The sequence below is a fragment of the Pongo pygmaeus genome, chromosome X (assembly GCF_028885625.2).
Source record: "Pongo pygmaeus isolate AG05252 chromosome X, NHGRI_mPonPyg2-v2.0_pri, whole genome shotgun sequence".
Classification (NCBI taxonomy): Eukaryota; Metazoa; Chordata; class Mammalia; order Primates; family Hominidae; genus Pongo; species Pongo pygmaeus.
Window position 1 is genome coordinate 140,028,188 of NC_072396.2, and position 144,179 is coordinate 140,172,366.

General features: G+C 40.3%; 2 protein-coding genes and 1 pseudogene across 14 annotated transcripts; 2 read left to right on the forward strand and 1 right to left on the reverse strand.

Moving 5' to 3' along the window:
• Positions 1-10,622: 10,622 nt before the first annotated feature.
• Positions 10,623-72,592, forward strand: INTS6L (integrator complex subunit 6 like). 13 transcript variants are annotated; one of them, XM_054471807.2, is made up of 18 exons: positions 10,623-11,094; positions 11,232-11,309; positions 35,542-35,691; positions 36,499-36,588; positions 36,821-37,004; positions 37,261-37,389; positions 39,761-39,924; positions 42,131-42,283; positions 46,302-46,434; positions 59,394-59,488; positions 60,499-60,609; positions 62,869-63,087; positions 63,993-64,116; positions 65,135-65,277; positions 67,267-67,501; positions 69,875-70,249; positions 71,139-71,232; positions 71,617-72,592. In XM_054471807.2, exons 1-18 carry the CDS (start codon positions 10,984-10,986, stop codon positions 71,723-71,725), a joined length of 2,697 nt encoding a protein of 898 aa, XP_054327782.1. In that variant the 5' UTR covers positions 10,623-10,983; the 3' UTR covers positions 71,726-72,592. The 13 variants fall into 13 exon arrangements, 11 of the variants coding, with proteins under 11 accessions (XP_054327782.1, XP_054327785.1, XP_054327790.1 ...); XM_054471810.2 differs by having other exon boundaries at positions 67,267-67,369; XM_054471815.2 differs by lacking the exon at positions 60,499-60,609 and having other exon boundaries at positions 71,617-71,653; positions 72,331-72,592.
• Positions 72,593-73,740: 1,148 nt separating this feature from the next.
• Positions 73,741-75,260, reverse strand: LOC129024212 (protein C-ets-2-like; annotated as a pseudogene).
• A 17,240-nt stretch (positions 75,261-92,500) lies between these two features.
• LOC129024214 (sarcoma antigen 1-like) lies at positions 92,501-109,218 on the forward strand. The gene is given in 22 exon segments (XM_054471072.1): positions 92,501-92,587; positions 97,940-98,072; positions 100,436-100,521; positions 100,804-100,967; positions 101,218-101,360; positions 101,656-101,790; positions 102,039-102,179; positions 102,426-102,503; positions 102,506-102,565; positions 102,814-102,954; positions 103,202-103,252; positions 103,255-103,341; positions 103,587-103,725; positions 103,984-104,126; positions 104,762-104,902; positions 106,238-106,378; positions 106,632-106,772; positions 107,013-107,077; positions 107,460-107,535; positions 107,783-108,157; positions 108,528-108,621; positions 109,005-109,218. Coding segments are annotated over 22 exon segments (2,835 nt in total).
• Positions 109,219-144,179: the final 34,961 nt, after the last annotated feature.

The following is a 144,179-nucleotide window of genomic DNA, read 5'->3' on the forward strand; positions in this document are numbered from 1 at the left end:
CTGGAAATCATCTGATGGCTCTTTCACTCACATTATCTCACAACTGATGTCAGGCTGGTGACAGGTGTCAGCTAGGGGCCTAGCTGGGACTGTCAGCCAGAACATCAACATGGAGCCTCTTCATGTGGTCTGGCTTCCTCACAACATAGTGGCTGCATTCCAAAGGAGAGCATCCTGACAGAGAGAGAGAGAGAGAGAGAGAGATCCAGGAGAAGCCATATTTCCTGTTAGAAGCTTGCCTCGCACATCACGCAGCATTGCCACCACTGTACACCACGGACCAGTGTGGTTGTAAGCACCCTTCCCCACATTTAAGAGTGGGAAACACAGATCCCACCTCCCAGTGGGAAGAGTGTTAGTCACATTACTTTGTAAGGGCATGTGGGGTGGGATAAATGTATAGGTATGGCCATCTTTTAAAAATGAATCTGTTACACTGCATCATACTTTAAGTTGAATTCGACTATTCATGGCTTAATGAATTATCACCTTGAGAAAGATAGGCATTTGGCTAAGGAACCCAGCAGCCCACAATGCCTTAACCTAAATAAATAACTCACTAAAGGTGGGGAAGCTACATTGTTAAGGGGGGACCATGATTTGAGGAAGGGTGATTTAATCTTTAAAAGGCTCAATATAAACATTAAAAAGACTCAAAAAGTCTTTAATATGGCATACACAGTCCTCTATGATCTGGCTTTTTGCTGAATTCTGGGGTTTCATCTTCCAACTATTCCTTAACTCACACCTTAAGTACAAGGTATGCCAAATGTCTAGAAGTTCTTTGAACATACTATTTGAGGTCAGGTTCTCTAGAAGCAGGGATTCAGGTCCTTGTAATTTACTACAGGAGAGTTTTAGGAAGAAGTGTGTGAGGGAAGCAGGATAGGGCAGGGGAGGAACCTAAGCAAGAATGTGGACTCACTTAGAGAGAGGGTTCGGCTGCTTCCCCAAATCTGGGAATCATGAATGACACCACAAAGATGATCCCATCTTATATAAAATGGCAGTATTTGCATATCATCTACACTCATCCTCCCATATACTTTAAATGGTCCCATCTTTGTTAGGCAGTCATTGGCTGCAGGTTGCGGGAGACGGCGGAGGGGACGTGACTTGGTGCCAAAGAGGCTCCCATTCTTGAGGAGAACTTTCCAGAGAAGGGAAGGGGGCAGCCGACATTCACAGCAGCTGTGGGATGGGTGCACTGGCCAATAAAAGAGCACCTGAGCAGACCACTAGTTGGGGCTACCACACACATTAATCTGTTTCAAGGCCTCAGACCCTGGCTCCTACTAGTCCCTTTATTTTGGGAGACAACTGCTTCTCTTTTTTTTTTTTTTTTTTTTCATTTTTTTGAGACCAAGTCTCACTCTGTCACCCAGGCTGGAGGGCAGTGACATGATCTCAGCTCACTGCAGCCTCTGCCTCCCAGGTTCAAGTGATTCTCCTGCCTCCACACCCTGCTAATTTTTGTATTTTTCGTATAGACAAGGTTTCACCATGTTGCCTAGGCTGGTCTCGAACTCCTGACCTCAAGTGATCCACTCACCTCGGCCTCTCAAAGTGCTGGGATTAGAGGTGTGAGCCACCACACCCGGCCTCAACTGCCTCTCTTTTCCATCACAAATTCTTCCTTTCAGGTCAAGTTCAGATACTACCTCCTCCAGGAGGCTTTCCCTGATGACTGGCTAAGTCCTACCGTTCTGTGCTCACATAGAACCTTGTGCATTTCCCACATTGTATTGAAAATATTTGTTTCTATTCTGGCCTTCCCCAGTGGAATAGAAGCTCATCAAGGCAGAAGCCATGTCCTGTTTATCTTTTCACCCCAGGCATTTAGCAAAGTGTCAAGTAGAGCAGGCCTAAATAAATATCTGATGAACTGAACACTAAGTAAGTGATTTCCGTGGCCCTACAAGGCCAGCCAGCTCTGCTATCAATAGTTCTTCGTTCTTCATTTGGTAGAATGGAAACAGGCAAAATTGGGAAAATTAAGTTATTTATGACAAATAAGCTACGCATGGCGGTTCTCACCACACCTAAGTAAAAATATGATTCTACTATTGTTACATTTTAAAGGACGTGTTTACAAAAAAGGGAACAACAGACAGTGGGGCCTACTTGAAGGTGGAGGGTGGGAGGAGGGAGAGGAGCAGAAAAAATAATCATTAGATCCTAGGCCTAGTCCAACAAATTCCCGTGACATGAGTTTGCCTATATAACAAACCTTCACATGTACTCCCAAACCTAAAATAAAAGTTAAAATAGAATAAAATAAAATAAAATAAAGGACATGTTCAAACATAGTTTAAATGTTGTCATTTAGAAAACATAGCTTTAAGGAGAAGAGGGAAGAATGATGAAACCTATGCTTTAGCAAGAATCAAAATGTTTCTTTTTTGTCAGTGGAAATGTCTTGGTATAGAAGCTGTTTAAGGATTTTTCACAATGCTAATCCTCCCCAGAAGTTAAAAGGGAAACTAAAGGCATGTTAGTACTATGGACTAAATGAGATGCAAAGAACCCAGCCAGGAGAAGAGCAGTGAGGGGATGAATTTAAGTGATATAGAAGGTAGAAATTCAACAGTACTTGATGGTCTGTGGATGTGGAGGAGGAAAGAGACAGAAGCATCTAGTTTTCTGGAGGCAAGAGAGGCTGAAGCTGGCTGTGGCAAGGTCCTCCCTACCACCATGCTTAGAATTCACTCTCTGTGCACTGTGTACATCCCTGGTGTTCCACACACAGAATAATGACCCTCTTGCCTGTGAGTTCCACAGGAGGCATGGGCAGTGGCTTCAGGGTGGTGAGGTATGAGGAGAACACCACAGAAAATGTGAAGGGGAAAGACCAAGATTCCAGGGCCTCAGCCCAGAGGCTCCAACACCCTGACTTGTGAGAGGAAGTTACCCAAGTGGCAAGACTCGCTGGGAAGCTTTGTGCGGGCTGCCCTGGGCCAACTTTCATCACCAGCTATTTTTATTTTTAGCCTACACCACCTCTTAGAGTAACCAAGTCTATAAATGTCCATAAAACTTGCTGTGCTTGGGCCCTGGGCAGAAGGGAGCCACTAAGGATTGTGCTAGGCATTTGGCTGCCCTTGATCAACAGATGTCTGGATCTCACCTCAGCTCTCTGGGCACCCCAACATTGCCATCACCCCTCACCCCTCATCAGTTCTTCTCTCATCAGGTTTCAGAAAGGGGATTTCCTGAGCATGGGTAGAACAAGTGTCCGTAGGCATATCACAGCAAATTCAGGTCCCATACAGTCCTACAAGATGGGTTATCCAAGGCCAGTCTTTTGCGGGCTGAGGGAGCCCAGTCTTCATGCCTGGATGACTCGCTCGCACCATCCTCTCTCTGGCCCCTCTGCATCCTGCTCTCCTGCAGGGCAATGCCCGGGTTTCCTGTGCTTCTCTGCCAGTGAGCTGGTTCCATGCTGGGCTTCTTCTAATGTGTTTCTGGGCTCTTAGACACCCAGCACATACCCTCTCGTTCTGGTATTGTTCCTGCAGAGTGGAGAAAAAGAGCTTGGGCTCGGGGGTCAGGCAGCTGACCAGCGGAGGAACCTCAGTTTCCTCACCTTCACCTGGGAAAAATAGTAGGCCCTACCTCACAAGGTTGATGCCTTGAGATGAGATGCGCAAAGTGCCAAGGCCTTTGCCTTGTACATAGTGCTTAAAAAAAGAAGCACTCACAACCGTAGTGTATTCCCCCAAAATCTGTCTGGGAAGCTTCTCCCTTCTTCAAGGCTTATTTTTATACTTTACTCAGCCAGCTTGCTTCCTAGTAATTTTTACATGGGTGGCCCACAGACAAGTCAAACTCACCTTGCCCCCCTGCACAAAGATTAACTTTTTACCTGACTTTATTTCTTCCATGGTAGTTATCACCATCTGACATACTAGATATTCACTTGTTTATTTATTATAAATGCGCCAAGACAGGGAATCTTGGTCTATGTATCTAGATCTTGGAACAATGCCTGGCACTGCTTAAAAAATATTTGTTGACTAGCCTCCACCTGCCCCAAAATGCATCTCTTCTTTTGTCTTCTGTCTCAGTGAGCAGCCCCACAATTTCCCTATCGCCCAAGCCGGAATGCTGGTCACCCTTAACTCCTCCCTTTCCCTACACCCCATGTTCAGTCAATGGCTAGGACCTGACTACCCTACCTTCTAAATGTACCTGGCACCCATACACTTCTCTCCACCCTCTTGTCACCACTACAATTCAGCCCACCTAAATTACAGAAATAGACTCCTCACTTGTCTTCTGGATTCCATTTTTGTCCTCATCTAACCCATTCTCTGTGCTGAAGATAGAATGATATCACCGAAACCTGATCTGTTGAGAATCATTCAATGGTTCCTCGTTGTCTCCACAATAAAATTCAACTCCTTACAGGGCCAACTAGGCCCTGCATGATCTGGCTCCGGCTCACCTCTTCAAACTCATTTCTATCCATTTCTCCCCTCTTCCTATTCCCCTACTCCAGCTCTTCTGCATTACAGTCATACAGAACTTTCCTTTTTTTCCAAGGGGTCTCTGTCAGTCTCTCTCACCATCTCATCCACATCCCCATTTCCTGCCTGGGACAGTCTTCCTCTTTCCCTGTGTTATTCCTCACCCCCTACCAGCTTCCTTCACCAGGCTAATTCCTAAGCAAAGTCAGATTCTATAAGAAACTTCTCTGTATGCCCCCCTGACATATCCACCCCCTCTAGAATATACTTTCCTTCTTGGTGCTTCCATAACACCCTGTATTTCCTCTCTTATAGCACTCAATATAATATCACATCTATTCTTTTGACTATTTTCCCCACTAGAATGTAAGCTCTACAAGGGCCAGAACTATATCTATTCTTGCTTTTATTTAACACAAATAGAGCTTACTCTGTGCTTAGCTCTAAACTTACTCTGTGCTTAGCTTACTCTCTCTAAGCTCTTCATGGGCTGGGCATGGTGGCTTACACCTGTAATCCCAACATTTGGGAGGCTGAAGCAGGAGGAATGGTTGAGCCCAGGAGTTTGAGACCAGCCTGGGCAACATAGCAAGACCATGTCTCTACAAAAAATAAATAAAAGAATAAGTATTCATTCATTTAATCACTATTACAATCCAAAGAAATATTATTATTATCATTATTATTACCATTATACAGATGATGAAGCTGAGGCAGAAAGAGGTTAAGTAAACTTGTCCCAGGTCACATAGCTGGTAAATGGCAGAGCTGGAATTTGAACCCCCAAATCCAAGCTCTTAACCACTACAATATGCTGTTTCCCTTTTTCCCACATGCATACTCATTGCCCGTCATATAGAAGGTCCACCCAAGAAGTATTTGAATAAAAGAAAGAAAGAATGACTAAATGAACAAAGATTGTGGAAATAACACAGTCCTTATGGAGACAGTGAGAGGAATGGAGGTAGCCATGGAGTGAGATAAAGATTAAGAGTCAGTGAAAGTGGAAACAAATGGTCCAAGGTATAGGAAGACCCCAGGTGAAATTGCAGGAGATGAAAAACAAGGTAGTTGGGAGTAGGAGCTCAGGAAGGCATGTAACAAGCTCTGCAATCAACAAAGGACATACAGAACACACCATTGGACTTGGCCAGCCAGAAGTAGGCCATTGGGGACCTCTGGGCAGTTTCCATGGAGTGCAGGGAAAGAAACCAGATTGCATGGGCTTGAGGAGACAGACGGTGGTGGAGAAACCAGACAGGGAGATTTTACTCCCCTCTAAACCATGAAAGGTGGGCTTTGGGAGGGGGTAGTAACCAGGTTAAGTAAGGTCTTTTTGTCAAGATGTAGTAATTAGGGCCGGGCCTGGTGGCTTATGTCTATAATCCCAGCACTTTGGGAGGCTGAGTTGGGATGATTGGTTGCATCCAGGAGTTCAAGACCAGCCTGGGCAACGTAGTGAGACCCCATCTCTATAAAAAAATTAAACATTAGCCAGGCATGGTGGCAAGCACCTGTAGTCCCAACTACTCAGGAGGCTGAGGTGGGAGGATCACTTGAGCCAGGGAGGTTGAGGCTCTAGTGAGTTGTGATCACACCACTGTACTCCAGCCTGGGTGACAGAGTGTGACCCTGTCTCAAAAATAAAAATAAAAATATAGTGATTAGGGACTGCTTAAAGACAAGAGGTGACAAAACTTGGGAGAGTGAAAAATCAAACTGACTCTCACCAAAACAAAGCATCAGCTGTATGGTGGTGGACCACACCACAACATAAAACGTAAACAAGGGGCAAAGTCTGTGAACATTTATGTGAAGAGAATGAAGGCCAGGAGAGCAGTATATGAAGAGCAAGGACTTGAAGAGGAAAGAGGAAACTCTTTTCAAGAGCTCACAAGTTCAAAAAAAGTGAGAAAATTGAAAAGAAGACAGGATGGTTAATGCAGGCCATAGAGCCTGAAATTTGGGAGCAGTTGGAAAGAGGATTTGACTGAAGGAGACAAACAGTGAACAGTGGCCCCAGAAAGAGCCATTTCATAAGGAAGCATGAGTAGAACAAAAGGGAAGTTGCCAGGGTTCTGGGTAAGCAGTAAGGACTGTCAGTTCAATGCTTTGGCCTGAAGGGGCCTCCTGGAGCCCAAATCCAAATGGCCCTGGATCCACAGGGACAAGGGAGCTGGGTCTACCACCCTGCTCCCATGAAAGATGGCAGGCAGGGGGCAACACGGGAGGGCTGGGTAACCCTACGAAAGGAGCTACAGGATAATACCCCAAGCACCTGGAAAGACGATGAAAGAATGAAAACCACAGCACATTTAACAATTTCTTTCAATAACCATTTATGGAGCAAGTACTTTGCACCAGGCATTGGTTATAGGCTCTAGCTGCTCTCAAGGAGTTTACATTCTAGTACAAGAAACAAACCCACAGCAAAAATAACCTATAACACGAAGAGGCTGATGTTCTGTAGCAGAGAAAGATGTTGAAAGGGCTTTGTATGGTTTAGTGTTGATGCATGCCAAAGAAACACAGTGGAGAAGTCTACACAATTTCTAGCATAATACAGAGCTTACTTTCTTCCAGGAAGTGTTGAAGAGAAGGTTCTTGGTGACAGCTTGGGGTTTGGTTTAATCTGAATAAGTCCATAAATCTGTTACATGGTGGTGGTTTTTTTTTTTTTTTTTTTTTTTGGTATATTGCCATTTTTGCAGTTTATACTGAGACACAAATATTTTTCAATTCTATGTTTACATCATTTCCATTCTATTTGCATTTATGCCAGAAAAAATCAATAACATGTCTTGTTAGAAAAAAATATATATTAAAAGGCATTCACCTGCATGGGGAGAATATCTTGTCCCTAGAAGGTCACTCTGTGGGACCGTGCATATCCTTGACCACAGGAGCATTGTGTGACTGAGACTATTTGTGTTTCACTAATGCTGGTAAGTCGTTTTTGAAAATGGTCTCAGTAATATTCAAGTTGGAAGAACTTTTTACAATTCTTTTAATGTAATTTTTAACATAGCCCCTTTTCTGATTATAAAAGTAAGGCACACTCATTGAAAAGTTGGGAGGAAAGTATAAAGGAGATTTTTTAATGTGATCTTAAAATACCATTTGTAAACTGGGGTATATCATGGCTCAGCAGTCCTTATTCTCCTCTCTCATGCACGCATACACATATAGATATTCACAAAATAAAATATAAACTCCTCATAGGAAATCTTGTAATTCTTCAACCAAAGGCTAGTCTAAGCAACAAGTCAACCTAATGCATTTATTTGGTGGGCTGAAAGTTTGTACGGTATTACTCAAAATTGACTTTAACAGGCTGGGCATGGTGGCTCACACCTGTAAACCCAGCAATTTGGGAGACCAAGGCGGGTGGATCACTTGAAGTCAGGAGTTTGAGACCAGCCTGGCCAACATGGTGAAACTCCATCTCTACTCAAAATACAAAAATTAGCTGAGCATGGTAGCACATGCCTCTAGTACCAGCTACTCAGGAGGCTGAGGCAGGAGAATAACTTTAAGCTGGGAGGCAGAGGTTGCAGTGAGCTGAGATCACGCCACTGTACTGCAGTCTGGGCGACAGGGCAAGACTCCATCTCACAAAAACTGTGAACTAGGCAAAGTTTGTTTCCAGGAAATAATCACATCCCCATCTTAATAATCCCATCCCTATCTAATATTAGGCAGAATTCTTAGCTGGCCCCATGATCTCCAATCCTTGGTGTTACATCCTGTATAATATTCTTTCCTTGAGTGTGGGTGGGACCTGTGACTTGCTTCTAGTCGAGATTATCTACATTACATAAGGCTCCATCTTGGAGTAAGAGATTTCTCTGCTGTCCCTGAAGTAGCAGCTATGTTGTGAACAGCCAATGGAGAAAGCCATATGGCAGAGACCTGCAACAGAAGGTGGACCTGAAGGTGGCCTCTGGTCACCAGCAACAGCCCCAAGGAAATGAATTCTGCCAGAAATCTGAATGAGCCTGGAAGCCAATTCTTTCCCAGCTGAACCTCCAGATGAAAACAGCCTGGCTGACGCGCTGACTGCAGACTTATGAGACTAAGTAGAGAACCCAGGTAAACTTAGACCTCTGACTCAAGGAAACTGTGAGATAGTAAATGCTTGTGTTGTTTTAAGCCACTAAGTTTGTGATAATTTGTTAAACAGCAGTAGAAAACTAACACACTGCCCCCAACAGTCCAATATTTTTTGTACCCTAGCCCATGTAGGCATTGCCCTTCTACACTGACATTTGTATCAGAATGGAAATGGGGGCTTCTAGTATCTTTTTCATCCTTATTTCTTCATTAATTCCCTACTTTCCACCAGAATGGCCTGAAATGCACCATACATAGTACTATCTTTGGCTGAATTTTTGTTCATACCATTCCTTCCAACCCAGATTCCCTCTCTTCCCTCTTTGTGCCTTGTTCATGAAATCCTATGAATTTCTAGACCACTGGACCATTGTTTCCATAGCACTTTTTAATTTGCATCCTTGTTTGTCCCTGATTCATATACTGCCATATGACTTCTTTTAAAATCATATTTCTCTGAGAATGTTATTGAATGTGCATATATAATATATGAAACATATACACAGAACATATATATATAGTGTACATAAAATATATAAAATACTTCTTTTTTGAGATGTTATCTCATTCTGTTGCCCAGGCTGGAGTGCAGTGGTGTGATCTCAGTTCACTGCAACCTCCGTCTCCTGGGTTTAAGTGATTCTCCTGCCTCAGCCTCCCAAGTAGCTGGGACTACAGGCGCCTGCTACCATGCCCGGCTAATTTTTGTATTTTTAGTAGAGACGGGGGTTTCACCATGTTGGCCAGGCTGGTCTCAAACTCCTGCCCTCAAATGATCCACCCACCTCGGCCTCCCAAAGTGCTGGAACTACAGGCATGAGCCACCGCGCCCGGCCAAAATATATAAAATATTATGTATGTATATGTCATCATCTCTCCTGAATGAAATTGCAAACTCATCGAAGCCCTGGATTCCACATTGTCAATAGTAATTGCCAGGAATACACAAGTCCAAATTTTAAAATTGTGTCATATGAAGTAGTCAATCAAGCGTGGTTGGCCACTTACTGAGTCTCTTCACAGAGCCAGACCTGAGAGTATCCGTCATTGTTACCCTAACCTCAAGGAGCTGCATTTTCCTCTACTGAAAATTGAATACAATGTCGTCTGCCATAATTAATTCAAAAATTAAACAAGGCTACCGTGGGTGCCTGGCTCTTCATAGGCACTCAAATGTGAGTTGAGAGCCTGCCCCTGTGGTCCCAGCTACTTGGGAGGCTGAGATGGGAGGATCGCTTAAGCCCAGGAGCTGGACGCTGCAGGCAGCTATGATGGGGCCACTGCACTCCAGCCTGGGCGATCAAGCGAGATCGTCTTTATTTATTTATAAAAATAAATAAATAAATATTTGAGTTGAATCACAATCTAGGTTTGCAAACCTCCATGTGTAAAGGCTGCGCAGAGGGAACAGTGGTGGAATTATCACAGGCAGGCCAATGTTTCAAAGAGCTTAGTGAAACTGAAGAAGCTTGTACATACAAAAGGCCAGTTTAGGTAACTGTAACTGTGTTTAAGCTTTAGTTTCCTTTCTAAGTAGATATATGTGGAATGCAAGGCCAGCAACCAACTCACAAATACAGATCAAGACCGGGGAGGGATCTAAAGGAATGTGAGTATGTCCTGCCAGGAAAGAAGTTTGCTGCTTCTGAAATATTTTCGTCTTCGCCACTGGCAGGATTGATCGATTGCAGTTAGCAAAGAATTTTCTGTGCAAACTGTCCAAGCATCTGCTTCTGTACTTCTGTACAACTGTTGCTCAAATTCACTCTTCTTTTCGAATCACCATCTTTGAAGAGCGACAGAAAAATCCATCTAAACCACCCGAACTAATCATTCGAACTGCTTCCAAGTCCTTTAAAGGAGAATCCTAGCGAGGGTCCGTAACACTTCCCCTTACCCTCTGCCTGGGTTCAAACTTCAACTCCCAGGGTTCGCCCAAGTCCCTCCCCCAGTCCTGTCATCTAATGAATATGCAAATACCACATAATTGGCAGCCAATGGCATGGGTTCTGGTCACATGGTGCCGATGGTAGGTGAGCAGACAGAAGTTGTCAGTGAACAGAGACGGCGCTCAGTCTGGGGCGAGCGCTGTAGTGAGCGCGGACGGATGCTTAGGCAGTAGTCCTGGCAGCGGCAGTAGTGGTGGCAGCAGAAGAGAGGAAGGGGGAGGGCCCCGAGGGCTACACACGCTCACACTTTCAAGTTCCCTTGGAGGGAGAGGAGGTGGGGCTGCAGAAAGAGGAGGCCAGGAGCGGTCCCATCCGTCCCGTCCCGTCTCCCCCTCTTCCTCTTGCTCCTTGCCCCCCGGCTCTGCGAGAGTTGAGGGTTCAGGTGGCCGTACGCGGCAGTGAGGGCAAGAGGGCCAGGAGAGTGGGGAGCGGAGGCAGGAGTGCGGGGGAAGATGCCCATCCTGCTGTTCCTCATAGACACGTCCGCCTCTATGAACCAGCGCACTGACCTGGGCACCTCCTATTTGGACATTGCCAAAGGCGCTGTGGAGTTATTCTTGAAGGTAAAGGGAGGGGAGGGGAGAGATGGGGAGAGCTCCCGAGGGGTTTCAGGGTGTGGATTGAGGTGCTTCTGTAACGTTTGTATCGCCCTCCCCCCTCCTTTCCTACGCGACCCCCTCCGTCATCCCTTGCCCCGCAGCTGCGCGCCCGGGACCCGGCCAGCCGCGGAGACAGGTACATGCTGGTCACCTACGACGAACCCCCGTACTGCATCAAGGTAAAGGGGCTACGGGTGGGGGGACAGGCGGGAAGCGGGAGCAAGTCGGCGGGGGGCTGCTTATCCCCCTGCCCCCGCCCGAGGCGGTCCTGCGTCGCCCGGCGGGGCGGGCGGCGGGGGGGCGCAGAGGGCGGGCGGAGTGGTGCCGTCGGCGGCTTCGGAGTAGCTGTCGCGCCTGGGGTCGGGGAGAGGGGACCGGGGAGGAGCAGCCCCGGGGAGAAACCGCAGGAGGGCCGAGCTCGTGGCGCGACAACCGCAGCCGCCTCGGAACATGGCGGACATTTTGCTTTTGTATGAGCCTGGGAGAGGGAGACTGAGGGCGCTGCTGAGATGGAAAGGAGGGAGGGGAGGGAGGAGCGGGGAAGGAGGGCCCGAAACCCGGAGGGAGGCTGCTAGGCGGGCCCGCCCCTTCGAGGCGCACCGCGCGAGGGTGCGGCCGCGGCCGCGGGGCCGGGCGGAGCCTGCGACTCCGCCCCGAGGTCTTGCCGGCCGGGCGCGCGGGCTTTCCCGGAGCCTGGGCTCCTCCTCTGGCCCCTCCTTCCTCCCCCGGTCTTCCTCCCCCTCCTTGGGCTCTTCGCTGCATCTCCTCCTTCTCCCCCTCTTCCTCCCGGTCCCCTCCCCTTCCTGCTGAAAGCGTGGCAGAGCCAGCCGCCGGCCTTCAAAGACCAGACAACCGCCTTTGCACTCGTTGGCCTCTCACCACCCCCGCCCAATCGGAAATCTGTCCGCGACGCCAGTCTCCCCACCCCCAGACCCGGAGAAAGTCTTTGCGTTTCTGCTCCGGAATTGGCCAGGTTCAGCCCCGCTCTCAGTTACCTTAGCTACTGTTACTGTTTCATTGGAAATTCCAGCGAAGCAACGACACGGAGGGGGACGTGCCGAGTGCGAACCCACAGGGGCAGAGCTTTTTAGGGATCCGCTCTACCTATTTACATCATAAATTAGGTTTGTGCTAGCCACGTAGGAATGAATCCGGGGACAAGAAAGAAAGGAAGGGGAGGACTCAAATGTGAGCATTTGTAATAGTCAAGTTCGATGATTTCATTCTGACCTACAGGAGAAAAGTAGGGAGGACGGTCTCTGTGGTGTAATTTATGTTCCTATGGTGAGGAGATAAAGAACTGCTGCTTTGCCTGCAGTGGCCAGATAAAATGGAATTTAAACTGTTTTAAATCAACCTGCATGAGAGTCCTGCTTGCATATTGAAATTTTAAAAATACTACCACAGTCCTTGATGTCTTCTGTTAGGCTTTTTCTTTTTTCCTCAGAATAATCGTAATAGTGCTAGGGAGACGCAGTCTGGATGTGTTGTGATCTGTTTCTGTAGAGTGAGGTGTTTTAATGAATGGAACCTACCAAGCTGAATACTTGGCCAAAGAGTGTTCCTTCAAGCATAAGGAAACCAAAGAGAAACTAATTTTGTAACTCATAGCTTCGGTTAACAGTTTAATTAGTAGGTTCCCCTTAAAACTGTTCTTTTTTCGATACTTTGTTTTCAGTTTGTGATTCTATCCATTTAGAAAAGTGGAACAAGTAGACATCTTTCAAAATGCCGTAAGCTTTTTAAAAATGTCAGTTTTCCCAAAAGGATGTGATCATTTTTTTCCACATAGAAAAGGAGATGTTTATACATCCTAAGTCTGAATGTCTACACTCTTCGACTGCTAATATAGATAAGAACCGACCATTTGTAGTGTGGCCATTTGAAGACAAGCTCCTTAATTCGAAGTAGTAAAAAAGATAAACCACAAAGCAGTGTGCCTTCTTTTCCTTAAAGGAACAACTTATTGGCCAGGTGCGGTGGCTCAGGCCTGTAATCCTAGCACTTTGGGAGGTCGAGATGGGCGGATTGCCTGAGCTCAGGAGTTTGAGACCAGCCTGGGCAACATGGTGAAACCCCGTCTTTACTAAAATACAGAAAAAAAAAACAAACAAAAAAACGGCCGGATGTGGTGGCGGGCGCCTGTAATCCCAGCTACGCGGGAGGCTGAGGCGTGAGAATTGCTTGAACCCAGGAGTCGGAGGTTGCAGTGAGCCAAGACCATGCCACTGCACTCCAGCCTGGGCAAGAAAGTGAAACTCTGTCGTCAAAAAAAAAAAAAAAAGGAACAACTTATTTATCATTTTTCCATATGCCAAGAAGGATTGTTTAAAGCTAGTTTTCCATCTGTAAAACTTATCAAAACAGTATTTACAGAAACTTGGGAAAGGAAATAAACCTCATTCTTAACAACCATCATTACATCTTTTAACCTAGCATTGTGATTACAGTGCACATATTACTTTGTATTCTGCTTTTTCCACCGATTTTTATCCCATGAATTATTCCAGGTCGCCACATAGCCTTCATACTTAAAATTTTTAATGGCTGTGTAATTTATCCATGCTATTTTAAAGGCTCCAGATAGTTCTATAGAACGGACAGGAGAAATTGGATTTTGTTTTTAGTGGAAATTTCATCAGATAGCTCTTTTTACCCTGCCATCTTATATACTACATTTTTTTCTAAAGCAAAAAGCACATTTCCAAGTTGATTTTGATTTTTTTTCCTTATGTAGGTCAGATATATGGGAAGATACTTTTTGTAATATGTTTAATTATTAATTGTTGGTTATCTTCTTCTTAGCCTATCTTTCCAAAGTTTTTCATTTTACTCTTAGGTAATAACTACATGTTCTAGAAAAAGGTTAATGATCTTAATGATGTTCTTGTCATTTTGCTCTCTGTACCTGAATTAATAATATGCCATATTTTGGTAGCATTTTCTTTTTCTGAGTCTCTTTTCAATCACTGTCCTGCCAGCCTGCCTCCAACCCTCCTCAGCATGTGGTAACTATTTGTTCTTTTGCTTTTAGGATCTAACCAGCTTGGAAGGTCTGAAATTTTAGAACATCTGGTGATTTTTTTTTTTCTTAAAATTTAGTCTAGTCTTTCACTTGCTAATAGCTGGGAGCCATAAATGTCTGTTTTCTGTCACACTGATTATCAAATAGGTCTTTCTTTGATTGTCAGCGGGCACCTTAGTTCCTACTTAAAAACTTCACTCTCATTAGGAGTCTGAGGTCTTTTCAGCAAAGTGATGTTGGCTAGGATTTTATTGGTAGCTTATACTTTTGCAGAATATGAATGTATTTTTTTTTTATTTCTCTAAGGTTTGAGCACCATTGTTTCTCTTTTTTCACAGTAACTGCTTATTTCTTAGGTCTTGGTTGTATCCAAGTCTAAACACTGTAAAATGAACTTTATTTTCTACTTGAAGGTTTGTTTCTATTGGTGTTATAAGAGACATGAGTTGTGCATTTGGTTGGAAGATTTTTTTCTTAATAGGCATGCAACTCTTCCCAGTATATCCACTTACAAGATCTGACAATAAATCTTGTGAAAAGTTACTGTGACTGAAAATTTTCACTAACGTATACTGTTGAATATGTGAATATAGTATTTCACCAAAGACTTTGGAACGTTTTACTGCATACTCTTTACTATATAGCTGTGTGCTCTTTTAAAATTAGTCATACCTGTTACTTGCAGTCCCGGTTTGCATGGATAGAATTAAGTTTGACTTAAGTACCATATCAAAAGCGTACGAAATGTAAGCATCATGTGCTACATCTGTTATGTTGCTTTCTAGACAAGTTTTATGCATAGTGTTACAAGTGTTGACCCCACCTTTATACCGTGGTATCTTCAGTGTCCACAGCTAGCATGAAACCCTGTTTAACATTTAAAAATGTCTAATGTATCCTTATAAAACTAGTATGTGGTTTTTAAAAGTGTTATGTTTTGGGATTTTTTGGTATAATTGTTGTTTTTAGTCTTGGCTGAGGTTCTGCTGTCTTGTATGTTTTGTTTTGCTATGAATCATAATTTCCTTTTATTCAGTGAATAGAAGAGGTAGGCTTGTCACTACTATTACTTTGAAAGAAAGTAAGCCATTAGAGTAGGGTATATATTAACAAAGGTATTCAAAATAGTTTTGTGTTGGAAGCTACTTAAAATTATTTCTTTTTTGTTGAAGGAAATTATTTTTTTAAACATAAAATGGAGTTACTTTTCTAGAAATAGTTGAAACACATGTATAAAATACTGGCCAGAAGATTTTTATAAATAGGAAATGATAATGTTTCAAAGAAATATCCTAAGTCTGTAATTTGAAGACATACATTTGAAAAAGTAAAATTTTCCCTGAGTGTTGCCTTTTCCCATCCTGTAGCTAGCTTTGCTTACTGGTGTCTGCATGCCTTTGACAACATGTATCAGAAAATAGCAAAATTTTGGCTTACAGATTTAGGAAGTAATTTAAGCTTTTAAAATGATATGTGTTACAGGCATTTTTCAGAATTTTAACTAAGACATAACTTTTTCATATGCCCATGAATATATTTTATAGATCTTATTTGCAAAAGGAGTGACTTTTAAGGGAGCCTTTCATTGTGGTTAAGAAGCTATGGAAGAGCTTATCAGTGAAATAGTAGCAACATGGCCTGTGAGAGCAATCTTAGACAATGAAAGATGCTTTTAAAACTCAAAATGCCACACAGGCAGTGCATTGACTTTTACAACGAATTGCCTCTCCTATGATCTTGCTTTCTTATCCACCTTCCTTTACTGGCCATTTGTGGCATGCAGCAATAATTATTTTGAAATAAGAAAAGGGGAGAGTCAACAGCAGAAGACTAGACCTCTGGGCAATACAATCTTCAGACTAGGGACCAGCTGTAAGATGACTAGGGAAGATGCCTGACAAAATTGTGGAGGTCTGTCTGTTCTGTATCCCCAACCTCTCTCGTATCCATTCATTCTTATTTGCTCCTCGTTTCAACCTTCATCATTTCTCACTTGCAAGCAGCCACTCAATTGTTCTCCCTACTTCCAGTCTTGCTCTCCACTGATTCCTTCCCCTCATTGCCCTCAGATTGATCATTCTTTAAATAAAATAAAGTCATTCCCCTATGAAAAAAAAAATCCTTCAGTGGCACTCCATTACATTTCCCAATAAAAGTAAATTTCTTGGCCTGGCCTCCATGGCCGTTCATGATCTGGCCCTATCTTACCATGTCTCTGCCCTCTCTTCTCTTTTCATGGACCTCAGGCTTCACCCACAATGAAAAATTAGGTCCTCCTCTCCAAACACACTATGCCAGTTGCTTCTGTGCCATTGTAAATGTTATTCCCTCTGCCTGGGACACATTGGTTGGCCTGACATACCTCAGTTCTTTATTCTTTGTTTTCAAAAGTCATTTTGTCCATCTGCCTTTTCCCTACTCCAAGCAGTATAACAACTTCCTCTGTGATCCTTTAACATGTTGTCCACACCTTAACTATATAGCATTTAGTATGTTATAGGGGGACTATTAGTGTTCATGTTGACTTCCCTAATGTGAGCTCTTGAAGGGCAAATATTTGAACTTCTAGGTATTTGTATCCCTAGTACCTAAGGGGGTGTTTAGATTTTAATATGTACTCAACAAATGGAAAAAAGGTTTCAAGCAATATGTAAGTGTCAAAGCTACTCACTTCCCTCATGTCAAAGCTTACCTCATTCCCGGTACTCTTCCCCGTAGAGTAATCACTATTAACAATTTGATATATTTAGTGTTTATTACAGCTAGCATTTTCATATAGGTTCAAGTTTATAATATGGTAGAATCTTATTGTATTTTTTACAAGATAAGTGTATATATTTCTCTTTTTTCTTTTTTATTGAAGTATAATTCATATATAGAAAATACATGAATCCTAATGACTTGATGCATTTTTATATTTATACATTCATGTAACCACCATCCCAGGCCAAGATATATAACGTTTCCATCAACCAGAAAAATGCCTCTTGCATCTTTCTGCAATCCATCTCTCCCCTGCATGTAATTACCGTTCTGACTTTTATCACCATTGTAGTGACATGATCAAAATGGTGTTTCCAAAAGACAAGTGTAACAGTGGATTGACACTACAGCAGTCTAGGCATTCATTTACCATATACTTCTTGAGCATCTCCTCCGCACCAGGCTCTGTTATAGGGGCCTAAGGTGAAACCAGAAAGATCTGACCTAAGGAGGGACCAGAATAGTAAAAGACATGGTCCTAGTCATTAAAGGTCCTGAGGATAGTCACTGGAAAAAGCTGACTAGAGAAGGTGGCTTAGGATATGGGAAATGTCAAGAGCAGTGGACTCTTAACCAGAGAACTGGAGGTGAGGGAGGAGGATGCACAGGACTCTGAGAATCTGGTGTGTCTCAAGACTATAACTAGTTAAGACTGGACCACAGAAAGGCTTTGAAACTTGTAAGCTAGATTTTGTACATTTCTTCTGGGATGCAGAGCTCTTAGGTAGAATTGAAGAGAAATAGGACAAAGCTTGTTGTCTATATGCTTGTTTGGTTATAATTACCTTTTAAGTGAGCTAAAGGGAGGGGAGAATAAAAGGCTAGGGAGACCCATAAGTTGTAGTTGAAATTGCCTAGTTTTGTTGCTTGCTGCTTGAGAGCTTTTGGCCTTATGGTTGGGATTGGGGTGGGGGTAGGGAGATGGTGAAGGGCAGGGCACAGGTAAGGAAAGGGCAGATATTTTTTCTTTTCAGTTTGCCTTTGCTTTGGGAAGATAATTATAATGTAGAACACAGGGTTCTCAGTTTCACAGACTGAAAAAATATGGCAGTGGTTCCACATCTCAGGAAGAAATGTGTTTTCTAGAGAAGGGTAGGATTGAAGAATCCTCCTTATGGGAGTGAGAAGGGCAGTGAAGAAAGGAAACTACATGTTTCATTTAAGTCCTTAAATGAAAAACTCTTTGTAAACATGGCCTCCTCCCGGTTGACTTTTACCAAAAGAGTGTAAATGAGAGATCCAGGCAGTCCCTTTGTAACTGTGTATTGGGAGCTTGGAACACATTATCTCCTGGATACAATGTTGGAAGTGGTGATTATGTTCCCAGACCTTCCTCCCAGGAACCTTTTTAACCCTTCATGTCACTTAGCCATAGACCTATTGTGTTTATCATTGTTTCTAATGGGAAATGGGTTTAAGTTTCCAACTTGATTTGTTAAAAACATATTCTTTCTCCCTTCTTCCTCACAACTGGGTGTGGACTATGGTTCCATTAGGGGTGGGGACACTGTAAAGGCTCCAGCAGAGAGGGTGAGGGGCTGAGGTGGCAGTGGAGGTAGGCGTGGCTCTTCACATATGCCAGTTACTCCTATTCATAGATTGGCTACATTTACACGGTTCAGCATAGCATCCACTTAGCCACATATGGTTATTGAGCACTTGAAAGGTGGCTAGTCTGTCAGTGGGTGCTGCAACAGACAGTGTAAAATATAATATTTTGGTTGTGCTCATACTTATAAATGTCCACAGTGTCCAACATGATGCATTCTGTGTAGTTAATTATCATTAAATGTTTATAAAGGAAAAAAATATATAATATTTTGGATATATTAAGTAAATTATTAATCTAACTTGTTTCTTTTTACTTTTTCAATGTGGTGAGTTGAAAATTTGAAATTCCATATGTGGCATGCACTATATTTCTATTAGACAGCAGTGTTTGTCTATATTCTTTCTTAAGATATTTTATGATGTTCATATCCTAGGAATTGTTTCTGAAGGAGGATCATTTCTCTGGAAGTTCCGTTTAAAATGAACACCCCCCCCCCACCCACCGCAATAAAAGACTCATTTGTGCATGAAAGGTTATCATACAGTTCTGAGTTGATGGCTTGATAACCCTTGCCTGTGGGGCAAAATATGAAAGCATCCCATTCTTATTTGTATTGAAAGCCAGTTTGGTTGCTTAGTCTTTTGGATGCAGTTGGTGATCCAACTGGTTAGGTAAGAAGTCTTTTCCTGGGCTAAGTATAATGGAATATGTATGTGAATGAATGTAACTGCAGTAATTCAGAATTCCATTTATAATATGTGCTCACCAGTAGTGCTAAATGTTTCATACTTTCAGTGTTATTAGAAATATGTAACATGTCCCTTGTTAGATTTACATAGCTACTTTGCCCAAGAATTCTCAGGAGCAGCATTCTTTAGGAAGTGTAGGATAAAGAAGAAATACTCTAGTTTGGCATAGTATAAAACTTAACAAAGGGGAATTTGTATCACTGCTGTTTTTGAAAGCTTTCTTGATGTTCCCCAGCGGAGTCCTTGTCTTATGTCATGGCAAGTCATCAGTGGCGTTAAAAGGAGGGAGAGGCCACATGACTGGAGGGCTCCTAGGATTCTTACTTCTGACAGTCATTAACTTTCTCAAAACTTAATCCTCCTAGTGGAGGTTACAGGAGTGATTAATTGTTATTTTTTGGTAACTATAATGGCTCCCATTTAAGGAATAAGCACCAATGTCTAATTCTGAGGCTGGGTGGATTTATAGACATGCTGATGAATAGCATCTATAAGAGGTAGGACCACTTTATAGCCCTAATTTTGGATCCTCCTAAATCCCATCTTATAGTCGAAGGTGTTATCTAGCTTGTATAACATATCCCTGTATTTCAGATATGATTTGACTTATATTTGCTTCCTTGTAATAATGAACAATCACAAAATAGCCTTCAAATAATAGCAGCTGACATTTATTGAGTAATGCTTAGGTACAGGGCAATGTGCCAATGAATGTAAAATGTTTATTTAGTTTCTTTTCCTAGTCAGCCTGTGTACTGGTATTACTAGGTACTATTATACTCTTTTTATAGATGAGGGAACCAGGGCCCAGAGAGGTTAAGTAACACAGCCAGTAGTAACCCAGGTCTGTCTCTATTCTAGTCTATTCAGTGATTAACCACTTCACTTCTCCTATCAATTGTGACAGAACATTCCTTTTGATAACTTCTCACTGGTATTTTCTCATGATGCATGTCCTAGAGCCATCATTTTTTAAACATAATTATCATGCTGTTATTTATAGCTGCTTTTAATGTAATAGTGCTTGGTATTGTAGCAAGCACTCAATGAATGAAAATTATTACTGCTAGTGTTATTATTTCTAATATTTCTCTGACTATCGCTGGGTGAATATTGTGGTGCATATGTTTGTAAAACAATTTTGCCTTTGATGTCCCACAGTTATGCCCCTACTGGTGACAGATATAGAGTTGTTGAGACTCTCAGTTGATGGAGTATGAGATAGTTGAGGACTGGAGGATGTGAACTGGTGGCCTAGGCTGAGGAGGCCCTATAGGAATAGTGGTAGGTTTGTAAAAGCAACCAGGGTAGTCCTTGGCTATCTATTAATAATAGCCACTAAAAACTGATATGCCTTCTTCACTTTACCAATCTCCTGATAAATGCTTTTCTTATGAGGAAAAGAAAGATATTCAGTGTACTCCACAGTAGCCATTTGTTTTTTGTAATCCACACCCTCTGGAGGAGGTAGACATGGTTTTTAAAAAGGTCTGGATTACCATCATGCCCTTGCAGAGTTTTGTGTATCAGCCTGAGCCTTATCTGCTGATGTGGTCCTCATTTCAACCACTTCTCCCATTTTCCTCAAGCCACACACCTGTCATAGCCAGATCATTGATTTTTTTCCCCCCTGTCTAGTTAGATGGCCTGGGGTAGAAGAGTGGATTTTATATAAGAAGTAGAGATGTCAGTCAGTGGGGTCTTAACCAGAGAAACATTGCATGAAGACTTTTGGGTGATGTGCCACATGTTTATAGAAAAAGTAGAATTCTATATCTTAAACCATTTTCCCCTGGTTATACTACTCATTAATGCCAGTTGCTCTTTTATTATCTATATCCTGCCCTGTAGCTCAAATAGTTCAGTGAACTTAGTACCAGGAGCCAAACACAGGATTTGAATGCAATTGAACAAAAGTCTTGAAACATTTTTGTTTGTGCAACTGAAAAATAGTACTGTTAAGAAAACTAAATATGATTTATTAAGGTCTTAAGATTTACTGTCAAGCTACTTGGGCAAAGTTACTAATATTCATCCTCTTTGTCCTTGACTACATTTGAAACTAACTACTTCTCCCTTCCAAAAACTTATCACTTCCTATATTCTGTTTCTCCACTCCTCTCTCTGATAATCCTTTCTCTATCTTCCAAAGTCTTTCCCTTGGGGAGTGTATCCTGCTTCATTCGTGGTTCCAAATATCCGACACACACTGATGCTTCACCATCTTCAGCTTCTCACTCAGGCATCTCAACTGACTGCAGGACATCTCCACACAGTTCCACTGACTGTCTGTCCTGCTGTCAGCTCACAGTCAGACCTCTTCTGTCATTATTCAGCTTTGTTTTTTCTTTTTGCCTTCCATCTTCTCTGGCCTATCTGCCATCCCTTTGAAATTTCTCTTACATGTGTTCCTTTGACTCAATTTCTGTAGTCATCACTTTAATCTAGGTCCTCATGTTTTTATGCTTTGACCACTGTACCAGCCTTCTAACTGGACTCCCAAGTGCCTCCAAAATTCCTATCTCCACTTACATCAATTGCTAACTTTCGAAAAAAGTTGGTTTTATCATATCACCCTCCCCACCAGCCTGCCATTTTGAGCTCTCTAGTATCTGTTCCACGTGTGGGTAAAAACTTATTTCCCATCATTTCCCACAGAAGCCCTGCACTGTCTCTTCTACCCTCTGATGTATCTCCCCATTCCTGATGCCAGCCCTTAGAACATCAGTTAACCAAAGGAAGAAGAGATACAGAGCCAGGAGAGCTGAAGGCCTGGGGGAGGAGAGGAAGTAAACTGAAAGCATTCCATTAAGGGTGTGACTTGAGGGTGAGGACATGACAGAACATGCTTTAAAATACTATTATAATGATGAGAAGTTGCAGAAGGAAGGAGGGTGGGAGCTGGAGTATGACCTTTAGTGTTTGATTAGTCTGAACTCTAGACCAAAATGGTTTGATTTAAATTGGCCTGAAGTTGCCTGGAGGCACTGCTGTTTAATCAGAAGGGCCAGTCCCTCTTTGAATTTTTGTCTCTGCCAAAGACAGCCTACATAACTAGACAGTGGACAATAGGATTCCAGGGAGAATATCTAGCCTTTAATGTAGCCATGGCATTGGAAAGTGGAGACCCCTCCTGTTTTATTTCTTGAAGGAGGATGTTGATGATATGCAGAGCAAAGCTCTCCACTTTTCTTAATAGCTTACGTAGGTGCGTAAACATTGTAAACTCCCTTTCATAGTGATGCCTTTGAGTTGTGTGTTAGATTTAGGCTATAGCTAGGTACTTTTATAAAATCAGATTTTAAAAAGTGGACATAGTACATCCAGTCTAGTAGATCATACCATCTACTGTCATGTAATATGGCAAACTGTATCATTGTCACTTCAGTAGCTCTGTCAAGAGTGCTGGACTGGAAGGCAAGAGATTCATGTTCTTAACCTGAGTCTGTTACTAATTACACACATGACCCCAGGCAAGTCACTTAACCTTTTATGATGTCAGTTTCCTCATCTGTTAAATGAAGGGATTAGACTAGATTATTTCCAGGGCTGCTTCCAAAAACGTACAGGGTTGTATAACTGAAAGGCAGGAAGTGGAATAACTGAGGCTTGGAATTCAGGGTGACTTAAAAATTACTTTAGGCCGGACATGGTGGCTCACACCTGTAATCCCAGCACTTTGGGAGGCTGAGGCAGGAGGACCACTTGAGCCCAGGAGTTTGAGACAGCCTAGGAAACATGGCAAGACCTTGTCTCTACAAAAAATAATTAAAAAAAAAATTAGCCTGGCATAGTGGCACATGCCTGCAGTCCCAGCTTCTCAGGAGGCTGAGGTGGGAAGATCACTTGAGCCCAGGATTACAAGACTGAAGTTAGCTATTTCACACCACTGCACTCCGGCCTGTGCCACAAAGTGAGATCCTGTCTCAAAAAAAAAAAAAAAAAACTTTTAAATTTTAGAAAACAGTCCTGGATGTGTTTAATGCGCTATATCACACACTTAGTGGTTACATTGGTAAATGCCACTCCATCTTATTGATGTCAGTTCTGTTTGCTGTAAACAATTTAATAATGTTCATGACAGAGTCCTATCAATACTTTGGAAGAGTGAGAGTGAGGGTTTGGTGAACAGACAGACTAACTTTGTATTTTGTTGGGATTTTTAACAATGAATGCATGTTACTTTTACCACGTAAAAAGTAGCTCATAACAATTTTTTTTGAAATTATTTGTTTTCATTAACTTTTAAGTTCTAGGGTACATGTGCAAAATGTGCAGGTTTATTAATATGTGCCATGGTGGTTTGCTGCATAGATCATCCCATTACCTAGGTGTTAAGCCCAGCATCCATTAGCTATTCTTCCTGATGCTCTCCCTTCCCCCACCCCCATTCACAGGCCCCACCCAGTGTTGTGTGGTTCCCCCCATGTGCCCATGTGTTCTCATGGAAGAATTTTTCCTAAAAGAATTAGTCCTGGGGAAAGAGGTGCTGTGTAATCTTCAGAACGTAATAAATGGCCATTCTGCTATCTCATATGTTCAACACTTTCTGCAATGTTTAGGTGGCTTAGTCTCACTCCTGTCCGTGTATGTTTTTTCCAAGGCCAAAAATTTTTATTATTTTGTGTATTTGTCCATAAATGAGCCAAAATGTAACCAACTGAATGTGTGATATGCACAATAGCAGTTTTTTTTTTCCTGATAATAGGTATTAGTTGATAGCTGTAGCTGAAATAGTCTGAGACTGGGAAAGGAAACTTTTCACATTTAAATATGACCAAGTTTAGTGAGTTCTAAGATGTTTCTGCTTCAGTAACAGTGCAAATGACTTTTGGAGGGAGGAGAAAATCTTTTAAAATTATTGGTTTCTACGTGTTACTGTCCACTGGTGACGGTCAGATTTCTTTTGATATTATCATGTTTTCCAGTAAACTTTGAGAAGTGTGCTGCTTCACGATTTTATCCTAATTCCCTGGGGTAATAATTGAAAACTTCATAAACATATTTTTTAAATTTTCTAGATCCTTATGATTGTTTATATGCTTAAAAAACTTCATACTAGATATTAATTTAAAGAGGTCAGTAAAACAAAATGGTGAACTATGTGTCAGTGGAATCAAACTGTGAATCATTTCTTTGCCCAGTTTTGTTAAAATATGTGATCACGTGAGTCTTTAACTGTCTGCTGAAGATCAGTGCAGCAGGCCACAGACTGTTAAATACATTTCTGCAATATATCGGGGGAGGTCAATTTCTTAATATCTTTGTTAAAAAGTAGAAGACGCAAGTAAGGCAGATTTCATATATTTAGTCTTGGTTGGTAGTATCTCCTGAAGCATGTGGAGGAAAATTGATCGAAACACAGAATGATAGCATTCAGAGTTCTCAGGGAGAGAACCGATTTAATCAAATAAAATGGGCTTTGCACATTTTGGCAAGTTCAAGGCACTAAGAAAAGCCCTTGGGGAAGTAACTTTTATAAAACTGAATCCAAGAGAACTGGTTATTCTTTTTTTTTTTTTTTTTTTTTTTAAAAAAAAAAAAAAGATAGGGTCTTGCTCTGACACCCAGGCTGGGGTGTAGTGGCGTTATCATAGTTCACTGCAGCCTTGAACTCCTGGGTTCAAGTGATTACCACTTGGGGCTACAAACACATGCCACTATGGTTGGCTAATTTGTATGTTAATTTTTTGTAGAGAGAGGAGTCTCGCTATGTTGCCCAGGCTGATCTTGAACTCCTGGGCTCCAGTGATCCTCTCTCCTCAGCCTCCCAAAGTGTTGGGAATACAGGTGTGAGCCACTGCACCCAGCCTAGATATTCTTTAAAAAGTAATTTTAAAGCTACACTATACATTTAAAACACAGAACACTAAAATACCTCCTTGGAGTACTGAAGTATATTAGTACCTTGAGTCAAGTGAGAAAAGCACAAAAAAAGTGAAATCCGGCCAAATTGCTGGAGTATCAGAGAAAAAGTTGTGTCAGGGTCAGAAAATATAAGCAAGAAGGAAGTTTTTAGGGGACGTACAAGAAGGAAGACAGTTCCATTCTTGTAATGATATAATGTATTCTTAGTGTGTACTTTATAATTGTAACAACCTCCTTTATAGGTGTGCTAGCTGTAAAAATCATTTTACAAAGATATTTTAACAGTTTAAGGTGGTTCAGCTGTCACAGTGTTCTGTTACCTAAGAGAGCAAGTAAACCTTGTCTTTGTTATCAGAATTGGAGTCCATTTTAATTGTGAGAAGAAAATTCCTGAAGTTGAGAAGTTTTAACTTGCCCAAATATTCAGGGCAAAGACCAAGAGAAAAGTCATTTGTCTCCTCGGGAGACAGAGATGATTGGAAAAGCAGGGCTTCTATTTTTCATGTCATTCCATCTCACTGGTGAGTTTACCAATGCAGGAACAGTTTGTGATGACAAAGATGACAGAATGCTAAGTTGAAGAAGAAAGTAAGTTGGTTGAAAAATACTGTTGGAATTGATTTATGCAAATTTTCTGGGTTGTTTCAGAGCAAGTTTTCCCCAAACTTATGGAGAGCAGATGGAAAAAGGAAAATAGTTTATCTTTCAACAAGAGAAATGATGGCCCTGCTAAATTTAGACTCTTTGGCTTTAACTTGTGACATCTGGGAAAATACTCAAATCTGTTAATCATTTAGTTTGTATAACCACCTAGAAGAGCCCATGTCCAGGATAGACCTCTAACATGGGCTTACAAATGGCAGATATTACCAGGCTGATTTAATTTCCTTTAATAAAAGATAAAAAGTCTTGTCAAGGAGAGGAAAGCAACATGCATTGGCTTTCTGGATGTCAACAAGGTTTTTCATTCATTCATTGTGAAGGGCTTGCTAACAAGCTAGGAAGATTTGGACCGGACTGCACTGTTCCTCGGGGGAATGTCCAGATAGGCTGCGGGATGTGTGTGCCTAAAACAGGTCAGTGCAGTGGCTCAGCACCAAGTCAGGGGGACACAACAAGTGGAGCCTCCCAGCAAGAAGTTCTGCCACTGCTGTGTGAAGGAGCCTGGCTTGTGAAAATTCATAATGTACAAGGATTCTTTTTACTGTTTGGAAAGATTCACTGCCAGCCCCTTTAAATAGCTACCACCCTAGAGAATATTAATCATTCAACTATTTTTTTTATTTATAAATAGTCAATTCACATACAGTTTGTAAGTGTTACTTTTCATGTGGAAAGTTAGGTATAGCTGCCCTAAATATCTTTATCGGTTACCTTGGCTGGGGAAATTAACAGCATGTTTATTAAACTTGTACATTATACTGTGTTATAACATTATACCATTTTCCAAATATTAGTAAGGTCACTAACATTTTGGAAAAGGATTACAAGTGACCTTTAGAGATAGAACAGGAGTTTTCAGAAAGGCCTCTAACACCACTCCCACATCCCCTTCGAGGACAGTTGATCTGCTTTTATCTCTTTTACTTGTTCTTAGTTCCTGGCAAGATTTCAATGGAGGAAAATGCTTCTCTATTTAAAAAAAATAAAAATCAATGAAAATTAATGAATCGGAGAAATGGCCTGGCTAAAATGGGATGAAGTTCAGGAAGGACAAGTATTAGGATACTGAGGGATACTGAAGTTTAGGTGAGCCACTAAATAACACTCCTTCATTTCCCTCCTGCACTTGAAATCTATTGAGAAATAAGACACAGAAGCCAGCCAGAGTTCCAAATTACAGCTTTATTCCTCATCAAAGCTGGAGGAAAGGATATAGCCTACATATGTGTTCTGAAAAGCTTCCAAGTAGTTCACATATTGACAGACCTACCCTACGGGTCTGTTGTAGGGGTGGAACCTACCCCTTAAGCACCACATGTCAGAGAACATACCAGAATATTCAAAAGAGCTTCAGCAACAGGCCCGCAGAGAGCATGCCAGTTTCCTGTTTGCAAACCAACCAGTCAGATGAGAAGGTGGAAATGTGGGTGCAGAGGGTAATAGAAAATATTGCTTTTAGGCTTTGCCCTTCTGAGGAGAAAAGTGCAAATTCTCTCCTTCCTGTGGTGATGTAAGTGGAGAATAAATAGCTAGTGGCTAGTCAGATCAAGCTGGGACAAGAACCCAGGTCACTGATAGAAAGGCCCGTGTTTTTCTGTTGGTATGAAAAGACATTTTTAGTTGACTATGGAAACTTAAACCTGACCTGAATTAACATATTGAATTAACATTTATTGAGACAGGAGGTGTTCTCTTTCTGTAAGATTTACATGAAGGATTGTTACAGGGTGTAGAATTATAAGATACATAAGTCTGATTTATATTAAAGGAAGGTATAGAATTATAGGATATAAAAACTGCAGGGGACCTTAAAGTTGGTTTTTCAGCCCTTTCATTCCTTGGGTGAGGAAACAGCCACAGTGGGATTAAGTGACTTACTCTGAACCACTTGCCAAGCGAGTTAGTGACAGCTAGGAATAGACTAGGCCCTTCTAATTCTTAATTCACTGTTCCCCGCACCTAATTGTTCTGTATTTAGATGTCAGGGAAAGTAGGCTTAAATTAAAATGAAATTTGAAAATTTTATTAAACTTATAAACTAATCTAACAAGACATATCTGTGAAGTGAATATAGGCTTACCATGAAGATAGTGCAGGTTCAATTCCCAGACCACCACAATGAAGTGAGTCACAAGAATTTTTTGCTTTCCCAATTCATAGAAAAATTATGTTTACACTATACTGTAGTCTATTAAGTGTGCAATAGCATTATGTCTAAAAAACAATGTATACACCTTAATTTAAAATACTTTGTTGCTAAAAAAATGTTAATGATCAACTGAGCCTTCAGCCAGTCATAATCTTTTTGCTGATGGAGAGTCTTGCCTTGATGTGGATGGCTGCTGAGTGATCAGGGTAGTTGTTGCTGAGGGATGGGGTGGCTGTGGCAATTTCTAAAAATAAGACAACTATGAACTTTACCGCATTGGTGAAAGCTTCCTTTCAGGAAAGTTTTTTCTGAAGCATGCAGTGCTTTTTGATAACATTTTACCCACAGTAGAACTTCTATTTTCTTTTATTGGAGTCCATCCTCAAACTCTGCCACTGCTGTATAAACTCAGTTTATATAATATTGTAAATCCTTTGTTGTCATTTCAACAGTGTACACAACATCTTCACCATGAGTAGATTCCACCTCAGGAAACCACTTTATTTGCTTATTCATAAGAAACAACTCATTCATTAAAGTTTTATTTTGAGATTGAAGCAATTCAGTCACATCCTTAGCTTCACTTCTAAATCTAGTTCTCATGCTCTTTCTACCACTTATGCAGTTACTTCCTCCACTGGAGTTTTGAACCCCTTAAAGTCATCCATGAAGGTTGGAATCACCTTCTTCCAAACTCCTGCTAATGTTGATATTTTGACCTCCTCCCATGAATCACGAATGTTCTTAATGTCATCTAGAATGTTGAATCATTCCCAGAAGGTTTTCAACTTTTCCCAGACGCATCACAGGAATCACTATCTATGGCAGCTATAGCCCTACAAAATGTACTTCTTAATAGGCTTACAAAATGTATTTTTTAAATAATAAGACTTGAAAGTCAAAATGACTCCTTCACCCATGGAAGAGTGATAGAACAGAATGGTTGTTGTGTTAGCAGAATGGATGTTGTGTTAGCAGGCATGACAACAACATTGACCTCCTTGTACATCTACATCAGGGCTCTTGGGTGGCCAGGTGCATTGTCGATGATCAATAGTATTTTGAAAGGAATCTTTTTTTCTGAGCATTAGGTCTCAAAAGCGGGCTTAAAATATTCAGTAAACCATGCTGTAAACAGATGTGCTGTCATCCAGGTTTTGTTGTTCCATTGCTAAAGCACAGGCAGAGTAGATGTAGCATAATTCTTAAGGGCCTTTGGATTTTCAGGATGGCAAATGAATGTTGGCTTCAGCTTAAAGTCGCCAGCTGCATTAGCCTCTAACAAAAAGTCAGCCTGTCCTTTGAGGCTTTGAAGTCAGGCATTGACTTCTCCTTTCAAGTTATGAAAGTCCTAGATTGCATCTTCTTCCTATAGAGGTCCACTTCATCTACATTGAAAATCTGTTGTTTAGTGTAGCCAATCTCATCCGTGATCTTAGCTAGATCTTCTGGATAACTTGCTACAGCTTCTATATCAGCACCTGCTGCTTCACCTTGCACTTTTGTGACATGGAAGTGGCTACTTCTTCTAGCTTCAAAGTTTTCTTCTGAAACTTCCTCACCTCTCTCAGCCTTCATAGAGTTGAAGATTCATTCCATCAACTCTAGGAAGAGTTAGGGCCTTGCTCTGGATTAGGCTTTGGTTTAAGGGAATGTTGTAGCTGATTTGATCTTCTATCCAGACCACTAAATCTTTCTCCATCTCAGCAATGTGGCTGTTTTTCTTCTTACTCTTGTGTTTCCTGGAGTAGCATTTTAAATTTTCTTCAAGAGCTTCCTTTGTATTCACAACGTGGCTAACTGGTGCAAGAGGCCTACCTATCTCAGCTTTCGACATGCCTTCCTCACTAAGTTTAATGATTTATAGCTTTTGATTTAAAGCGAGAGAAGTGCAACTGTTCCTTTCATTTGAACACTTAAGAGTCCATTGTAGGGTCACTAATTGGCCTGATTTCAGTATTGTTGTGTCTGAAGGAATAGGGAGGCCTGAGGAGAGGGAGAGAGATAGGGAACAGCTGGTCGATGGAGCAGTTAGGACACATACAGCATTTATCGATTAAGTTCACTGCCATCTTATATGGGTATGGTTCATGGTGCCCCAAAATAATTACAATAGTAACATCAAAGCTCACTGATCATAAATCACCATAAAAGATATAATAATAATGAAAAAGTTAGAAATATTGCAAAAATTACCAAAATGTAACAGAGAAACACAAAGTGAGCACATGCTGTTGGAAAAATGGCACTGATAATACAGGGCTGCCACAAACATTCAATTTGTAAAAAATGCAGTATCTGTGTGGTGCAATAAAGCAAAGCACCATAAAATGAGGAATGCCAATATACATAATGCGTGGAAGAGTGGTTTAAATTGGTAGGCTCTGAAGTTAGGCTATCTGGATTCAAATCTTGGCTGTGCCATTTCCTAGTTGTTTGGCCTGGACAAGTTGCTTCGCTTTCCCAAGCCTCAGTATCCTCATGTATAAAGTGGAGATAATAACAGCACCTACCCAGAGGGTGGTTGTGAGGTTCATGTAAGAAGGATGTATATTACATGCTGTGCTTGGTATAAATGAGTTCCTAACATATAAGCACTGATAAATATTAGCTATCATTAGTCATCATCATGATTATTTTACCTTGGAGAGACTTAAAATTTGACCTGTGAAGATAATAAGCCCTTAGCTTAGGATTCTACCCATCCCAAGTTACTGCTTTGTCCTAAACCTCCATTCTTTAGGCCTCTTGTAATCATCTTTTACTGTCTATCCTTTGGCCTCATGCTCTGTCACCAAGTCTGTCCTATTTGTTTCACATGTTTCTCATTTAACTCTTTCATCTGCATTTCCATCCTAATTCAGGTCTTGATTCCCCCGTGTGGCTTACTATTCAAGCCTCCTAGCTGCTCCTCCTCCTCCTCCTCCTCCTCTTCCTCCTCCTCCTCTTCCTCCTCTTCCTCCCCCTCCTCCTCCCCCCCCCCTTTTTTTCTGAGACAGGGCCTGGTTCTGTCACCCAGGCTGGAGTGCAGTGGCATGATCATGGCACACTGCAGCCTCCACCTCCTGGGCTCAAGTGATCTTCCCGCCTCAGCCTTCTGAGTAGCTGGGACCACAGGTGCACATCACCATACCTGGCTATTTTTGTGTGTGTGTATTTCTGGTAGAGACAGGGTCTTGCCATGTCGCCCAGGCTGGTCTCGAACTCCTGAGCTGAAACAATGTGCCGGCCTTGGCCTCCCAAAGTGTTGGGATTACAGGTGTGAGCCATCGCGCCTGGCCTCAAACCTCCTAGCTTCTTCTGACTACAGCTTCACTTTCCTCCAGGCTGTCCTGTATGTCACTATCAGACTGATTTTCCTGTTTACCCCCGCTTTGGATTCTGTAGTGTGTCTACTGTCTGCTGCTTTAAGGCCAGGCTCTCATACCTGACCTTCAGGTCTTTTAGGAACATCAGTGTCCAATACAAATATAATGTCAGTCATACACATAATTTAAAAATTTCTACTAGCCACATTAAAAAGTAAAAACAGGTAAAATTAATTTTACTAAGATATTTTATGTAACCAAAAATATCCAAGGCATTATTATTTCAGCATGTAATCAATACAAAAATAATGAGATTTTGGCATTTTTTGTTCTGCATCCTCAAAATGCCAAATGCATTCTATACTTACGTCACATCTCAATCCAAACTAGCCACACATCAAGTGTTAAATAACCACATGTAGCTAAAAGCCACTGTATCAGATAGTGCAGCTGTAGAATGTGACTTGCTATGTCACATTCTATGTGAAACATAACTATGTTTCACTTCTCCCTTGTTTGTTAAAATAGGGATGTTAATGCCATGCCTATTTTATAGGGTTGTCCTAAGCCAATGTGAAGTGTGAAAGTGCTTTGTAAGCAGTAAAGTTCTGTAAGAATGTATGGAAGTTATTATCAGGAGTGAAGGTTTTTACTAACATAAGAATACAATATCTTTGGAGTAAAGTAATTTAAAAGAAAATACCATATTAAGGAGGCAAATTAGCTGTCCTGAATTCATTTGTGAAAAAAAATTAACTCTAAGCAATGAATGGAGAGTGTACATGTATACTCACTATCTCTTTATAATTATCTTTTTGGAAGAAATTTATCACATTAATAAGATTCTCTAAATACTTCAATAAATCTGTGGGCCTTTTTTCCTTCAGCATGTTGAGCAATGGACATAGGGACATTTGGTTCTTCTCTTGATATAGGGAGCTGGACCCCTACCAAAGAGTTCATTGCTCTTGGTAGTAAATGTAGCCTACATACTTTGTAGTACTGAGGTAGGAGTGGCATTAAAAATTTCCCATATCATCCAATTCATTGCAAAGAATAGGAATTAACCTAAAAACAATGTCAGAGATTTAGATACAGAAACTATTAATATTTGGGCCAGGCACAGTGGCTCACACCTGTAATCACAGCACTTTAGGAGGCCAAGGCAGGCGGATCACCTGAGCTCAGGAGTTCAAGACTACCCTGGGCAACATGGTGAAACCCTGAATATACTAAAATATAAAAACTTAGCCAGGCGTGGTGGCACACGCTTGTAGTCCCAGCTACTCGGGAGGCTGAGGCACAAGAATCGCTTGAACCTGGGAGGTGGAGGTTGCAGTGAGCCGAGATCGTGCCACTGCACCCCAGCTTGGGCTACAGAGTGAGACTCCATCTCAAAAAAAAAGGAAAGAAAAAGAAAAAGAGAGAGAGAGAAGGAGAGAAGGGAGGGAGGGGAAGGAAGGAAGGAAGGAAGGAAGGAAGGAAGGAAGGAAGGAAACTATTAATATTTGTAAAATGCTTTCATTCCATATTCTGTATTCTGACAGATTGGTGAATAACACCACTAACAATCAGGGCACATTATTTTAAATAAAGATGAGTCATAAAGTGGTACCCAAATCTTATCTTAGCCCTTTACCAAACAAAATAGTCCACTAATTTTTTAAAATTATACCTTGAACTACTACATGGCCCTTCAGGTGTTCAAATTTAATATATAACCTTTGTTACCAGTGTGGAAATAAGATTGCTAAACGAAGTAACTCCAAAAACAAGAATCAATTTTATACAATGGCTTCAGGGTAAAGGACCCCTGCCCACCATTTACAAGTTTGCCAAAGCCAGAAACTTCAACATAATGCATGACCCTTTCTGTCTCACCTGTCCCTCTAATTAGCTACTAAATCCCTAGGACTCCTCTGAAGTACTTCCTTAATCTGCAGCCTCCTCTCCATCCCCACTGCCCTAACTCAGCCTTTCATCACTTTTCTCATAAGCTCTTTCAGCAGTCTCCAAACCAGTTTCCCTGCCTCAAGCTTCAGCCTCCCCTCCACCCCACAATTTATTCTCCAACTACCAGCAGAGATCTTAGTAAAATAAAGATCTGATCATACCACTCCCCGGATTTAAAACCTTGAGTTCTTCCCAGGACCAGCAGATAAAATCCAAACTGCTGAGCATGGTGTACAAAGCACTTTATAGTCAGAGCCCAAATTATCTTAATCAGCCTTGCCTCCTGCCATGTGCCCAGAGCAATGATAATCAGATTACTGGTGGTTCTCAAGTAAGTTCTATCCTTTTATCTGTTCTCTTCCCTTGCACAGTCCCCTCCACCCCTCACATCAGTGAGTCTCATGATCTTCACTTCATCCCATCAGGCTTTCTCGAATGTCCCATTTTCAGTGAGAAGCCTTCCCTCACTCTCTGGTCACTTGTTCTTTCAGTCTCCATAAGTGCATCTCTTATTCCTTTGTGGCAGGAATCCCTCAAGAGCTAATTCCTCTCTTAGCATTCTGCCAAGTATAGCATAGTTTGTCAGTAAAAAATTTGTTTAATAAATACAAGAAAGAATTGATCCTCTCCTCCACCCAAATGTACACCTTTCTCTTCTACCCCAAAGAAGAAATCTAATTTCCTAATTCAGTGTGATTTATAATCAACTACTGATAGTTCCAGGTATTTTAAAAGATACTTTAAATCATAATGCTTCCTTTTCACTAAAGTTCAGTTTATCTAGTTCAATAAGATTTTCCTTGGGCCATAAAGAGTTATTCTCATTCCCTATATTTCCAATACTAAAAGTCATATATACAATTTGGCTAAAGGAGCACCTGGAAAGTTTTAACCTTTAAATGCTTCGACCTATAGGATATGTTAGGAACATTAAAATAAAAGACATCAAACTAAGCACATCTTTCATTTCACAAGAATCGCCAGCTATTGGACCTGGAGTGAATCTTAACCAAGATCACCTTCACCTTGTAGGGTTATGCAGGTTGTGTTCTGTTTAACCCTAGGGGGCGCCACTCTCACAGATTATGATGTGAATGACTCTGCAAGGTGGTATCATTCTCAGCCTTATACAGTGTCCCTGCTTATTAGATCATTCTCCTTTTCAGCTTAGGTCCTAAGAAGCCAACTGGTTTGCTCAAGGTCACACAAGTATTTCATAACAGGGTTCATAGCCAATAACCTGCCCCCTTTCTTACTTCTCAGTCATTCTACTAATCCAAATTGCTCTGGAAGACCATGAAACCAGAAAAGAGTGTTTGATGTAGTTGCATGGATAATGGACTATATGCCTTCAGCTAAATGTGCAATTCAAATGGTTTGGTTTATCTCGGTATCATTTGCTCTTGTTTTCCACCTCCAGCTGTACTGGCCTGGTTGGCATAACTTCAGCATTTAGCATATCACACTGCTGCTCTCAGGCTCACCGAGACTCAAGTGGCTGTTCCACTCTGTTGCCACGCTGTGCTGTCTTCTCTCTTTCTTGCTGGCCCATTCCTCTGTGACTTCCTGTTAGCTGCCACCTTCTTCTTTTAGCTTCTCTTCTCAGCATTTTTTGCTGCTTTGTTTTTATACCCATCTCAGACCAGTCAGCACGACCCTTTTCTTCCTTCTATTCTGCAAACCAATCAATCACAGCATGTTGGCTGTTGACCTTGGATCTTTGGTTGTTTGCTGCTGTTCATAGCTGCTGGGCGTGGCTAGGGGATGCTGCTTCTTTGCCAAAACTTTTTGTTTCTTTTTCTTTCTCCCCTTATTCTAGATCTTGGGCTTTCTGAATGCTTGAAGATGCCAGAAGGGTTATATCCAAATAAGTGTGGCTCTATTCCTATTATTCCCTCTTTACTCTTGCTTAAAAGTGAAAATATTGCTTCGGTGGAAGAATCTTGGTTAGAAGAATTAATGTAGCTCAGACAGTCAATATAGCTAATTGTCTCTACCAAGGACAATGTATTTAAAAAATAACTACTCCTTCCTCTGCCCCTTACTCCATGCTCACCATCAATGTCACGCTAGGGTAACAGGTGTGTTGGCAGGTTTGGTTGAGCCTGAACAGAAAACTGGTCCTCTTGAGCCACAGCGCTTCAGCCATAATGGACGAAGTATTTTTTGCTTCAGTTCTTTGCGCTTGATCATTAGAGCTAGCAGGTCTTTCCAAAACTGCTTGCTTTAGTTCTACCTGATCAGTGAAGATATAGAATAGAATTAGGTTAAAGAGTGATTAATTTCTTAGAGTTTTGATACTTGCTGTTTAGTGGTTGTTTGTACTTTATATATTGTTCATTGTATAATCAAGAAATTCTTTGTAAATGTTTGGTTTGCAGGCTGGTTGGAAGGAAAATCATGCAACATTCATGAGCGAACTAAAAAATCTTCAGGCTTCTGGACTGACTACTCTTGGTCAGGCTCTAAGATCCTCATTTGATTTGTTAAATCTCAATAGATTAATATCTGGAATAGACAATTATGGACAGGTAAAAATAATTTGAGTGAGTACGGCTAATTTATTTTGGTGGCTTGGGGTAAGAATTTAAAATTGGGCATGGTTACTAAGTTTTCTGCTACTTTTCATAACCTCCAAATATGAGATTCTTATTACCTTTTAAATATATACTTTTTAAAAATCCCTCTTCTTTTGGTTCTTGTATATGGCTTGATAATAGAATAGCTAAAATTGTCTACCATGAGATAATCAGATGTTTGAGGATGATGTGAATAAACGGCTGAGAAATATCGGAACAAGACAATTGGAAAGAAACTTTCAGTGTCCTTAGCTCCTCTGCCCCTCCCAATCTGATGAAAAAGCTCTAGGATAAGAAGGCAGAGTAGTATTTGCTGTTGCTCTCATTGTCCTTTCCTCCTCTAAAGTCTGTGCTCACAGTAACCAGAGTCACTCTCCAGGTTGCAGCACGCAAGTCACTAGTGTCCTATCTGTGCCAGGATTTTGACTTAAGTGAATGGATTCATGAGGGTGGATGATAATGCCAGTAATCTTGTAATATTATTTTGTGATTACTTGGAAAGCAGAGTGAGAGAGGTATTTGAATGTTAATGGTTTGGGGAGTTCCTGAATTATAAGAATTCCTCAGTTTATACTGAATGTTACCTCTTCAGGGGTTGTTATTTTTATTCCCACCCATTTCGTTCCCTGATCATTTCTTCCTTATTTATCCAGACAAATTTTATCATATTCTTGAGAGATCATTGGCAAGGCAAATATAAAAGTTTAAATATACTTTTATTACTTTACATGGCTCTAATGCTTTTTAAATGTATTTTAGGGGAGAAATCCATTTTTTTTAGAACCATCTATTTTAATTACCATCACAGATGGAAACAAGTTAACAAGTACTGCTGGTGTTCAAGAAGAGGTGAGATTTTTTTTTTTTTTTAATTTTGTGTAAATGGCAGGGAACATGCAGCTATTTCTGTGGGAGGCGTTTCCAGTTAAGAGTAAGTTTGGTCAAATCATCCATCTTGGTAATCTTTGAAAGACTGCTTAATTTTATTGAGTTACATGAAAGAAAAAGTCAACCCTTTAATTCTTTCTTCATTTTTATATGGTTTGTTATGATGAACCTTTTCACATTTTTGCCTTATCAGCTCCATCTTCCTTTGAATTCCCCTCTGCCTGGAAGTGAACTAACCAAAGAACCTTTTCGTTGGGATCAAAGGTTATTTGCCCTGGTGTTGCGTTTGCCTGGAGTGGCTTCTACCGAACCAGAGCAACTAGGGAGCGTACCAACTGATGAATCTGCCATCACACAGATGTGTGAAGTCACAGGAGGTATTGGCAATATTTAATGTTTCTGAAGGAAAAATTCAGAGCATAGAGTATATTTTTCATTAAATGCCATATCCAGTCTTTACTTGTTTTCCTTCAAAGCCTTTTAACTCTGTTGCTTAAGGTCATCATTGGTATATTTGCTGCCAATGTCATTATGATTATTTCAAGTTATATTTTAGGATTTTAAAATGCTTATATTATGAAATTATATTTTATTTGATCAAACTTGTGCTATTTATTTTTCCTTCTGGGATAGGTCGCTCCTACTGTGTGAGAACACAAAGAATGTTGAATCAATGTTTAGAATCTCTAGTTCAAAAAGTTCAGAGTGGTGTAGTTATTAATTTTGAAAAAACAGGACCAGATCCACTTCCTATTGGAGAAGGTATAGTAGATAACTTTTTTAACCCTAAAGTGTTATATAGGAGAATGAGAAGACATTAAATAAATTATTATAGACACAGTCTTCACTATCCACGTGCATTTGAGTGGTTACAAACATCCATCCAAACAACTACCATACATTCACTGCCTATGTATATGTATCAGGTGGCCAAATTCTAACAACTTTAATTTCATGTTGAATGTTCCTAAGAACGTGTTTCCTTTTCCTGGTGCATTTTATATTCCCTGGTCCCAGTCTTTGGATGGCACTGACTCATTCACCTCTCTATTCACAAAATGTCTGGAGATTCACTATGGTATGCACTTAAATAATAATCTGGTTTTGGTTTTGTGAGTGCCAAATATGCTAAGCCATCTTTATGAAATATGTGTTAGTTTCTGCACCTCAGCAAGAAATTATGAATATTTATCCAGGAACTGCTCATCTTCTCTAAGATCCTACACTAGTATTTTCCCGGTCACTTCTTCACTCTGAAGTTAAGAGTTGAACAACCTTTTCTCCAAATGAGATTTCACAGAAAGTTTGACATCCAAAAATTGATGAAAGTAGGGTGACTTTTGCATAGGGGAAGTTAAATTGTAGTGAATCTCTAGATGGTTTGTGAATGGATGTTTGTAATCACTTGAATGCAAATGAATTTCAAAGGGATCAGGGAACTAAACAAGCACCATGGTAATGCATTGCAAGACTTCCATAGTAATACACTGCAAGAACAGAGCTCCTAGAAAGTCTATGTGTATATGTATGTAAGTGTATATATATATATACACACACACACACACACTCCATTATTATTACCACAGTGCTTGTCTAGCCTGATTTATATGCTTTAATTGCCTTGACCAAGAACAAAGGGGTCAAATGCATAAGGGCAGAAAGCTACACATTTCTGTCTGAAGCAGTGGATCATGTGGCTCCTGATCTTTTGTTGTTGTTATTGTTATTGTTGTTGTTTTGCTCTTTAGTTCCCCATCCTTTTGAGAAGCTGTTGGAAAAAATATAGACCCCTTTCCCTATAAATACAGACATAAGTGACACATTCACAATTTTGTATATAATCTCAGGGGTTTTTTGGACCTCCAAGTTCAGAACATCTGCCATAAAAGACTGAGGCCCCACAGACTATTTTAAATTAGCTGTGTAGGAAGGGCATGTTATACTGCTAGCAATCCAAAATTTCATGCTCACTATCTTAGCATAAACTGGGAACTTACATATTGAAATCCTAGTGGGATTTGGTGTCATGTAAATGGCTCAGATTTTTTTTCTAGCTCCAGTTCTCCTTTGTCCAGAGTTCTTAACCTTTCAGGTTCTGATGAAGGTTAAGAACCCTTTCCTCAGAAAAATACACATTGTCAGAATCGTGAGCTCAACTTCGGGGGGGTCCTCCAAAGCCATTACACTTTTTTTTCCCCTAGTGCACAGTGGACACATTAAATCTCCTAGTCTAAAGAAATTACTTGTTTAAAGTAATGCTTAAATAAGTTATTCGAATGACTGATAATTTAGGAAAAATGAGACTCAAATCATTAAAGCATATCTTTTACAAATATTATCATTGAAAGTTTATATAACTCTGCCTTGCCCTGATTTGGGGCGGGGGGAGAAGGAGGAAGGAAATGAAAGATGCTAGTTTAAATCATCAAAATGCATTCAGGATACATTATTCAGCATTATACAACACCCGTTGTCCATGGAATTTTGATGGTGGATGGAGAAACCATAGTGAATTAGTCCACGATAAACTTGATGTGTTTGCTTTGTGCTCCCCTCAACTATATACACATTGTCGGCATTTCTTCTATCTTTAAGTGAATTTGGCTAGTTTTTATTTTGCCTTTGTGGTCATTGGGTCTAATTGTTTGGCAAAGAGCACTTTTTTCTTGTATTTGGAAATAGAAAGAATATATAAATGGAATTTATGATCTATTTTTGTCAGACTCCAGAAATGTAAAAACTATAACAGGGAGTGAACAATTTCATTTGCCTAATTTAGTAATTGAATTCTTGAAAAATAACTAGTGTTTTGATGTTTTTAATTTATGTGTACGAGTCTCAGAAAATTTAAAACTAGTTTTACCATAGTTTTCTGCATAACTGCATATTCTCTTACTAGGTTAAGAATGGTGGGGTGGGTGTTGGGTTAGAAGAGATAGATTAGATGAAAAGAGTTGCTAGAGAGAACATTTAGAAATCCTAGTAGAGTCACTTTTTTTTCTTCTTCCATTTTTCATGAATGATTGTTCTTGTTTTATTTTGGACTTTGCTTTCAGCTGGAAAATTTGTACAAGAAGATCAGCAGCTGTAAAAAGAAACTCACGCCTTAGTTTGTCTTTTGTTTAACTTTTAGATGGACTTATGGATTCATCTAGGCCAAGCAATTCATTTGCTGCTCAGCCATGGCATAGTTGTCATAAACTCATTTATGTACGACCTAACTCTAAAACTGGTGTTCCTGTTGGACATTGGCCAATTCCAGAATCTTTTTGGCCAGATCAGAATTTACCTTCATTAGTAAGTGTCATAAAACAAAAAGGTAAACGTCATTCTGGATTTTCAATTTTCTGATTACAGTGAACCTTTTAAAATAGCTTTGAGGCCTTTATGCCATGCCACAGGCAAGTAAGTCTTCCCTCCTTTGCCTTCTATCTCTTACTGGAAGTCTAGCTTTGTGCCTAAAAGCAAAGGAGGACTTCCTTTATTTTCTGATACTTGTCATTCTTTAGTTGCCTTTGCCACTTGAGCTGCCCTTTTTGGATGTTAAAACATTGCTGTTTTTGATGCTGTTATAATCTGTTACTTGGTTTTAATTTCAGAGCAGCTGACTTGATTTACGTGGCAAACACAACGTCTAAAATGCACTGGCCTTGGTTTTCATACACAGCCTCAGGAAATTTGAACATAGCTTACACCTTGGATAGGTTCTGGGAACATATTAAAATCATATTCAAAATTTTACTTCTTCCTACTTTTCATCTTTTTGTAATCAATGGACTTTTGTAGCAATATACCTTTCAATGATGGTTAATTAAGCAATATTTAAAAAATAATCTCTAAGCAAGGACTTGTCTTTTTGGTCACTGCATTAGGTAGGAGAGGCTTTGCTATTTACAGTTGCTCCCAGTGCCAGATCAATTGGCTTTTTTTTTTTTTTTTTTTTTTTTTGTTTGGAGGGAGGGCAGTGTCTAGTAATAAGGGAGACGGTATGAAACCCACTCTCTCTTTTGTCTTCTTTCCCCTTCCCCAAATTGTAACAGGGCCTGAGTAATCTCCCTTGTGTGGGCTCAGGAGGGGACACAAACAAATCACTACTTCTTCTATTTAACATCTTCCTAGTTCAGTTCATCTATATTCTGTCTCAGTTTTAGAAATTTCTGACAGTGAATTGCATTTTCTCCTGGATTACTGCTTTTAGGCTTCTGCCCTTTTTTCAGAAGTGGCCAAGAAAGACCTGAATGTAAGACTAAAGAGCCCTTTTGGCCCCTGCTGTGGGTGAGGATAAACATCCCACTCCTCTCCTCAGGGCTTCAAGGTGTTACACCTGTGAAACCTCAGCCCTTCCAAACTCGAGTACAGGCTTTATGGCAAATTTACTTCATTTTTGCTAGCAACAAGTCTTCATTCATGTCTTTATGACATTTTTACCTGTTCAAATCTAAGGAGTCAGAAACCTTTCACAAGGTTAATTAAAACTAAGTTGGGAAAAAACAAAATAGAATAAGACATTCCAAGTAATTCACACATAGCTCATGTTACCATTCCTCCATCTTTAAAAGTTCATTTAAGAGCTATTTTTCTCAACTCCCAAACATCTTATAATTGTAAACTATAAAGGCAAATGAATATGTTTTCATTTTTTATAAAGGAAGCAGTGATATTTTATCATATTCATATTAGCCTTACAGGTTTCTCAACAAGAATAGGCTGACCCACTTCTTACTTTGTCTCTGGGACTTGTCCTGTGTCCCTCTCTCTCCATATTGCCCTTGCTGTTTGCCTTTCTCTCTCTGGTGCTCTCCAATCACACAAGCTAAACCTGTTACTTAAATGGCTTCTCCATTAATCTGCTCCAGTACCCCAGGTCCACAGGCCTTCGAAGCCCAGCGCAAAGCATCCCCAGCTCCAGCTATTCAAGGCAAACACGTTGGTGTTAGCAATGCTGTAAAAATCCATCTGGGCCCTGGCATTGTGACTGGCTTATTATCAGTCTCTATCTTGCCCTTTCCATACCTCTACTATTTTTCATCTTGCTTGTTCATAGCTTTAGCCCTCTCATTACCTTATTAGAAAGTTGCATGGATTTCTTCATTCCCAGCGTATCTGGACTATCTGTAACCTCATGGTACAAAGGAATGAAGGGCAGGCAGTTCTTGGAGGTCATAAAATAGATCTGAAATTCAACATTCATCCTACAAATCATAAAAACTTCTTAAACATATTCAAAACAGTTTTTTTTCAATTCACTGAAATTTTAGTTATGAGTGTTGTAATTTACCTTTCCTCTTCCTAATGTCAAGTAGATAGTAAAGAATCTGAGCCCTCTCTCCCATGGAAGCCATTGGTGGTTCCTAGAGATCTAGTAATCTTCTTTCTCAAAATGCTAGTCTGTATCTCAGTGATAATGTAACAAAATATAAAAGGACTTGCAGAATTGTCAGAAATATAAGCTTGCTTTGAGACCTAACCATTTTTTCTGCTTTTTTTAAAAAATTTTTTTTAGCCTCCACGAACATCTCATCCTGTTGTGAGGTTCTCCTGTGTAGATTGTGAGCCAATGGTAATAGACAAACTTCCTTTTGACAAATATGAACTTGAACCTTCACCCTTAACTCAGTATGTCTTGGAACGAAAGTCTCCCCATACCTGCTGGCAGGTACTTATCCTTACCTATTAGCTAAACGTTTGTAACCACTCTAGGATCTGGGAATTGTTTTAAGAAGCTTCAAAGGTTATTCTCAAAATAATTGGACTGACTGTGCTAATGATGTTTCTCATGAATGCTGTCAAATAAGCAACAGGGCCAGGCAAATAATTTCAGACTAATATGAATCATTAGTCTACTGTACATTGCCATTTAAAGCAATAGAGTCTGATGAAACCTATATATTTGAGGATTTGGGGGACCCCTTGAAGTCTACCCATGTACCCCAGCTTAAGAATCACTAATCTAAAGGTTGTACTTCACTTCAGGTATGGCGTCTGCAGCTGAAACAAGGTGTTTAGCCCTTACTTTGAACTTGACAGATTGGAAGTACAGGATAGTTTTGGCAGAGAACCATAAGCCCTGAAACTAATTTCTGTATTAGTGTAATATAATAAAACTCTTCGTCCTGTAGTACAAATAACACTAATGTGTGTAATGTGGATTTTGCAACTTGGATGAGACAAATGCATAGAGATATCTATCATACACTGGCTCTTCCAAGTGTTACACTTAAGCCAGAAGGATTTGCTAATTGGTTAATAGAGTCACCTATGGAATTTAATTTGTAAAAATTCAGAGATGGCAGTCACAGCCTTTTTATGTGGATACAACAAAAATGTCCTACCCTGTAAAGATGTATGTTCTATTTCTAAACTGTAGAGATGTGTGTTCTACTTCTATTAATATATAGGACTCTATAGCAATCAGTAACTGTTAGGCTCTATTTATGCAAGGAACACTTTCAGACTGCCATCTGTTTTATCTTAAAATGTGAGATTATTGCTACAAGTTTGTCTGTAAGCTACTTAAATTCTCCCAAGATGCTACAACTAGTTAGAAAAAAAGGAGCAGGCTTAAAGCAAGAATGTAAAAGCACAAGAAACAGAATAATCTCACAAACATAATACTGAGCAAAGAAGTCAGACAGAAAAGATTACATATTGTGTGATTCTATGTTATATACTTTCAGAGAGAGGTAAAACTAACTTACTGTTAGAAGTCAGGATAGTGGTTTCTCTTTGGGGGATGCAAGGTAGTGGACAGAAGAGGACACAAGGAGATGTCTGGTTTTGTTCTGTTTCTTTCTTTCATTCTTTTCTTTTTGTTTTGTTTTGTTTTAAGACAGCGTCCAGCCTGTTGCCCAGGGTGGAGTGCGGTAACAAAATCTCAGCTCACTGTAGCCTCCACCTCCATGGCTCAAGCAAAGTGATCCTCCCACCTCAGCCCCCCACAGAGGAGCTAGGACTACAGGCACACACCACAATTCCTGGCTAATTTTTTAATTTTTTTTTTTTTTTTTTTTTTAGAGAGACGGAGTCTCACTGTGTTGCCCAGGCTGGTCTCAAACTCCTGGGCTCAAGCAATCCTCCCACCTCGGCTTCCCAGAGTGCTGGGATGATGGCATCAACCATTGTGCCTGGCCATATTCTGTTTTTTGACTCGTGTGCTGTTTACACATGTACATTCACTTTATGAGCATTCATTGAGCTCTATACTTATAGTTTACCCCAAAAGTGCTAGAAATGTAGAGATATGGATAATAGATTGCTAATTTAAAATAAAGATATGACCTTTGAATTTATGGGTTGAAAAACATTTTTATAATGAAAGCAAATAAAATTACAAATTATAGCTTTTCCCTAAAATAACCTCTCTTTTCTATATAGCACATTTCTTGGAAACCTTCTTCAGAGAAACTTAAGAAATGCTGTCCTTGCTCCTGCACAACCCCTTAAATATGTCATATGCCTCTTTCCTGTACTTTATGTTACTTTGTTTTAGAGTATTCTTAATGTGATGAATTAGTGGTAGTGAAAAAGAATAAAATGAACCAGTAGCCAGGAAATTTGGCAAAACCACAATGGAGACCAGAGCCTAACCCTAGCTCTGTCACCAACTATGTGGCCTTGCACGAGGGACTTACTTTGTGTGAACTAGCTCTAAAGATCCTTTGGAACCCTAAAAATCTATGAATCTGTGGCTGATAAGGAATTTGGAAAAACTCAAGGGGCCAAGGAAGGTGGGAAAGAGAACGAGAGAAAGAAACAAAATACAGTGCTTTTCCTTTCATGGGAATCATAGATCTGACCCTTGACTGCCTTGTGCATGTGACTTTTTAATCTTTCTTTGATGAATTTTTCTTCTCTTCTAATATACATGCTTAGGAAATAAAATCCAGCATGGTTTATTGCAGTTATCTGTTTGTATTATCATTTAAATTATGACACAAAAGGTAGTAGACTCATGTTTTAGTACAACTCATGTTCTGTGGGGTCATAAATTACATAAATTACATTACATAATTATACCAACTTATTCTTAGTGATAACTTAGTATTATAAGAAGGTAGTGAATTGGTAGGTGATATTGGTGGTACTGAGAACTAGCAAGGTAAATGGATTCTGTTAAATGTCAAGGTTTGACTTTGTTGTAAATGATTCTGCCAAAGGACTTTGGAAAAGTAAAGGTCCAGGTCTCTAAAAGTATATATTGGGGGTTTGGACCAAAGACTCTGAACATGGAACAGAGAAAACATGGCAGCTGGGGGACCCCAGCACAACATATCAACTGTAAGGGGGCTGATGATACAGGAATCACATCAGGAAATCAGTAAGGAGTAAGAAAATAGTCATATGGAATTAAGATCAATGTTTTAATCTTCACTGAATGTTTACTCTACCAGCATAACCTTTTTTTTTTTTTTTTTTGAGACGGAGTCCTGCTCTGTTGCCCAGGCTGGAGTCCAGTGGCACAATCTTAGCTCACTGCAACCTCCACCTCCTGGGTTCAAGTGATTCTCCTGCCCAGCCTCTCGAGTAGCTGGGATTACAGGCGCACCACCATGCCCGGCTAATTTTTGTATTTTTTAGTAGAGATGGGGTTTCACCATGTTGGCCAGGCTGGTCTGGAACTCCTGACCTCAGGTGATCCGCCTGCCTCGGCCTTCCGAAGTGCTAGGATTACAGGCGTGAGCCACTGCACTCAGCCACTACCAGCGTAATTTATAAGAGAAATGCCTTCCAGGTTGACCCAAAGTATCTCCTTGCTGCCTCAAAATAATTAGCACCAGTGCCTGGCTTATTATAATAGGTTACTCAGTAAATACTTATTGAAAAAAAAATGGATAAATGGGTAGGGGAAGGAGGCAGCAAAGACGCATAGAGCAAAGACTTAATAATAGTACAATGAAGACGGTTTACATAATCTTTTAAGTAGGCTTTGTTTTTGTAATTTCATGCTTCAGGCATGGGACTATGTTCTATTTTCTTCACAGTCTGCACTCTGATTACCACTTGTTCTTTTGAGAAGTTAATGTGTTTTAGTGGCTGGTTTCCTCTTAGCAGTATTTCAGCTTTATTTTTCATTTTGCTAAGTAAGTAAATATTTGGGTACTGTTGATGTGGCCTGTGGTCTCTGAATGGTTGTTGCATAGTATAGTTTCATTTCTTAATATAATTTATAGGAGAATTGCGATCTGAACATTCATATTTAGTACGATTTTTTTTGAGACAGGGTCTCGCTCTGTCACCCAGGGTGGAGCGCAGTGGCACAGTCATGACTCACTGCAGCCTCAAGCTCCCGGGCTCAAGCCATCCTCCTGCTCAGCCTCCCAAGGATCTGGGACCATAGGCACGTGCCACCACACTTGGCTAATTTTTTAAATTTGTTGTAGAGATGAGATCTCCCTTTGTCTCCCAGGCTGGTCTCAAATTCCTGGCCTCAAGCAATCCTTCCACCTCAGTCTCCCAAAGTGTCAGGATTATAAGTGTGAGCCACCTGTAATCCTAGTACATGAGCCTGGCCTAGTATAATATATTTTGACATAACCATAGGCTAAAAACACTATTGCTATTTTAAAATTACAATCAAATTGTGCCATAGATGCTGCTATGGAATGTTACTGGGGGTTTGGTTTGACATAAAATCCTTATTGTCATCACTGTGCATTACTTCATGTTCTTCTCAGGTATTTGTTACTAGCAGTGGAAAGTACAATGAACTTGGATATCCATTTGGTTATTTAAAAGCCAGTACAACTTTAACTTGTGTAAACCTCTTTGTGATGCCTTACAACTACCCAGTTTTACTTCCTCTTTTAGGTAAGTAAAACATGTGCCACTGAATCATCTTTAAAATACAACAGAAATGAAAAATTGATAATAGACTAAGCATTTTAAATGTAGATCACAGTAAAAAACTGATTTGAAAGGATAGAATTTGCATACTGTTTTCTGTTTTGTTTGTTTTCTTTTTGTTGTTTTCACATCAAACAGAAGAGAAGCTTGACCTTCAGTGTGTGATTCTTATGCTGTTCTTCAGGTTGAAACTTCCAATGCACGCCCCACCCCCAATTCCCAGTTTGAAGTGCACTTGGCTTTTTTGTATAGTTTGGGCCAAAAAATACCAGAACAGACCTACCATGGGGTGGGAGTAATGGCTTGTGCTTGTTTCCCCTCAGAAGATAAATGCTCTTGAGGCATCTGTTTTAGGCAGAGTAGTGAGTCAAGAAAATAGGTACCAGAGTAAATTCTGCAATGACTGTGGTTGTAGAAGCTGTGATTTCCATAGCAGGGTTCTAAAAGGAACAACTCAAGAAGCTGTTACTCAGATACTAATGAAAATGTGTGTGGAGATATTTTCCCCTTATTTGAAGAGCCACATCTGTTTAGAGTAATGTGGTACTTACTGTACAGTATCCTTCTAGTTGTAAAGTTGTAAATGTTTTTATTTCGTGGCGTTTCTTAATTTTTGCAAAAAGGGTCGAATCTTTACTAAGTTTTCATATGATCATTAAAACTATAAGACTTTTAGTGCTATAAATACAACATACATTGAATATACTGAAATTGCAATACTTTTAAATGTTGATTTAAGAAGTTTAAGAATGAGTCATCGTAAATGTATTAGCATGATTATTTTATATAACCTATCTACTTTATTTCTTAGCCCAACCTAAGAGGGATGTTCTCTTTCTAAGAGCTGATTATCATTAACATAACATATAGGTTATATCTTTCAGATTAATAAGACAGCCAGTAAAAAGGTGTCTGTATTTTGCAGATTTATTTATCCCTTTTCTTAAATATGTCTTTATGACTTCAGTTTCCACAACTATAAAGTGAAGAGATTAGACTATGTAATCTTCACTAACACTGTTAATGGTATTATTTTTCTATTTTTAAGTGCACTTTTTTTGATCTACTTTATTGAGTTATGCTTGACATACAAAAAGCTGTACATATTTAATGTATACAACTTGATGAGTCTGGAGATAAGTATATACCCATTAAACCATCACCTCAATCTATGCCATAAACCTATCAGTCACCTCCAAAAGTTTCCTCCTGCCCTGATAAGATCTACCCTCTCACTGATCTTTTAAGTACACAATACAGTATTGTTAACTATAGGTACTATGCTAGAAAACATTATGCTGAGTGAAATAAGCCAGACACAGAAGAACAGATACTACATGATACCACTTACACACTTTTTATTTTGAGATAATTGCAGATTCACATGTAGTTGTAAGAAATAATATAGAAAGAGATGACCTCAAAAGCACAGGCTACAAAGGCAAAACTAGACACATGGGACTATATCAAACTTAAAAGCTTGTGCATCAAGGGAGGCGATCAACAGAGTGAAAAGGCAACCTATGGAATAGGAGAAAATATTTGCAAATCATATATCTCATAAGGGCTTAATTTCCAAAAAATATAAGGAAGTCTTACATTTCAATAGCAAAACAAAAACAAAACCCTAAATAGCCTCCTTTAAAAATGGGCAAAGGACTTGAATAGATATTTCTCCAAGGAAGAGGTACAAATGGTTAACAACCATATCGAGAGATGCTCAACGTCACTAATCATTACAGAAATGCAAACCAAAACTACAGTAAGGCATTACATTACACCCCTCAGGATGGTCACTATCACAAAAACAGAAAATGAGAAGTGTTGGTAAAGATGTGGAGAAATCGGAATTCTTGTGCACTCTTGGGAATGTAAAATGGTGCAACCAGTATGGAAAACAGATAGAAGTACCTCAAAAAATTAAAAATAGAATTAACCATATGATCCAGCAATCCCATTTCTGAGTATATATCCAAAAGAATCGAATCCAGAATCTTGAAGATATATTTGCACACCCATGTTCACTGCAGCATTATTCACAATAGCCAAAAAAAAAAAAAAAAAAAAATCCATTGATGGATAAATGAATAAAGAGAATGTGGTAGATATACATGCAATGGAATATTATTTAGCCTTAAGAAGGAAATTTTGTGACATGCTACAATATGGATGAACCTAGTGGACTTAATGCTAAGTGAAATAAGCCAAATGACAAATATTGTATGATTCCACTTACATGAGGTATTAAAAGTAGTCAAACTCATAGAAACAGGGGCTGGGTGAGGGGAAAATGGGGACTTGTTCTTCAGTGGGTAATAGAGTTTCAGTTTTGTAAGGTGAAAAGCCTCTAGATATCGGTGGCACAGCAATATGCATACAGTTAACACTATTGGACTGTACAGTTAAAAATGGTTAAGATGGTAAGTATTACATGTTTTTAAACACAATTTCTTTCTTTTGTTTTTTTGAGACAGAGTCTCTCTCTGTCACCCAAGCCAGAGTGTAATGGCATGATCTTGGCTCATTGCAACCTCCACCTCCCAGGTTCAAGTGACTCTCCCGCCTCAGCCTCCCAAGTAGCTTGGATGACAGGCACGCACCACACACAGCTACTTTTTGTATTTTTAGTAGAGATGAGGTTTCACCATGTTTTCCAGGCTGGTCTCGAACTCCTGACCTCAAGTGATTGGCCCACCTCGGCCTCCCAAAGTGCTGGGATTGCAGGCATGAGCCACTGAGCCCAGCCTAAACACAATTTTTAATAACATTTTTAAAAAAGAAATAACACAGAAAGATCCTATGTACTCTTTATTCAGTTTTCCCAAATGGAAGTCTTGCAAAACTACAGTACAGTATCACAATTGTGATATTAACATTGATGCAGTGAAGATACAGAACATTTTCATCACCACAAAGATCCCTTATGAGGCCCTATTACAGCCACATCTACCTGCCTTCTGTACCCATTCCCTCCTTAACCACTGCCAACCACTAATCTGTTCTACATGTCTACAATTTTGTTATATCAAGAATGTTATATAAATGGAACCATTCAGTATGTAACCTTTTGGGATTGGCTTTTTTCACTCAGTGTAATTCTCTAGAGATTCCTTCAGGTTGTTGCAAGTATCAATAGTTTGTTCCTCTTCACTGCTGAGTTTACAAACTATGACATTAATATACCACAGTTTCTCCACCTATTCATCTGTTGAAGGACATCTGTGTTGTTTATGCTTTTTGGCTATTGTGAATAAAGCTACTGTAAACATTTGCATACAGGTTGTGAACACAAGTCTTCACTTCTATGAGATAAATGCCCAGGAGTGCAATTGCTGGATCCTATGGTAGTTGCATGTTTAGTTATTTAAGAAATAGCCTAAATGTTTTCCAGAGTAGCTATACTATTTTACATTCCCACCATTAGTGTATGAGTGAATCAGTTTCTTTGCATCTTCATCAGCCTTTAGTGTTGTCAGTATTTTTAAAATTTTAGCCATTTTGATAGGTGTATGGTGATATAGCACTGTGGTTTTAATTTATATTTCCCTAATGGCTAACAATATTGATCATCTTTCTATGTGCTGATGTGCTAATGTGCCATTGTATATGTTCTTTGGTGAACTGACTTTTCCCTATATTTTAATTAGATTGTTTGCTTTTGTTACTGTTGAGTTTCAAAAGTTCTTTATATATCATAGATGCTAGCCCTCTGACAGATAGGTGACTTGCAAATACTTATTTAGATCTTTTTTGATCTTTCATTGGTGTTACACAGTTTTCCACATACAAATATGGTGCATATTTTGTTATATTTACACCTACTTCATTTTTTGAGTGATTGCAAATGGTATTGTATTTTTGATGTTGGTATCTACATGTTCACTGCTAGTATACACAAATACAGTTGATTTTTATGTTAATATTGTATCCTGCAACTTTACTGAGCTCACTTATTAGTTGTAGGAGAGTTTTGTAGATTCCCTGGAATTCTGTCTAATGTAGACAATTATGTCATCTGCAAATAGAGACAGTTTTACCTTTTCTATTCTTATCTTTGTGCTTTTTCTTCTCTTTTCTTGCCTCACTGTACTGTAGAGAACTTCCAGCACTGTGTTGAATGGCAGTGGTAAGATGTATGTTCCATCAGTGCTTAACAACTATGCACTATTCATTCTTACATTAAGCATAATGCTTTTGTAGATTTTCTTTATCAAGTTGAAGAGTTCTGGCTGGGTGCGGTGGCTCACGCCTGTAATCTCAGCACTTTGGGAAGACAAGGCAGGTGGATCACCTAAGGTCAGGAGTTCGAGACCAGCCTGACCAACATGGAAAAACCCCATCTCTACTAAAAAATACAAAAATTAGCTGGGTGTGGTGGCACGGGAGAATCGCTCGAACCCGGGAGGTGGAGGTTGCAATGAGCAGAGATTGTGTCACTGCACTCCAGCCTGGGAGACAGTGCAAAACTCCATCTCAAAAATAAAAAGTTGAAGAATTCCCCTTCTATTTGTATTTTTCTGAGTTTTAAAAAATCATAAATAGGTGTTAAAGCTTCTCAAATGCTCTTTCTTTCTTTTCTTTTTTTTTTTTTTTGAGATGGAATCTTGCTGTGTTGCCCAGGCTGGAGTGCAGTGGCACAATCTCAGCTCACTGCAACCTCCGCCTCCTGGGTTCAAGCGATTCTCATGCCTCAGCCTCCCAAGTAGCTGGATTACAGGCATGTACCACCATGCCTGGCTAATTTTTATATTTTTAGTTAGAGACGGGGTTTCACCATGTTGGGCAAGCTGATCTTGAACTCCTGACCTCAGGTGATCCATTCGCCTTGGCCTTCCAAAGTGCTGGTATTATAGGCACGAGCCACTGGGCCAGGCCTCAAATGTTCTTTCTGCATCATTTGACATGACCATATGATTTTTCTTCTTTAGTCTGTAAGTATGGTGGATTACACTGACTCATTTTCAAATATTGAACCAGCTTTCTATCGCTGAAATAAATCTCACTTGGTCATGGCATATAATTCTTTTCATATATATTACTGAGTTCTATGTGCTGATATTTTCTTGAGTAATTTTGTATCTATATTCATGAAAGATATTGGCCTGTAGTTTTCTTTTTTGTTGTTGTCTTTGGTTTTAGTATCAAGGTAATACAAGCTCTTCATAAAATGAATTGGGAAGTGCTTCTTCTATTCTGTTTTCTGGAAAAGATTGTGTATAATTGGTATTAATTATTCTGTAAACATTTGATAGAATTCCTGAGTGAAACTATCTGGTTCTAAACATTCCTGTTGGGAGTTTTCAAATTATTAATTCAATTTCTTTCATGGTTATAGGGTTATTCAAATTATGTATTTCATTGAGTGAAATGTGGTTATGTGTCCTTTTGAGGAATCAGTCCATTTGTCCATTTTATCTAAGTTGTGAAATGTATGTGTGTAGAGTCATTCTTAGCAATCCCTTATTGTCCTTTTGATGTGTACATAGTCTTTAGTGATATCACCTATATTATTCCTGGTATTGATAATACGGGTCTTATGTCTTCTTTGTTTTTGTCAGCCTTGCTAGATGTTTGTCACTTTTATTAATCTCATCAAAGAACCAGCTGTTTCATTAATCTTATCAATTTTTTTCTTTTTTAAATTTCATTGATTTCTTTATTTCCTTTCTTCTTACTTTAAGTTTGTTTTGCTTTTCTTTTTTGATTCTTGGTATGGGATCTTAGATTATTGGTTTGATACTTTTCCTCTTTTCTATTGTAAGTAGTACTTAGTGCCTTAAATTTCTCTCAGCACTAATTTAGCTGCTTTCCACAAATTTTACATGTTGTCCTTCATTTTCATTCACTTTACTTTGTCTTTTGATTTATCCTGAGACTTATTTGACCCATAGATTATTTAGAAGTGTATTGTTTGATTTCCAAGTATTTTGAAATTTACCTATTATCTTTTTGTTACTAGTTTCTAGATTGAATTCCATCGTGGTCAGAGGACACATCTGTATTCGATATCTACTCTTATAAATATGTTGCCATTTGCTTTATGGCAAAGCATATTTTCTATCTTAATATATATTCCAGCAGTGCTTAAGAATAATGTATGGTGTCATGTTGTTTGGTAGGATATTCTACAAGTGTTAAATTGTTCCTGTTGGTTGATGGTGTTCTGCTATATCCTTGTTGATTTTCTGTCTATTTGCTCTATCAGTTTTTGAGAGAGGGTTGTTGAAGTCTCCAACTATAATTGTGGATTTGTCTGTTTCTTTTTCAGTTCCATCAATTTTTGCTTCAACTATTTTGCAGCTTTTACTTGGTTCATACACATTTAGAATCATGGTGTATTCTTCCTTGATTGATCATTATGTAATGTATCTTTGCTAATTTTCTTTGCTTTTAAGTCTGCTTTATCTGATACTAATGTATCCACTTCTGTTTTTCTTTGATGTTTGCATGATATATCTTTTCCCATCATTTTACTTTGAACTTGCCTATAACTGTTTTGTTTAAGTGAGTTTCTTATGGACAGCACATTTTTGGGTCATGTTTTTTAATCCACTCTGCCAATCTTTGTTTTCTAATTGATGTATTTAGATATCTGCATTTAATGTGATTATTGTTATGTTAGGGCTTAAGTATGCTGTCTTATAGTATTGTTTTCTCTTTGTTCTATTTTTCTTTTCTCTGTTTTCGTTTTACTGGCATCTTTTGGGTTATTTAAACGTTTTTTAGAATTCTATTTTCTTTTACTATAGTACTTTCAAGTATATCTGTTTGGATAGCTTTTTTAGTGATTGCTCCAGGTGTTATATACACACAAATTACCACAGTCTACTCGTTCTCATTATTTTACTAATTTGAGTGGAATATAGAAACTTTATCTCTCATTATATTCCCTCACCCTCCTCCATTTATAATAAAATTATCTGAACTATTTTATGTACAATTAGAAATACATGAGGCAGTGTTATAACTGTCGCTTCAACTATCAAACATAATTTAGAAAACTCAGGATGAAAGTCCATTGTTTTAAACCATATTTTGGCATATCCTGTTCTTTCTTCCTGATAATTCAAGGTTTGTTCTTTTATGTTTAATTTCTGTTTAAAGAACATCCTTTAGCTGTTTTTTAAGGGTAGGTCTGCTAGTGACAAATTCTCTTAGTTTCTTTTCATCTGAGACTATCTTGATTTCCCCTTCATTCCTGAAATATATATATATATACATATATATACATATATATATGTATATATCCATATGTGTATATATATATGTATAGCTAGGTATAGAATTCTCGGTTAACAGTATTTTTATTTCAGCACTAGAAAAATGCTGTGTAACTGCCTTCTGTTCTTTTGGTTTCTAATGAGAAATCTACTTTAATTCTAATTGTTCTTCCTCTGTAAATGAGGTATTATTTTTCTTTGCTTTCAAGATTTATTTCTGCCTGTAGTTTTCAGAAGTTTGATTATGATGTGTCTTGGCATGCATTTCTCTGAGATTATTCTGTTTGAGGTTCACTCAGCTTCTTGAATCTGTAGGTTTATTTCTCCTTCCAAATTTGGCCGGTTTTCAGCCATTATTACCTTGAGTACTTTTTCAGCCCCACTTTCTTTCTCTTCTCCTTCCAGGATTCTGTTGACATGAATGTTAGATCTTTTCTTATAGTCTCTTAGATTCCTTAGGCTCCGTTCATTTTTTTTATTCTATTTTCTCTGTTATTCAGATTGGGTAATTTACATTGTTCTATTTTCCAGTTCATTGATTATTTCCTCTGTTCCCTGCATTCTGTTGTTGAGCCTATCTACTGAGCTTTTTATTTTGGTTATTGTATTTTTTTAATTCTAAAATTTCCATTTAGTTATTCTTTATATCTTCTATTCTTATTCTCTATTTCTTTGCAAGTGTTTTCATTTGTTTCAAGCCTGCTCATATTATTTTTTGAAACATGTTTTATGATGGCCGCTTTAAATTGGATATTTTTAACATCTCTATTATCTTGGTGTTGGCATCCCTTAATTGTCTTTTTAAATTAATTTTGAGGCCAGGCACAGTGGCTCACACCTTAATCACAGCACTTTGGGAGGCCAAGGCAGTTGGATCAATTGAGGTTAAGAATTCCAGACCAGACTAGCCTGGCCAACATGGTGAAACCCCGTCTCTACTAAAAATACAAAAATTAGCCGGGCATGGTGGTGCACGCCTGTAATTCCCACTACTCGGGAGGCTGAGGCACGACACTTACTTGAACTTGGGAGACAAAGGTTGTAGTAAGCCCAGATCACGCCACTGCACTCCAGCCTGGGTGATGGAGTGATACACTGTCTCAAAAAAAAAAATTAATTTTGAGATCTTCCTGGTTCTTGGTATGATGAGTGATTTTTTTCCTGTACATTTTCAATATTTTGTTATGAGTCTCTGGATCTTACTTAAACCTTCTGTTTTAACTTTCTTCCTCTCACACCCGTCTTGGAGAAACTGGGAGGTGCTGCCTCATTCATGCCAGGTAGAAGTCGAGGCTCGCCACTTGGCCTTCATTGACACCAAAAGGGAGGGGTCTCCTTGTTATTGTTGTGTGTGGGTAGGAGTTCTGGATCCTCCCTAGAATGATACCTTCCTGGCTGGAAGAGATAGGAATGCTTCATTATCTTCCACACTTGACCTCCACTGACACCATATGGGTAGAGGTGACCTCATTACTACTGAGCAGTTGTGAAAGTCCTATACAACTATTATGGGCTAAGCTCTAGGGTCCCATCTTTGGTCTAAATCCAGCCTGCCTTCCAAATTATTTCCTAAAAATTCCTTTAACTAGAGTAGCTGGTCTTCCAGTAGCTATCAGGATGTAGAGCACTTTACAATAGCAAGACTCATCCTCTCGACTTTGCCTTTGCTCGTCTTTCAGGTAATGGAGGTCAGATGAAGGCATGACATAATGGTTAAGAGGAATGATTATAGTGTGATCAAGCATTCAGTTCTTCCTTTGCCTAAAACCTTCTGTGCTTAAGTTGCCATGTGGTGCCCATCCCCAAACTCCCCAGCACTATGCCAAGTCAAATCCTGACACTGTCTTCCTGGTCACCTTTTAGTTCGCATCACTCTATTCCTCAACTGTCAAGTGTTTCTTCTGTTTGAAGTGTCTTCTGTCACCAGTAAGACATGTGTGGCATCTGTGCCTGGTCCTCCTTAGCCTATAATACTAAGACTCCAACCCTGCCTAAAGCATGATGACCTAAATTATTTTGGTTGCCCAATAGCCTTCTGGATGTTTCAAGAGTGTCTTCAAGCCAAGCTGAACTCTTACCTTACCATGCTCTTCCTCCTCTCTCCACAGTTTAGTTAGTGGCATCACCATGTCTATGCAAACATCCCACACCAGAAACTCTGAAGGCATCTTTGACTCTTCCCCTGTTCCCTAATCCCATACATTCAGCTAGGGTCCATGCCAATCTTGACTCAGTTCCCATTCTGCCCCCTGGCTTCAAATATCCATCTCCAGGCCTTTCTGTAACCTGTGTTTTCTGAGGAGTATAGGGTTTTTAACACCCTTTGAGGCTGGAGGTCCTTGAGCTCCTGAAGTCCAAACTTGGGATTCCTTGTGAGTTTCTGAAATAAACAAAAACTCAACATTTCCATAATTACTTAATTCTCTGGGTAGTTTGACATTTATAGTGGTTAAGAGTTTGGGCTGGAGGGCATAGCTGCCCAGGTATGAATCTGGCTCTGCTACTTGCTAGTTTCATGACCTTGGGCAAGATACCTAATCTCTCTATGCCTCAGTTTCTTCATTAGTGAAATGGGGATAATGATAGTACTTACCTCAAAGGGATTTAGTTGGAATTAAATGAGTTAATACAGTTAAATTGTTTAGAACTTGCCTGACAAATAGTAAGTGCTCAATAAATGGTGTTGTTATTATTATTGTCATTATTAATACCTACATTATCTCAGTAGCTCTCAAAGGCACTGCTATATTATACTAAAAAGGCTATTGTATAATTTTGCAGTTTTAGTGGACAGGGACAGTTAGTAAAAGGGCAAGTTAAGTTACACAGAACTTCTGGAATTCATTAGTCCAGAAGCATCACTATATTACTGCATAGTACAGTAATTGTTCATAACAGTGTCTCTTGTTTTCTTTTTATTAATACCAGATTTCAATCAAATTAAGGTCATGATAGTTTACTTATGCACTAAAACTTACTAAAAAATATAAAATATCTCATTTTCTGGAATAGATAAACGAAGCTTAATTGTATCAATGAGCTACCAGAATCATGTCATTAAGGAGGTCACCAAATTGTTGTAGTTAGCAAAGGACTCTCTCCCAATTAGGAAATTAGTTTTTCTACTGAGACCTAATAACTGCAGAAATTAGAGCATTTGTAACAACTTTTTTTTTCATTTTCTTAAATATATCACATTCGATCCACCTGTTCTTTTAAGAACTGAGGACTTGTGTAAAAAATAAACTTTAGTTCCATATTAAAACCAGTTATGATCAGGAGGAAGAAAGGGAGAGGTATGAGCATAGAGAAGAGAAGCAGGATACTTTGATGTGTATCAGTCACTATGTATCTGGTGCTTAACAGCTTACACTGGTTTGTTTTTCATTTTGTATGGGGCTTTTACACAAACATTATGTAGTTCCTTAGAATAGTCTTGTGGTAAGGCAATTATCATCTAACCCATTTTATAGATGAAATGGAGGCTTACAAAAGGCGATTTCTCCAAACTCACTGAGCTAAGGATGTGGCTGAGCTTGAACTCAAACCCAGGTCTTCCCTCTCTTTGAAGAAATAAATGGGGAGAAAGGAACTGGAAGAGAAAATACCAGTCATTTTTGAGGTGTTGGCAGTATCATTTTACTTTCATTCTACACTCTCATCACCTCTTCTTTCAAATGTTGATCAGCTAATTGTTTATGTGACACCTTTACTGTACCATCCTAGAGAGTCCATGTGAATGGGTATTTAATGCCATGGAAATAATTTGCTGAGCTACAGAGGTAGTGACTAAGGCAGTGTCACCCCAGGAGCTCTCTACTCTTAATCTAGACTGCAGAAGATTTTCTTTCTTCTCCTGACTCCCATTTTAAAACTCTGGCAGAAAATAATTAGCCTAAACGAGCTCCTTGGTGGAATCATTACACTTGGCATTGTTAGAAATACAAAGAGTATTATTCACTTGATTATCTAATCTATTTATATCTAAAAGATTCTCCAGTATTTATGTTTGTCAGTTAGTTTCCAAAATCTGCCTAATTCCCAACAGACTCCACATAAAGACATGGTATAACAGGATATATCCATGGTCTCTCATTCCTTTCTGTCAAGATATGAATGGTCTTTAAAGGCCCCACTTGCTGCAATGAACCAGAAATATCTTCAAATCTTTAACAAAAGACCTACATTTTATGACTTTGTAAATTCATTCAAATTTGTTTCAGCAGGAGTGAATAATTTATTATAGCTGTAAAAGTAAGGAAATACGTAGTCGCTTTTCTTAACTAAAGTAATTCAGATTTTCAAAGAATAGCCCTATTTGTAAAAAAATTATGCATGTGGGATAGGGATGGTTTTGTCTCTGTAAGTAAAGCATTTTTTTTAAAAAAATAAAAACTAATAAAACCTTAAGACACAAAATAAAGGATGAATTTATAGTGTCTTTGGTACCTATAGTATGTGTGGCAGATTCATGTTGATGTCAGGGGATTCCAATTTTTATATTTTTATTGTATTAGAAAAATATTTTTTTCTTACACTTGGAAGAAAATAATGAGATGTGAAGGAAATTTTCATGCAGTATATAAAAATGTATTTAGATTATTAAAATAATTAAATTTAAGTGTGAAAAGATAGGGAATGTCTACTTAGGTAAATATTTTTAGTTCAAACATTTTTAGTACATGGTATTCAAGAAACATGTTTAGTTGTTCTACAGAATTTTAAACTTCAACCTAACATCTGTACTTACTTCTACTAGTGCTTTTACTATCACCCAATGACTTTAGGTCAGTGAGTGACCTAAAGTTTGGCTCAAAATGTGTGATCATGGAAATAAAAAAAAAAAATGCAGAGGCAGGGAAATATGGCTAAACAAAGCATAGGCTGATTAAAATTTTTATTTTATTATTTTATTTTATTTTATTATGTTTTTTGAGACACGGTCTTGCTCTGTCACCCAGGCTGGAGTGCAGTGGTACAATCATAGCTCACTGCAGCCTCAACCTCCCAGGCTCAAGCAATCCTCCTGCCTCAACCTCCCCAGCTACAGGCATATGCCATCATACCTGGCTAATTTTTGTTTATTTTTTTATAGAGACGGGGGTCTCATTATGTTGCCCAGGCTGGTCTCAAACTTCTGGGCTCAAGTGATTCATCCATCTGAGCCTCCCAAAGTGTTGGAATTACAGGTGTGAGCCACTGCGCCTGGCCTAAAATATAGTTTTAGAGCTTGCTCATCACTGCCTAGAAATTATAGGCTTAGCTTTTGTTTGTATATACTTTGTAAAGTCTCTTACCTTGACCTTTCAGCAAAATGCATAACACCCTCTATGTTTAAATGAAATAAATGTTATTCCATCAACCAGTGACCATGGATTGCCCCTGAGGTGAAAATTACTAGTTACCAATATGTAAGAGGTTGGGAAAATATTTCAGGTGGATCAAAATCATTGTTTTAATATTGTATTTCATGTAGCATTGCAGATGAAAGAGGAATATGTAACTTAAGAATTTATTTCACTTTTTAGAAAAAAATACTGTATATAATTTTGGTAAATAATACAACCACTAAAAAAGATAATCAAATAAACGCCAATGAAATTTTCATCTACATTAAAAGCTGAAGTTTCTAGATGTGGGTTGCTTGATTATATCTTAGAGCTCAGGACTAGAATGATGTAATATTTTATTTTTCTATTACAGATGACTTGTTTAAAGTTCACAAGCTTAAGCCAAATCTGAAGTGGCGACAGGCTTTTGACAGCTACTTAAAAACTCTGCCTCCATACTACCTATTAGTACGTATTTGTGTGTATATATGTATTAACTGTATCAGTGATAATTCTTGTCACAAGAAATGTTAGTGATCAAAAGCTTTTACTGTTGCAATAAGAGAGATATCTTTTTATTTTACAGATATTTGTGTCGTCACTGTCTTCTCAAATCATGTGTAAGAGTTTGGAGATGTCATGGCGGCACAAAAGAGAGCTGTTTCTCTATTTTATTCCTTTAACTGCCATGGTTATTTTTATAAAACACATCTATGTTTCTCTTATTAAAAGTAACCTTATGAAATTATAACATTGGAATTTAAGAATAAATAGATCTGGATTCATATATTACATCAACTTCCCTTTTTAACTCTAGAAATTCTCAGTATGGGGTTTCCCTCTGGAAAAAGAAAATCTGAAGACATTACAGTTGCCTATTGCCTCTTAAATGTGTCCTAGACACAGCATGAAGTTGGGGCACTGGTGGTGGGAGGCGGAATCCAAAAAAATTAAGAAATGACTTGGCCTCATTTTGGTTTTTATAGTGTGAAGTATTCATGATTTTGAACTGGTAATATAATCTAAATCAAGATTACCAAAATAATTTCAGAGGTTGATGTGGTAACCTTTAAGCCAAGTTTCTAGAGGTGAAAAGGCAGAATCTTAAATGGTACCATTGGTGTCACTGGGAGGAGAAATTGGGGTGTGTTACTGTTTACCATGGCAGTAATGGGGCAAACAATAAAATGCAATGTGAAATGATTTGATGATTTGGGAAATAAGATTGAGTGCAATTTACTTGTTTGAATTTGCTGTTACTTGCTCTTCTTATCCCACTCTCTTCTGATTTTTTTTTACTTTCTGCTCCTTACTTCTCTGCTATTTTCATTGCCACTTTTTAATGTTCCATGTTTGGTTTTATGTGCAGCACCTTGACTTCTAAGAAATGAATCATGTCCCTTTGCCCCTTATAACTGAACTTTGAGTATTTTAAGATTTATTCTATTCTTACTGTTGTGTATTTTGTTTCCTTATAGCCATTAAAGAAAGCACTAAGGATGATGGGAGCTCCAAATCTGATATCAGATAATTTAGATTGTGGACTTAGTTACAGTGTTATCTCTTACCTTAAAAAACTCAGCCAACAGGTAGTATTGGTAAAAACAAACAAACAAAAATCCTTTGCCCTCAGAAGTGCATTTCCTTATTCTTTAGTGTAACTGTAATTTTTCAAATTAAATGTGTATATATCTCTACACTTTATGGATTAGTAATAATGTGATTCTCTATGGCTTCTAGCTTCACCATTAAGCTGCAGTTAAGGGTCTGTCAGTATCATTTGATGCTGTGCCATTTCTCCTTTTGCCTGCCAGTTTGTCCTACCCGCAAGCTGGTTGATATGGGGCAGAGGTTTAATAGACTTCTCTCATGGGTCACATTTTGTCTATCTTCAACCTAGTTCCTCCTCAGATCACTCTGGGCTACAGCATCCCTCCTGTTTAGATCAGCACACTGAGGCGTGGTGTGATTAAATGACTTGTCTTAGATTAGTTTTCAGGCATGTGAAGGACTTATACTCACATGCTAGCCCTTGGATAAAGAGCTATATGCTTTTCCCTGGAGAGTGGGGAGATGAGACCAGTGATCCTCACACTGGAGGGTGATAGACCCCAAGGGGAACTGAAGAGTGGAGTTCAGTTTCCTCTCTTCTCACCCTCCACCTGTTCCTCATTTGCCATTATTCACCTTGTCCCTTGCCTGCCCCTCTCTATTAGTACCTCATCCTCCACTCACCGTTCCTTATCATACTTCTCACCTCTACTTAGCCCATTCTTGTAGGATGGAAATATTTGAGAACTACTGAGTTAGAACTTTACTACCATATGAATGTGTTATGTTATATGACAAATTAATGCAGCAGTTTTACTTACCTTATGCACAAAGGTATTCCCAGGTAGGGGACAATAGTAGCATTCGCAGTGGTGATAATGCTTCAAGGTGGATGTGTTTGGAAGTTTGGCCTTTAGGAAATGGAGAGTAGTGAGCAAAACATCAGATTTCACCAAAGAACCAAAGTGACTCCACAGTTGGGATGCCGACACACCTTGCTAGGAACTGACAACAGCTTCAGTATGGTCTGGAGCTTACCAGCTCCTACCAGTCCAGTGTGCTTATAAGTGCAAAAGAAAGTAAAGGCAACCCCAGATTTCTAATCTACCAAGTGTCCCCCTAACCTCCTTTCCTCTCTGCTAATAGATTTTTTGTGGTTGTTGTAAATGTTTTGGTTTGGTTATTTATTTATTTATCTATCTATTGATCTATCGATTTTTTTAAATTTGATGTTTACCTAAGCCTTTAAGGCTGTGTCACCAAGGTATGGCCACAAGGAAGAATAGTGTACAGAGATTTTAATTAATGCAAGTTCTGGGACCTTTTGGGGCACATGTATCATTTTACAAATGAGCTTTCAAGACCATTTAAGGAAACAGATGCTTCATTTGCTCTTATCTCATATTTCATGACTTAAGAATTTTTTAGCGATAATAAACATAGACTTAATTCCAATAATTAGGGAAAATTAATAAATATCTGTTACCAAACCACAAGAAATCCAAAATCATTTTAGGTTTACCGAACATTGGTGGAATTCCATCTTTCTGAGAAAAAGAGAAGATCATAGCTAATTTATAATAGCTCAAATTACTAATTTAATAACTGGGTCACCAGTGTTTCTTGAGCCATTTCAGATGTATGTAAAACACAAAATATGCCAAATATATATCGCTATAATAACTCAAGCAATATTAATCAATATGGTATAACAACGCCTATTAAGAGGCTTTTTACAAATTACTTGGTAATATCTGTTAAATTAAGCATTATCTTCTAAGACCTTTTTTGGATAGTCAAATATTAGAGATAAATAGTTTAATTTTTTCAGACCTTTTTTGGATAGTCCAATATTAGAGATAAATAGTTTTTTTCAGATATAATGCTAGTCGATGTGATCTGAATTTTAGTACTAGTTTACATGTATAAATACAGTCTTAAACCTTTATGTCTGAGTCTGAAATGAACCCGTTCACTTAGACTAGATTTTATAGTAACAAAATGTGCTTTTAAATGTCTGTGAATGAAATTCTTATTCATGGTTTTTATTCTCTCCATGATTTTATTATAATTTTGACACTAGACAAGAAAAGAAAATATTATTTGTCTTTCCTGCCCCCTATCTGTTTGCTGTGGTAGTGCAAAGAAGCACAGGAAAATGTTTAATTACCCATTTTTCTGTGATTTGTAATTGAAAATTGTTCTGTGGGGTTCTGAAAGTATTATCTTTCTTAAGTAGTAAAAATGACAGTGGTAATGTAGATGTTTTTATAACATACTATGTACTTTCATTTTAGACCAAACTAGAGTCAGAACGAATACTAGCATCGGTGGGGAAGAAACCTCCCCAGGAAATTGGAATTAAAGTGAAAAATCATTCTGGAGGTGGCATGTCCTTGACTCACAATAAAAATTTTAGAAAACTATTGAAAGAAATCACAGGGGAAACTGCGCTTAGACTGACAGAATTGAACACCAAAGAATTTGCTGGCTTCCAAATTGGGCTCTTAAACAAGGTAAATTGTGACATAAATAGTTTGTATTTGTTTGAACTTGTCTGATACATTTATGTCTTTCATATTCCTTTAGTTTTGAAATAATGGACAATCCTATTTTGGAGTTAGTAGTTAATAATGGGCCAGTTTAGGAATTGTCAGCAGATATCAATATGGAATTAAATGGACAAGATATGTTTTGTGGGTAACGCCCATGAAAGATAAAGGGGAGATGAAGCTGGAGTAGGCAGGCAGAGCTTCCAAGCTACAAAGCTGACCCATCACCTGTGAGAGGAGGGAGGAATGAAGGAGAATTGGATGTGAAGAAGCTCAGACACTGGTGTAGCTTGGAGAAAGTCTTGGCCAGCACCGTGGGGACCTCTAGCACCAAGATTTCCCACAGAGGAGGGCCACGCTGGGCAGAGCTGACCAGGCCCTAACACCCTGCCATTCTCTGTTACTGGCCATGGGCAGCCTGGGAAGGGCATGGCCTCAGCTCAGTGCTGCAGCGGATCCCTATGGCACCACAGCAGCGGGAGGCTCTCTGCTAACTGCACTCCTTGCAGGATCAGCCATTGCTTTCCTGAAGGGAGATCCCAGCAGCTCACCTCCCCTCCATGGCTGCCAGAGGAATACATCTAGAGTACGAGCAGTGGTCCTGCAAGGCGGCCACAGGTATCAATCTCGGGATTTGGTGTTTTAAATGACATATTTGAAAAGGGATAGTCCCAGTGGCTTTAATACCCTGTAGGTGTGTTACAACACAGAACAAGGCTAGCAAGTGGAATTTTGCCACTGGGAAAATTCTACTGTGGTCAGTTGTATTGATATAACACTCTTCAATAACATTTTAAGAGAGATAAGTATGACATTTCTATATTAAAAGCCTTAGGAGTAACTGAAATTACTTGTTTCATTTCAAATAGGATTTGAAACCTCAGACATACAGAAATGCTTATGATATTCCCCGTAGAGATCTTTTAGACCAGCTGACCAGAATGAGATCCAATCTGCTGAAAACGCACAAGTTTATTGTTGGACAAGATGAAGGTAAAATAACTGTGAAATTTTTTTTTTTTTTTGGAAAATGCCAGGCATGACTTACAGGAAAGTGTTTATTGCATAATGAGTAGGCTATTTTATAGTATTTTAATGTTTAAAATGCCTGTTTTCACTGAATCCCTATGTCTGTTTACCAGGCACATTTTTTTTTCAAGTTTAAGGGCAAGTGTGCATTAATCAGCACATACACTACACTTGCCATGCTTTAGCTATTGTAAGCTTCAAACAACCCCAGGAAATAGATACTGTTTTTATGTGCACTTCCTGGACATGGAAACTGAGAGTGAGGATTTTAGTAGTTTGCCCAAGTTTAGCCAGTTGGAAAGTGGCAGAACCTAGGTCTGTCAGTTTTCCCAATCTGCACACCCAAACACTATAACACTCAGCCTACTGTGATAAATTCAGTAGAGAATGCCTCACTTAAATGAAAGTAATCAACCTAATGGTATCCAGGATAATTGTGACTATTTACAAATTCCATTTACTCCATTTTGTTAATTTTAAAAAGGCTCACCTGTTTACTAAAATGAGCAAATCTTATTCTGGTCAATTCCCTGAAATTATACACAAAGTTTTGTGTGTAAGAGGGCTTTTCTAGGAAGAGAACCTACAGATTTAATCAAATTCTCAGTGATTAAGACCTACTAACCAAGATTCTCTGGATGATAAGTGAATGCCGTAGAGCCTAGACTCTTTGAAATGCAGAAGATATGTGGTGATTTGAGTTGGGATGGTGGTGTAGGGTCAGCCCATTCTCAAACCTGATTTGAAGGCAAGGGAGTTGTTCTGATCCTAGCGATGTGAGCCTGTAGGCAGTAGTAATGGTAGACTAAGTTATGATTGGGATGAAGAGAGATGATTCTAGATCCTAGAATGCTAGATTCGAGACTTTAAATACTATTCGATGCCAAGACACACACTGCTAAACCAAACTATGATCATGTCTTCTTGAAAGGACCATATGCTTCAGCTATAAGCATCAATTCCTTTTCCTGTGATTTTGCAGATTCCCTTCATAGTGTTCCAGTTGCACAAATGGGTAACTATCAGGAATATCTGAAGACATTGGCTTCTCCACTACGGGAGATTGATCCAGACCAACCCAAAAGACTGCATACTTTTGGCAATCCGTTTAAACAAGATAAGAAGGTAGGATACCTATGCCTTTGTCTGCCTAAATTGGGATATTCTTGCTATATAATTATTTTCTTTTTGGCAAGATAAATACAAATCAGAGGTTCTCCATTTGTTTGTTTAAACAATAAAATATGACACCAAGGCTCTTAGTGGGAGCCTCCTGATGCAAGAGTGTGTTGGTTGAATAAAGTCAGAGCTGCCATGTATTGAGTACTAGTAGGAACTGGTGTTTTAAATGATCTCACTTAATGCTCACAACTGTTCTGTAAGACGAACGTTACTGTTTGTCCTTTAAAGGGGAGAAATCAAAGGCCGCAGTGGTCAAACGCCTTACCTGTGACATAGCACATAAGAGCAAGGATTTGAATCCACGTCTTTCTCACTCCAGAGTCTATATTCATTCCACCACACACTAATTTCTTTAATATCGAAATCACAGTTTATTTCCTGTTTCCATGATTCATATCTGTAGTGCTTGATCTAGAAAACGATGAATGTGTCCCTTGAAATATGAAGTACTAAGTGATGTTGTTTTACTTGAATGGTCCTACTAAAAATCTAATGTGGGGCATGTGTCTGTGTGTGTGTTTGTGTGTGTGTGTGTGTGTGTGTGTGTGTGTGTGTGTGTGAGAGATATACTGACTTGCCCATTAAAGCATGAAAACAAATGGGATTATAGCTGCACTCATGGAGGAGACCATTGGTATTAAGGCTCAGACCACACAATAATCTCTTTTGTGACAAGACTAGATTGAAAGGTATTCCACCTCACCTAAATCCTCAATTTATCTTTCTATGCTTCGCTTTCCTCATTTTGTAGCACTGTGGATAATAATTACACCTAACTATGCTGGACGAGGTGGCTCACGCCTGTAATCCCAGCACATTGGGGAGGCCGAGGCAGGCAAATCACTTGAGGTTGGGAGTTTGAGACCAACCTGGCCAACATGGCAAAACCCTGTCTCTACTAAAAATACAAAAATTAGCCAGGCGTGGTGGTGGGTGCCTGTAATCCCAGCTACTCTGGAAGTCTTAGGCAGGAGAATCACTTGAACCTGGGAGGCGGAGATTGCAGTGAACCAAGATCATACCACTGCACTCCAGCCTGGGTGACAGAGTGAGACTCCATCTCAAAAAAAAAAAAAAAAAAAATTACACCTAACTAACTAATAGAACTCTGCATAATATTAAGTGAGTACGTGTACGTTGTTTACAACATGAACAGGCATGTAGTAAATTCTCTGAAAATGTTTTCCCCTTTCTGTATTGTTTATGAGTAAAAAATCCTTTGGAAAAGTCATTTATTATTATTTTATTCAAATAATGAGGGCACATATTCTTGGATTATTCCTGGACAAGAGCAGCTCTTGGCTAAATTTCTATACTGCTGCCTCTCATCTTTTATCTACCCCCCACAAGAGTGAAAAGCCTCCTCACTGCCTGCCCAGCACCAAAGTGGGCATATTTGAATACCTGTGAGGCTGCAGATGGGGAAGTTACATTTTCCACCTGCCTGCCTTTCAACATGTACATGTAGCATGCTGTACAGTGATAATCAATGTTGTTTAATGATACGAGTTTGAAGCATAAAAAAGGAAATTATTTCCCTTATGAAGAGTTGATGCAAAATAGTTCGTACTTCTCTCATTTTGGTTGAATAATGCTGCTTATTTGCAAGCTTTCTGATTAATCATTATTGTAGTATGTTTTGCTTGGGACAACATCCTGTATGTTAGTTTACTCCTTGTTCCATTTAAATTGGATTAAAATTGAGTTGCATATTTCTAAGAACAAAGTTGGGGTGGGGTAAGATAAATCTTCGGCCGATGATTAAGATTTATATTAGTTAATCTGGCATGGGATTTAAAAAAATAAAAGAAAAAAAGACATATTAGTGATATAATGCAAGATTGATTATGTATGCATATTAAGAGTGCTTACAGTTTTATAATAGTGGAATTTTGGTCTTTAATGAAATACGTTCATTTATGTGTTTTTTAGGGAATGATGATTGATGAAGCAGATGAGTTTGTAGCAGGGCCACAAAACAAAGTGAAACGTCCAGGGGAACCCAACAGTCCTATGTCATCTAAGAGAAGGCGGAGTATGTCCCTGCTGTTGAGGAAACCACAAACACCACCTACTGTAACTAACCATGTGGGCGGAAAGGGACCACCCTCAGCCTCGTGGTTCCCATCTTATCCAAACCTCATAAAACCCACCCTTGTACATACAGGTATAGAGTAGTGGTTGTGATTTCCTTATGGCTCCTAGAGGACTAAGACGCTAAACAATTTTATTTTCCTTTTTGTGTTCCTTCCTTTGTGTTCAGTTTGTGTTCACTAAGTAAGCCATTACTAAATCATCTATGTGGTAGGTACAATAAACCCCACAGGGAGCAGAGACCCTGTTTCAAGGGTCTCAATCTACATGAGGTGAAAAAAACTATAATTATATAGTAATTAACACATAGTAATTAACAGTAATGAATACATTGCTTAGCAAGTAAATACCACAGTAATTAGTGGAGAAATGGAAAGAGGTGAGCAAGTTTGCTGCAACCTTTTGGAGTGGCTGCAAGGGTGAGGAGGATAAAGCAGGTTTCCCTGGCAGTAGGAGCAAGTGGACTCAGCAAGACTGGATCTGCACTTGCTCTTTGTGTTATCACCACCTATGCATGCTCTAATCCAGTGCAGTCTGGTATCTGCCTCCTTGACCCCACTGAAACATTCTCATCAAGGTCACTAGTGTGTGCAGCACATTGCCATTCCTTCTCCGCAGCATTTGACACAGTTGTTCACTCCCTCCTCCATGTGTACGTTGGGTTCTCAGACACCGTAAGCGCACAGCTTTCTTTTCCCTCTAATAGCAACTCCCTTTCATCCTCTTTTTCTGGTTTTGCCTTTTCTTTCCACCTGTAAATATCATAGGGCCTCAAAGCTCAATCCTGGTACCTCTCCTGTCCTTCACTGTGCTCCCTTCCTAGGTGACCCCATGCAGTCTTGGGGGCTCTAAATTTGATTTATGTTTCAACAACTCTGATATTTATACCTCTAGAATATAAATTGCTCCTCAATTTCAGACTCAGACTTACTTGTGGACATGCATCTCCACTTAGGTGTCTAATAGACAAATAAAACTCAGTAGGTTTCATGAGTTTCAACTGAACTCTCGAACTTGCCCCTCTCCAAAACAGCTCTACTTATAGCCTTCCACATTGCAGATAACGACACCATCCAGATATGTGCCAGTAAAGCTTTAACATCTGTCAGGGTTGAGAAGGGTAGAGAAGCTCTAGATTGTAGTGTTTGCAGATTCCCTTCATGTAAATAATGCTAATATTTATCAAAGTCAAGCTGTCAACCTGAGATCATTGAACCGGAGTCGGGAAGAATGCTCTGGAGGGCAGTTGTGCCCTGGCTCCTGCCACACTTCAGCACTATTTACCCAGCGGTTCAGGTGACAAACCGTAGAGTCATCATGATTTTTCTCTTATTCTTCCCTCGCTTTGATACCTTTCACAAGTTCAGGAAACTTGATGTTCAACATAATCCCTAAATCCCACTATTTCTCTCTATCCCTCCAGTGCACACTGCTGTGGCCTCTCACCATGCTACTACAATACCTTCTTATCCCAGCCTCATGTTTCTAATCTAGCCCCCATCTATCACATACTCTCTAACCCTGTGGCCAGAAAATTATGTCTGCATGTATATCACATCATGCCATGTCGCTCCTGAAAATGCATCCTCAACTCTCCTGAGCACTCAGAAGGGACCCTGAACCAGCTTTAGTCTGCAAGACTGCATGGCCTGGCCTCTGTCACCTTCTAACATGGGAGCCCCTGGGGCTCCCTCTGCTGCTGTCCCCCAAAGGCCTGTAGATGGCTTCCCCAACACCAGCCCAATGCTGCTTGCTTCATTTGCTCATTGTGCATGTACTGTCTGACTGCTCCATGAGGATGTGAGCTCCACAAGGGCAGGGAACGTTGCTCTCTGGGCTGTTTACTGCTGATCTCCAGCTCCCGACCCACTGCCTGCCACAGATGATGAATAAATGAAAGAGGTGTCAGATATGGAGTGAAAAGAAAGTACTTTATTGACACAGAAAAGAAGGATTAGGAAGATAATACACTAAAAGGGATTTTTGGTGATGGAGTGTGTATAGAACTTTCAGCACTAATGGCCGCCTCTATTTTCTCAGAATGTATTTGATGTAAAGAGGAGGCAGGTTGTGGTGTATCCAAGTTGTCTGGCTTCCAGCTCAGTAAAGCATGGCAGGTTGTATGTGAATTTGAGAAATCATGAAATAAAGTGAGACTTGCTGTTTTCAACTTGTAAAGCATAACAAGCTGACACTAACGCATGAGTACCAGGGATCTGTGAATGTGTGTGTCTTACTTGGTTTCCATATGTATTCATAGGGCCAGAAAATAAGAGGTGGTTTTATTGTATTATGTGTCCTGGCCTCAATTTGAGGGGTCTCAGATCGCCACCTGGTATATCATCCTGCTTTATGAGATAATTTCCTAGAAATTGAGCATCAGAGGGATATACCTGTGGGGTTGACATAATTACCTCACAGCTCAACCTCTTCATTTGGTTTCCAGATGCTACTGTCATTCACGATGGCCATGAGGAGAAGATGGAAAATGGTCAGATCACACCTGATGGCTTCCTGTCAAAGTCTGCTCCATCAGAGCTTATAAATATGACAGGAGATCTTATGCCACCCAACCAAGTGGATTCTCTGTCTGATGACTTCACAAGTCTCAGCAAAGATGGGCTGATTCAAAAACCTGGTAGTAACGCATTTGTAGGAGGAGCCAAAAACTGCAATCTCTCCGTAGATGACCAAAAAGACCCAGTAGCATCTACTTTGGGAACTATGCCAAATACATTACAAATCACTCCTGCTATGGCACAAGGAATCAATGCTGATATAAAACATCAATTAATGAAGGAAGTTCGAAAGTTTGGACGAAGTAAGTAGTGAAAGAACATCTATCAATAATGCACCAGGAGGTCTCTCTCATTCTATGATTCACTATAGATTCAAGCTACCCCTTGAGGTACACTGGGGGCAATACTGGGCTTTCACATAGTTTAAGGCAGTTCCTCTTGTTTTAACTAAAATTGTACAGTCTATATTTTCCTGTTTTTTTCTCCTTATTTCTTGTAATGTTTCCTTTTGCTGCCGTAACAAGTTATCAAAAGATTCCTAGCTTAAAACAATACAAATTATTGTCTTACAGTTCTGGAAGTCAGAATTTTGAAATTATTTTTGCTGGGCCAAAATAGTGTTGGCAGACCAGCATTCCTTCTGCTAGCTCTAGAGAGAATTTCTTTCTTTGCCTTTTCGAGCTTCTAAGGGCCATCTGTATTCCTTGGCCCATGGCCCCTTCCTCCATCTTCATGAAAACACCCTTAGCACTTTTTATCCTCTCTGACCTCTGCTCCTGTCTTTACATGTTTTCTCTCTGACCTTAACTCTACTGTTTCATCTTATAAGGACACTTGTGCTTACATTAGGCCCACATGCATAAACTTGGATAATCTCCCCATCTCAAGATCCTTAACTTAATTATACCTGCAAAGTAAAGTCTTTTTTGCCATATAAGGTAATGTATTCACAGGTTCCAGGGATTAATATATGGACAATTTTAAGCAGCTGCTATTCAGCCTGCTACATTTGGTTAGTGTTAACAAGAGTTGCCCTAGTATATGCATGCAGATATTTTGATCTGAATGTTTAAAATACAAACTACATCTAACTTTCCACTCACAAAGAACAATTACTAAGGATGTACAACAATTAAATTTTATTTCCCATTCATCTTTATAAAAATACTGAAGTTTTTTAAATATCTTCAGAATATGAAAGAATTTTCATTTTGCTTGAAGAAGTGCAAGGACCTCTGGAGATGAAGAAACAATTTGTTGAATTTACCATCAAGGAAGCCGCAAGGTAGGTATAAACAGGAACTCTTCAATTTTTTGTTTTTGTTTTTAGAGCAGTAGGGCCCAGTGCAGGACAAAGAGAGGAATAGGCTCTGCCTTGCTTTTTTCTCAAACCCTGGCCCTCGCTCATAGTTAAGGCTGTCTCCAGAAGTATTTGGATTTATGTTATCTGAACTCAACTCATTCATCCTTCTACTTTTATCATAGCCTCAGGTAGGCTTGGGCCCTCAATTGCCACTATTGGTACTTGCTCTAAGACATATCTTTCCATGAGGACAATCTTTTTATTCCTATGTAGATTGTAAGCTTCAATTTGTATCCCACACAGTGCCTTGAACATCATGAGTACTTTAAGTATCTTTTGGTTCATAAAATTTCTCTTTATTTTCAGGTTTAAAAGACGAGTCCTAATTCAGTACCTCGAGAAGGTACTAGAAAAAATAGATTCCCACCACCTTCTCAACAACATTAATCACATCAACAGCAGATCATCATGTTAGTGCAAAGACCAATGAGAAAAAAATGACAAGTTTTCTGTGCTGTAGGATGGAACAGGATATTGTTGAAGCCTCCTGGAATGTTTGAGTCAAGGGAATTGCTTTCCAGATGCTAAGAAGAAGCAGTGGGGCTTTTGAATTTTATGATTATCTGGCAGTGAAAGCTGGGCTTTTGCCTTAATAATTTTTTAAAGTATGAGTTGTTTTGTTTTGTTTTCCTCAATTGAGGAAGCTGATGTTATTAATTCAGCAGGCTAAATTCAGTAAACACCGCTGCCCCTACCACGGGTAATGAGAGGTCACTCATTTGAACTTCGCCATTCCAGGCATTCTCAGAGTGGCTAGGGGCCACCTGCAAGTGGAGCACAACTTGGTGCTCTTACTGTGTCCTTCAGAAAGAATAGGTGTACAGAAAAGAAATGGCAATCTTATGTGTGCTGAACAAAGTTTTCAACAATTCCTAGTTGTGCCTTTTAAACCATGCAATATTCAGGATAGTTTGAATCAAAGAAGTAAGAAGCTGCTATTTGGGTAACTTATTTCTCTGTGGGAAGGGGCAGGGAGAGTCACCAAACAATCTACCTCCAACTCTCTTCTCTTTTGTCTAGAGACATTACAAAGTGCACTTGAGGCTGCCCCCAACCTCTGACATTTGTTCTTGCATGTGATGATAGAAAATCTTCAGATGGACTTATACATTCTGTGCTTTGGAAGCACAAGAAGATCAAAAAATGTATATATTTCCTTTAATGTTTATACAAAAGTTTATATGGAGCAGTATTGTTATGTTTGTATGAATTTGCAAAAATTAAAGTGTACAAAGAGATTTTGATTTTGCATATATAAAATAAATCATTTTATTGATTTTCACGGGTTCATTAATGCTGGATAAATTTCTACTTATATGTTTCTTGTGATTTGTTACTCCTTTCAGAAAAAGAGTGTATGCTGTTAAACAAGTTAAGATGTTAACATAAGGATTTAAACTTCAAAACATCACTCACAGAATTGAGTGACATTAGTGAAAAATGACAGAGTAGAGTACCCAGGGACTAGTCACTTTCAAGAAACATGGAAAACACTGGGGAAAAAAAAAACCTGTCAGAATCAAGTTTTATTGGAACTCTAGAATATAGTAAAAGGTTTACAGCAACCAAGCCAATCCTGAATTAGGAGAGAAGTCATTGAAACATGGTAGGGGAGCTTTATGGCATTTCAACTCACCCTTGGAATGGCTGAGTAAGAAAGAAATTTGAAGCCAGGTGCAGTGGCCCACATCTGTAATCCCAGCACTTTGGGAGGCCAAGATGGGAGGACCACTTGAGCCCAGGAGTTCAAGAGCAACTTGGGCAACATGGTGAGACCCCATCTCTCCAAAATATGTGTATTTTTAATTAGCTGGACGTGGTTGCACACAATTGTGGTCCCAGCTACTCAGGAGGCTGAGGTGGGAGGACTGCTGGAGCCCAGGAGGTGGAGGCTGCAGTGAACTGTGATCACACCACTGAACTCCAGCCTGAGCAACAGAGCAAGACCCTGTCTCAAATAATAATATATACAAGCTGACTTCTGAAATGGCATGGCTGCTTACTTCCCACCTTCCTACCCCTCTCAAACGAAGAGGGAGTTTTTGCATTTTCTATTCCTGGTTGCAAAACACAAAAGAAAATGGAAAAATAGTTTGTGTGTATTCATGATATGCTTGCTCCTTTGAGACTCTCAAACAGCCAGCACCATCTCTTCCCATAGCCTGCTAGGAGCCAGGATGGCTTCCCAGTGCCTGTTTCTCAACCATTTTAATTTAAAAGCACTGTGAGTAGTATTAGCTGTGCCTTCTCTGCCACAAGAGAGAAAGCCTGGTCAAGAGGTCTGGTTTTGGATGCAATAAGTCCACTGCTTCTTGGAGACGTTCCTGGACATTCAATCGTGTCTTTCCTGGGTCCTTGGAGTAGTTGGTCAGGATGGGCTTCCCACTCAGTCCACGGGCCTGGGGCTGATTCATGGTGGTCCCAGAGACCTCAGCCCTCTGTGTTTGGCTGGAAGCCCAGAAAGGTGTACAGTTCCTCAGGCATGAACCCCAGCAAGTTCTGGACGTCACACAAAAAGCAGCACATACAGCACTTTCCTGACATCTTATGGATGATGTTCTTGTCATAATAGTAGGTAAACCCAGGCTCAGCTTCTTGTACTTCATCTTGGGCTTATTTTTCCTGATTCCCCACTGGCAGGCAACATTGTCAGGGTTGGCAAGTTTAAACTCCCACCTGTCCCTATTCCAGCTGATGAAATGACTGGCAAGACTGTCTAAAATTCCAGGAGAAACTGCTGCGGGTGAATAGGTCCACTTTCTGTGAAGCCAGACAGCACAGCCACAGGTATAACTGGTTTGCCTTGCTCCAACGGGTTGCTCCTCTCTTGGATGTAATCCTTGAAAGGCATGGTCAACTTTTTGAGGCAGGGAGACTGCAGTTTTCTTTGAAGCTCTTGAAGAAAGGAAGCTGCTGCACATCCAGTAAGGATGACTGGTTGTTCCAGGTGCCTGAGCTCTCAAAGCTGTCTGCCTCGTGATTTAAATGTTAAAAAAGCAGACAGCTTTAAATGTCTGCACCATTCTCAGGGGATTTGTGGTCTTTAGGCTTCCCAGAATTGTTGGTGAGCAAATTCAAGTTGCCTAGAAAGTTCTGACTGATGGAGCATAGTTGAGGCTGACAGAGCTGAGCTGAGACTTGGAGAACATTTGAAACTCCTGTTCAGAGCTGAGCATGCTGGGTGCAGAAGCTGGACACATGCTGTCCAGGAGGCTGCCTTTGGGGGTAATTGTGTGTTTGCATACCATAGGGTACCTGCTTTATGCCAAAACCTAATGTATTGTTGTTAAACCAATGAGGAATTGAGTTCAGGCATGAATTTTCTTTATATTGATCTTTTGTCTTTTCTTGGCTGTCTTCGGTCATCTGGTCCAGATGTTCCCAGAAAATGTCATCCACAAAGTCAAGTACCAGCTCCAGAAAGTACTCCTTGCCAAGGTTATACAATACCTGGCCACTCATGCTAAGCCTCTGGAGATTCATGTTCACCAGACTGAACTTGTTGGTAGTGCAGAGAAGCCCCTGGCATACTTACTGCTCACTCTACAGCCAGGGTTTCTTTGGAATGCCAAAGCACTATTTCTCCTTTTTGAAGCCACTGAAGGTAGCTTTTAAAGCTTGACTCATCACAGCCTTGCTATACAGAGTTAACAAGGGCAATGCACAGTTGGCAAGTCATGAGAAATTGAATCCAAGCCTGTTGGCACTTTTTACAGTGTTTGCTCTTTTTTTTTTAAATTTTTATTTTATTATTATTATACTTTTAAGTTTTAGGGTACATGTGCACAACATGCAGGTTTGTTACATGTTTGCTCTTTATTTAGAGAGTGAAAAACAGCAAACAGAGACCCATAAAAAGTGTCAAAGGCTGGCTGGTGCCTGAGTGTCCCTCTGTAACTGTTAGCCACAGGGGCTATGTGGTCCATATTCTTGATTCTAAAATCATTCATTGTGCTGCTGCAGGCAAGTCCAGTGCATGATCGGGGTGGTGGCTACTCAGGGCCCATGGCTGTTCGGTGTGCAATGTGTTAGGGCACACAGGTGCAGGCATGGGGCTAGAAAAGGAACAATCAGGGAGGCTGGATGCAGGCCAGGTGGCTTCCAGCACTCAGGGCTGGGGTGACACCGTGCTCACCCACCACTGGAGCAAGTAACTAGCCCGTCCCCCATGTGGCATGCTCTTCAGGAGTGGGGGAAGGAGGGAGGATGGATGGCTGAGGGAAAAGGGAAGGAGGAAGAGGAAGGAAGAGGAGAGGAAAGAGAGAGAAGAGGAGAAGGGAGGAAGGCAGGAGGAGGGGCCAATAGCAGCTTTGATCAGGCAAAAGAAACAATCAGTGAACTTGAAGATAAGTTGATTGAAATTATCCAGTCTGAGGAGTAGAAAGAAAGGAGAATTAAGAAGAATGAACTTTCCTGCTTTCTCTTGTGGGCATTTAGTGCTATAAATTTCCCTCTACACACTGCTTTGAATGCATCCCAGAGATTCTGGTATGTTGTGTCTTGGTTCTCGTTGGTTTCAAAGAACATCTTTATTTCTGCCTTCATTTCGTTATGTACCCAGTAGTCATTCAGGAGCAGGTTGTTCAGTTTCCACGTAGTTGAGCGGTTTTCAGTGAGATTCTTAATCCTGAGTTCTAGCTTGATTGCACTGTGATCTGAGAGATAGTTTGCTATAATTTCTGTTCTTTTACATTTATTAAGGAGAGCTTTACTTCCAAGTATATGGTCAATTTTGGAATAGGTGTGGTGTGGTGCTGAAAAAAATGTATATTCTGTTGATTTGGGGTGGAGAGTTCTGTAGATGTCTATAAGGTCTGCTTGGTGCAGAGCTGAGTTCAATTCCTGGGTATCCTTGTTGATTTTCTGTTTCGTTGATCTGTCTAATGTTGACAGTGGGGTGTTAAAGTCTCCCACTATTAATGTGTGGGAGTCTAAGTCTCTTTGTAGGTCACTCAGGACTTGCTTTATGAATCTGGGTGCTCCTGTATTGGGTGCATATATATTTAGGATAGTTAGCTCTTCTTGTTGAATTAATCCCTTTACCATTATGTAATGGCCTTCTTTGTCTCTTTTGATCTTTGTTGGTTTAAAGTCTGTTTTATCAGAGACTGGGATTGCAACCCCTGCCTTTTTTTGTTTTCCATTTGCTTGGTAGATCTTCCTCCATCCTTTTATTTTGAGCCTATGTGTGTCTCTGCACGTGAGATGGGTTTCCTGAATACAGCACACTGATGGGTCTTGAGTCTTTATCCAATTTGCCAGTCTGTGTCTTTTAATTGGAGCATTTAGTCCATTTACATTTAAAGTTAATATTGTTATGTGTGAATCTGATCCTGTCATTATGATGTTAGCTGGTTATTTTGCTCATTAGTTGATGCAGTCTCTTCCTAGTCTCGATGGTCTTTACATTTCGGTATGATTTTGCAGTGGCTGGTACCGGTTGTGCCTTTCCATGTTTAGCGCTTCCTTCAGGAGCTCTTTTAGGGCAGGCCTGGTGGTGACAAAATCTCTCAGCATTTGCTTGTCTGTAAAGTATTTTATTTCTCCTTCACTTATGAAGCTTAGTTTGGCAGGATATGAAATTCTGGGTTGAAAATTCTTTTCTTTAAGAATGTTGAATATTGGCCCCCACTCTCTTCTGGCTTGTAGGGTTTCTGCCGAGAGATCCGCTGTTAGTCTGATGGGCTTCCCTTTGATGGTAACCCGACCTTTCTCTCTGGCTGCCCTTAACATTTTTTCCTTCATTTCAACTTTGGTGAATCTGACAATTATGTGTCTTGGAGTTGCTCTTCTCGAGGAGTATCTTTGTGGCGTTCTCTGTATTTCCTGAATCTGAATGTTGGCCTGCCTTGCTAGATTGGGGAAGTTCTCCTGGATAATATCCTGCAGAGTGTTTTCCAACTTGTTTCCAAAATCTCCTTAAGCTGATAAGCAACTTCAGCAAAGTCTCAGGATACAAAATCAATGTACAAAAATCACAAGCATTCTTATACATCAATAACAGACAAACAGAGAGCCAAATCATGAGTGAACTCCCATTCACAATTGCTTCAAAGAGAATAAAGTACCTAGGAATCCAACTTACAAGGGATGTGAAGGACCTCTTCAAGGAGAACTACAAACCACTGCTCAAGGAAATAAAAGAGGATACAAACAAATGGAAGAACATTCCATGCTCATGGGTAGGAAGAATCAATATCATGAAAATGGCCATCCTTCCCAAGGTCATTTACAGATTCAATGCCATCCCCATCAAGTTACCAATGACTTTCTTCACAGAATTGGAAAAAACTACTTTAACGTTCATATGGAACCAAAAAAGAGCCCGCATCGCCAAGTCAATCCTAAGCCAAAAGAACAAAGCTGGAAGCATCACGCTACCTGACTTCAAACTATACTACAAGGCTACAGTAACCAAAACAGCATGGTACTGGTACCAAAACAGAGATATAGATCAATGGAACAGAACAGAGCCGTCAGAAATAATGCCACATATCTACAACTATCTGATCTTTGACAAACCTGAGAAAAACAAGAAATGGGGAAAGGATTCCCTATTTAATAAATGGTGCTGGGAAAACTGGCTAGCCATATGTAGAAAGCTGAAACTGGATCCCTTCCTTACACCTTATACAAAAATCAATTCAAGATGAATTAAAGACTTAAATGTTAGACCTAAAACCATAAAAACCCTAGAAGAAAACCTAGGCATTACCATTCAGGACATAGGCATGGGCAAGGACTTCATGTCTAAAACACCAAAAGCAATGGCAACAAAAGCCAAAATTGACAAATGGGATCTAATTAAACTAAAGAGCTTCTGCACAGCAAAGGAAACTACCATCAGAGTGAACAGGCAACCTACAAAATGGGAGAAAATTTTCGCAACCTACTCATCTGACAAAGGGCTAATATCCAGAATCTACAATGAACTCCAACAAATTTACAAGAAAAAAACAACCCCATCAAAAAGTGGGCGAAGGACATGAACAGACACTTCTCAAAAGAAGACATTTATGCAGCCAAAAAACACATGAAAAAATGCTCACCATCACTGGCCATCAGAGAAATGCAAATCAAAACCACAATGAGATACCATCTCACACCAGTTAGAATGGCAATCATTAAAAAGTCAGGAAACAACAGGTGCTGGAGAGGATGTGGAGAAATAGGAACACTTTGACACTGTTGCTGGGACTGTAAACTAGTTCAACCCTTGTGGAAGTCAGTGTGGCGATTCCTCAGGGATCTAGAACTAGAAATTCCATTCGACCCAGCCATCCCATTACTGGGTATATACCCAAAGGACTATAAATCATGCTGCTATAAAGACACATGCACACGTATGTTTATTGCGGCATTATTCACAATAGCAAAGACTTGGAACCAACCCAAATGTCCAACAATGATAGACTGGATTAAGAAAATGTGGCACATATACACCATGGAATACTATGCAGCCATAAAAAATGACGAGTTCACGTCCTTTGTAGGGACATGGATGAAATTGGAAATCATCATTCTCAGTAAACTATCGCAAGAACAAAAAACCAAACACCGCATATTCTCACTCATAGGTGGGAATTGAACAATGAGAACACATGGACACAGGAAGGGGAACATCACACTTCGGGGACTGTTGTGGGGTGGGGGAAGGGGGGAGGGATAAAAAAAAATATTTTTCCCTAAATTTTCACATGCTTTGATATGATAAAGGTAAATATTTTTAAAAAAATTTTATAGTGTCTTCTGTACATTTGGCTGAGTCATTTATCATTCTACGCATGTGCTCGCTCTTTTTATGTCTTTATCACACACATTTTTCTCTGTTCATTCCTGATCTCAAAATAAACATAATAAAACTAAAAAAAAAAAAAAAAGAAGAATGAACATAATTTAAGAGACTTATGGGACATCATCAAGTGTAACAACATATACACAATAGGATACCCAGAAGGAGAGGAGGGAAAGTAGCATAAAGAATGTTTAAAGAAACATTGGCACCAAACTCCCAAATTTAATAACAGATATGAATCTACACATGCAACAAGCTCAAGGAATTCTAAGGGAGATAAACTGAAACAGATCCACACTGAAAAGCATTATGTCAAACTGTTCAAAGACAAAGAGAATCTTGAAAGCACTGAGAGAGAAATTACCTGTCAGAAAAGATCCTTCCTAAGATTAACAACCAATTTCTCATTAGAAGCAATGAAAGCCAGAAAGCCATGTAATTACATATTTAAAATGTTACCAGGAGAAAAAAAAAACTGTCAACCAAGAATTCTATATCTGGCCAAACTAACCTTCACAAATGAAGGAGAAATTAAGGCATTCTCAGATAAACAAAACTTGAAGGAGTTTGCCACTAGCAGCGTTTTCCTACAAGAAATGGTAAAGAGTTCTTCAGGGTGAAATGAAAGGACACAAGACAGTACTTAGAAGCCTTAGGAAGAAACATAAAGTACCAGTCTCAAGATAAGCATATAGGTTACTTTTAGGTTTTAAGTTAGGGCTGGGGTGGCGGGGGGAGGTCGGGACAAGATAATGTGGAGTTAATGCTGAATGGTTACAGAGTCTTTGAGTGATGATGAAGTTTAGAAATAGGTAGTGGTAATGATTGCATAACATTGTGGATGTAATTAAAGCCACTGAATTGAAAAAAATAAATTTAAAAAGGCCAGGTGTGGTGGCTCACATCTATAATCCCAGCACTGTGGGAGACCAAGGCAGGAGGATCACTTGAGGCCATGAGTTTGAGACAGCCTGGGCAATGCGGTGAGACCCCATCTTTATTGAAAAATAATAATAGCCCCTGCAGCCACTGCCACCACTGCCCTGGTGGCTCTCGCCCTTCAGCCTGCTGGTGCCCCCGGCGCCCCAGAACCCCTGGCTGCTGCCTGCCTTCCCTCTGCCCCTGCCACCCCCACCACTGCATTTCTTCCTGTCACCACTCTTCTGACGTGGCCCTCCCAGGGTGAGTGGCCTGAGCTCAGGTAACCATGCGGAAGTCCTATCTCAATGGGGTCTTCTACAGCAGCTCAGGAATCTTATCAGGAAGCCAACCTTGACCTTGGGTGACCTCTTGAGAGCTTGGGACCCACCACCAAGAAGGGCAGTGTATCAGTTTCTTGTGACTACAGTAACAAATTTACACACACTGAATGGCTTTAAACAACAGAAATTTATTCTCTCACAGTTCTAGAGGCCAGAAGTAAAAAATCAAGGTCTGGGCAGGGCCATGTTCCCTTCACAAGTGCTAGTGGGAGGCACCTTCCAGCTTCTCTCAGCTCCTGGCAGCTCTAGGCCTTCCATGACTTGTGGCCGCATCTCTCCAATCTCTGCCTCCGTTTTCACATCTTCTCATTATGCCTGTCTCAAATCTCCCTCTGTTTTTATCTTGTTAGAGATTGGACTGTCATTGGATGTAGGGCCCACCTGAAATCTAGGTTAATCTCATTTTGCTATCCTTAATTTAATTACATTTGCAAAGACCCTTTTATCAAGTAAGGTCACATTTACAGATTACAGGGCTTAGGGATAGGGGTGTCATTTTGCATGCCCCCATCCAATCCATACAGGCAGTGTCCTCTCCCTTGTGGGAGTGGCCTACCTCCTCAGCTGTCTTCCCAGAATTTAATGTCTTTTAGGTCCTGTCTCTTGCTGACCTGGAGCCCTGGGTTCCCCAGTGCAGGAACTGATGGCACTAAGTACCCTGATAAAGCTCTTACTGCCACCGAAAGAAAACAGAGTGACTATCTTTCCCCTTCTCTGAGTTAAGGCCAAGTGCCTCTTCCTGTTGGCTTGCTCCTCCCCTGACCCTTTATGTTGTGCAGCCCTCCTCTCCCAGCTAAGAAACAGGAAGGACTCTTAAAGACAGCATTAACCAAGGGTGCCCCCATTTTCAAAGCTTGGGAGCAATAACTGCTGCTGGTTGAAACTGACAATTACCACTGATAATAAATTTAATTTTACCCCCACAAAAATAATAATTATTTAAAACCACTGAACTGTATATGTCAAATTGGTTAAAATAACAAATTTTATGTTATACATATATTACCATAATTTTAAAAAATTAATAATGTAATATAACAGCCATCTAATTATACCCTTTAAATGGATGAGTTGCATGGTGTAAAATAAAGCTCTCAGTAAAGCTGTTTGTTAAACATTGACAGAATGATTTACAAAAGTGATCCAACTCTACGTTGTGTATAAGAGATTCACCTTAAAGACAAATTGACAAATAGGTTAAAAGTGAAAGGATGAAAACAGATATTCCATGCAAATTGTAACCAAAAATGAGATGGATATCTATTACTAATATCAGACAAAATAGACTTGAAACCAAAAATTGTTACAAGAGACCAAAAAGGACCTTATATATTGATAAATTGGCCAACCCATCAAAAAGTTGTAAAAATTATAAATATATGCACCAGTCAAGACAGCCCCAAAATAAGTGAAGCAAAAATTGACATATTGAAGGGAAAATATACAATAATAGTTGTATACAATAATAGTTCTACAATAATAGTTGGAGACTTCAATAATGGATAGAAGTACTAGTCAGAAGATGGATGAGTAAATAGAAGACTTGAACACTATAAACTGATTAGGTCTAACAGACATAAATAGAACACTTGTCCCAACAACACAGACTACACATTATTGTCAAATGCACATGGAACAGTCTCCATGATGGAAGGTATGTTAAACTACAGAACAAGTCTGCATAAAATTAAAAAGATTGAAATCACACAAAGTATATCCTCCAACCAAAATGGAATGGAACTAAACATCAATAACAGAAGGAAAATTGGAAAATGTATAAATATGTGGAAATAAAACAACACACTCTTAAATAACTAATGGATTAAAGAAAAAGTCAAAACAGATGCCTATAGAACACTCCACCAACCACAGCAGAGCACACATTATTCTAAAGTGCTCATGGAGTGTTCTTCAAGATCAACCATATATTAGGCCACAAAACAAATGACAATAAGTTTAAAAAGACTAAGTCATACAAAGTGTCTTCTTAGAGCATAATGGAGTCAAACCAGAAACTAATAACAGAAGTTGGACCCTTACCTCACAACACATACAAAAATTAACTCAAAATGGATCAACATCAAAATAAAAGAACTACAACCATAAAACTCTTAAAAGGGAACTTTGGAGTAAAGGTTCATGACCTTGGATTTGGCAATGACTTCTTAGATATGACACCAAAGCAAAAGCAAAAAAAAAATAGATAATTTGATTTCATCAAAGTTAAAAACTGTGTATCAAAAAACTGTATCAAGAGCGTGAAAATGGCCAGGCACAGTGGCTCACACCTGTAATCCCAACACTTTGGGAGGCAGAGGCAAGCAGATCACCTGAAGTCAGGAGTTCAAGACCAGCCTGGCCAATATGGTGAAACCTCGACTCTACTAAAAATACAAAAATTAGCCGGGTGTGATGGCACACACCTGTAATCCCAGCTACTTGGGTGACTGAGACAGTAGAATCGCTTGAACCCAGGGATGGAGGTTGCAGTGAGCCAAGATTGCACCACTGCACTCCAACCTGGGCAATAGAGTGAGGCTCTGTCTAAAAACAAAACAAAACAAAACAAAAGAGTGTGAAAAGACAACCACAGCATGGGAGAAAATACTTGCAAAACATACATCTGATAAGGGTCTAGTATCCATAATATAAAAAGAACTCTCAACAACAAAAAGATGAATAATGGGCAGAGGAGTTGAGTAGAACTTTCTCCAGTGAAGACATACAACTGACCAACAAGTACATGAAAAGATGTTCAACATCATTAATTATTAGAGATACACAAATCAAAATCACAATAAAAACCACAATTCATACCTACTAGGATGACCATAATTTTTAAAATGGAAAACGACAAGCATTGTTGGAGATGTGGAGAAATTGAAACCTTCATACACTGCTGTTCAGAAAGTGAAAAGGTACAGCCATTGTGGAAAACATTTCTTCCAAATGGTAAACATTGGACTGTCATATGACTGAGCAATTCCATTCCTATGAATGTACTCAAAAGAACTGAAAAAAAGGTGTTCTTCTGCATGTTCTCACTTGTAACTAGGAGCTGAACAATGAGAACACATGGACACATGGGGCAAACAACATACACTGGGGCCTTTTGCAGGGCAGGCAGAGAGAGAGCATTAAGAAGAATAGCTAATGGATGCTGGGCTTAATACATAGGTGATGGGTTGATCTATGCAGGAAATCACATGACATACATTTACCTATGTAACAAACCTGCACATCCTGCACTTGTAAACATGGAACTCAAAATAAAAGTTAATGAAAAAAAAATAGGTGTTGACTATTCACAATAGCAAAGACATGGAATGTACTAAATGCCCATCGATGATAGACTGCATAAAGAAAATGTGGTAAATATACATCATGGAATATTATGCATCCATAGAAAAGGATAAGATCATGTCCTTTGCAGAAACATGGATGGAGCCAGAGGCCATTATCCTTAGCAAACTAATGCGGGAACAGAAAACCAAATACTGAGTGTTCTCACTTATAAATGGGAGCTAAATGATGAGAAAACATGGACACAAGATGGGGAACAACAGACACTGGGGCCTATCAGAAGGTGGAAGGTGGGAGGAGGGAGAGGAGCAGAAAAAATAACTATTGAGTACTAGGCTTAGCACCTAGGTGATGAAATAATCTGTAAAACAAATCTCCATTGCATGAGTTTACCTATATAACAAACCTGTACATGTACCCCTAAACCTAAAACAAAAGTTTAAAATAGGAAGAAAATAGAATGAGTGTTCAAACAAAAACTTGTATGCATTTGTTCATAGCAGCATTATTCACAACAACCAAAAGGTGGAAACAGCCCAAATGTCCATTAATGGGTAAATAAAAAATCAGAATGTGATATATACATGCAATGCAGTAATAATCACCATAAAAGAAAAGTACTAATACATGCTACAACATGGATGAACATTGGAAACATTATGCTAAGTGAAAGAAGACAGAAGAGCATATACTATGATTGATTCAATTTATATGAAATATCAAGAATTGCAAAATCTGCAGAGACAGAAAGTAGATTACTGGTTGCAAGGGGCCGGGGAGAGGGGAAAATGGGTAGTGACTGCTAATGGATACAGAGTTTCTTTTTGGGATAGTGATGAAAAATTTCTAGAACTAGATAGTTGTGTGATGGTTGCAGAACATTGTGAATGTACTTAATGCCATTGAATTATACACTTTAAAACTGTGAAACTGATAAAGTTTATTTTGTGTGTATTTTATAACAACAACAAAGCTCTCCAGAGCAGCCCAGCTGCCATCTGGATATCACTGAGTGGTGCCAGGTGATTCCATGTTAAGCAGAATGATTGCCCATCCCAGCCATGCTCAAATTCCTGAATAGAAAATCATGAAATGTAATCATGTTTTTATAAGAAACAGCTTACCATCAATAATGGTATTTGTGTTTATACTTGATTCGAAAATGTTTTGAATGGGACAGGGAAATTATAAAAGAATTCTAAAAGGTGCCTATCTACAGTACATCAGCACAGGGAAAACTACCAAACTTTAGAAGCAAGTGGTATAATGAGGCTTAATAAGGGTTTAGTCATCTTCCTGCCTGTAGCAATCAAAGTTCAACTAAAGAAGCAGAAAAAGGCTAGGCAGGGTGGCTCATGCCTATAATCCCAGCACTTTGGGAGATGGAGGCAGGAGGATTGCTTGAGGCCAGGAGTTTGAGACCGGCATGGGCAACATAACAAGACCTCATGTGTACTAAAAATAAATTAGTCTGGCATGATGGTAGGTGCCTGTAGTTCCAGCTAATCAGGAGGCTGAGGTGGGAGGGTCTCTTGAGCCCAGGAGGTCAAGGCTGCAGTGAGACTATGCACCAATGCACTCCAGCCTGGAAAACACAGCAAGACCCTAAATCAAAAAGAAAAAGAAAGAAAGAAAGAAAGAAAGAAAGAGAGCGAGAGAGAGAAAGAAAGAAGGAAGGAAGGAAGGAAAGAAAGAAGCAGCAGCAGAAAAAGTATGTGATATGTAAGTTTGTTGTTGCTGCTGCTGTTACAAAAAAAATCGCCTTATGTAATTATGGAATGTGGTTATCAAGTCTCTATATGAAGAAAGAACAGGCTATTAATAAAATCCACAAACATGATCTGAAAGCCCATAAGGACAGACAAATATGTCTCCATTCTTCTTGCCTCTGACCTTATTCTTCTTGCCACTGACCTCGGTGACAAGGGTATTCTGTATAATCCAGGACCCTGCCTAAAGGAGCTAAACTCAAAGACCTTATCCTAAAGATAGAGAAACTGAAGGAGAATCCAGTGGAAGGTAGAAGAATTGCAGGCACAGCTGCTGCTTCATGCCGAAAGGTGAATCAGCAGGTCAGCAACTATGGGTATGAGCTACAAAATCAATGCTGTTTCTCCTCGGCCACATTCTCCAATCTCCAAAGTATCTCCCTGTCGTACACTCTAACTGGAAACATACAGGAAAGGGAATTGTCTGTAATGAATTCACCTAGCCAAGCTGACACATTACCAGGGGTACCTCTTGTCATTTTGGTACCCATGCACATCTCCTTAAGCCATATCTATCGCTAAATAAACACAGTAACAAAGTTATTTTTCTGCCTAACATGAGAAAATTTTCCTGCTTACAAATAACATATTAACATTTTTCCTAAAGAGGATACAAAGTCTAGTTTTTGTCTCTAGATATTGCATATTTTTCTTCAACCTGATTCACACTCTACCCTTAATATCCTATATCTCAAATACTGAAAATAAAGTTAAATCTTGGTTAATACATTTTAGGTTATTAGCTAAGGGGACGAGAACCAAAAATATTTGCTTCATATGTATGTAAACATCCATATCAAGACAAGGAAGTAATACTCATAATTATTACAGTCCTTGTTTCTGCATATGGCCATGTGGTCACTCCTTCCACTACCCATTTCATACTCCCTTTGTCCTCAGCAAGCATCTTCCCTGGTGACAGACCTTTTCCTGATGGGGTGACTCAAACTTCCATTCCTGAGGTTCATGGTTCATGGCCATTAGCAGTCCTGATTGAATTAAGTTGTATTAGTTTCCATTGGCTTTCATCACTGGATACAGGAGTACTAAGAGGTGCTCTATAGGATCTTCTGCATTTCGAACATATCTCTCCTTACTCCCATTATCATTAAGGGTGCCTGAATCAATCAAATCCCAGACTTGACTTGGCTAAAGACCCAAAAAAATTTATGCACGAAGGGGGGGCTTCTTGAAGAAGGACGCTTCATATGCTGAAATGGTGTATACTATTACTTGTTCTCCCGTTCTTACCCAAAGGAGACTGAAGCCCTTTACTAGGGTGATGGTGCATTGGAAAAGGGAAATAATCAGATTTCTCCATGATTACAGGACACCAGCTCTACTGGCACTAATTTCCTAGAGAAATAAATGTCATTCTTGTACTTTCAAGAAACATTTGGCTTACTACTGGGCTTTAGTAGAGGCTGAACCCCTGGCTATGGGACATAATATTACCATGCCAGCTGAGCTGCCTATCCTAACCAGGGTGTTTTCTGACCCCCCAAATCATAGTGATGTGTGGGTACAGAAGCACCCCATTATCAAATTGAAGGGATACATAAAGATCACACTCAGGTCCTGGAGTGATAAGTACTTTGCAAGAGAAAGTGGCCCAAAACTCATGGCTTCAACTCTTGCTATATTTAGCTTCTCTCTCTTTCTTTGGAAGAATTCTGAGATGGTCCCCATGACCTTTACCCTCTGGTGTTAGTCTCATGATTACATTACAGGAAAAAAATAATTTTGCAGATGTAATTAAGCTCACTAGTCACTTGATCTTACTATAAGGAGATTCTCCAAGTGGGTCTGACTTACACACATGAGCCCTTTAAAAGCAGAGTATTCAGTATCATTGATCATTAGAGAAACGCAAATTGCAAATCAAAACCACGATGAGATATCATCTCACAACCGTCAAAATGGCTATTATTAAAAAGTCAAGAAATAACAGATGCTGATGAGGTTGTGGAGAATAGCGAACACTTAATACAGTTAGTGGGAGCGTAAACTATTAGGTTGGTGCAAAAGTAATTGCAGTTTTGCCATTACATTTAATGGCAAAAATAGCAATTACTTTTGCACCAACCTAATAGTTCAACCACTGTGGAAAGCAGCATAGTGATTCCTCAAAGAGCTGAAAGCAGAGCTAACATTTGACCCAGCAATGCCATTACTGTGTATATACCCTGAGGAATATAAATCATTCTAACATAAAGACATATGCACGCAAATGTTCACTGCAACACTATTCACAATAGCAAAGACATGCAATCAACCTAAGTGATCATCAATGGCAGACTGAATAAAGAAAATGTGGTACATATATACCATGGAATACTATGTAGCCATAAAAAAGAATGAGATCATGTCCTTTGCAGGGACATGGATGAAGCTGAAGGCCGTTATCCTTAGCAAACTAACACAGGAACAGAAAATCAAATACTGCATGTTCTCACTCATAAGTGGGAGCTAAATGATGAGAACACATGGACACAAATATGGGAGCAACAGACACTGGAACCTACCTGGGGATGGAGGGTGAGAGGAGGAAAGTATCAGGAAAAATAACTAATGGGTACTAGGCTTAACACCTGGGTGATGAAATAATCTGTACAGCAAACTCCTGTGACACAAGTTTACCTGAGTAACAAACCTGTACTTGTACCCTTGAACTTAAAATAAAAGTTAAAAAAAAAAGTCTGGCATTCATCCAATCAAATTCCCTCACTTTTCTGATGAGGAAGTATGAATTGCCCAGGTCTTTTGAGTGGTCAGGGGCAGGACCAGAGCTAAATGTGAGCTCACATGAAACTCAGCATTTTTTACCACATACTACCTTCTACACGTTCGTGTATCCTGTAATTTTAATGCAAATAGCAATGTGTTTGGATTAAAATATCAAACATCAAAAAAGAAAGAAAGATGAGGAAGTTATATTGATAACAGATAAAGGAGACCAATAAAATGCATTATTTGAGCATAAATAGTCCCTATGTAATGGTCAAAATTTGTTTCTCCAGAAACATTTAAGAATTGTACAGTTGTATGCAGGTAATAAAACAGTCTCGAAAATATATAAAGCAATAAGTAGAACTATTGAGGGAAACTGAAAAATCCACCATTATTGTAGAAGATTTTAAATGTAATTATCTCAATTATTGTTAAGTTGAACAGAAAAAAATAATAAACACATAAATGTGAACAATACAATAAACAAAGTTAACTTGTGGCCATTTGCAGAAACCTGTACCCAACAATTGGAATATAAACTATTCTTAAGCATACACACACACACACAAACACACACACACACCCTCCCCCCCACACACACCCTCCCCCCCACACACACAGCTGTGATGAGCACGTGAGGAAGAGTCCCCTGCAGGGCTGAGATATAGCATCCAAGGAACGGTCCTCCCCTATCCGAGGTGGGAAACAGAGCATCCAAGAAAGCTCCTTCACTTCATGGCCGACATAGAGAAACAAAGGAAGACATCCCCCAACATAATTATGATGAGAACCCAGGGAAGAGCCTTCCAACTGCAGTTATGAAAAAACCAAGGAAAAGTCTCCTTCCCAAGGGCTGAGATAGAGCCCCTAAGAATCACCCCTCTGGACTGAGATAGAGCATTATGGAAAATCCTTTCCAGGGCTAAGATACAGCACCTCAGAAACAGCCCCATCCAAAAGGGATGAGACAGAGCCCACAAGGAAGCATTCACCTATGGTTGAGGTAGGGCACCCAGGGAAGCTAAGAGCTTTTTCCCAAGAGTAAGTTAAAACCCAGAGAAGATTCATCACCCCCATGCTGAGACAGAGGAACAAATGAAAGTCCTCTGTGGGGCTTGAAGAGAGCATATGAGGAAACACTCACACCACCACCACCACAACCAAGGGTTGAAGTCCACATATCGGGTAGGCCCAGCTGTTACTCAGTGTATGCCAGAGAACTTGTTGGGGTGCCACATTGGCAGAACTCATTGGAGATCTACCTTTGGGAATTTGAGGTGTAGTATACAGGGAAGAATCCCTTTAACCCAGAGCTAAGATAGATTAACTTCCAAAAAGTTTACCCTGAAATACTGCTGAGATACAGTGCCTTGGAAAGAGCTCCCCACTACAGATCTTAAATGGAATACTCAAATAACCTCCCCCAACCCCCCAATGTTGAAATTCTATCATATTCATCTTATCACCATTGTTGATATTCTGACCTTGCTGGGCGTGGTTGCTCACGCCTATAATGCCAGCACTTTGGAAGGCCCAGGTGGGCGGATTGCTTGAGCGCGAGTTTGAGACCAGCCTGGGCAACATAGTGAGACACCATCTCTACAAAAAATAGGTATGGTGGTGCATGCCTGTGGTCCCAGCTACTCGGGAGGCTGAGGTGGGAGGATCACTTGAGCCCAGGAGGTCACGGCTGCCGTGAGCCCTGTTCGCCGCCACTGCACTCCAGCCTGAGAGACAAAGTAAGACTCTGTCTCAAACATAAAAATGAAAACAAAACAAAACCAAACCAAAACCAAAACCCTGATCTTGCCAGAGGAGTGTGGCTGCACCTCACAAAATGGCAATAAAGTTGTTATGGTGCCTCACCACTGCTGGAACTTTCTAGAAACCTGCCCTCTAGGAGTTGTGGGAAATGTGCCCCCCAGGGTGCCCGGGAATGATACGCATGGGGAGGCGTCTCACCACAAGCACCGATCACGTATGGTCCAAGGGCAATGGAAGGAAGGGAAGCTGCAGGCCACCACGTGCCCGGCTCCAACCGAACTCTGGGACCTGTGTGGGGCGCCAGAGTCCCTAGGAGAAGCCTCTCCCTCAGTGGGTGCCAGCCTAGAGAACCAGGAAGCGCAGCCCTCCCCTTCGCTGACTCTGGCGCCCTCTAAAGGCGGCCTTCAGTAACAACTATACAGCCGACATAGGCGGAGGAACACAGAACCTTCTCACACAGTGGGATAAAAAGATGAATTTGGAGCTGACAGGAAAATATATCTTGTGACATATTTGTCTGGCTTTGATATCGGGGTAATATTGACTTCATAGAATGAAGTAGTGTTCCTTCGTCGGTTATTTTTTGAAGACATTGGTAAGTATTGGTATTATTTCTTCCTTAAATGTCTGCAGAATTTACACGCGAAGCCACCTTGGCTTGGCTTGTATTTGTGGGGAGATTTAAAATTACTAATTAAATCTCTTTTCTTTCTATAGTCCTATTTTGATTTTCTATTTCTTCTTGAGTCAGTAATTTGTCTTCTAGGAATTTTTCTATTTTATCTAAGTTGTTTAGTGTGTTGGCATAAAGTTGTTCATAATTTATTCCTTTTAATTTCTATAAGGTCAGTATTAATTACCCCCTTCATTCTTGATTTTGATAATCTGTGTAGTCCTTTCTTTTTTTTCCTTGGTCAGTCAAGTTAAAAGATTGTTAGGTTTTCACTTTTTCAGTGAACCAACTTTTGATTTCATTGATTTTTCTCTTTTTTTATTTTATTGATTTTCTTCTACTCTAATTTCCATCATTCCTCTCCTACTGCTTGTCTGTGTTAAATAAATCAGTTTAAAACTTCAGGAATAACGAATTACTTGTTTCATAAAGGAGGACTTAGACATACAGAAATGCTTATGATATTGCAAGTAGCAGTCATTTAGACAAGTTAACTAGGAAGAAATTTGCTATGCTGAAACCAGACAAGTTTTTGTGTCGGCCTTTATTGATTTTGAAAATATCAAGTCTAGTTTGTAGGAAGGTGTTTATTGTATGAGTAGTTTATTTTTGAGTATTTTAAAATTTAGAATGTCCATTTTCACTGAATCCCACAAGTTTATTTTTTTCAAGCTTAAAGGAAAGTATGTATTAGCTAGCACATACACTATCCTCTTTGCGCTTTATCTCTGGTAATCCTTATGAGAGCGCCATGAATTAGATACTGTTTTATGCCCATTTTATGGAAATAGAATCGTAGAGTGCACATTTAAGCAGCCCTCACAGGTTTAGCCAGTTGGAAAAGTGACAGAACCTAGGTCTGTCAGATTTCAGAGATTACACACACAAATACTATATGACACCTGCCTACCGCTGTGAGTTCAGCAGAGAATTCCTTGTTTATATGGAAATAACAAAGCTGATAGTGTCCAGGATAATTGGCATCAGTTTACAAACCCTCTGTACCCCAGTTTTGGTGATTTTAAGTGGGGTCATCTGTCCACTAAATTAATCAGATCTTAGGCTGGTCACACTTCTGAAATTTTACACCAAGTTTGTGTGTAAGGGTATTTTTCCAGGGAAAAATATTTATAGATTTCAGCAAGTTATCCAAAGAGGGTTAGGCCCACTACTCAGCGTTCTCTGGATGACAAGAGAATGCCATGGAGCCTACACTCTTTCAGTGGGGAGAATAGTGTCAATTTCTTTGCCAGTTATGTTCTAGTTTTTAATCAGAGTGTTGTAGTCACACACACATAGTTAGCTATGAGGAATATCTGCAGATGCTGGTTCCTCCACTTCAAACGAGTCAGCCAACACCACCTGAAGAACTTTATACTTTTGACTATGTGTTTATAAATAATGGGCAGGTAGGATAAGTAGGACAGTGTATGTGTTCATTAATACATACTTCTCCTTTAAGCTTTAAAAAATGAACTTGTGGAATTCAGTGAAAATTGGCATTCTAAATATTAAAGTATTAATATTTAGAATTATATTTTTAGTTGGGATGGTGGTATAAGGAAGGTCAGCCCATTCTCAAACTGAGCTGGAGGCATAAGGGAATTGTTTAACCTAGTGGTGTGAACCTATAGGAAGTAGTGATGGCGGACTGAGTCATGACTTAGATAAGGGGAGATGATTCTAGATCACAGAACATGATATAGATTCTAGACATGAGATTCTAAACTCTGTTTGGTACCAAGGCACACATTACTAAGACAGTCTGTGATCGTGTACTCTCAACAGGATCATATATTTCAGCTGTGTAGCGCTGATTCATGTGCCAGTTATGTTCCAGTTATGAATCAAAGTGTTCTAGTAACACACATAGTTAATTATGAGGACTATGCAGATGCAGGCTTCTCCACTTCAAACGAGTCAACCGACTCCACCTGAAGAACTTCATACAGTTGGCTACGTGTTTACAAATGATGGGCAGGTAAGATAACTCTCTATTTCTGCCCTAAGTGTGACGTTCTTTGTATAATTATTTTCTTATTGAAAAGATAAATATAAATTATATCTGTTAATTCTCTTGATTTAAAAGAAAAAACATGACACAGGAATTCTTATGTGAACATAAAATGGGAACTTTTTGATCCAAGAGTGGATTCACTGTACAAGGAACTGATGATTTTAATTATCACATGTAATGCTCATAATTGTTCTGCAGATGTGTATTACTATATCCCCTTTAGTAAGAAATCAAGGCTGACAGTGATCAAATAGCTTGCCCCAAGTGACACATGATAGGAGATTGAGCCAGGGTTTGAACGCATACCTTTCTGACTCTATTGTGGGGAGTGGGAAAGAGTCTATATTCTTTCCCACTCCCCACAATAACTCCTTTAATATCGAGATTACAGTCTACTGTCTCTGTTTCTCTTATCCAAGTCTCTAGTGCTCTATCTAAAAAATGACTAAGTATTCCTCGTGGACTATGAAGCACTAGGTGATGTTGCCATAATTGGATTGTCCTAATGGAGATCTTAATATGAGTTTTGTGTTGTGTGTGAGATAGACATACTAACTCCACCATTAAAACATGAAGACAAAAGAGATTGCATCTGCAGTTGTCGAACAGACCATTGGCATGAGGACACAGATAGGCAATAATCTCTTCTGTAACAAAAACAGACTAAAGTTATTCCACCACATTCCCAAAACTCCTCAATTAATTAAACTTTTCCTTAATTTTATGTGCCTTTATTTTCTCTTTTTTAACAATAGAGGTAAGAATCACACCACATTCATAGAGATTGGCCAAGGATTGAGTTAATACATGTAAAGCATTTAGAACAGTAACTGGATGGTAGTAGATGTTCGGTAAAAATGTTTTCACACATTCTAAGCCCCTATTTTATAGGAAATGAAAATGGTTTGGAAAATTTTTAAATCAACATTATATATAAATTTTTTTGTTAAATACTATATTTAATAAAATTTATATAATAAATATAACTATGTTTATTATTATTGGTATTTATTAATATAACAAATGTAAATTTTATTAAATATTAATACATTTGTATAATAAATATAAATATATTTATTTTTAATAATAAAATATAAATTTTATTAAATATGCTCCTGCATATTTAATGCAGGAGCATATTCTTTTTTTCAACTTTTATGTTGTGAGGTACATATGAATGATATGCAGGTTTGTTACATAGGTAAACGTGTGCCATTGTGACTTGCTGGACCTAACAACCCATCACCTTGGTATTAAGCCCAGCATCCATTAGTTATTCTTCCTGATGCTCTCCCTACTCCTCCCCCACCACCTGACAGGACCCAGTGTGTGTTGCTCCCCACCCATGTGTCCATGTGTTCTCATCATTCAGTTCCCACTCATAAGTGAGAACATGCACTGTTTGGTTTTCTGTTCTTGCATTAGTTTTCTGATGATAACGGCTTCCAGCTCCATCCATGTTTCTACAACGACATGATCTCATTTCTTTTTATGGCTGCATGGTATTCCATGGTGTATATGTACTACATTTTCTTTATCCGGTCTATCATTGCTGGACATTTGGGTTGATTCCACATCTTTGCTATTGTAATAGTGCTGCAGTGAACATACGCATGCTTGTATATTTATAATAGAATGATTTATATTTCCTTGGGTATATACCCAGGAATGGGATTGCTGGATCAAATGCTATTTCTGCCTGTGGATCTTTGAGGAATTACCACACTGTCTTCCATGTGGATGAAGTAATTTACACTCCCACCAACAGTGTGAAAGCAGTCCTTTTTCTCCACAACCTTGCCAGCATCTGTTGTTTCTTGACGTTTTAATAATCGCCATTCTGACTGGCAAGAGATATCTCATTGTAGTTTTGATTTGCATTTCTATAATGATCAATGATGTTGAGCTTTTTTCATATGCTTGTTGGCCACATGAATGTCTTCTTTTGAGAAGTGTCTGTTCACGTCCTTTGCCAACTTTCTAAAGGGTTTGTTTGATTTTCTTTTGTAAATTTGTTTAAGTTTCTTGTAGAGTCTGGATAGTAGACCTTTGTCAGATGGTCAGATTGAAAAAGTTTTCTCCCATTCTGTGGGTTGTCTGTACACTCTGATTATAGTTCATTTTGCTATGCATAATAAGCTCTTTAGTTTAATTAGATCCCGTTTGTCAATTTTTGCTTTTGTTGCCATTGCTTTTGGCATTTTTGTCATGAAATCTTTGCCCTTGCCTATGTCCTGAATAGTATTGCCTATATTTTTTTCTAGGGTTTTTATAGTTTTCGGTTTTACATTTAAGTCTTTAATCCATCTCGAGTTGATTTTTGCATAATGTGTAAGGAAAGGGTCCAGTTTCAATTTTTGAGTATGGCTAGCCAGTTCTCCCCGCACCATTAATTGAATAGGGAATCCTGTCCCCATTGCTTGTTTTTGTCAGGTTTGTTGAGGAACAGATGGTTACTGCTGTGCGATCTTATTTCTGAGTTCTCTATTCTGTTCCATTGGTCTACGTATCTGTTTTTGTACCAGGAAAACACTGTTTCAGTTACTGTAGCCCCGTAGTATAGTTTCAAGTGAGGTAGCGTGATGCCTCTAGCTTTGTTCTTTTGGCTTAGAATTGTCTTGGCTATTCTGGCTGTTTTTTGGTTCCGTATGAATTTTAAAATAACTTCTTCTCAATCTGTGAAGAATGTCAATGGTATTTTAATGGGAATAGCATGGAATCTCTAAATTACTTTGGGCAGTATGGCCATTTTCGCAATATTTATTTTTCCTATCCACGATCATGAAATGTTTTTCCATTTGTTTGTGTCCTCTGATTTCCTTGAGCAGTGGTTTGTAGCTCTCTTTGAAGAGGTCCTTCACTTCCCTTGTTAGCTGTATTCCTAGGTACTTTATTCTTTTTCTAGCAATTGTGCATGGGAGTTCATTCATGATTTGTCTCTCTGCTTGCCTGCTTTTGGCGTATAGGAATGCTAGCAATTTTTTTTTTTTTTTTTTTTGAGATGGAGTCTAGCTCTGTCACCCAGGATGGAGTGCAGTGGCGCGATCTCGGCTCACTGCAAGCTCCGCCTCCCGGTTTCACGCCATTCTCCTGCCTCAGCCTCCGAGTAGCTGGGACTGCAGGCGCCTGCAACCACGCCCGGCTAATTTTTTGTATTTTTAGTGGAGACGGGGTTTCACCGTATTAGCCAGGATGGTCTCAATCTCCTGAGCTCGTGATCCGCCCGCCTCGGCGTGCTGGGATTACAGGCGTGTGCCACTGTGCCCGGCCAGGAATGCTAGCAATTTTTGCACATGGATTTTATATCCTGAGACTTTGCTCAAGTTGCTTATCAGCTTAAGAAGCTTTTGGGCTGAGACAATGGGATTTTCTAGATATAGGGTCATGTCATCTGCAAATAAAGATAATTTGACGTCCTCTCTCCCTATTTGAATACACTTTATTTCTTGGTCTTGCGTGATTGCCGTGGCCAGAACATCTGATACTGTGTTAAATAGGAGTGGTGAGGGAGGGTATCCTTGTCTTGTGCAAGTTTCAAGGGGAATGCTTCCACCTTTTTTCCATTCAGTATGATATTGGCTGTGGCTTTGTCATATATGGTTCTTATTATTTTGAGGTATTTTCTTTCAGTACCTGGTTTATTGAGAGCTTTTAATGTACAGGGATGTTGAATTTTATCAAAGGCCTTTTCTGCATCTATTGATATAATCATGTGATTTTTATCGTTAGTTCTATTTATGTGATGAATTACATTCATTGATTTCCCTATTCTGAAACGACCTTGCATCCTGGGGATGAAGCCAACTTGATCATGGTGGATAAGCTTTTTGATGTGCTGCTGGATTCAGTTTTCCAGAATTTTATTGAGGATTTTTGCATCGATGTTCATCAGGAATACTGGCCTGAAATTTTCTTTTTTTGTTGTATCTCTGCCAGGTTTTGGTATCAGGATGATGCTGGCCTCATAAAATGAGTTAGGTAGGAGTCCGTCCTTTTCAATTTTTTTGGAATACTTTCAGTAGAAATAGTACCAGCCCTTCTTGGTACCTCTAGTAGTCAGGAGCATAGTCTTGGGTTATCCTTTGATGAAAACAGCTTTTAGTTAGCCTAGTATACCCTTGAATTTCATGTTTTATCTACCATCAACATTGCAAAGCATGCCCTACCCCTGTCTGTCTCCCAGATCAACATATTGGAATAAAAGATTTATCATCACTCAGCACACATGATGCTCTCATAAAAGGCAAGTTAATTTTAATCTAGTCTCAGTGAAACAAGGGAAGGTAAAATACAAGGTGTTATCCAAAGTCAAACATGGTGCAGTCATGATTAATCAGAATGCTTGGGGAATAAAGCATATAGAAACATATAGATAGTGATACATATAGATATAATGATATCTATATGTATCTATATGATATACATAATGATACATATAGATAGTGAAGGGTAGGATAGATTGAAAAGGTAAATGTTCCCACCATGGAGGTGTGGGAACATTTACCTTTTCAATCTAGCCTACCGTTCACTATCTATATGTATCATCTAATAAAGTATTTATCAGTGTTTGTTAATATGTAGCTTTAAAGCACTGAAAGATAAGAAAGGTATTTCTTTTTTTTGGTCCCCTAACAAGGGCTGAGACAAAATGATATGTACTTCACTTCATTAGAGATATAACCATATGTTTATTCCGTTGGTTGATGGAAGCCACTCCTTCCCCAAACATTCTGATTAATCATGACTGTACCATGTTTGACTTTGGATAACACCTTGTATTTTACCTTCCCTTGTTTCACTGAGACTAGATTAAAATTAACTTGCCTTTTCTGAGAGTGTCGTGTGTGTTGAGTGATGAGAAATCTTTGACCTGTGACTAAAACTTTATATTAGCGATATAAATGCATGGCTGTGTATGCATATGAAGACTGTGACTTTGCAATGGTTGGATTTGTCTTTATTTTTTATTTATTTATTTATTATTATTTTTTTGAGACGGAGTCTTGCTGTGTCACCCAGGCTGGAGTGCAGTGGCGCGATCTTGGCTCACTGCAAGTTCTGCCTCCCGGGTTCACGCCATTCTCCTGCCTCAGCCTCCAGAGTAGCTGGGACTACAGGCGCCTGCCACCACACCAGGCTAATTTTTTGTATTTTTAGTAGAGACAGGGTTTCACCATGTTAGCCAGGATGGTCTCGATCTCCTGACCTCGTGATCCACCCGCCTCAGCCTCCCAAAGTGCTGGGATTACAGGCTTGAGCCACCGCACCCGGCCTAGGATTTGTCTTTAATGGAATATGTTCACTAATGTTTTTCAGCAAATGAGGAGTGATGAAGTAAATCAGGTTGCAACAGGGCATCAAAGCAAAAAGAAACGTTCCAGAAAATCCAAGAGACACTCTTCATCTAAGAGAGGGAAGAGTATGCCCCTGCGGTTAGACAAACAGGAAGGTGAGGGGGAATCCAATCTTTGGGCCTCAACCATGTCAAAGGACATTTGTAGTCATGTCCTTGAGGGATGAACAGATATGATTTGCAAGTGGAAGGGCAAGGTTCTAATTAGGTGCAACAATTTGGAGTTCCTGCAAGTGTTAGATGAATAAAGCAGGTTCCTCAGGCAGAAGGAGATGGTGGGCTCAACAAGAGGATGGGTCTGCTCACTTTCTGCCTGTCCTCACATTCTGCTCTAACCCAACGCAGTCTAGCTTCTTCTTAGTGTATTCCAATGAAACTAATATCATCAAGGTCACCAGTGTTTGCTGCACTTTGGCGTTAATGTCTCAGCAGCATGCGACACAGTTGTTTAATCCCTCCTGCACGGAAAGCTTCTTGGGTCCCCAGACACCTGGATTTCTTACCCTGTTACTAGAGACTCATTTCCCTTCTCTTTTTTGTTTTTCTCTAAATATTTCCCTTCCCACCTCTAAATATTTCAGGGCGCCAAAGCTTGATCCTAGGCTCTCTTCTCTTCAATATACTATCTCCTTAGGTGATGCCATGCTGTCTTAGAATTTTAAATGATTCACACTACAAGAATTCTCACCATTATACTTCTACACTACAACTTGCTCCTGAAATCCAGACTCAAATACAACTACACGCATGGTATCTCTACTGGGTGTCTAATAGACATCTAAAATTCAACTGGCTCTACATGTTCAAATTTCTGACCTCCCTCTTTCCAAAAATACTCTACTTTCAGCCTTCACTATTTCAGTTAAAGATACTGTCCATTAGATGAAATATCCTCTAAGTTGTAGCAAGCAGCTGTTCACAGGTATCGGGGATTGAGAAGTCCTGGTTTTTAGAGTTTGCAGCTATCCATAGAGCAGATAATCCCACCATGGCCTAGTTCAAGCTGTCAACGTAAGGTCACGGAACCAGATTCAGGAAGAGTTGGCAGCACTCAGCTCTCATGGTCGGTTGCCTAACACCTCCTGAACACCGCTGGTGTACTTTTCTTAGTAGTTCAAGTCAAAATACTTAAAGTCACTTACGAGTTATCTTATGATTCTTTTATTACTCTCTCATTTCCCATCTCTTAGCAAGTCTAGCAGTCGATGCCCAGTATAAATTCTGCGTCCAACCGTTTCTCTCTATGCCTCCAGTGCACACTGCCGTGATCTCTCTCCAGGCTAGTACAATGCCTTCTTAGCTCTGTGTTGCTAATCTTCGCTCATCTATCGCATACTCTCTAACCCTGTGGCTAGATAATTATGCCAGCGTATAAATTACATCATGCCATGTCCCTCCTGAAAACCCAACCTCAACTCTCCTAAGCACTCAGAACAGACCCTGAACCGGCTTTGGTCTGTAAGCCTCTGCACAGACCGGCCTCTATCGCCCTCTCCTAACGCGAGTCCCATCCATTTCCTCCTGGCTCTCTCTGCCTCTGTCCTTCACCTCTGTAGTGCCTGGTCCATCCCCACTCCATCCCCTAACCTTGGCCTCACCACAACCTGGAACTCTCCCTCTGCCTCTGCACAGGAGGCTCTGCTTCTTCCTCCAAGCACTGCCCGATGGCACCTTTTCAGAAGGCCCTGCCAAACAAGCTGCAGCCCCTGGGGCTCCCTCTGCTGCTGTCTCCCACAGGCCCATGGACTGCTTTTCCAACACCAGCCCAGCAGTTTGTTTCATTTGCTCATTGTACATGTATTGTCTGACTGCCCCATGAGGATGTGAGCTCCACAAGGGCAGGGAACGTTGCTCTCTGGGCTGTTTACTGCCGATCCCCAGCTCCTGGCATGCTGCCTGCCACGGATGATGAATAAATGAAAGAGGTGTCAGACCCGGAGTGAAAAGAAAGTCACTTTTTCTGGACAAAAGGGAAGGATCTGTAGAATCATATAAAAACACAGATGTATGATGATGGAGTGGAGATAAGAGTGTTCAACTCCAATTTCTCAGAATATTTGAGGTAGAAAGGAGTCAGGTTAAGGAGGGGTCACTTAGTCTGGCTTCCTGCTGCACACAGCATGGCATTTATAGGTGAACTACAACAATAATATCAAATAAGAAATGTAAAGGGCAGCAAGATGATACAAAATGATGAGTACTAAAACCTGTGAATGTTTATTCTGCTGTCGTACTTGTTTACTGCATGTATTCATTATGCCAAGAAGTAAAAAGGTAGTTTTATTGTATTATCTAACCTGATCTCTGTTTGCAAGATCTCATATTCCCACGTGGTAAATCCTTCTGTTTGATGAAATAAATAATTCCCTAGAAACTGATTAATACATAGCTGTCCCTCTGGGGGAGGATGGGACAAAGCACAGCTATCTTGCAGCTCAACCTCTTCATTTGGTTTCCAGATGCTAGCATCACTCACAATGTCCATGAAGAGAAGGTAAAAAATGGCCAGCCAGCACCTGGTAATGTCATCACAACTGTTCCACCAGTGCTTATGAATATGGCAGCAGCTGGTATTTCATCCATGAGTACTAGGGATCAGTGTAAGTTTGCTCACTTGGTATACTGTTCTACTTGATTTCCACTATGCAGTATATGCATAGTCTCATGAGGGAAGAAGGTAATTTTGTTGTATTATCTTTTCTGGCCTCAATTTTAGGGTTCTCAGATTGCTACCCGGTATATCCTCCTTCTTTATGAGATAATTTCCTAGATACTGAGCATCAGTGGGGTATGCCTGTGTGGTTGACATAATGTACTTACCTCGCAGCTCAACCACTTCATTTGGTTTCCAGATGCTGCAATCACTCACAACGTCCGTGAAGAGAAGATAAATAACAGCCAACCAGCACCTGATAACACCTTGTCGACTGCTCCACCATGGCTTGGTAATATGGCAGCAGCTAGAGTTTCATCCACGAGCACGAGAGATCTGTGTATGTCTGCTTATTATTTGGACTTGTCCTACTTGGTTTCCATAAGCAGGCATATTTTCATGAATGGTGGAAGGTGGTTTTGTTGTATATTATTTCCTAGCCTCAATTTGTGGGGTATCAGATGGCCACCTGCCACATCCTCCACTGATATTTTAGATAATCTCCTAGAAACTGAGCATCAGAGGGATAGGCCTGTGGGATTGACAAAATGCACTTACCTCACAACTCAACCTCTTCACTTAGTTTCCACATGCTACCGTCAATCCCAATGTCCATGAAGAGAGGAAGGAAAATGGCCAACTGCAAGTGGATAACGTCTTGTCAAATGTTCTATCAGGGCTGATTTATATGGCAGGAGCTGGTATTCCAGCGATGAGTACCAGGGATCTGTGTATGTTTGTTTATTGGTTGTAGTTATGGTTGTAGTTATGGTTGTAGTTATGGTTGTAGTTATTGGTTGTAGTTATTCTTTGGTTTCCTTATGCAAGCATAGTGTCATGAAGGGAAGAAGATGGTTTTGTTGAATTATTTTTCCTGGCCTCAATTTGAGGGGACTCAGATCATTATATGATGTATTCTCCTGCTTTGTCAGATAATTTCTTAGGAACTGAGTATCAGTGGGATATACCGGTGAGGTTGTCATAATGCACTTAACTCACAGCTCAACCGGTTCCACTGGTTTCCAGATGTTACCATCACTCACAATGTCCGTGAAGAGAGGATGGAAAACAACCAACCCCAAACTGATAATGTCTTGTCAACTGCTCCACCACAGCTTGGTCATATGGCGGCAGCTCCATCCACGAGTATCAGGGATCTGTGTATGTCTGCTAATTAGTTGTACCTTCATACTTGTTTTCCATAAGCGTGCATATTTTCATGAAGGGTAGAAGTCGGTTTTATTGTATATTCTTTCTTATCCTCAATTTGAGGGGTCTCAGATGGCCACCTGGCATATCCTCCCTGCTTTCTTAGATAATTTCCTAGAAACAGAACATCAGAAGGACATACCTGGGGGGTTACCATAATACACTTACCTCACAACTCAACCTCTTCATTTGGTTTCCAGATGCTACAGTCACCTTCACAGTCCCTGAAGAGAAGATGGAAAATAGCCAACCCCAATCTGAGAACCTCTTGTCAACTGCTCCAACAGGGCTTATTAATATGGCAGGAGCTGTTATTCCATCCATCAGTACCAATGATCTGTGTATGTTCACTTATAAATTGGATTGTCCTACTTGGTTTCCATATGCATGCATATTGTCATGAAGAGGAGATGGAGGTTTTGTTGTATTATCGTTCGTGAGCTCAATTTGAGGGGTGTCAGATCACCAACTGTCATGTCCTCCTGCTTTATGCAATAATTTCTTAGAAGCTGAGCATCAGAGGGATATACCTGTGGGGTTGACATAATGCACTTACTCACAGCTCACCCTCTTCATTCGTTTTCCAGATTCCACCGTCACTCACAATGTCCGTGAAGAGAAGATGGAAAATGACCAAGCCCAACCTAATAACATGTTGTCAACTGTTCACCAGTGGTTATTTATTTGGCAGCAGCTGGTATTCCGGGCATGAGTACCAGGGATCAATGTATGTTTGTTTACTAGTTGTAGTGTCCTACTTGGTTTCTATATGAATGCACAGTGTCATAAAGGGAAGGAGGTTGTTTTGTTAGATTCTCTTTTGTGAGCTCAATTTGAGGTGTCTCAAATCATCACCTGGTGTATCCTCCTGCTTTATGAGATAAATTTCCTAGACACTGATCATCAGAGGGATATACCTGTAGGGTTGACATAATACACTTAGCTCAGAGCTCAACCCTTTCATTTGGTTTTCAGATGCTACCGTCACTCACAATGTCTGTGAAGAGAGGGTGGACAATAACCAACCACTACCTAATAACACCTTGTCAACTGTTCTACCAGGGCTAACTTATTTGGCAACAGCTGGTATTCCAGCCATGAGTACCAGGGATCAGTGTAAGTTTGTTTACTAGTTGTAGTGTCCTACTTGGTTTCCATATGCATGCATATTGTCATCAAGGGAAGAAGGTGGTATTGTCGTATTATGTTTTCTGGCCTCAATTTGAGGGTTATCAGAGGGCTCTCTAGTGTATCCTAGTTCTTTATGAGATAAATTCCTAGATAGTGAGCATCAGAGGGGTATCCCTGTGGGATTCATATACTGTACTTACCTCACAGCTCATCCACTACATTTGGTTTCCAGATGCTACCATCACTCACAATGTCCATGAAGAGAAGATAAATAACGGCCAACCAGCCCTGATAATGTCATGTCAACTCTTATACCAGGGCTTATTAATTTGGCAGGAGCTGGTATTCTACCCATGAGTAGCAGGGATCAGTGTGTGTTTGTTTACTAGTTGTACTATCCTACTTCGTTTCCATATGCATGCAGTGTCATAAATGGAAGAATGTAGTTTTATTGTATTGTCTTTCGTGAGCTGAATTTGTGGGATCTCAGATTACCACCTGGTATATCCTCCTGCTTTAAGTGATTATTTCCTAGAAACTGAGCATCAGAGGGATATACCTGTGGGGTTGGCATAATGCACTTACCTTACAGCTCGACCTCTTCATTTGGTTTTCAGTTGCTACCATCAATCACAATGTCCATGGAGCGAGGATGGAAAATGGCCAACCGCAACAGGATAATGTCTTGTGAAATGTTCTATTCGGGCTTATTAATATGGCAGGAACTGGTATTCCTTCAGTTAGTACCAGGGATCTGTGTATGTGTTTTTTTTTTCTCTTGCACTGTCCTTCTTGGTTTCCATATACATGCATAGTGTCATGAAGGGAGGAAGGTTGTTTTGTGAATTATCTTTCCTGGACTCAACTTGAGGGGCCTCAGATCATCATATGATGTATTATCCTGCTTTATGGGATAATTTCCTAGAAACTTATCATCAGTGGGATATACTGGTGGGATTGACATAATGCACTTACCTCACAGCTCGACCTCTTCCTTTGGTTTCCAGATGTGAGTGATGGTAGCATCACTCACAATGTCCATGAAGAGACGACGGAAAATGGCCAACGCCAAACTGATAACATCGTATCAACTGTTCCACCACAGCTTGGTCATATGGCAGCAGCTGGTATTCCATCCATGAGTACCAGGGATCTGTGTATGTCTATTAATTAGTTGTACTGTCATACTTGGTTTCCATGTGCATACTTATTTTCATGAATTATAGAAGGTGGTTTCGTAGTATATTCTTTCCTAGCCTCCATTTGAGGGGTCTCAGTTGGCCACATGGCATATCCTCCCCTGCTTTCTTAGATAACTTCCTAAAAACTGAGCATCAGAGGGATATACCTGTAGGGCTGACATAATGCACTTACCTCACAACTCAACCTCTTCATGTGATTTCCAGATTTTACCATCACTCACAATGTCTGTGAAGAAACGACAAAAAATGACCAAACAGCACCTGATAAATTCTTGTCAACTGTTACAGCAGGGCTTATGAATTTCGGAGGAGCTGGTATTCCACCCCTGAGTACCAGGGATAAGTGTATGTTTGTTTAATAGTTGTACTGTCCTACTTGGTTTCCATACGCATGCAGTGTCATGCAGGGAAGAAGGTGGTTTTGTTGTATTATCTTTTCTGGCCTAAATTTGAGGGGTCCCCGATCACCACCTGATATATCCTCCTGCGTTATGGAACAATTTCTTAGAAACTGAGCTTCAGAGGGATATACCTGTGGTGTTGACATAATGCAGTTACCTCACAGCTCGACCTCTTCCTTTGGCTTCCAGATGCTATCGTCACTCAAAATGTCTGTGAAGAGAGGATGGAAAATAACCAACCATCACCTAATAACGTCTTGTCAACTCTTCTACCAGAACTTACTTATTTGGCAACAGCTGGTATTCCAGCCGTGAGTACCAGGGATCAGTGTATGTTTGCTTATTCAGTTGTAGTGTCCTACTTGGTTTTTTCAGATTGATACCTGGCATATCCTCCTTCTTTATGAGATAATTTCCTAGATACTGAGCATCAGTGGGGTATGCCTGTGTGGTTGACATAATGCACTTACCTCACAGCTCAACCACTTCATTTGCTTTCCAGATGCTACAGTCACTCACATCGTCTGTGAGGAGAAGATAAATAACGACCAGCCAGCACCTGATAACATCTTGTTAACTGCTCCACTGTGGATTGGTGATATGGCTGCAGCTGGAATTTCATCCACGAGTACCAGAGATCTGTGTATGTCTGCTTATTAGTTGTATTGTCCTACTTGTTTCCTCTAAGCAGGCCTATTTTCATGAATGGTAGAAGGTAAGTTTGCTGTATATTCTTTCCTATCCTCAATCAGGGGGTTGTTACATGGCCACCTGGCATATCCTCCCCTGCTTTCTTTGATAATTTCCTAGAAATTGAGCATCAGAGGGATATACTTGTGGGGTTGACATAATGCACTTACCTGACAGCTCAACCTCTTCATTTTGTTTACAGATGCTACCGTCAGTCTCAATGTCCATGAAGACAGGATGGAAAATAGCCAACCGCAACCGGATAACGTCTTGTCAAATGTTCTATCAGGGCTTATTAATATGGCAGGAGCTGGTATTCCAGCCATAAGTACCAGAGATCTGTGTATGCTCACTTTTTTGTTGGATTTTCCTACTTGGTTTCCATATGCATGCATCGTGTCATGAAGGGGCGAAGGTGGTTTTGTTGTATTATGTTTTTTGCCTCCATTTGAGGGGTCTCAGGACACCGCCTGTCATGTCCTCCTGCTCCATGTAATAATTTCATAGAAGCTGAGCATCAGAGGGATATATTTGTGGGTTGAAATAAGGCACTTACTTCACAGCTCGACCTCAACATTTGGTTTCCAGATGCTACCATCACTCACAATGTCTGTGACGAGAGGATGGAAAATGACCAACCGCAACTTAATAACGTCTTGTTAACTTTTCCACCAGGGCGTATTAACATGGCAGTAGGTGGTTTTCCGGCCATGAGTCCTAGGGATCTGTGTATGTTTGTTTACTACTTGTACTGTCTTACTTGGTTATTATATGAAGGCATGGTGTCATAAAGGGAAGAAGGTGGTTTTGTTTTATCTTTCGTGACCTCAATTTGAGGGGTTTCAGATCACTACCTGGTGTATCCTCTCCTCCTTTATGAGTTAGCTTCCTAGAAACTGAGCATGACAGGGATATACCTATGGAGTTGCCAAAATGCACTTACCTCACAGCTCAACATTTTCCTTTGGTTTCTAGATGCTACCGTCAATCACAATGTCTATGAAGTGAGGATGGAAAATAACCAACCACAATCTAATAACGTCTTGTCAACTGTTAAACCAGGGCATATTAACATGGCAGCAGCTGGTATTCCAGCCATAAGCACCAGGGATCTGTGTATGTTTGCTTCTAAGTTGGTTTGTCCTACTCGGTTTTCATATGCATGCATAGTGTCATCAAGGGAAGAAGGTGATTTGGTTGGTTGTACCTTCTTTCGTGAGCTCAATTTGAGTGTTCTCAGATCACCACATGGCATACCCTCTCCTGCTTCATGAAATATTTTCCTAGAAACTGAGCATCAGATGGATATACCTGTGGGGTTACCATAATACACTTATCTTACAGCTCAACCTCTTCATTTGGTTTCCAGATGCTAGAGTCACTCACCATGTCCGTGGAGAGAAGATAAATAATGGCCAACCAGCACCTGATAACTTCTTGTCATCTGTTACACCAGGGCTTATTAATGTGTCAGGAGATGGTATTCCACCCATGAGTACCAGGGATCAGTGTATGTTTGTTTACTAGTTGTTTCTACTTGGTTTCCGTATGCATGCAGTGTCATAAGTCGAAGAAGGTGGTTTTATTGTATAATCTTTCATGAGCTCAATTTCAGGGGTCTCAAGTTGCCACCTGGTATATCCTTCTGCTTTATGAGATAATGTCCTAAAAAGTGAGCCTCAGAGGGATATCCTGTGGGGTTGACATAATGCACTTACCTCACAGCTTGATGTATTCTTCTGGTTTCTAGATGTTACTGTCACTCACAATGCCCATGAAGAGAAGATGGAAAATGGCCAACAAGCAGCTGATAACATTGTGTCAGCTGTTCCACTGGGGCTTATTAATACATCAGAAGCTGGTATTCCAGCCATGAGTACCAATGATCTGTGTATGTTAACTTATAAGTTGGATTGTCCTACTTGGTTTCCATATGTGTGCATGGTGTCGTGAAAGGGAGAAGGGGATTTTGTTATATTATCTTTCATGACCTCAATTTAAGGGATTTCATATCACCACCTGGCATGTCCTCCTGCTTTGTGCAATAATTTCCTAGCAAGTGAGCATCAGAGGAATATACCCTGCAGGGTTGATAAAATATACTTACCTCACAGCTCGACCTCTTCATTTTGTTTCCCGATGCCACCACCACTCACAATGTCCATGAAGAGAAGATGAAAAACAAGCACCTGATAACTCCTTGTCAGTGCTTCCACTGGGATATATTAATCTGTCAGGAGCTGGTATTTCATCCAGGAGTACCAGGGATCTGTGTATGTTTGTGTATTGCTTGTACTGTCCTACTTGGTTTCCATATGCATGCATAGTGGCCTGCAGGGAAGAAAGTGGTTTTGTTGTATCATCTTCCTTGAGCTCAGTTTGAGGGGTCTCAGATAGCCACCTGGTGTATCTTCCTGCTTTATGAGATAACATCCTAGAAACTGAGCCTCAGAGGGATATAGGTATGGGGGTGACATAATGCACTTATCTCACAGCTCAACTTTTTCATTTGGATTCCAGATGCTACTGTCATTCACAATATCCAAGAGGAGGAGATGGAAAATGGTCAAACGCCTCCTGATGGCTTCCTGTTAAATTCTGCTCCACCAGAGCTTATAAATATGGCAGGAGATCATATGCCACCCAACGCATTGGATTCTTTCTCCTACAACTTCACTAGTCTCAGCAGAGATAAGCTGCTTTACAAACCTGATAGTAATGAATTTGTGGTAGGCACCAAAAACGGCAGTGTCTCTGCAGGTGACCCAACAGTCACAGCAATGTCTTCAGTGGAAACTGTGCCAAATACACCACAAATATCTCCTGCCATGGCAAAGAAAATTTATCATGATATAAAAAGGCCATTAATGAAAGAAGTTTGAAGGTTTGGGCAAAGTAAGTAGTGCAAGAATGACTGTAAATGAAAGCATGCCAAGTCTCTCATTCTATGATTTAGAACAGAATTAAGCTGCCTCTTGAGCTCATTGTTGGGCTGAATTGGATCTGTATATGATTTAGCATGACTTCTATTTAATTTCACTGAAAATTTCTAATACATCTGCTTAAATGTTTTGTTTTCCTTTGTTAGTGTTCACAATAGTTTCCTTAGTAATATACAGATGTTGTGATTTAAGCATTCAAAACACAAACACTATGTAACATTGTAGCCCATGGAAAATGTATACTGTGGTAGTGAATGCACTAAGATTGAGGTATATTTCATTTTCATAATTCTAGAAATACTAATATTTTTAAATATCTTCAGATTATGAAAGAATTTTCATTTTGCTTGAAGAAGTACAAGGATCTATGAAAATCCAGAGACAATTTGTTGAATTTACCATCAAGGAAGCAGTAAGGTGGGTGCAAAAAGCAACTCTGCTATTGTTTTAAGCTCTTGCGCCCAATTTGGGACAGGGGCAGGAACAAATCATGTCTTCTTCTTCCTAATCCCTGGCCCTCAATCATAGTTCATACTATTTCCACAGGCATTTAGGTTGATATTATCTTATTCTAACACTTTCTTCTGATGCCATGGAGGCTTCCAAATTTATCATAATCTGGGATTGGGCGTGGGCCCTCAGTTGACGACTTTGTATTTTTCTAGTTTGTATCTTTCCATGAGGATGCATTTTCTATTTGCATGTAGATTGTAAACTCTAGTTTGTATCCACTACTACCTCTTACATCTCATAGATCCTGTAGGTATCCTCTGGTTAATGGAATACCTCTTTAATTTCAGGTTTAAAAAAGTTGCCTTAATTCAGCAACTCGAGAAGGTGCTTAAAGAAATAGGTTCCCACTGCCATCTCAGAAAAGTTAAGCACATGAGAAAAAAAATAATTTTGTTAGTGCAAAGACCAAGGAGAAACAAGGATACACGCGGTAGGATGGAACAGGTTATTGCTGAAGTTCCCTATAATTTTGAAGTGAAGAGAATTCCTTCCAAAAGCTAAGAAAAAAAAAGAGGGAACTTTTTATATTTAATAAATCTCCCTTAATAAAAGCTGCACTTTTGTTTGTTTGTTTGTTTGTTTGTTCTTCCACCTTAGGAGGGGCATGAGTTAATAACTCAGCAAGGTATTTAGTATGACAGTCCTGGTTTCTGCAGCAGCTCATATTGTTGTAGCTGGTATTTATAACTGCCTTCTTTCACTACCCATTTCTCATTCCCTTTGCCCCAAGATAGCCTGTCAGCTTCTCATGATTCTTGGTCTGGCAGGATGACTCAAACCTTCATTACTAAACAGTCTGGACCATTAGCTATCCTGCCTGGATTGGGTTGCTGTAATTTTCCATTAAGTGCAATAAATATGGGAGGACTAAGAAGCTCTCTAGACATATCAAACATACTCTTTTTTAGCCCTTGGTATAGTGCAATTAATCCCCCTTTGGTTGTCAGGTTCATCACCCCCAGGCATTAGATGACCCCCTTCTTTGCCTCTAGATGGAAAGTGATGAAGAGACCAAAATGGCCTGCTGGCAGTATCAGTCTCTTTTCAATGGAGTCACTGTTGTGTGCCTTGTTGAAAGCATTTCTTCCTTTGGAACTAAGACTTCTAGTTCAGGAGAGCCTAAAGTCAGAAGGACAGGAAGCATTTATGCTAGTGGTTCACGGGGGGAAAGTGAGCAGAGACACTCCCAGTTATACCCCTTCATTCTAAGACGAATGAATCCTGACTATTGGAGAGAAAGCAGACTATGTTGGATGCAGACATACAGCAAACACTGCTTCCTAAAAGTAATTTCTCAGACCTGCAAGGTATTGCCACCTAGCTAGCACTGTAACTGAGTTGTACAAGGCCATTCTAATTTCTGTTCATCCAGTCACGTTCAGATTATGGGGGACACATTGGGAGGCTGATTTGGAATCAAAAAACAAGGAGGCCAAGACAGTATCATCTCTATAAAGAAGATGATGGGGGATAGGGAGATATAAATAATAAGACCAGTGAATTCCTATGAACACGGGCCCATCACTGCACTTTATTTTCTGGGAAGCGAGTGCCTTGTTTGGAGGTGATGCTGTGTGGAATACCATGATGGTAAATAAAGCATTTTCTAAGTGCACAAATGTTGATTTTCTGGAATTACTGTGGTTGGGAAGGAAGATCCATATTCCGAATAAGTGTCAATTTGAGTAAGAATACAGCCCTGTCCCTTCCATAGTGGAAGTGGTCCAATGTAATCACCTGCCATCTGGTAACTGGCTGATCACGCTGGAGACAGGTGCCATATAAGAGACTCAGTGTTGCTCTCTGTTCTGGCAGATTGTACACTCAGCAATGACTATATTGCAGAATTTTGCTCGGTTCATTTAAAACCGAGTTCTTTTCACACGAACAGGGAAAATTAGGTTCGCGGACACATTGAAGGGTGAGGAGCTGAATTTATTGGTTGAAAAGGAAAAATAGGGAGGAAAAAAATCTCTCAGCAAAGCGAGAGGGAGTCCTGCTAACAGGCCCCCATCTCACAGATTGATTCTGGGCCACCACACAAGAACCGAAGAGACCAGGCTCCACACCGCCACCTCTGCACAAGGTGCAAACTTCCCGTGGCTCCACACCCTTCCCCCAGTACACATGTTGCTAATATTAAGAAAGAATCCGTTGGTAATGGGATAGCAAACAGTGCCAGTTCTTCTGGCTGCGGGTTTCATTCAGTAGCAGCAGTCTGGTTTCTCAACCTTCAGGCCATCTTAGGCTTGAAGGCGGGGTTTCACCGGGGACCCTTGGCTGTTTCATGTCTCTATCAACTGTAGCCAGGTTGGCCTTGGTGAGTGGAAGTCCAAGCTACTGAAGCAAAATCTCTATCCTTGGTCACTTTGGCCACTCTGTGAGCTCACGAGGTTATGACACCAATGTTGGGGAAAGAGGCTGATCAATATCTAGATAATAGATACTTTATCCTTCAGATTATTAAAATTCTGCTCTACAGAGGTTACCCTTTGTTGAGAACTCTCATAAGACCTAAATATCTTCACATTGTATATCCATTTGGACTACTCTATCCACATATTTTTTCCCAGACCTCCTTGTCATACATTTTCAATCATGTGTCCACAAAGTCCTTGATCATACAGCCAATAAACGAGACACGGCCTAAACATGGATACATACTTATAGGTCTGGCCATCTCTCCTCCACACAAAAACACTGCTCAAGCATCTTCCCTCTTGGAGGATTTCCCTTCACTACTGTTCTTCAGAGCTATCCCAGTTGGGCCTGTCATAATGAAGCTGTCCACTTCTGGCTTTTGTGGTAGACAGGCATTATGAACAGACTGAATATTTGTGTCCTCTGAGAATTCATATGATGAAACCCTAACTCCCAATGGGATGATATTTGGAGGTGGAGCTTTTCGGAGGTAATTAGGTTTAGATGTGTTCATGATGTTTGGGTCCCTATGAAGAGATTAGTGCCCTTATAATTAGAGAAAAGGGAATTTGTTCTTCCGTGCCTCTTCAACATGTGAAGATACAGCAAGGTGGCTGACTGCAAGCCAGGAAGAGGCCCCCCACCAGAATTTGAGCATGTTGGCACCCTGATCTTGGACTTCTAGCCTCCAGAACCGTGAGAAAGAAATGTCTGGTGATGAAGCCACCCAGTCTGTGGTATTCTGTGATAGCAACTCGAGCTGACTGAAACAGCTGTAGTCTGATTCCCCAGACTCCCATCTCCTGTATACTCGATCAAGCAATAATCCAAATACTGCTATGGTGGGATTTTGAGATTTTGCTGGATAATTAATGTCTCAAGTCAGTTGACCCTGAGACATGAATGTGGTGTGGGTGGGCCAGACCTGGCAGGGGAATCCTTGAGAAGCAGAGCATTTTCCTTACCAAGGAGCAGAAGAAGAGGTAAGGAAATCAAAGTGCAAGAAGGATGTGACACAGCAGGCCCGCTTTGAGGATGAAGCAGTGCTCCCAGGAAGGTATAGGATGGCTCTAGGTGTTTAGTGCAGTTTCTGGATGACAGCCAGCAAAAAAAATGGGAACCACATTCCTACCACCTTAAGGAACTAGGTCTAAATGAGCAATAACCTGAATAAGCTTAGAAGTGGATTATTCCACAGTCTCCACATCAGCACCCCGCCGGCCTGACATTTTGAGTTGGCCTTGGGAGACACTCAGCAGAGGGGCCGGTCGAACCTTCCTGGTCTTGACTTGCAGAAGTGTGGATAATAAATGTGTGTTGTTTTAGGCTGCTCAATTTGGGTTAATTTGTTATGTGGCAATAGAAAATTAACAGCGGTGCTGCCAGCCCATTATAAAGAAAGAAAAGTAAGCCAGGCCTAGGAATTTTTTTTTATTGTTTGTTTTTCTGACAACTCTGTTCCTAAGGAAGCTGCCCTTGGAGCCATAGTTGTGGGTTCAGAGAGCTTTTTCTTGTACTAGGCCAAACTCAGAAGTAGCAGATTTTCCAGTCATTAAAAGATAAGTCACAGCAGCACACCTCAATGAGGTACCTGTTACCACCATCAGAACCTAAGGAGGCCCACTATATTTTGCGTGTCCCCTTTGAATGGTAGGAAGGGTGAGATGTACCAACTTGCTCGTCACCTGATAAGTACTATGTTGATATTTCACTAAGTTAAAAGTCCCCTGATTTTTTGTGCAAATTAATACTTTGGTTGTCATGTCAGTATTTTACCAGTGTGTCTAGAGTAGTTGCTAGGTCCTGCCCAATCAACATAATGTCCTCAACGCAAAGAAATGGTGTCACATGGTGGGAAGGAAAGGAGATCAAGATCCCTAAGGACTAGTTTGGGACATAAGTTTATGATGCAGGACACTTTCTTGACCTCTTCACAGGACTCGTGACGGGGGTGCCCAGCCACTTTGGCACCAGCAGGAGCAAACTCCTTTTCCTTGGGCCCACCACACCCCACCTCTCATGGGAGGGAGCATGTAGGCAAGTGAGTGTGGCAACTGGTCAGCTGCTTTGGCACTCGCAGGAGCAACCTCCATGCAGGCACTGTGGCACCATCCGGGTAGAGGTGCCTGCGACCCCAAAGCCCCAGAGTGCATGTTACAATGCTTTCTTAGCTCCACCATCCACGGACAGCAGTGTGTTATCAGCTCATTGGGACCTTTGCCTCATCGCATGGGGTGGCTGCCCTCTGTCAGCAAGGGCAAAGGGCCAGTGTGACAGCCTTTTTGGGTACTCATACTTGGTGGGTCCCAAATTCTTTTCTGGTGCCCAAGAAGAATGAGGTCACACAGACTAATTGAAGGATGGTGAGTGCGGAGAATTTTATTTTGCGATGAAAGCAGCTCTCAGCAGAGAAGGCAGCTGGAAAGGGGACGTGAAGGACAGGTCACTCTCCCCTGAAGTCAAATCGCCTCTCTGCCTCTCTCCTCCGAAGTCAAATTGCTTCTCCCCGACATTTAGCTGTCATCTCTGAAGTCAAGTCACCGCTCCCTGATGTCCAGCTGCTTCTCCTCTCTACTGGCTGAATCTGGGGTCTTTACAAACATAGGACATGGGGCAGGGTGGGCCGTAGGTGGTTTTGGAAAAGGCAAAATTCAATTGGTAAGAAAACATTATTCAGAAAGAACCAATTGGCAGGGAGTGGCCAAGATGGGATAGAAGTCCTCACTTCAGGCTTTTCAGCTTGAAGGTGGGGTTTCACCAAGGACTCACCCTTGTCTGCCTAGAGTTTCTCTGCCTCCTGCCTGTATCACTTAGAGAGTTGATATAAGACTGAGGTAGGAAGGAAAAGGGTTTTGCTGGCCTTGCCAGCTGAAAGCAAACAGTTCCTCATGATCTTTAAAAAACATGTATAGAGAAAAACTCATTCATATGATCTCACACACACACACACAAACATATATGTGTGTATATATGCATATATAATGTTAAATATCTATCTAATGTTAAACATCTGTATAAAAGGGAGCTGTTATGTAAAATTGGTCTGATATAGTATTTTTACAGGACTATGCTGTCTGTATAAGGCTGTTATCTCAGTATAATACTGGACAAGGAGAGAAACATTTCTGGACTTGCTAAACCATATTTTGTGCTAGAAGAACAGAGTGGAAGCACCCAGTGAGGGTGCATTTTCCGAAATACTGCCCTCAGTAAGCAGAGAGGCTCTCACCCCAAATAGTTGAGGCTCCTGGGTCTGGGCAAGGAGCAGCTCTGCAGCAGGCAGGCTGGACATTTGGCTTCTTAGACTCTGTTCCAGCCTTAGCTGCCTGTGACCTGGGATTTGTCTTTCCCTTCTTGGGGCCTCATTTGTAATATCTCTGGAAAATGGCAATCCTGGGATAACTGATGTCTGACGTTCCTTGTGACCTTGACTGTCGTGTCTGGGGAGATTGCTTTCCCTGGCCACAAGAGCACTGTGTTTCTGTAATTCCTTTATTCTAAAGATTTTTGAAAGCCACTTTGTTGGAACACCAATCATTTCCCATCAGGAGCTTAAAGCAATCTTCAGACACTCGTTATGATGTTTCCTTTATTCAACAAATGTTCCTCAAGGGTTTTCCAGTGCTGGTTCTCTCCTAGACACTGGGGAGATGATGGCGAAAAGGCCACATGGTTGGCATTTCACCATCTTATGCATTAGGGTGCCTCTGGTTGCAATGAGCAGAGAATCTCCCTGCCTGTGGGAGTGGCCCAGGGCATCACACAGTGAGAAGTTCACAAGGCAGCAGGCAGGGTAGGGCCAGGACTTGGTTCAGATGAATGAGGCAAAATTTTGGGGGAAAGCAAGGCACTTGGTAATCAAGATGAGAAGTAGTTTACCATAATTTTTCAAAAATCAAAATTAGTACAAAACATCCACGATGAACAATATATCAAAATTTAAAATAAAGGCAAGATTTGCCCTTGCACCTGCAGAGCCCTGAGCGTCGTGCATGTGGAGGGGACACATGGGTGCCACAGGCCTATTACTGAAAAACGTCTCACTTGCAATTCTTCTGAAGGCCACTACTTCCTTCTGAGGGAAGCTGGCAATTGTTCCCTTTCTATGTTCATGCAATCCATAGTGCCACAGGGTGGAAAAAAGAAATAGTTTGATTTAATTACAAATATGTCTGTGCAATTTTTGAAAATATTCTAAAGAACCCTCAAGTAGGTCATGCAAATTTTATTCCTTAAAATATTTGACTTTTCAGAAATGGAATTTCATCAAATATCAAACATTTTCTGAAAAAGTATTCTTTCCCAGGAAAATAGCAATTATCAAGAAACGTTTGTACTTTATTCACTGAAGGCAGTTATGAAAATTTCACTGGTGATCATTTCATGTTTAAAGAATTATTCTGAAGAGTTTTTAAAAGGCAGATTTGTTCAGAAGCCTGGTGTGAAATTTTTTACTCTTTATAACTCTTTATTTTGTATCTTTACATAAATTTTTATGTATATCAGTGTAATGACTAAATATTTTAAATCACACAAGTATCCACAATTAATGTAAATTACTTGATTATGTGTTAGAGAGCACATTTACTCTACATGGACTGTATCAATTAAAAGTAAATATTTTTTAAATTACACTAAAATTATTTAGACAGTTAAAGCATGAAAGGTAAGTGGTGTAATGTTCAAAAATGAAGTAAAATGCATTTAGAAATTCATCAAAATTACGGGAGTCCCTTAATTATGAGGTTGACTAGAAAAAAGTATTGCAGCTACTGAAAATAAATGTGTTCCTATCATTGACATTATTAGAATACAGTTACCCTGAAATCCACTGAAAACTAAGGAAATTTTTGAAATTGTGAGAAGAAATTGAAGGGGAGTGTTAGATATTTCAGAAACATGTGGATGTGAGTTTGAGCTAATGAAACAAAAGGGGTTTACTAGAAAGAATATGGATAAGACTGAGATTATTCCAAGATGGCCGAATACGAACAGCTCCAGGCTACAGCTCCTAGTGTGAGTGACACAGAAGACGGGTGATTTCTGCATTTCCAACAGAGGTACGAGGTTCATCTCACTGGGACTCGGACAGTGGGTGCAGCCCACAGAGTGTGAGCTGAAGCTGGGCAGGGCATCACCTCACCAGGGAAGTGCAAGGGGTGGAGGAATTCCCTTTCCTAGCCAAGGGAAGCCATGACAGATGGTACCTGGAAACTCGGGACACTCCTGCCCTGATACTGCACTTTTCCAAAAGTCTTAGCAAAAGGCACATCAGGAGATTATATCCTGTGCCTGGCTCAGTGGTTCTCACACCCATGGAGCCTTGCTCACTGCTAGCACAGCAGTCCAAGACTGAACTGCAGCAGTGAGGCTGGGGGAGGGGCGTCCTCCATTGCTGAGGCTTGACTAGGTAAACAAAGCAGCCAGGAAGCTCAAACTGGGAGGAGCCCACCGCAGCTCAAAGAGGCCCGCCTGCCTCTGTAGACTTCACCTCTGGGGGCAGGGCATAGATGAACAAAAGGCAGCAGAAACTTCTGCAGACTTAAACGTCCCTGTCTGACAATTCTGAAGAGAGCAGTTGCTCTCCCAGCACGGAGTTTGAGATCTGAGAACGGATCGACTGCCTCGTCAAGTGGGTCCTTGACCCCCAAGTAGCTTAACTGGGAGACATCTCCCAGTAGGGTTCCGACTGACACCTCAAACAGCCAGGTGCCCCTCTGAGACGAAGCTTCCAGAGGAAGGATCAGGCAGCAATATTTGCTGTTCTGCAATATTTGCTGTTCTGCACCCTCTGCTGGTGATACCTAGGCAAACAGGGTCTGGAGTGGACCTCCAGCAAACTCCAACAGACCTGCAGCTGAGTGTCCTGACTGTTAGAAGGAAAACTAACAAACAGCAAGGAATAGCATCAACACCAACAAAAAGGACATCCATACCAAAACCCCACCTGTAGGTCACCATCATCAAAAACCAAAGGTAGATAAAACTACAAAGATGGGGAGAAACCAGAGAAGAAAGGCTGAAAATTCTAAAAATCAGAATGCCTCTTCTCCTCCAAAGGATCGCAGTTCCTTGCCAGCAATGGAACAAAGCTGGATGGAGAATGAATTTGACAAGTAGACAGAAGTAGGCTTCAGAAGATCAGTAATAACAAACTTCTCCAAGCTAAAGGAGGATGTTCGAACCCATCACAAAGATGCCAAAAACCTTGAAAAAAGATCAGACAAATAGCTAACTAGAACAAACAGTGTAGAGAAGACCTTAAACGACCTGATGGATCTGAAAACCATGACACAAGAACTACGTGATGCATGTACAAGCTTCAGTAGCTGATTTGATCAAGTGGAAGAAAGGGTATCAGTGATGGAAGATCAAATGAATAAAGTGAAGCGAGAAGAGAAGTTTAGAGAAAAAAGAGTAAAAAGAAACAAACAAAGCCTCCAAAAATATGGGACTATGTGAAAAGACCAAATCTACATTTGATTGGTGTACCTGAAAGTGATGCGGAGAATGGAACCAAGTTGGAAAACACTCTTCAGGATATGATCCAGGAGAACTTCCTCAACCTAGCAAGGCATGCCAACATTCAAATTCAGGAAATACACAGAATGCCACAAAGATACTCCTCAAGAAAAGCAACCCAAGACACATAATTGTCAGATTCACCAAGGTTGAAATGAAGGAAAAAATGTTAAGGGCAGCCAGAGAGAAAGGTCGGGTTACTCACAAAGGGAAGCCTATCAGACTAACAGCGGATCTCTCAGCAGAAACTCTACAAGCCAGAAGAGAGTGGGGGCCAATATTCAACATTCTTAAAGAAAAGAATTTTCAACCCAGAATTTCATATCCAGCCAAACTAAGCTTCATAAGTGAAGGAGAAATAAAATTCTTTACATACAAAAAAATGCTGAGAGATTTTGTTACCACCAGGCCTGCCTTACAAGAACTCATGAAGGAAGCACTAAACACGGAAAGGATCAACCGGTACCAGCCACTGCAAAAACATGCCAAATTGTAAAGACCATCAATGCTAGGAAGAAACTGCATCAACTAACAAGCAAAATAACCAGCTAACATCATAATGACAGGATCAACAATATTAACTTTAAATGTAAATGGGCTAAATGCCCCAATTAAAAGACACAGACTGCCAAATTGGATAAAGAGTCAAGACCCATCAGTGTGCCGTATTCAGGAGACACATCTCACGTGCAAAGACAAACATAGGCTCAAAATAGAGGAAGATCTACCAAGCAAATGGAAAACCAAAAAAAAAAGCAGGGGTTGCGATCCTAGTCTCTGATAAAACAGAATTTAAACCAACAAAGATCAAGGGAAACAAAGAAGGCCATTACATAATGGTAAAGGGATCAATTCAACAAGAAGAGCTAACTATCCTAAATATATATGCATCCAATACAGCACACCCAGATTCATAAAGCAAGTCCTTAGAGACCTACAAAGAGACTTAGACTCCCACACAATAATAATGGGAGACTTTAACACCCCACTGTCTACATTAGACAGATCAACAAGACAGAAAGTTAACAAGGATATCTGGGACTTGAACTCAGCTCTTCACCAAGCAGACCTAATAGACATCTACAGAACTCTCCACCCCCAATCAACAGAATATACATTCTTCTTAGCACCACGTCACACTTATTCCAAAATTAACCACATAGTTGGAAGTAATGCACTCCTCAGCAAATGCAAAAGAACAGAAATTATCACTAACTGTCTCTCAGACCATAGGGCAATCAAATTAGAACTCAGGATTCAGAAACTTACTCAAAACAGCACAACTACATGGAAACTGAACAACCTGCTCCTGAGTGACTGCTGGGTAAATAGCAAAATGAAGGCAGAAATAAAGATATTCTTTAAAACCAACAAGAACAAAGACACAACATACCAGAATCTCTGGGACATATTTAAAGTAGTGTATAGAGGGAAATTTATAGCACCAAATGCCCACAAGAGAAAGCAGGAAAGATCTAAAATCGACACCCTAACATCACAATTAAAAGAACTAGAGAAGTAAGAGCAAACACATTCAAAAGCTAGCAGAAGGCAAAAAATAACTAAGATCAGAGCACAACCAAAGGAAATAGAGACACAAAAAACCCTTCATAAAATCGATGAATCCAGGAGCTGGTTTTTTGAACAGATCAACAAAATTGATAGACCGCTAGCAAGACTAATAAAGAAGAAAAGAGAGAAGAATGAAATAGACACAATAAAAAATGATAAAGGGGATATCACCACCAATCCCAAAGAAATACAAACTACCATCAGAGAATGCTATAAACACCTCTATGCAAATAAACTAGAAAATCTAGAAGAAATGCATAAATTCCTCAACACATACACTGTCCCAAGACTAAACCAGGAAGAAGTTGAATCTCTGAATAGACCAATAACAGGTTCTGAAATTGAGGCAATAATTAATAGTCTACCAACCAAAAAAAGTCCAGGACCAGATGGATTCACAGCCGAATTCTACCAGAGGTACAAAGAGGAACTGGTACCATTCCTTCTGAAACTATTCCAATCAATAGAAAAAGAGGGAACCCTCCCTAACTCATTTCATGAGGTCAGCATCATCCTGATACCAAAGCCTGGCAGAGACACAACAAAAAAAGAGAATTTTAGAACAATATCCCTGATGAACATCGATGCAAAAATCCTCAATAAAATACTGGCAAACAGAATCCAGCAGCACATCAAAAAGCTTATCCACCATGATCAAGTGGGCTTCATCCCTGGGATGCAAGGCTGGTTCAATATACGCAAATCAATAAATGTAATCCAGCATATAAACAGAACCAAAGACAAAAACCACATGATTATCTCAATAGATGCAGAAAAGGCCTTTGACAAAATTCAACAACCCTTCATGCTAAAAACTCTCAATAAATTAGGAATTGATGGGACGTATCTCAAAATAATAAGAGCTATTTATGACAAACCCACAGCCAATATCATACTGAATGGGCAAAAACTGGAAGCATTCCCTTTGAAAACTGGCACAAGACAGGGATGCCCTCTCTCACCACTTCTATTCAACATAGTGTTGGAAGTTCTGGCCAGGGCAATTAGGCAGGAGAAGGAAATCAAGGGTATTCAATCAGGAAAAGAGGAAGTCAAATTGTCCCTGTTTGCAGATGACATGATAGTAAATCTAGAAAACCTCATTGTCTCAGCCCAAAATCTCCTTAAGCTGATAAGCAACTTCAGCAAAGTCTCAGGATATAAAATCAATGTGCAAAAATCACAAGCATTCTTATACATCAATAACAGACAAACAGAGAGCCAAATCATGAGTGAACTCCCATTCACAATTGCTTCAAAGAGAATAAAATACCTAGGAATCCAACTTACAAGGGATGTGAAGGACCTCTTCAAGGAGAACTACAAACCACTGCTCAAGGAAATAAGAGGATACAAACAAATGGAAGAACATTCCATGCTCATGGGTAGGAAGAATCAATATCATGAAAATGGCCATCCTTCCCAAGGTAATTTACAGATTCAATGCCATCCCCATCAAGCTACCAATGACTTTCTTCACAGAATTGGAAAAAACTACTTTAAAGTTCATATGGAACCAAAAAAGAGCCCGCATCACCAAGTCAATCCTAAGCCAAAAGATCAAAGCTGGAGGCATCACACTACCTGACTTCAAACTATACTACAAGGCTACAGTAACCAAAACAGCATGGTACTGGTACCAAAACAGAGATATAGATCAATGGAACAGAACAGAGCCGTCAGAAATAATGCCACATATCTACAAGTATCTGATCTTTGATAAACCTGACAAAAACAAGAAATTGGGAAAGGATTCCCTATTTAATAAATGGTGCTGGGAAAACTGGCTAGCCATATGTAGAAAGCTGAAACTGGATCCCTTCCTTACACCTTATACAAAAATCAATTCAAGATGGATTAAAGACTTAAATGTTAGACCTAAAACCATAAAAACCCTAGAAGAAAACCTAGGCATTACCATTCAGGACATAGGCATGGGCAAGGACTTCATGTCTAAAACACCAAAAGCAATGGCAACAAAAGCCAAAATTGACAAATGGGATCTAATTAAACTCAAGAGCTTCTGCACAGCAAAAGAAACTACCATCAGAGTGAACAGGCAACCTACAAAATGGGAGAAAATTTTCGCAACCTACTCATCTGACAAAGGGCTAATATCCAGAATCTACAATGAACTCCAACAAATTTACAAGAAAAAAACAAACAACCCCATCAAAAAGTGGGCGAAGGACATGAACAGACACTTCTCAAAAGAAGACATTTATGCAGCCAAAAAACACATGAAAAAATGCTCACCATCACTGGCCATCAGAGAAATGTAAATCAAAACCACAATGAGATACCATGTCACACCAGTTAGAATGGCAATCATTAAAAAGTCAGGAAACAACAGGTGCTGGAGAGGATGTGGAGAAATAGGAACACTTATACACTGTTGGTGGGACTGTAAACTAGTTCAACCCTTGTGAAAGTCAGTGTGGCGATTCCTCAGGGATCTAGAACTAGAAATTCCATTCGACCCAGCCATCCCATTACTGGGTATATACCCAAAGGACTATAAATCATGCTGCTATAAAGACACATGCACACGTATGTTTATTGCGGCATTATTCACAATAGCAAAGACTTGGAACCAACCCAAATGTCCAACAATGATAGACTGGATTAAGAAAATTTGGCACATATACACCATGGAATACTATGCAGCCATAAAAAATGATGAGTTCATGTCCTTTGTAGGGACATGGATGAAATTGGAAATCATCATTCTCAGTAAACTATCGCAAGAACAAAAAACCAAACACCGCATATTCTCACTCATAGGTGGGAATTGAACAATGAGAACACATGGACACAGGAAGGGGAACATCACACTTCGGGGACTGTTGTGGGGTGGGGGGAGGGGGGAGGGATAGCATTGGGAGATATACCTAATGCTAGATGACGAGTTGGTGGGTGCAGCGCACCAGCATGGCACATGTATACATATGTAACTTACCTGCACATTGCGCACATGTACCATAAAACCTAAAGTATAATAATAATAATAATAATAAAAGAAAAAAAAAAAATAAAAGACATTAGGCTTGGAAAAAAAAAAGAAAAAAAAAAAGATCATTAATCTCTCACTCTTACACCTCAAAAAAAAAAAAAAAAAAAAAAAAACCCTAGAAGAAAACCTAGGCAATACCATTCAGGACATAGGCATGGGCAAGGACTTCATGACTCAAACACCAAAAGCAATGGCAACAAAAGCCAAAATTGACAAATGGGATCTAATTAAACTAAAGAGCTTCTGCACAGCAAGAAACTACTAGCAGAGTGAACAGGCAACCTACAGAATGGGAGAAAAATTTTGCAATCTACTCATCTGACAAAGGCCTAATATCCAGAATCTACAGATAACTTAAACAAATTTACAAGAAAAAATCAAACAACCCCATCAAAATTGGGCAAAGGATATGAACAGATACTTCTCAAAAGAAGTCATTTATGCAGCCAACAGCACATGAAAAAACACTCATTGTCACTGGCCATCAGAGAAATGAAAATCAAAACCACAATGAGATGCCATCTCACACCAATTAGAATGGTGGTCATTAAAAAGTCAGGAAACAACAGGTGCTGGAGGGATGTGGAGAAATAGGAACACTTTTACACTGTTGGTGGGAGTGTAAATTAGTTCAACCATTGTGGAAGAGAGTGTGGCAATTCCTCAAGGATCTAGAACTAGAAATACTATTTGACCCAGCCATCCCATTACTGGTTATATACCCAAAGGATTATAAATCATGCTACTGTAAAGACACATGCACACATATGTTTATTGCAGCACTATTCACAATAGCAAAGACTTGGAACCAACCCAAATGTCCATCGATGATAGACTGGATTAAGAAAATGTGGCACATATACACCATGGAATACTATGCAGCCATAAAAAGGGATGAGTTCATGTCCTTTGTAGGGACATGGATGAAGCTGGAAACCATCATTCTCAGCAAACTATAGCAAGGACAGAAAACAAAACACTGCATGTTCTCACTCATAGTGGGAACTGAACTATGAGAACACTTGGAAACAGGGTGGGTAACCTCACACACCGGGGCCTGTCTTGGGGTGGGGGAGGGGGGAGGGATAACAATAGTAGGAATACCTAATGTAAATGACGAGTTAACGGGTGCAGCAAACCAACATGGCGTAAGTATACATATACAATAAACCTGCACATTGTGCACATGTACTGTAGAACTTAAAGTATAATAATAGTAAAAAAAGAAAATGGACAAGACCAAGAACAACATGCAGATTCTATTGTATTCATATAATGACTGGAGTTTTTTAAAAAGATGGGTGTATGGCCAGGCACAGTGTCTCACACCTGTAATCCCAGCATTTTGGGGAGCTGAGTCAGGAGGATCACTTGAGCCCAGGAATGTGAGACGAGCCTGGGCACCATGGCAAGACTACATCTCTGCAAAACATAAAAAATTAGCTGGGTGTGGTGTTGCACACCTGTTGTACCAGCTACTCAGGAGGCTGAGGTAGGAGGATCGTTTGAGCTCAGGAGATCGAGGCTGCAGTGAGCTGTGATCCCAATAGTGCACTCCAGACTGGGCAACAAGTGAGGCCCTGTCTAAAAAAAAAAAAAAAAAAGACATTTATTCAAAATAATGTTTGTCTTTATCTGGTTCTCTGTGAATAATTTTTAGCAGTAATGGGACAGAATCAGACGTATGAAACTCAAAATAAGGGGGTTCACAGATTGGAAGAATTGAAATAGAATTTGGCAACATGAGAATTTCCTGTTCCAGCATAATGCTTTTCCAAAATGGAGGTGTATTATAGTATGTATATGCAGACTCATAGCTTAATAGATGATGATTTGCAGAAGGTGATGAGATCAACAAAAGTGGTAGAATATTTCGGAGTGTTGTTGACGGCTGTTCTGAGACATTGGTTCTTGCTTTCTTAGTTTAAACGAATTTAAACAAGAGGCACATAGCAAAGGAGATGCAGCATAGAGTAATTTATTGCAAAGGAAAAAGAATATTTTGAAAGCTAGCTGCAGAATACACACTGAGAAACACAGAGAGGATTCAGGGCTGGCTGCTCGTAAGGATGAGACAGCGTTCATTATTACTGGGGAAACTCCCCTTACGGGAGTCTTACATGATTATTCATAAGGAAGTGGGAAGATGTGTTACTAGTAAACATGTTCTGGGTGGTCCTCTGGATGTACATGCCCATCCATGCTCATTCATACATCACATGTCTCATTAGCACTTTAAATCTCCATCCAGGTGTGTGGTTTTTACTATTACAATGAGCAAAGGGTCAGTTTGAGGACAGGTAAAATCAAAGTGCACGTGCTCTCTACAGAGGAAATTCCCTACTTGAGACAGCTTTGCTTGAATGAGCTTAACTACAACGTGAATGCTGAGGCTTATTGTGTTGGCTGTACGGTCCCCACGGTTGCTGCGTGCCAAGGGCATGGTCACTTCCTTGACTGCTTATCCTGCCTCAATTCCCCCCTAAGAGATCTTAGGGCCTATCATCATATGGGAGGTTGAGGGGCTAGGTCATTTCTTCTGAAGCTGCTTCCTGCTGAGTGGGGCATTGTCCCTGCCTAGCCTGGGCGCTAAAGTCTCTTCCTGCCTGATCTATCGCGGGGTGAACCATGTTGTTCACGGGACTGGTGCACAAAACCTGAGATAGCTCATTAGGAGACCAAGGTTAAAAGCCTTGCAAAACCATCATGTGGACCTGAAATTGCTGTAAGCAAGAAAGTAAGAAATCAGGACTTTAAACAAAATTGGACCAAAAGTTAAATCTTAAAATATTTTAATGACTGGCAGTATTAAAGGGAGCAAGGCAGACAATAGCTAATGCTTCCAATTTCCCATGGAAGTTCCTAAAGTAATAATTTTGTTTGCCTGAGTAAATATATTTTTAATATTTTCTTGGACTAAACCAGACTGATTGATGTAAAAAGAGCATTCTTCTTTCAGATACAAACATGTTTCTCTTTGTCCAGCTGTGAGAAGATTCTGGCTTTTCGGTTTTGTAGGACTATACTGGCCAGGGAATCCAGCTGTTGTTGAAGTCCAGTGAGGCCCATTTCCATTTGTTGGGGGGCCACTGTGATCTCCTAAAACAGTTTATGCTGGATTCCCAAACCTCCACCTCCCGTAGCTGACCCTGATAATCCCAATAGAGAGGGCAGTACTGAGTTTAAGGGAATATGGGGTCTTGCTCGGAGGTGAATCTTGCTATGTTGCCACACGGGGAAAGGGAGAGATGTGTTAGACCATTCGAAAGTTAGATAAGGGGAGATGTAAGCGACGGAGCATCATCCCTACCATAGTGGAGGAAATTGTAGATATGCTGAAAATCCACAAACCCCAAAACTTCCTTGTGATGGTGAAATTTCTGCTGCAAAAGTATTTTGCATTAAAGTGGTGAATGCAGTGGAGGCTCTATAAAAGGGGTCTCCTATTTTCTGGCCTGTAAGTGAAAGATATGTGCAGCTAAGTTGGCAGTGGTTACTGGGTCCATTAATGAATGATAGAGTTTGATGGTGGCATTAGTAAGATCTTTAAATAATGTTTCCCCTTTAGGGTTCCACCACAAGGCATAGTCATCTTTTGATGGGATATGTTGAGAGTCCCTGGGGGACATATTGAGATACGGTGAACAAGGGCTTCCCGTGGGAGGATGGCCTCAACAAAAACTACAGGTTCTAGTTGTGTTGATAGGAAATAGAGGTGGTGCCAGTCCGGGGGCATAGAGAGCAAAAAATTGGTTGCCTGGGTGAGGAGTCCACTTATTAGTTTAATTCTTGCAGAGGTATTGACTAAGATTGGTTACCCAGTGGCAAAGGTTCAGCTGCACTGACTCTGTTGGAGTTCTACCAAAGTGGCAGAACTGCCATGATTACTGTAAATCCAGAATGAGAATTGCTCTGGATAAAAGATTTGTAAGAAACTATTTTTCCTTTAGGGACATTTGAACTACTGTTGATAGTTAAGAGGAGGAACTTCAGGAATCCATGACCTGACCCAGTAAAGTCCCTCTGTGTTGACTGTTGGGCCTGATATCCCTATTCTGTGGGCCAGTGATTTTGTCCCTGGAGAAGTGCTAGGATGCCTGGCCAGTCTTCTAAGGGCCCAGGTCTGGCATATCCCCAAATTTTGGTAGTTATGCAAAGTCAACAAGGTTAAGTTGTTTTTTTTGTTTGTTTCTTTTTGTTCTGAGACAGTGTTTCACTTTTGTTGCCCAGGCTGGAATGCAATGGTGCAAACTCGGCACACTGTAACCTCCACCTCCTGGGTTCAAGCAATTCTCCTGCCTCAGCCTCCCAAGTAGCTGGGATTACAGGCATGCGCCACCACACTCGGTTAATTTTGTATTTTTAGTAGAGATGAGGTTTCACCATGTTGGTCAGGCTGGTGTCGAACTCCTGACCTCAAGTGACTCACTCGCCTCGGCCTCCCAAAGTGTTGGGATTACAGGTGTGAGCCAAAGCTCCCAGGCCTGAGTTAAGTTTAATAGACTAACGGTATGGTTAATTACTTCCCCAGCAGATAGTCCAGTCTCTCTAAAAGTCATTAGAGTGCAGCAGGCAAGTACCAAGAAAATGAAGATGTTACTTATCTTCCAGATGGGCTTTATCTGGAATTGTGTTCTTGAATAGAAGCTTTAGAGCCCCTATGGGCTGGCAGGTGTAATTAGTAGCTTCCTCTGGTTCCTGCAAAGGTTTATTGCAAAGTTGAATTCTGATCACTTGAACCCGACTGGCTATTCCTTGCAGCTCGACAGCCATTGGGGTGGTTAGTAGTACTTGCTAAGGTCCCTTCCATTTAGGAAGAAGTGGATCTGCCAGGGGGCCTTCCTTCCAAGTGTTTAATAGGACCCTGTCTCCAGGTAGGATTTGGGGGATGTTTTTCACTTGTCCAGGTGAAAGTAGCACTGTATTGCTATATTCCTGGATAGCCTGATGTACTGGGCTTAGATTATTTGTTGGTGTGTTTGTTTGTTTGTCTGCATAGCAGAGTGTTGCCCTATCGCCCAGGCTGGAGTGCAATGGTGCGATCTCGGCTCACTGTAATATCAGCCTCCCAGGTTCAAGAGATTCTCCTGCCTCAGCCAGCTGAGTAGCTGGCATTACAGGCCCACCACCTCGCCTGGCTCATTTTTGTATTTCAGGCATTTTGCCATGTGGCCCAGGACGATCTTGAACTCCTGACCTCCAGTGATCTGCCCCCTGCAGTCTCCCAAAGTGATGACAGTACAGCCATGAATCACCACGCCTGGTCCCTGGCTTAGATTTTGATTATACTGTATAGTAGACTGGGTTTCCAGTTTGATAAACAGGTCTAAGGTAAGGAAGGGTCTCCCAGAAGTCATCTCAAACGGACTAAGTTTTATCTTTTCTTTGGATGCCACTTGTATTCTCATGAGGGCTATAGGCAACACAGTGTTCCAAGACACAAGTTCCCTGGGACAGTTTTGCCAGGGTCTGCCTTAAATTTTGATTAGCCTTATTAACCTTGTAGGAGGACTGTGGCTTCCATGAGCAGTAGAGATGATATTTAATTTCCAAAGCTCGGGCTATCTATTTGGTTATAGTTGCAACAAAACAGGGTCCTTTGTAGCTCTGCAAGGAGCAAGGGAGGCCAAATCCTGGTATGATCTCTTTTGGCAGTGCCTTGGCCACTTTTGTAGCTTTCTCTATTCTGGTGGGGAAAGCTTCTACCCATTCTATAAAGGTGTGTACAAAAACTAAAAGGTATTTAAAAACTCAAAAGGAGGGAATTTGGGTGCAGTGAATTTGCCAGTCCACACCAGGATATGTTCCTCACCACTGGACTGAGGTTAATAAAGGAGGGACCCCTGTTTTGTTTGTTTCTTTGTTTTGTTTGCCCCAAAGGTAATTTTGAGAGCAAAGTTCACAGACCCGAGTGACCCTTTTTATTGTAATTGCCAGGACTTTACCTGTAAAATCGTGGTCCATCCAGGTGCTCATAGCGTCCTGCCCATATGGAGGGAATCATGTAAATTTTTAACAATTTACCACGGTGGGACTGAGGAAGCAAATTTTTTGTCCTATGAGCCACCAACACTCATGTGTTAGAGTCCCCTGATTTTCTTTAGCCCATGCTCTTTCTTCTATAATATATGATGGATTTATACCAAGAGAATGGGACAGGCATGATGGCTCATGCCTGTTATCCAGCACTTTGGGATACCAAGGCGGGAGGATCAGTTGAGGCCAGGAGTTCAGGACCGGCCTGGTCAACACGGCAAGCCCCTTCTCTACTGAAAGTACAAAACTTAGTGGCATGATGGCACACGCCTGTAGTCCCAGCTACTTGGCAGGCTGAGGCAGGAGAATTGCTTGAGCCCAGGAGAGTGCAGTGAGTCAAGATCATGCCACTGCACTTCAGCCTGGGTGACAGTGTGAGACTCTATCTAAAAAAAAATAAAGAATGAAATAAAATAAGGAGAATGGGCAGAGAGGAATAAGGCCAGCTGGACTACAGCTCCCATAGTTGCCATCCTATCTTCCCTGCCAGCCCTTGCACTGTCCAGTGAGACTGAGGAGTTTCGTTTTTGATGTCTGTGACAGTGAAGGACTGCCACTTGCTTAGGATCATGCAGAGCCTGTAAAAGCTGCAATATTTCTGTTCCATGTTCAATGGGGGAATCCCTTGCATTTAAAGATTCCGTTCTTTATAGATAGCAGCATGTGCCATAAACGACAAAGCAGGCATCCTTGGAGTCAATGTATATGTTAGTGTTTTTCCCTGATCTAGAGCCAGGGCCCTAGCAAGGACAATTAGCTCTGTTTTTTGTGCTGAGGCATTAGGTGGCAGTGCCTGGGCATTTGTTGTTTGGTGCACACTAACCACAGTGTATCTTGCCCTTCTTTTTCCATTTTCCATAAAACTACTGCCATCAGTGAACCATTCGTCATCAGGATCCTTGAGAGATGTATCTCTGAGCTCTCTTCTATCTAAGTAGACCTGGTCTATGGTTTTAATACAGGAATGAGTTAGGTTCTCTGAGGAATTGACTGGCATGAGTGAAGCTGGATTAAGGGTGCCACAAGTTTTTATAGTAACCTTGGGTGAGTCCAGGAGGAGAGTCTGATGTTTGGTGGGTCTTCCTCTTGAGAGCCAACAGTGGCTCTTTATTTCTAAAACTCCCTGCACTTGATGGGGAATGAGGACCTCTAAGATCTGTCTAAAAGTCAGCTTTAGGGCTTCCTCCACCAGAATGGCAGTGGCTGTGACTGCCCTAAGGCAACCAGGCCATCCACAGGCCACAAAGTCCATGTACTTTGAAAAGTAGCCAGCTGGACAAGGTGGTTCTCCCGGTTTTTGGGTGAGAATTTCTAAGGTGACTTCATGTTTTTCTAACACATATAAAATGAATGCTTTTCAAGTCAGGAATTTCCATGGCAGGAGCCTCAATAAGGACCTTTTTTATGTCTTGAAATGCCCTGTTTTGTTCTCTTTGCCATAGTAGGGCTCTGTGTCAGGCTCTTTAATGGCATCATATAGAGGATGAGCCATTAGTCCAAATCCCAGAATCCAAATTCTACAGAATGCAGACATTCCTAGAAATGTTAAGAGTTGTCTCCTGGTTTGGGGACCAGGCAACTCTGGTATGGCCTGTTTTCTTTCCCCTGAGAGCTTCCTTGTTCCAGGGGTTATAATGTACCCTAAGCAAGTTACTCTCTGTTTGTTACCCTAAGCAAGTTACTCTCTGTGCCCTTTTTTTTGAAACCTTGTGTCTGCTTGCTCCAAGCAAATTTAAGACTGTAATGGTATTCCTGTCAGGTGTTTCCTTGGTTGGGTTACGTATTCAGATGTTATCTACATACTGTAGGAGGCTGCCTTAACTAAGTTGTAACTCTCAAAGATCTTTGCCTGGGGCTGGTGCAAAGAGGTGAGGGCTATCTGGAAAGCCCCGGGGCAATACTATTCATGGGTGTTTCCTATATTTGTCCATTCAAAGGCAAATAGAGACTGAAAGGACAAGTGCACTGTGACGCAAAAAGACAGCATCTTTAAGGTCTAGTACACTACAACATTGGCAATGTCTTGGAATTTGGTTAACAAGGTATAAGTATCAGCTAGTAAGAAGTAAAGAGGGTTCCTGCCTCGTTTATGATTCTCAAGTGTTGTGCCAGTTGATATTCCCCATTTGGTTTTAAGACTGGTAGAGGAGGGGTATTACAAGGTGATTGGAAGGACACTAGTAACCATGCTATAAGAATTTAGAAATTAAGGGCTCCAATCCTTTCTTAGCTTCTAACTTTAGGGGATATCAATTTTCACTGGGGTACCTATTGGGGTCCTTTCATTTAATGAGCATGGGTTGAGCTCAAAGAGCCTTTCTGAGCACCCTGTCATCCCAGATGGCAGGATTTACTCATTCTAAGATTGACATAGGGAGGTGATCTCTTGGCCCTGCAGAGAGGACCATTTGGGAGGGACTGGTGCCTTTGGGTGATATGATGGCTCCCATTATATTTAATAAATCGTTCTCTAAGAGTAGGGTAGGACACTCATAAATAAGCAACAAGAAGTGTGACTTAAACTGATCTCTTTAGTGACATGTGAGTTGGGAAGTAAAATAGTAAGAATGGGGTTTCCCATTGATTCCAGTTATAGTACAACTTTTGAAGGTCACTGGCCCAACTGGGGAGTTAACACAGAGTAGGAGGCCCCGGTATTGATTAAAAAATCAATATTGTTACCTACCATGTCAAGGGTCAGCCAGGGTTCCAGATTGGTGACTGGAATGTCCTTTCCAATGGGGGCCGTCTGGATCCCTGGGCCTCCTCAGTCTTGAGTTAGTGCCATCTCGAGGGAGGATGTCCCCTTTCCCCTTCAGGACTGAGGAAAATCCATTCCCTAATGGCTATCTTGTTTACAGACTGGCCATAGCCCAGGGGCAGCTGGGTGAACCCTCTGGCCTGGTGCTCTGATTGTTTGCATTGAAAGGAGGCTCCTTAATTGTTGTTACCTTGTTGTTGACCGGTTTCCAAGCTTCAAGGTTCCTGGGGGTGACTTTAAGGTTGCAGGACACTATTGTCAGAGAGAGCTGTCATTTTACCCTGGGCCTTATCTCACCAGTTCTTGATCTGGACTCTGCCTTCCTCCTCAGCCAGATTCCTATTATGAAATACTCCAAAAGCCATTTCTAAAAATTGAGGGACAGGTGTTTGTGGCCCTAATTGTAATTTCTGTGGTTTTCTCCTGATATCTGGGGTAGACAGGCTAATAAAGTTTTGTCCTGGTGACACTTGGCCTTCAGCAGACGTAGGGTCTATGTTGGTCTACTTTTGGAAGGCCTCCATTAAGCACCCCTGAAAGAAAGCAGGGTTTACATCTTTTCCCTGTGTGACTACTTTGACTTTCTCTTAGTTAACAGGTTTTTAAATACATTGTCTGATTTCTGCCAGGAGGCATTGGACCATGTAGTCCATCCCTTTTCTTTATTCCTCCAGACCTGTTGTAACTCCAATGTAGGTCCAGGGAGAGATCAGCAATAGCTGCCACCTCATGGGTGGCAGGCTGGTCAGCTTCCTCGCTATCTATGTATCCCTGACCGGCTAACCGGATTCTTTGTTGTTCCTGTGGAGTACAGCAAGAAAAAGGACAACTTGTATACCTTTCAAGTTAAGTCGAAGGCCAAAGTTAGAGCCTGGAATGTGTCGGTAAATGCCCTGGCTTCCTCTGAGAACAGTCTGAGGTTTTGCTTGCACAGGATTAGATCATTTATTGGGAATGGAACATGTACTCTAATGGTCCCTTCTCCATATGGACTTCCCCTAAAGGGAGCAGTTTTACTGGCCCTGGTTGCTATGAAGTCCCACTGCGAGTTATTCCAGCTGGGCTAGTCCCTAGTGTACAAGGCAAGGAGGATAAAGAGGAGCATAAGCAGGAGTTGAAATGGGATTAGATTCTCCAGAAGACTCTGATAGTATGGGGGGTGCTGGGGACTCGGAAGGAGGTGTGAGTCCCTGAGAGCCCCTATGTGGAACTGGTGTTGGACTGTGGGGCCTGGGGTCCTTTCCCCTTAATGAAAGAAAATATTTTAATGCTTCTGGGTGGATTTCTTTCATACTGGATTTTAGCCCACAGGTGCTGCCTGGAGCTGGGTTCTGTTGTAAGGCCATAAAGGCCTGCACACAGGGTACTTGAGACCACTTACCCTGATTTGTGCAGAAAATATCTGTGGTGTTAAAGCTCACATTTCCATTCTGCAGCCATTTTTCATTGTTTGCTTAATTGTACCCAGGGCAAACAGTGTGACAAAAGAAGATGAGGTTTTTTTTTCCTTTTTTAGCTCATCTAACCAAATGATATGCCAGTTTTTAAAATATAAATCCCATGGGTGTTTCAGTGAGAGTAGAGGAGATGAGTCCAATGGTGCCAAGAGAATCCTGCAATGATGGACACATATACCAAAGTCCAGGAGGCTGTGGGTGTCCCCATGAGCCGAGCTAGAACATGAAGTGGTACAGGGTATTTGCTTGAATCTCCATGAGACCGAGGCCCTAGGATGTCACCAGAGTTTGCTATGCACCATCCTAGGTCTCACCAGCACTGGAAGTCTCCAGGCTCAACCAAGGCAGCCCCTGCTGCTGGCTGGGGGGCCCAGGTGTCTCGCTGACAAGACTTTCCCTACCTCACTGGTTTGCCATTTATAATACCAAGAATGCCTTGATGCAATCCAGGTATTCCAATAGTTATAATACCAAAAATGCCTGGATGCAATCCCTGGGACCAGGCATCTACATGACTGCACATATTTTTTTTCAGCATAGAAAGTTTGTGGAAGGACAATCTGAAGGAGTATGAAAATGCATAAAGCCTGGTGGGATAGGGACTCTTAATGTGCCCCTCAAAACAGAAGGCTTTGTCAATAGAAAATGAGATTAGAATATAAATCACAATAGCCACAAAGTGGCAGTCAAGTATTGCCAGAGGGACAACAAATGTGCTGAGTCTGAAATGTGGCCAGAAACATGTGACACTAAGCAGCAAAATAGCCTGAATATTGAATATTGAGGGCAACCCACATGGTTAGTATAATTATGAATAGTGCAAAAGTCGCAGCCAAAAGTAGAGCAGCACATATATTCACATAAAGAATATAGGTGACTTAAAAACTTTTTCCCCACAACTTCAATGAAAAAGCCCTAGAAAAAGCAGTCATACTCAACCAGGTAGTTTGGGACTGCCATAGGACACATCACGGGTGCAGGGAAACTGAAGTCAATGAAGCAGACAAACTTCTATCTGTGTCACGGCACCAGAAATGTTGACAGCTGCTGTGAGACCTCGGTTCTTGTTTTCCTAGTTTAACAGTTTAAGCAAGAGACACACAGCAAAGGAGATGCAGCATAGAGCAATTTTTTTGCAAAGGAAAAAGAATATTTTCAAATTTAAGTGCAGAATGGAGAGTATACCCTGAGACAGAGAGACAATTCAGAGTGGAGTGTTTGAAAGCAGGAGACAGCACTGATTATTACTGGGGAAACTCCCTTTATGGGAGTCTTATATGAATATTCATAAGGAGGTGGGAAAAAGTGTAGCTAGCAAGCATGTTCAGGGTGGTCCTCTGGGTGCATATTTGCAGTAGCTGTCCATGCTTGTTCATGCATCACATGTCTCATTAGTATCTTAAATCTCCGCCCAGGGATGTGTTTTCGACTATTATAATGAACAAAGGGTCAGTGTGAGGACAGGTAAACTCAAAGTATGCATGCTGTCTACAGAGGAAATTCCCGAATGGAGATAGCTATGCTTGAATGAGCTTAAGTACAATGGGAATGCTGAGCCTTATTGGTGTTGATTGTATGGTCACCATGATTGCTTTGTCCCAAGGACATGGTCACTTCCTTGACTTCCTATCCTGCCTCAGTGTGATTAGATATCGATACATTTTGTATATAAAAGAATTTACCTCATAAAGGATCACAAGAAATTATTGAAAGTCCAAATGCTTAAATATTTCTAAATTTATGTGAACTTACAGGTGTTTATAATGTTACAGCTAACCATAGACCATCTTGGGTCTTATTCGTTTTAAAAATTCAAAACAAATATTTAATGCTTCTGGGAAATCATGTTAAATCTTTTGAGAACCAAACAAGCAAACCGTGTATTCTCACTATTCAATTGTACCACAGATGTGATCAATTCTGAATAAATGTTTCAGATGATTAAGTATATTTGCACTAACAATAGTGTTATAACAATAGAACAAAGGTTTTTTTTAAACTTCATTGAAATTAACAGAAGAAAGCTGGATAGAGTCTCGTTTACAAAATGTTCAACAAATTAGAAGGTAATATGGGCATAAAAGTACTGAAGGCCAAGGATATAACAGAGCATCTATGGCAGGTGTATACAAGGGTACATACTTGCCAGAATTTATGCAAAAGTAATTATGCCAAACACAAGACTCATTGGGCTCATTTTTTGCACGATTTCTGTGAGTATAGGGAAGTTCTTTTGTCTGTTTGAAATAATACATCAAAATATACCTGGAAAATATATATTTATATGGAGACATACTGGACATCAAGATAACATGCAATCGAGACACTAGAAACTAATTAAAGATGGTTATCAAATATTAAAACACATAATATGAAATAACATAAAACATTATGCCAAGCACCAAGTGTCTTGTCACATGTAGATTACAAATTTTTGTGTAAGTTTTTGATTTAATAATATTTTCTGCCAAGTAGAAAAAGTTAATAAAGCTCTATAATTTTTTAAAAAAGAACATATCTTGGCCAGGTGCAGTGGCTCATGCCTGTAATCCAAGCACTTTGTGGGGGTGAAGTGGGTTGACCACTTGAGCCCAGGAGTTCCATACCAGCCTGAACAACATGGTGAAACACTGTCTCTAAAAAATATGTAAAAATTAGCCAGGTATGCTGGTGCGCACATGTAGTCCCAGCTAATAGAGAGACTGAGATGGGAGGATCACTGGAGCCCAAGAGGTCAAGGCTGCAGTGGGCCATGATAGTGCCTCTGCACTCCAGTCTGGGCAACAGAGCAAGACCCTGTCTCAAAAAAAATCCCGTAACTATACATACAGAAAAGCAAAGCTACCTTTGCTTACAGCAAGTGGAATAAAGCATCTTTGAAAGTATGTTTGATGGAGGTGAAAGTTTAACAAGATAAATGAATGCATTTCCTTAATTTGAAAATGTAGGGAACAGAAAAGTAGAGAAATTAGAAATGTTCAAATCACTAGATAACAATATAAAATATTTTGGGAAAAGTACAATTCAAATAGAAAGTAAAACATTTATAGATGCCCTAATTTCGTATTAATAATGGAGATATGACAACGTAAACAAAGTGTTTGGAATCTTTTAGTTGGAGAAATATAACTTCTTATGAATACATCTGATCTACGAAAGAAACCACTGAAGTAACTTATAAATATTCGGTTGATATGTCTTGTAGATTTTCATCTGCAATAACTAGTTTGAAGCAGAACACAGTATCAATACTTTGAAAACCATCAGCATCATGTTTGGATCTTGTAAAACTGAGTCACTCATCTCCCTTTGCACTGTCTTATCCAACTTTAGCCTTAAGATTTTTATTGAACAATACCAGGTCACAGTGGCATCCTGCAGAAGAACTTTCAGTAAGCTGAAGTTGAAAAAAAATCACTTCGGATTATCACTTTGTCAACAGAAATTGACACACATGGCAATTCTTCTAATTGAAAATGAGATAAAAAAGTACTATATTTTCAAAATATGAGTTTGCTTCCATTAGAGTCACAAAGTGAGATGTCAATAAATTCTATTTGGAGCTTAAATAAAATATTTCAATTTAAAATAATATTTCAGGTGGGCTGAGTGTCTCACGCTTATAATCTCAGCACTATGAGAGGCCGAGGCAGGTGGATCCCTTGAGCCCAGGAGTTCAAGACCAGTCTGGGCAACATGGCAAAACCCGTCTCTACAAAATATACAAAAAGTAGCCATGCATGGTGGTGTGGGCCTGTAATCTCAGCTACTTGGGAGGCTGAGGTAGGAGGATTGTTTGAACCCGTGAGGTTGAGGCTGCAGTGAGCTGTATTGTGCTACTACACTCCAGCCTGGCTGACAGAGTGTATATATATATGGATATATATATATATATATATATATATATATATACACACATACACACAGAGATATAGATATATATCTCTCTCCATATATGTATATATGTATATATGGAGATATATATATATATGTATATATGGAGATATATATATGTATATATGGAGATATATATATATATATGGAGATATGCATATATATGGAGAGACAGAGAGTAAATAATAAAAAATAAATAAAATAATATTGTAAGGTTTGTTCACCTACTTTCCAAATTTTCAATATCTTTGTGACAACTTTAATGTTCTGGAAACACTAATTGTTTATAAATGTATGAAATTATTTTTATCAAGGTGCACATTTTCCCCATGCTTGGGCTCCAGTGTGACTCCACATAGTACTAAGTAAGGGTGGGGGATTAGGGCTCCCCACATTCAGGCATCGTGAGTGACTCTTCCCGGAATATAAAAAGGAGAGAAGTGGAAGAAGATGGGGTGGCTCTGAAAGCAGAGGTTTTCCCACACCATCTCAGCTGACATCGCACTTTCAACAACTGGATTCAGAGGACCACCCTCACTGCAAAGGAGTCTGAGACGGAAAATATTTTTTAAAAGTCGGCCCAAAACAAAATCAGGGTTCCAATAGAGAAGAAGAAAGGGGAATAGACAGTAAGTAGTCAGGTAGCAATGCTAAGGTAGTCAGGTAGCAATGCCTGCCCACAAATGAGACACTGAACCACGACACGGATAGATAGTCTGCAAGTTGTAGTGCTATGATGAAAACAAGGGGCTGAAATCACTGAGGGTCTTACTTCAGCTGGTATGACGAAAAGGTCTCTCTGAGGAAGTGGTATTTAAAGAGACAGAATAGATGACCAGGCACAGCGGCTCACACCTGTAATCCCAGCACTTTGGGAGCCCATGGCAGGTGGACTGCTTGAGACGAGGAGTTCAAGACCAGACTAAGCAACATAGCAAGACCACATCTCTACAAAAAATTTAAAAAAAAATAAAGAAAAATGGACAAAATGAGAAACAGTGATTTGGGCAGAGTAAAGAACAACTACTAAGGCCCAGCAGCAAACACGTGCCTGTCATGTTTGAGGAACATCAAAGAGGTGGAGTGGCTTCAGCACAGGGATGGACGGGACAGGGGCAGGTAGGTGGCACCAAGCGTGGTTAGGAATATGAAGCAGGGTCCTCACCATGCAAAGCTCTTTCAACTATCCCTTCTGTGATTGCATCATCAGTCCTTCTTGGCTGAAAGGTCTAAGATTATGATTTGGGTTTTTGTTTTTGTTTTTTTGGCCTCCATCCACAATATCTACCCTGCCCATCGTGGAGTTGGGGCTGGCCAAGGCAGAAGCCCATGATTTCTCCAGTTCCTCCAGCAGCCACAGCCTGGGATTGGTTTTGCTGCCAACCTGCTAGCTGATGTACAGGGGATGAGCCCTCAGCCTATGTTCACAGCATTTCCTAAAGCTGTGCTTTAGGACTTGTGTCCCTAGACTTGTCCCAGCTTTGTGGGACTGCACTTCTGCTGTTTCCTTGACCAGCACTTCTGGAACTTGTAAAATCTGGAGTCTACCAAAACTTTCATGTATTTTTCTAAATTCTGGAATTTACATAACCTTGCAAATATTATTCCATAAGAGACCCAAATCTGCTCTTTGTATCTCTTTTTCCTCCCTCTTCCTTAAAGAGATTGGCCAGGGGGAACCACCTGGATTGTTCTCTTCCAGTAAGCCTACTTGTTGGGCTCTCAGCTGTCCACTTAGGGAACACAATGTTGAGGCCCTAGGACCTGCTAGCACACTCTGACATTGTAGATGACAGATTCTGGTGTCCCCTGGGCACTGATCCATCCTAAATCTTTGCTTCCCAGTTCATAAAAAACCCACAGTGGCTATGCTGACTTCTGATGTAGGCGCTGCCCCTTTGGGTTCAAACATAGGTTAGTACAGCCCACTGCTGGCTACATAGAAGACATTGTGAAAACGCAAATATCTATATACCCCTTTTTACATTTCGTGGGGCATCACGTTTACTATTCTCCCTCACAGGTCTTGCAGAGCAATTGGAACTTTCTCAAATACAAAGATCTCTGTATATATAATTTTATGTTCTGTAACTTGTTCAGAAACTTCTTCATTCTGGTTCTGAGACTAATGTATTACATACATTGGATATCTCACCTTTAAGCAGAACATCAAGTATATTTGTGGACATGCTACACATCTGTGGCAATGTGGCAACCATTCTTTTCCACCTTCAGAGGAGACCTACTTTAAAGCAAAAGCTTTTTTGAGAATCATCAGATTGTGTTTGGTATGGCAGCAGGGACAGGGAGATTAGAACACAGGTTAGTGTCATCCCCCCTCACCAAGGCTCCTAAAAGTATCGGCTGGCTCTGGTGGCCCTGTCTGTCCTCAACCATCAAGATTTGGCTTTACCATTTACTGACAGTGGGACACAGGTCATCACCTCATCTTCTTTGGCCTGCACTTCCTCACCAGTAAGGTGGAGTGGGCAATTTCTACTGCACAGGTTCCTCAGCAGTAGTAAAAGAGATGAGACATTCCAAGTGTCTGTACCATGCCCGGGCATAGTTGGCACTCAGAAAATTTGTGGGCTAATGATGAGGGCAAAGATGAATGATACTGGCTGGGCTCCACAAGGGCAGGGAACGCTGCTCTATAGGCTATTTGCTGCTGATCCCCAGCTTCTGGCATGCAGGCTGCCACAGATGATGAATAAATGAAAGAGGTGTCAGACAAGGAGTGAAAATAAAGTCACTTTTTTCTAGACAAAAGGGAAGGATCTGTAGAATCGTATAAAAACAGGGATGTTTGATGATAGAGTGGAGATAGAGTGTTCGGTTCTAACAGCCACCTCTATTTTCTCAGAATATTTGAGATAGATAGGAAGCAGGTTAAGGAGGGCTCAATTAGTCTGGCTTCCTGCTGTGTACAGCATGGCATTTATAGGTGAACTATAAAAATAATATCAAGTGAGAATTGTAAAGGGCAGCAAGATGATACAAAATGATGAGTGCAAGAAACCTGCGAATGTTTATTCTGCTGTCGTACTTGTTTACTGCATGTATTCATTATGCCAAGAGGTAAAAAGGTAGTTTTATTGTATTATCTCACCTGATCTCTGATTGCAAGATCTGGGATTTCCACATGGTATATCCTTCTATTTCATGATATAAATAATTCCCTAGAAACTGATTCATACATAGCTGTCCCTCTGGGGGGGAGGGTGGGAAAAAATACACCTATCTTGCAAATCAACCTCTTCACTTGGTTTCCAGATGCTAGTGTTACTCACAATGTCCATTAAGAGAAGACGGAAAATGGCCAAACACAACCTGACAACATCTTGTCAACTGTTCCACTAGGACTATTTAATAGGCCAGAAGCTGGTATGTCATCCATGAGTACCAGGGATCTGTGTATGTTTGTTTATCAGTTGTACTGTCCTATTTGGTTTCCATGTGCATGCATACCGTAATGAAGGGGAAAAGGTGTTTTTGTTGTATTATCTATTGTGAGCTCAATTTGAGGGGGCTCAGATGGCCACCTGGCATATTCTTCAGTTTTATGGGATAATTTCCTAGAAACCTAGAAACTGAGAATCAGTGGGATATACTGGTGGCGTTGTCATAATGCACTTACCTCAGCTCAACCTCTTCCTTTGAACAGAGGATGACATCTTGTCAACTGCTCCACCGTGGCTTGGTGATATGGCAGCAGCTGAAATTTCATCCACGAGTACCAAGGATCTGTGTATGTCTGCTTATTAGTTGTACTGTCTTACTTAATTTCCATAAGCAGGCATATTTTCATGAATGGTAGAAGATGGTTTGTTGTATATTTTTCCCTAGCCTCAGTTTGAGGGGTATCAAATAGCCACCTGGCATATCCTCCCCTGCTTTCTTATATGATTTTCTAGAAACTGAGCATCAGAGGGATATACCTGTGGGGTTGACATAATGCACTTACCTCACAGCTCAACTTCTTCATTTGGTTTCCAGATGCTACCGTGAATCACAATGTCCATGAAGAGCAGATGGAGAATGGCCAAACACAACCAGATAACATCTTGTCACATGTTCTATCAGGGCTTATTAATATGGCAGGAGCTGGTATTCCAGCGATGAGTACCAGGCATCTGTGTATGTTTATTTATTAGTTGTACTGTCCTCCTTGGTTTCCATATGTATGCGTAGTGTCACGAAGGGAAAAAGGTGGTTTTGTTGAATTATCTTTCCTGGCCTCAATTTGAGGTGATGTAGATCATTATTTGATGTATTCTCCTGCTTTATGGGATAGTTTCCTAGAAACTGAGCATCAGTGGGATATACAAGTGGAGTTGACGTAACGCACTTACCCACAGCTCAACCTCCTTCTTTGGTTTCCAGATGCTACCATCACTCACAATGTTGGTGAAGAGAGGATGGAAAACAGCCAACCCCAAACTGATAACGTCTTGTCAACTATTCCACCACGGGTTCGTCATATGGCAGCAGCTGGTATTCCATCCATGAGTACCATTTATCAGTGTATGTTTGCTCACTACCTGTACTGTCCTACATGGTTTCCATACACATGCAGTGTAATGCAGGGAAGAAGGTGATTTTATTGTATTATCTTTTCTGGCCTAAATTTGAGGGATCTCAGACCACCACTTGATATATCCTCCTGCTTTATGGGATGATTTCCTAGAAACTGAACATCAGAAGGACATACCTATGGCATTGACATAATGCACTTACCTCACAGCTCAAATTCTTTATTTGGTTTCCAGATGCTACCGTCACTCACAATGTCCACAAAGAGAGAATGGAAAATGGCCAACCCCAACCTATCACGACTTGTCAACTGGTCTGACAGTGCTTATTAATATGGCAGCGGCTGATATTCTGGCCATGAGTACCAGGGATCTTTGCATGTTTGCTTATAAGTTGTATTGTCCTACTTGGTTTTCATATGCATGCATAGTGCCATGAAGGGAGTAAGGTGGTTTTGTTGTATTATCATTTTTGGCCTAAATCTAAGGCATCTCAGATCACCATGTGATATATCCTCCTGCTTTATGAAACAATTTCATAGAAACTGAGCATCAGAGGGATATACTTGTGAGTTGGCATAGTGCACTTACCTCACAGCTCAACCTCTTCCTTTGGTTTCCAGATGCTACCGTCACTCACAGTGTCTATGAACAGAAGATGGAAAATGGCCAACCAGCACCTGATAACGTGTTGTTGACTCTTCCACCAGGGCTTATTAATATGGCAGCCACTGATATTTCATCCATGAGTACCAGGGATCTATGTAAGTTTGCTTATTAGTATTACCATCCTACTTGGTTTCCATATGTATGCATAGTGTCAAAAAGGGTGGGAGGTAGTTTTGTTGTATATTTCCTGGTGTCAATTTCAGGGATCTCAGATGGCAACCTGCTATATGCTCCTGTTTTATGAAATAATTTCCTAGAAACTGAGCATCAGAGAGATATACCTGTGGGGTTACCATAATACACTTACCTCACAACTCAGCCTCTTCATTTGGTTTCCAGATGCTACCATCACTTACTACGTCCCTGAAGAGAAGATGGAAAATGGCCAACCCCAATCTGATAACGTCTTTTCAACTGCTCCAACAGGTCTTAATATGACAGGAGCTGATATTCCAGCCATGAGCACCAATGATCTGTGTATGTTCGCCTATAAGTCGAATTGTCCTGCTTGGTTTCCATATGCCTGCATATTGTCATAAAGGGGAAAGGAAGTTTTGTTGTATAATCTTTCTTGAGCTCAATTTGATGCATCTGAGATGACCTCCTGTCATGTCCTCCTGCTTTTTGCAATAATATAATAGAAGCTGAGCACCAGAGGGACATACCTGTGGGACTGACATAATGCGCTTCCTCACAGCTCAACCTCTTCATTTGGTTTCCAGGTTCTACTGTCACTTACAGTGTCTGTGAATAGAAGATGGAAAATGACAAACTGCAACCTAATAACATATTGTCAATTGTTCGACCAGTGGTTATTTACTTGGCAGCAGTTGGTATTCCGGGCATGAGTACCAGGGATCAGTGTATTTTGTTTACTAGTTGTTCTGTCCTAGTTGATTTCCATATGAATGCATAGTGTCATAAAGGGAAGGAGGTGGTTTTGTGGTATTCTTTTTTGTGAGCTCAATTTGATGTGTCTCAGATCATCAACTGGTGTATCCTCCTACTTCATGGGATAATTTCCTAGACCCTGAGCATCAGAGGGATATACCTGTAAGGTTGACATAATATACTTACCTCACAGCTCAACCTTTTCATTTGGTTTCCAGATGCTACTGCCACTCACAATGTCTGTGAAGAGAGGATGGAAAATAACCAACCACAACCTAATGTCATGTCAACTCTTCCACTACGGCTTAGTTATTTGGCAACAGCTGGTATTCCAGCCATGAGTACCAGGAATCAGTGTATGTTTGCTTATAATTTGAACAGTCCTACTTGATTTTCATATGCATGCCTCATGTCATGCATGGGAGACAGGTGTTATCTTTCATGAGCTCAATTTTAGTGTTCTCAGATCACCACCTGGCATATCCTCTCCAGATTTATGAAATAGTTTTCTAGAAACTGAGCATAAAAGGGATATACCTGTGGGCTTCACATAATGTACTTAACTCAAAACTTAACCTCTTCATTTTGTTTCCAGATGCTACTGTCACTCACAATGTCCATGAAGAGAAGACAAAAAATGGCCAACCAGCACCCGATAATGTCGTCGCAACTGTTCCACCAGCACTTACTAATATGGCAGCAGCTGGTGTTTCATCCATGAGTACCAGGGATCAATGTAAGTTCTTTCACTTGTTGTACTGTCCTACTTGGTTTCCATATGCATGCATAGGGTCATGAGAGAAGAAGGCAGTTTTGCTGTATTACCTTTTCTGGCCTCAATTTAGGGTTCTCAGATTGACACTTGTTATATCCTCCTTCTTTATGAGATAATTTCCTAGATACTGAGCGTCAGAGGGGTAAGCCTGTGTGGTTGACATAATGTGCTTACCTCATAGCTCAACCACTTCATTTTCTTTCCAGGTACTGCAGTCACTCACAATGTCCATGAAGAGAATATAAATAATGGCTAACCAGCACCTGATAATGTCAACTGTTACATCAGGGCTTGTTAATTTGGCAGGAGGTGTTATTCCACCCATGAGTACCAGGGATCAGGGTATGTTTGTTTACTAGTTGTACTATCCTAATGTTTCTTTTCTAGTTCTACTATCCTACTTGGTTTTCACATGCATGCAGTGTCATAAATGAAAGAATGTGGTTTCATTGTATTGTCTTTCACGAGCTCAATTTGTGTGGTCTCTGATCGTCACCTGGTATTTCCTCCTGCTTTATGTGATAATTTCCTAGAAACTGAACATGAGAGGGATATACCTATGAGGTTGACATAATGCACTTTTCTCACAGCTCAACCTGTCCATTTGGTTTCTAGATGCTACCTTCACTCACAATATCCATGAAGAGAAGATGGAAAATGGCCAACCAGCACCTCAAAACATCTTATCAAATGTTCTACCAGGGCTCATTAATATGGAAGCAACTGGTATTCCATCCATGAGTACCAGGGATCTGTGTATGTTTATTTATTATTTGTACCATCCCACTTGGTTTCCACATGCATTCATAGGGAAGAAGGACAGGTGAGGAAGAAGGTGGTTTTGGTGTATTATCTTTCCTGGCCTCAATTTGAGGGTCTCAGATCACCACTTGGTATATCCTCCTGCTTTATGAGA

Bases quoted from the DNA above. Each gene is read 5' to 3' on its own strand.
- INTS6L (XM_054471807.2), top strand. From the start codon at position 10,984: ATGCCCATCCTGCTGTTCCTCATAGACACGTCCGCCTCTATGAACCAG. The intron at 35,692-36,498 runs GTAAAAATAATT...AATGTATTTTAG, and splicing joins GAATAGACAATTATGGACAG to GGGAGAAATCCATTTTTTTT. The intron at 37,390-39,760 runs GTATAGTAGATA...TTTAACTTTTAG, and splicing joins TCCACTTCCTATTGGAGAAG to ATGGACTTATGGATTCATCT.